The sequence below is a fragment of the Photinus pyralis genome, unplaced genomic scaffold, assembly GCF_008802855.1.
Source record: "Photinus pyralis isolate 1611_PpyrPB1 unplaced genomic scaffold, Ppyr1.3 Ppyr1.4_LG7, whole genome shotgun sequence".
Classification (NCBI taxonomy): Eukaryota; Metazoa; Arthropoda; class Insecta; order Coleoptera; family Lampyridae; genus Photinus; species Photinus pyralis.
The window spans coordinates 6,772,076-6,890,330 of record NW_022170738.1 but is presented as its reverse complement, the minus strand read 5'-3'; the positions used below and the strand labels follow the sequence as shown (position 1 = coordinate 6,890,330).

The 118,255-nt window shown below is 36.3% G+C and overlaps 5 protein-coding genes and 1 long non-coding RNA gene across 7 annotated transcripts; 3 read left to right on the top strand and 3 right to left on the bottom strand.

The window, feature by feature from the left end:
- Nucleotides 1-3,617: 3,617 nt before the first annotated feature.
- Nucleotides 3,618-9,803, bottom strand: LOC116176359 (polycomb group protein Pc). Of its 2 annotated transcripts, XM_031494880.1 has the most exons (3): nt 8,988-9,803; nt 7,806-8,825; nt 3,618-7,727 (listed from the first exon to the last, which is right to left on the bottom strand). In XM_031494880.1, exons 1-3 carry the CDS (start codon nt 9,045-9,047, stop codon nt 7,680-7,682), a joined length of 1,128 nt encoding a protein of 375 aa, XP_031350740.1. In that variant the 5' UTR covers nt 9,048-9,803; the 3' UTR covers nt 3,618-7,679. The 2 variants fall into 2 exon arrangements, with proteins under 2 accessions (XP_031350740.1, XP_031350739.1); XM_031494879.1 differs by having other exon boundaries at nt 3,619-8,825; nt 8,988-9,801.
- Nucleotides 9,804-12,381: 2,578 nt separating this feature from the next.
- On the top strand, nt 12,382-13,476 carry LOC116176758 (protein BCCIP homolog). The gene is made up of 4 exons (XM_031495519.1): nt 12,382-12,539; nt 12,584-12,841; nt 12,897-13,176; nt 13,228-13,476. The coding sequence occupies exons 1-4, from the start codon at nt 12,468-12,470 to the stop codon at nt 13,437-13,439; spliced, it is 822 nt and encodes a 273-aa protein (XP_031351379.1). The 5' UTR covers nt 12,382-12,467; the 3' UTR covers nt 13,440-13,476.
- A 1,014-nt stretch (nt 13,477-14,490) lies between these two features.
- LOC116175570 (uncharacterized protein K02A2.6-like) lies at nt 14,491-18,218 on the top strand. Its single transcript, XM_031493749.1, has 4 exons — nt 14,491-14,674; nt 14,745-15,056; nt 15,335-16,208; nt 16,973-18,218. The coding sequence occupies exons 1-4, from the start codon at nt 14,491-14,493 to the stop codon at nt 18,216-18,218; spliced, it is 2,616 nt and encodes an 871-aa protein (XP_031349609.1).
- A 1,428-nt stretch (nt 18,219-19,646) lies between these two features.
- Nucleotides 19,647-31,396, top strand: LOC116175766 (TBC1 domain family member 9). Its single transcript, XM_031494049.1, has 15 exons — nt 19,647-19,990; nt 20,037-20,203; nt 20,252-20,419; nt 21,197-21,293; nt 22,268-22,531; nt 22,578-22,634; nt 22,689-22,893; nt 24,087-24,304; nt 27,048-28,032; nt 28,607-28,792; nt 28,841-29,029; nt 29,078-29,367; nt 30,370-30,589; nt 30,638-30,790; nt 30,842-31,396. Exons 1-15 carry the CDS (start codon nt 19,947-19,949, stop codon nt 31,046-31,048), a joined length of 3,450 nt encoding a protein of 1,149 aa, XP_031349909.1. The 5' UTR covers nt 19,647-19,946; the 3' UTR covers nt 31,049-31,396.
- On the bottom strand, nt 29,548-30,375 carry LOC116175767. Its single transcript, XR_004146350.1, has 4 exons — nt 30,124-30,375; nt 30,025-30,078; nt 29,742-29,974; nt 29,548-29,697 (listed from the first exon to the last, which is right to left on the bottom strand). It is a non-coding gene; the product is annotated as an uncharacterized LOC116175767 (long non-coding RNA).
- An 8,400-nt stretch (nt 31,397-39,796) lies between the features above and the next one.
- Nucleotides 39,797-101,895, bottom strand: LOC116176922 (zinc finger protein 624). The gene is made up of 7 exons (XM_031495760.1): nt 101,652-101,895; nt 69,897-72,000; nt 65,349-65,834; nt 49,001-49,186; nt 40,518-40,671; nt 40,221-40,468; nt 39,797-40,174 (listed from the first exon to the last, which is right to left on the bottom strand). The coding sequence occupies exons 2-7, from the start codon at nt 71,996-71,998 to the stop codon at nt 39,871-39,873; spliced, it is 3,480 nt and encodes a 1,159-aa protein (XP_031351620.1). The 5' UTR covers nt 71,999-72,000; nt 101,652-101,895; the 3' UTR covers nt 39,797-39,870.
- Between the last annotated feature and the right edge of the window lie 16,360 nt (nt 101,896-118,255).

Below are 118,255 nucleotides of genomic sequence, written 5' to 3'. Positions count from 1 at the left end.
ATCTTACTTTGGCTGGCTGGCTGGCTGGCTGGTCGGCTGGCTGGCAGCAAATGTGGGCGCGTAGAAGAACTCTTGTAGAAAGGCAACGGGTGTACGTGTATCTACAAGACCTTGTAATTTGTAAACCTTGGGGACAGGGCTACATGATGTGGGGTTGGCGACATCTGGGCGTCGTCCTCGAGCGTAGTATACTAACGTGAAGGTTTTTCAGTTTTTTCCTATCTTCTACTACAGTTTTGGTCCGATTCTTTTCAAATTGGTGTCGTCGGAAAGATGTAGTAAACGCGCACAACTCCTGCGTGGCGGAATTTTGCGTGGCGGAATTTTGTTTTTTGCCCTAGGGGCGAAATTAACGACCTTTTGCAAGGCGCGCGCGCGTCTTCGAGAGGTAGTCAACTTCGGGCACCTTTTACTTTCCGTTGCGAATTCTTCTGTCACGCGTTTTAACGTTTCGTAAATCTCGAATGGCTGTCTCTCGTTCTCGTGTCGCCAATAGAAGCTCGAGCAATGAGAAGTGCCCCTCAAAAATTAAGTACTATCTTGTGGAAGGTTTTTAGCGAGATCCACCAAAATGTGGGTGTAATATAAGTATGCACCGAAAAAGGAAATGTGGTAACCTCCGACAAGATCTAACTGATGGTGGAGAAAAATCTTCAAACGCGAATTGCGGGTGAACGGGACGTCGGAAGTGGGTACCGTCAAAGGGAATGTGGTAGCCCCCAACACGATCTTAGGGTTGTTCGAGGACAACTTTGACAAAAATTCGAGCAAATTCGAGTTGATTTTAAACGGAACACACTTTTCTCTGGTCGCAGTCAAAAATAGGGGCTGTTTTCTGTTCATAATCTTATTAAATTCGTTCTCTAGCGCATGTGATCCCTACGAAATTCCAAATTATTGCTTTTTAAAACTGAAAACTACCTCTAAATATTTTTAAAATTATTTGAGATTTATCTGACGCGACTAAACAATTATAATTTTTGAATGGGTCAACGAAATATATTACCTACTACTATTACTAAAGGAAAAGGTAGAGCCTTTCAAAGACAATTTTGACAAAAATTCGAGCAAATTAAAAGTCGATTTTCAACGGAATACACTTTTCTCTATACTGGCAATGACAAATAGGGGTTGCTTTCTGTTCAAAATGTTATTAAATTCGATCTCTAGCACGTGATCCCTACGAAATTCCAAATTATTGCATTTTAAAACTGAAAACTAACTCTAAAGGTAAAGGTAGGGCCTTTCGAGGGCAATTTTGACAAAAATTCGAGAAAATTAAAGTCCGATTTTAAACGGAATGCACTTTTCTCTGCTCGCAGTCAGCAATAGGGGTGGTTTTCTGTTCAAAATCTTCTTAAATTCTATACCTGCCATGTGATCCCTACGAAATTCGAAATTATTACATTTTAAAACTGAAAACTAACTCTAGAGACCTTTTGATGGCAATTTCGGAATAATTCAAGCAAATTAGAGTTGGTTTTAAACGGAATACACTGTTCTCTGCTCGCAGTCAAAAATAGGGGTTGTTTCTGTTAAAAATCTTCTTAAATTCTATATCTGACACGTAAGTGCTCCCTACAAACTTCGAAATTATTGCATTTTAAAACTGAACGCGAATTGCGGGTGAACGGGACGTCGGAAGTGGGTACCGTTAAAGGGAATGTGGTATCCCCCCCAACAGGATTTTACTGATGGAGTTATATCTTCAAACGCGTCGAATTGCGGGTGAACGGGACATCGGAAGTGAGTACCGTCAAAGGGAATGTGGTATCCTTCGACAAGATCTTTTATTCATGGTTGAGTAAACAGTGGCTAATAGAATACTGATCTGCCACACAAAAATGCGCTGAAGTCCCTTCGATCTCACACGAGGACTTTGATAATTTTTAGCGCATTTTTGCAAATTTATTTGTAAAAAGTAGCTTTTAATCTCACTTTGGCTGGCCGGCTGGCTGGCTGGCTGGCAGCAAATGTGGGCGCGTAGAAGAACTCTTGTAGAAAGGCAACGGGTGTACGTTTATCTACAGGGCCGTGAAATTTGTCAACCTTAGGGACATGGCTACATGATGTGGGGTTCGCGACATCTGGGCGTCATCCTCGAGCGTAGTATACTAACGTGAAGGTTTTTCAGTTTTTTCCTATCTTCTACTACAGTTTTGGTTCGATTCTTTTCAAATTGGTGTCGTCGGAAAGATGTTCTAAACGCGCACAACTCCTGCGTGGCGGAATTTTGTTTTTTGTCATAGGGGCGAAATTAACGATCTTTTGCGAGGCGCGCGCGCGCGTCTTCGAGAGGTAGTCTACTTCGGGCGCCTTTTACCTTCCGTTGCGAACTCACGCGGTTTAACGTTTCGTAAATCTCGAATCGCTGTCTCTCTTTCTCGTGTCGCCAATAGAAGTGAATTGCGAGTGAACGGGACGTCGGAAGTGGGTACCGTCAAAGGGAATGTGGTAGCCCGCGACACGATCTTACTGATGGTGTAGTCAAATCTTCAACCGCGAATGGCGGGTGAACGGGACGTCGGAAGTGGGTGCCGCCAAAGGAAATGTGGTAGCCCCCGAGACGATCTTCCTGATAGTGGAGTCAAATCTTCAATCGCGAATTGCGGCTGAACGGGACGTCGGAAGTGGGTACCGTCAAAGGGAATGTGGTAGCCCTCGACATGATCTTACTGATGGAGGAGTCAAAACTTTAAAAGCGAATTGCGGGTGCACGCGGAAAGTGGGAAGCGGTTAGTGAATGTAGTAGCCTTCGACAAGATCTGTTATTGATGGTTGAGTCGAAAGTGGCTAATAGAGAATACTGATCTGCCACACAAAAATGCGCTGAAGTCCCTTCGATCTCAAACGAGGACTTTGATAATTTTTTCTTCTCCACTCTGGATAATCATGATACAGTTTACTGTAAGCAGCTTCAGATTTTACCGGAACCAACATTCACGGGCTTTCGGCGCTTCTGATAGCACGTAGTTCGACATTACGCCAATTTTATTTGACAGGAGGCGACAATCAAACCAGTGAAATATTCATATCTCCCTTATAGTTGTATAATAACTATAATGAAACAATGTAAAGGCATAACCACCTGCACAGTATAACAAGCAAACACGATTTAGTTTTTTCGAACTATTTCCAGATGTCCAAATTTGAGCAAAATTACGTACTATTTTCGTCGAGAAAACGACAAAACAGGTGGTTTTGATCCACATTAATTAAACGATTACGAGATTATATCTGACAATTTTTTTTAAATATCAATATAGAGGAATGCGGGTGCAGCGTTGTTAGTTATTTTATCAAGAGTGCAACTACAAAATGGATACAATTGCAAATTATTTGCCATCTTGTATTTCATTTCATTTGGTGCTTTAATGATTTTAGGGGATCCCCAAGCGGGCACTGTGACTTACCCTATACTTACCGCTATAGTTGGCAACACTAGGGAAAAAAGCTACAAGCAAAGCATATACCTATACAAAAGAACAAATTTTACCATTGTCAACTGAAATTGACCGGTTATTCAAATTCTCCATTATACTTTTAAGAAAAGTCACATATTAATATTAAATTAAATTTTATATATGTACAATTTAAAACTTACAAAATTCAGTAAAATATAAGTATCTACCACGCGAGACACTTAAAAGTTAACAAATATTGTACCCATTTTTAGGTTTCTATATACAAACAAAATGTATTGTAAAAAACCGAATAAATATGTTTTTAAATAATAAAATAGAATTCCTGACTTAGTTTAACACTGGACATTATTATAATTAAGCTCACCAGAATATTTTAAAATTTGTGAAGTACAAAATAATAAATACAAGTAACCACATAAGCAGGCACTTAACAATGAAAATAAAAACTAAAAATATTAATTTGTTAAAACTATTTACAAGACACACATGATTAAGGAATGAAGTTGTTAATATATTATTCTAGATCTGAGATTTAAACAAAACCATTTTATAAGCAAGAAGGAAAGGTAAAGCAATGCCTGTATTGTATCTACTAAGTGATGGAAGCCTTCTTCTCAAAGAAGTTATGGTGACCTTAAGCAATAATTTTCCACTTTGTCTATGTACAGCTGCACTCAAATGATTAATTACTTACGCAAAATGCACTTAGTCAAAATAGTTCCATCTACACATTCTTTTTTAATAAAAAAAAAACTGGTATCATTTATCAATTTGTGCACTATTTGGTGACTGATGTAACAGATTATTGATGAGAAAGAGGATTGTAAAAATTAGTCGAAATACCTGAATTATTAACAAAAGGCTTGTGCCATATCAACTTAGTTGCAGATGTATGTATTATTTAGTTCCTTCTTGCCCACCTATATCTTCTATATCTTTCAGTAAGCGTTGTCAAAAGAATTAACTGACGGTACAATTATTACAGCTGAATAAAATTACGAAAATAAAAATTACTTACCCTTGATGCCATTCAGACAAAATATATCGGCTAATCTAATACCTAGCAGATCAATTATTTTTACAACTAAGCATGGCTTATCACAGTACAACCATTTCACTTAACAAATTAATATAATTTATGACGATATATGTACAATTTGTTTCCTATATACATAAGGTATGAGGTTTCTTGGATGCTAGATCAAGTTTTATACCACCGAATAATCTCAAAGAACTTACATATTTGAGGAAAAATGAAAATAAACTTCACTTCACCTCTAATGCCTAGGTAAAAATAAATTAATTATATTTTTAACAATTTGATTTTATTGGGAGACAATTACAGCGATCGTGTAATTTTTTTTGTTTTTTTGTATGTTGTATTTATCAAAAATATCAACTTGATCACATGTTCACCAAACTTGAATTATATCGTAGTACACAGACATGTCGATGAATCGAAACAGAATAGGTAACATTTAATCACAAGCGAGGCTAAAATCAAGATAAAATCGTTTATCCAACACAATTGAGCGTTCATAATTATTTTAAACAATAGGAATTAAACTACTGTGTACAGTCACTGGCCATTTTTCAAAATGTTTCGAAAGTCTGCTGTATTTGTGTGTTCCTCACAAATTAGTCACTTGAGAACAATGATACCAAATCCGCTCTCTCGCATGACTTGTGCCACACAATAACTTGTACCATACATACCGCACCGTACATACATAATAAATTTTTAATGAAAATTCAAATGTAAATCTTGAGATGGTTGCATAGAAATTCAATTGCACAATAATAATTTAATAATTGCTATACATACGATGTTGCCAAATTAAATATTATTATTATTATTAAATGCGGCGGATATTTGCAATAACAATTGCGAAAAACCTACAAAATTTTTCAATTTGTTTATTTCAAGCTACCAACTTTTTAAGATCATTAGGTATTCTTTTGATTTTTCAGAAAATTTACTTGCGAGCCCATTAGCTTTAGAAAATTAATTTCAAAAAATGTTTAACCTCCCTTAGCACTTAACATTATAAAATGAATCCCCATTATTAATGAAAAATTGACTAGTGCATTAATAATGCTTATTCGAAAACCTTTTATATTTTTGAATATTTTCACCTATGAAAAAGATATATTTTAATTTGATACTACTACATAACTCGTCCGCATTAACTCATACGAAATTGCATTTTTAAGTTAAGTACTGTACCAAGTACATTGATTGCAACTTTTCTACAGGAGATTCCTTGCAACACATAAAACGATTCGCAGTAATTACCGAGATAATTATAATTTTTATTAAAAAGATGGAAGGTTTTTACATTTTTTATAGAATCAAATTTGCAAATTATTTAATTCTTAATGCAATTAAGTATGTAAAAAATTGGGTGGTACATGGAACTAAAATAGTTCAAGGGTTTAAAATCTTTCATTTGGCAGCTACGTCTCAAAATTTGCACCCTTTGGTTTGTTTTTCTCAGCAACCATAACACGCAGAAGGATGGAATTGACTAGGTTTTTGGGTATGCTCGTTTATATTTTGTGAAAATTTTTCAAAAAATTCCCGACCATAAAAGTGGTCCTCTCAACGGGGATGTACAAAAAATGTTAAAAGTTGGTGTCCAAGGTATTGTCATAAGATTTTTTGGCTCGTTGGGACACTCTTCTTGCACTTTTTTGGGACTTGTTAGAAAGACGCTCATAAACAAAATTCTTCAGTTTATTTTTGGCCCCTTTTACCACAAAACTGTATCGTTACACCCTGAATAAGTAAATGTAGAGGAGAAATGGTTTTTAAAAATAGACTTTTCTTTTCAAAATTTTACAAAAAGAAATTGAAACCTTCCGTTGTCCATTAAAAATATTTGGCTATAAGCGACTTTGATCCAAAAAAAATATAGAAGTGTATAAAATGATACAATACTTTAATTATTAATTTAAAAATTAAATTTAAAAATACTCATCTCAAGTAGGTACCTTTTCAAATACCTACCTAAAATTTCAATTTCCACTAAGCATCCATTGTTAAAAATAAACTGTATTAAATGAAACTAAATAAAAAATTATACTAATTAACTTTATAAGTGAATGTGAGCCAAGTTTAAAAAATTTATCATTTGGTGCCATGATATTTAAAAAATATTGAAAGACATTTCAACTCTATGGGTCATTGTATCATTGCAATTTGGACTTTTGAAGCTGCCTATCTGTAAACAGACAAATTAATTCTAACAGTCCTATAGAATATTTGTTGCAATATGTATACAAAAGTGCTAAACGTATTAATAATTAAATACAAATGGATGGTAGATTAACAAAAAAAAGTGAAATATTTTTTTGTGCGCATTTCGTCGCAAATTGTTAATACCTATGCAATATATAAATAAATTTAAAAACGAGTTTAAAGAAAAAAAACATTTTTTGAAAAAGCTTTCTTCTAAAAAAAATAAGATCATCAAATTGGTACCTGCATTATTCTCAATCATTGTTTGTGAATAAGCCTTAGAATAGGCCAATTTGATCCATACCACTAAATAAAAATATTTTAAAATGTGTGCTTCTTTAGAAAAGAAAAAATTTGTAGTTCACGTTAAATTAAAAATTTTAAAATGTATTCGAGCTATAATTCTATAAGCCCTGTTTTGCATTGTTCATCTGGCTTTAAATAATCAAGTGCAAGGGAACATTAGCAACCATCTCAATATGGTATTTCCCTCGGGTATTTCATTCCCTGTTTTTTCTTGTTCAATTCAATCTGATGGTTATCAAAAGGTAAACATACTTTGAGTAAAAAGTGTTGTCAGAATATAATCAGAAACCCATATAGACATTTTAGGCATCTAAAATAAAAATATTTTTAAATTATGCTACATTTTAAAGACTTTTTTGTGATGTGTGTTGCCCCCTAGCAGCCATGGTTTGAGTTAAGAATTAATCAGTTTGTATTTGAGCTAAAAATTGTCTATATGGTTTTCCAACCATTATTCCTATTTGTTCAAGCATAAAAAATAGAACAAATTAGTAATTGCTAGAGTTTTGTAAAATAATAAAATAAATGACTAGATACAGCAAGCAGAAGAAAAATATTAAAATAAATACATTACTCAGATCTTGCAGAATGTGTGTCCGCGATTTACCGTAATTGTCCCTCTTAACATTTTTGTTTTTAAATATTATATTTATATGGGTATATAAAATACTGGTTTTTTCTGTTACTAACGATCAATATCATAAATGTCATACAATATCACCGGATTTTGATTGTTCGTCAGAGGCGCTTCGTTCCTTAAAAAACCCTTTTTCAGTTTTGCACTCTCTAATTGTGACAGTTTTTAAGTTTACAGTAACGTCCGTAATAAATACCTGATCAACAACCGGATTCCTGGCCAGCCAATAATCAGAACCTGGACTTGTTAAAACAGGAGTCGTATCACTAATGGCACTACTATTATTATTATTATTATTATGTCCATTCACTAAACATTGTTTACCGCTATTTACATTATTACTTATTTTATTAGTGTCTGAACTGACACGTCTTTTTTGGGGACACTCCACAGGGTCCGAGGTACTACTTTGATCTGTCCGTTTTTCGCTGGTTTCTTTCACTTCAGCTTTCGAAACGGTCACTTCGTCCACACTGTGTTTTGCTTTTGTTGCAACCGTCTCAACAGGTACTTCCTTCACTTCCTCCTTTACTGGTTCGCTTACGGGCGGCACACTGACAGTCGTCTCGACCACTGGCTCCTCGTCAACCTTTACAGTTGAGTTTCTGCGACCGTTCACCCTGGTCTGTGGCGGTGGTGAAGGTATAACAGGCGATTTCGGCGATGCCAATTTTGGTGTTTTGGGTGGTGGGGGACTACTGCTCACTGGACTACTCGTGGTAATCGTCACACCGATTTTGCCGGATTCCTTCGACAGTACCTCCGCTTTCCGTTTGGTACCGGCGGCATCCCGCCTGCTCAAAATAGGCCTATCCTCACTACTCGAACTGCTCGAATTCTCAGGGTCGATTTCAGTTTGAAGAGGCGCAATTTCGACCTTCACCTCCTCAGTAACTGAGGCACTTGCTCTGGCATTCTCGTCCTCTGGTACAGGCGGCGTATCGGGTTTCGGCGCGGCCGCCTTGCTTGGTTTTAAGGGAGCTTCGTCTTGGCTTTCCTCACCACTAATATGACCTTCGTCTTCGGTTTCAACCTGAACTGTTTGTTCGGGGTGCTTCTCTTTCTTCTTTGGGCCACGTTTGTGTGGGGTTGAGTCAGATTTTTGTGAACGTTCGTATAAGTCAATTAGACGACCGTCCAGAATATTCTCTTCGGGCTCCCAAGTGTTATGCTTTTGACTCCAGCCCTTCCACTTAACCAAATATTCTACACCACCCTATAATTTAAAAAAGATTGGGACACCAAATTTCAAAATAAAAGCAATGGACAATTTAACGCTTCCCAAACATAATAAACACAAATTAAAATTAAGGGTGCCTAAAACTACATCGTATAATTAAAATAAACATGTATAGTAATTACATATGCAAGTACTTACTCTTCTAATTCTCTTTTTCATTATTCTTTCAGCAGCGTATACTCGATCACCCAACTCCATTGTTGACGATTACAACCAACTGCTTTGTCTTATGCACTTCTCACTGTTTACCACTTGTATAAAGTTTTAACGTACGAAAATACATAATTAGAGAGAAGTAAACATAAACTATTTGCTTCCACTTCTCCTCATTGACGACATCTTTTTATTTTGGAATGCATTTGCATTGTTGCCACGTGCGCTTTATATTCAAATCCTTTTCGTCCCTATTGGTCAGTGGTTTTCCCTCATATTTCTTTTTACTCAGAGAATTTTCATAGAAAAAGGGAAATCTCACGAGTCACATGAACATCAATACTACACTTGGATGAGAATTAACTTTCCTTTATACTTTCCCTTAACTTCTTTATTCCAGAGATACTTTCTAGGATGTGTCTACTTAAATGGAATCATGAACCTATACGAAAATCAAATTACTTAGTCGAAATAATTCGTGTAGGTACGTAATTTTTAAAATTGCTGCAGTAAACCACACCAAAAATCCCCGAGAGATGAGGATGGAAAGGAAGGCTAGGGTTAGAAATTCCCTTTCTTTCATTTATAAGTATTGGTTTACACTTCTACAGCAATTGAGGATATCTTCCAATACCTCTACGTAAATTAAGCGCAGGTATTAAACTTCGTTTATCTCCCTGTGGATTCTGTTATACCACCGCTCACAGTAATAAGTTAGTAAGAGCACTGTGCGAGAAACCATAAATCGCTGATTACAGGGTGTGATTCCCAGAAACCCTAGAGGTAACTCTGAGGTAATATAAACAATATAAATTGTACACAACTCTTGTGCAGATAAAGTGCATTTTTTAAAAACGAAATAGCTTTTGTTTTGACATCACCAATGGATATATTTCTTGCAGACGTCTCAATCGCCCTTTGTTAGTACCCTCTTCCGACAATCCGTTCTTGAGGTATAAGGGATAATATATCCGATCACGATAAGAGGTCGAGAGGGAGGACTATGGTTGGTATAAATTAATTCCTTTCGTTGAGACCTTTCATTAGAGTACCATGAAGGATAAAACTATAGTTCCACTCCCCCCCCCCCTCTCCTTCCGCTTCATACTTGGCTAAGAGGAAGAAAGAAGGACAGTAATTAGTAAAAAACGGTTGGTACATCACCAATGGATATATTTCTTGCAGACGTCTCAATCGCCCTTTGTTAGTACCCTCTTCCGACAATCCGTTCTTGAGGTATAAGGGAATATATCCGATCACGATAAGAGGTCGAGAGGGAGGACTATGGTTGGTAGAAATTAATTCCTTTCGTTGAGACCTTTCATTAGAGTACCATGAAGGATAAAACTATAGTTCCACTCTCCCCTCTCCTTCCGCTCCATACTTGGCTAAGAGGAAGAAAGAAGGACAGTAATTAGTAAAAAACGGTTCCTTTCGTTGAGACCTTTAATTAGAATACAATGACAGATACAATTAATATTTAACCCCCCCCCCCTCCTGGCCCCGTCGCTCACTGATTTCGAAAAAAAGTCGCACGGGAAAGTTATAGTTTGTATTTATTTCGGTGAGACCTTTCATTAGAAACCCCCCCCCCCCCATACGAACGGCCGGACGGGCGGACAAAACACAAACAATCGACATTTTTTTAATTCTTAAAAAATGCGCTATAAAGAAATTAGTAGATGTCAGGCGTGGAAAAGCTTTTGTAGCTCGGCAGAGTTCTCCTTATTTCACTTCAACGGGAGACGAATGGGACACTGTCTGTCAGAATGTGAACGTGGCGAGAGTAACCTAGTTCGTAAAATCTGTCCACCTTGTTAGAATAATGTATACGGAATGTATCGCGTTTTAAATACATACCTACAAAAACAATTCATGGAGATAATAATATTATCCCTAAACCAGGTAAACATGACCAGGCCGCGCTTCGCATTTCTGTGAATCCCGATACAAATCCCTGGTGGCTGGTGACCTACAAACACTGGAATGATTGTTTCGAACTAAAGAAAAATCTCCATTGAATAAGTCACCACAGACGGTTGCCGTCAGATAGTTCCCAATATACGCATTACGCATCAGCTCTACTGATTACGTTACCTACCAAATACCAATATATTTTCATTGTGAGGAGGCTGCTCAAGCTTCTTCTGATTTATTAATGTCAAATTAAAGGGTTGAATCTATAAAAGAACCATTGTCATAATTAATCATTGATTGTAGTTTTTAACGTAAAATTCAATTTAACCATTGCATAAATATTTAATGATTTAACCTAAAGGGGCAATTAAAGGGCCAATTTTAGGCCTTGTGTATCACATGTAGTTTGAATATTTATGAACCTATTAGTTGCATGGTTGTAAAAGGAAGATCTCCTAGTGAGTTTATAATTTTACTGTGTCTGTCCGTCCGTCCGTTAGCACGAATCTCGAAAATAAACGGCCCGATTACGATGAAACTTTGCAGGTGGATTCTTTATCAAATTTTAAGACTGAAGTTCGTTGGCAATGTAGGCCCAAAAATAAGGAAGGTACTTTTGAGATCTCCGTTAGTTATGAACCGAATTGCATTAAATTCAATTTGGGCCATATAATACGCAATGCCAAAAGTTGAGTGCAATCGATTCAATTCACGGTGCCCTTTTCGCATCTCGACTATTTATGAACCGAATTGTAAACTTTTTTATGTAAGAAAGTAGGTTCCTATTAAAATGAAATTTTATACATAGTTTCAAAATTTGGTTTGCAAATTTTCTTATTTATGAGAAAGCACTTAAATGAAAATTTGACACCACATTAAACATTTGGTTTTGCCTATGCTATAGCTATACCACAGATCTACACATACAAATCTGTGGCTATACCCAGGAGCTCGTTTGCTATATTTGTTTACACGTTTATTTTTAAGAGAAATTGTGCATGATAATAGGTTGCCTCGAAAGGGCCATTTGATTGGTGTTTAAGTTTTCGTTGACTTTGACAGTTATTTGAAATATGTAAGGGTACCTAATAATTGTCAGATAGTGCTGAAGACTCTATGACGTATACTAAAGGTAAAAAGGAAGTCAAATCAATACATTTTTGTATTGAAGAACAAAGAAAATGTGCCTCAGAAGTATCTTGATCTATGTAATATTGTTAGTAATAAAAATATTATTTCTATACAGTGTACCTATCAGATACTATTTAAGTATCTAAATACTATATCTACAAAGTATTTACATGTTACATTTTTATTGTGTGCAACCGAGTTGCAATGCAATGATTAGAATATAATATAATATAATCAGAATCGATCTTGTCACAAATATATGTTTCCAATATAACAAATTTAACGGCCTGGCAACTATGTAAGCGTACCAAGCCGAAATCTATCGTATACAGTACTATAGCCACGACCAAACACAACATAACCTCAATTTGACACACCTGATTCCATATACAACGACTTTTTAGTTAATAGGTAGTAATGGCAAGTTCTATTAAGAAACGTGCGGTGAGCAAACAAACGGACCATGAAGGAGACTTTAAAATGGACGAGGTAGGAAAAATTCAAACCGAAAACATCTACAGGTGTTTCTATAGGAAATTCAAGCCGATTTTGAAGGTCGAAACTTGGAAGTGCAAGATTTTAATGGTATCCGTCAACTCTTGAGACAACTGTTTCTTAAAGAACATGTGGACGTTACACAACTTAGCGACATGCTAATTGCACAAGAAGGAATTGGGAGTGTTTTGAAGCAAAGTTGGAATGAGGATGAAGACGATGACGATGATGATACATTAACAGAAGCACTGGATGTGTTTGGCGTTACTACAGTGTTCAATTTAACTTCTCATTTGGTATGTTTTTTGAATGTCCATATTCTAAAATCTGAAGTGTACCTATTTTTTTTAGGAATCGCCAGTAGTTCAACAACTGTTCGAATTGGTGCAGCGATTAACGACAGAAACATCAGATGAAGCTGTTCGAAACAAAATCAATAACATATTAGAAAGTTCTCAGAAATTAGGACTGTTAATTAATGAACGTTTTATAAATTTACCGCCAAAAATTGCAGATCCATTATTAACATCCCTACAGGCGGAAATGTCGCGTATGGCCAAAAGAGATGATTCTTACAAATTTGATTATTTTGTGCTTATTTGTAAGCTGTACAAATCGAAAGGAGGGAAATGTATGTAAGGAAACCTGCAATAGCCTTATTGCAACTTTTTTTTAATTCTAGCCGATGTTATGTTTTCAAATGCCGAGGAAGAAATTTTTGACAAAGAAGCTGAAGTTAGTATAGAATATAACGTCACATCGCAGTGTGATACTGCTTTAGTGGGGCAATGGGAAGAAGAGGACAGAGAAATGATACCTTACAGACGAATTTTATTTATACAGGGGAATAAGTTTGCGGAAATTGTTCAAAAAGTGAAAGCTTTTGTGTCATAAATTTGATACCTATTAATAAATTTGAGTATGCTAACTAGATTTTGTACTAATCTGTAGATTAAGGACCAAACAAATATGCGAGTAATTACTGCCCCCTGCCCCTAACTTAGACTTGCATTCCATCATAACTTTTGGTAAGGAAAACAATTATATTTAAAAATGATTTCCATTCAAATTGAGTAATATTTTTGACAATATTAGAGGAATGATATGTGTACAAGTCCTACAATTGTTAGAATATATTTTACACTTACTCATTTACATATACCAAATTCGTTAGGACTTGTAGTTATAGTTACATTCAGATTACTTGTAATTTGTAGGCTTGGTACAATTGTATAGTTTGTTATAGGCCCCTGGTGTTTTTCGGGTCAATCTTGCTCTTATAGGGAAACACCCTGTGGTTTTATATTGTTCTTAAAAGTTGACTGAAGTGTTTGTGTTAAAAAAAACATTAGTGGTTACTGGGTTATATTATTATTAACGATACAATATTATACTTATATGCAAGTTGGGTAGGGTACACATAGTGTTGCGCATGCCCATTTTACCTTTGACAAGATAAGGTTGATGTCCAAGTGTAAACTTTACCATACTGAACTTCAGGTAACATAAAATAAATAATCACTGGTAGTTTGTATACTGTGCCCCTTAATATATAATCAAAGTAGTGTAATTTTTTTCACTTCTGCCAGCTCAGCTTGGAAAGAAGTTTGAAAGGTGGGAAGGACATTTCGATCTGAACGTGGTAGGTATGAACGGGACTATGGTGTGGAATCTTGTATTCAGTAGGTGGGTTGTATCTTTCTTAAGGCAGGCCTTCACGTACACAGTTCGGTTTGAGCTTTGCCCCTACAAACATTGCCCAACACGAATTCATGCAAAGTTCAAACGTGAAGGGAATGATATGATATTTTATCTAGTTATCATTTGATAGTCATTTATCGTTATTGTCAAAGTTAATTTAATTGTCTAGTTGATTTCTTTAAGCTAATAAAAGCCATATTTCCAGTGGTTACAAATATTATATCAATTTTATTAGCTTAAAATAATGATTAACGAAAACCCATCGTCAACTAGTTTTCCTATCACGAGGTATTTACGTCCTGACAAATTTGATGTCGAACCTGATGCTGCAGAAGCGGATGCACAATGGCAGCACTGGAGGTCAACGTTCGAAAGTTTTTTGAATGAAGAAGTTATTAATACCAGATGCATTAAGACGCAAGCTCTTAGTAAATCACCTGTCAGCTTCAATCTACAAACATATCAAAACTTGCGAAACTTACGAAGCCTCAATTGCAGCTTTAGAAGGTATTTATATTAAACCTAAAAATATAATTCTAGCCAGGCATATTCTTTTTAACCGGAAACAACGTGCGGATGAAAACATCTCTGACTACGTAAGAGCTTTACGTTTAGCGGCAAAAGATTGCTCTTTCGAAACCGTTACCGCTCAAGAACATGAAGAACAAGCAATCCGTAGCGCCTTGATCTCCGGTTTGCTTTCTCGTAAAATCAAAGAACGCCTGCTAGAAAATAAAAAACTTACTCTTGCCGAAGCACTTGACCAAGCTATTGCACTTGAAACAGCTGAAAAGGACGCGCTAATAATAAGTAACAATTCACCGCAAATTAATGCTATATACGAACAAAAACAAGATACAGCATCAAACATAGCAGCGGCTACACAACACCGACCATCACAAACAATACTTGAACCATCCTCACGAGCAGTAAGATGTTGTTTCTTTTGTGGTGGTAACCAGGTAACGTACATCAAAGGTGCCCAGCTTTCCGTGCTATATGTAACCTGTGTTCTAAAAAAGGTCATTTTTCAAATGTATGTGAATCAAGAAACGCTACCAGCAACTCGGCTTCGTTCAAAAACACAGTCAACAGTCTTATCGATGACGGCTCATCTCACTGTAGTACAATATCTGCCGCTTCACCGTCAAGCTTGAAAGGTGCAACTATTCTAATCACGGTGAATGGTTATAAAGCTGATGCTCTTGTTGACACTGGCAGTTCTGTCAGTTTTATAAACAGCAAGATCGCGCGCCTAATGAAATTACGTCAAAAACCATGTACACAGTCTGTCAACTTAGCTTCGCTGAATCAAGTATCAGTTGTCGAAGGTATTTGCTTCGCCAATATCACCATGAATAAACACAACTACAGGCAGATACCACTTCTTATCGTCGATAATCTCTGCGCGGACGTGATCGTTGGACACGACCTACTAAAAGAACATTGTAAAATTGAATTTGAATTAGGAGGTCCCCATGAACCATTACGCATCTGCAACGTAATGCAGTCTTCAGTGCCACCAGCATCTATTTTTACTAATTTGTCACCTAACATCAGACCTATCGCCGTAAGGAGTCGTCGATACAGTATAGAAGACGAAGAATTTATCAAGCAAGAAATATCAAAATTACTGGAAGACGGTGTAATAGAACCAAGCATTTCTCCCTGGAGAGCACAAGTCCTAGTAGCGGGAGGTGGCGCTCATCGAAAACGTCTAGTAATAGACTACTCTATGACTATTAACAAGTTTACAGAATTGGATGCATTCCCATTACCAAACATGGAAACGGTCGTCTTAAAAGTATCGAAATACAAAATCTTCAGTCAGATCGACTTAAAAAGCGCATATCATCAAATGACCATTTTAGATAAAGAGAAAGTCTACACTGCTTTTGAAGCCTGCGGACAACTTTACCAGTTTACAAGAATTCCATTCGGTGTTACCAATGGTGTAGCAGCGTTTCAAACATATATATAAGAGAAGTATATATATGGTTTCAACAGAGACATGGAGAGAGGAGATAGCGCATGAAACTGCGCGAAGTGACAAAACAAGGGGGCTGCCATTTTGACACCCATTGAAGCGCGAAATTTGAACAGGACTATAAAGGTTTACTGACGCAACCCAGAGACATCTAACGCAATCTTCATACACTACACTCTATTCGGCAGCAGCTCCGTAGGAAGAAACTAATATCTCAATCCAAATAAACAAAAGAAAATGCCAGTGACGTTGACGTTACAAAATAAACACTTAAACCTCGAAAAAAGCTCTCCTAAACACGAACACACGCTAAAATAACACCACTATAAACACAACATGACACAACGGGTGTAAAAATGGCAGCGCCCATGAGGTCGCACCTAAAGTCACTAAATATAGAAAGTACCGCAATCCATTGGGCTCGTGTGTTAGAGAGAGAACGCATGATTTTTGCCCAAAAATGGCGAAAGTTACCAGATTCTAGTAACTTTAATGTTAGGGATTGTTCCACCTGTTTGGAGATATCTGTATATATTTTTATAAAACATGACAGTACTATGAAGTTAGGTTATAAAAATGACAGCTATTCAGATTTTATTTGTCAATTTTTTTAAGTTGGCAGCAAATTTGCCCAAAAATGGCGGATGATTGCGGTACTTTCTATATTTAGTGACTTTAGTCGCACCCTTTCTTGGATGCGCACTCGTCGATCAGCGATCTCCTCTCTCCATGTCTCTGGGTTTCAAAGGACTCTAGACTTCATCATAACCAGAGAGAAACTAGAAGGTACATTTGTATACTTAGATGACGTGACAGTATGTGGTAAAGATGAGTTAGAACATGAACGTAATCTAAAAAAGTTTATGGATGCGGCGAGAAAATATAACTTAACACTGAATGAAAGAAAATGTGTTTTTAAGAAAACAAAAATCGATCTACTTGGCTATACTGTCGAAAATAACACAATCAAACCAGACGCTGAGAGATTGAAACCCCTTTTAGAACTTCCCGCTCCCATTAAAAACTCAGAACTCAAACGTGCTTTGGGAATGTTCGCCCACTATGCGAAATGGGTTGAAAGATTTTCAAAGAAGATAAAACCTTTAACTTGTGTTTCAAGTTTTCCTTTAACGCCTGATGCTCTAAAATGCTTCCAAGAGATTAAATCAGACATAAAAAAAGCTGCTCTTATAGCAATAGATGATGATGAAACTTTCACTGTTGAAACTGACGCCTCGGATTTTGCTATAGCCGGTACGCTTACGCAAAAGGGTCGTCCAGTCGCTTTCTTCTCTCGAACGCTTTCTAATCCAGAATGTCGACATTCATCAATAGAGAAGGAAGCTTGTGCAATTGTTGAAAGTCTTAAAAAATGGAGACATTTTCTGATTGGAAAACACTTTCTTTTAATTACGGATCAAAAATCAGTAACGTACATGTTGAATCAAAATCACAATAGCAAGATTAAAAATGAGAAGATAATGCGCTGGAGGCTAGAGCTATCCTGCTACAAATATGACATTATATATAGACCAGGTTCGGAAAACACAACAGCAGACGCTCTGTCACGAGTTTGTGCGTACATGAACACCGACAAATTAAAACAGCTTCATAATGCGCTTTGCCATCCTGGAGTAAGTAGAATGTTCCATTGGATACGCTCTAAAAACCTACCGTATATAGCAAATGATGTAAAAGAGATGATTGCATTGTGTCCAACGTGCGCTGAAATTAAGCCAAGATTTTTGAAAGCAAAAGGTCAACTAATTAAGGCTACGTCTCCATTCGAACGCCTTAATATTGATTTTAAAGGTCCTCTCCCTTCTAATTCTTCAAACAAATATATTTTAACGATTATCGATGAATATAGCAAATTTCCCTTCGCTTACCCATGCAAAGATATGACCTCATCCACAGTCATTAAATGCCTGAAAGACCTGTTTCTCACTTTTGGCCAGCCTCTTTACATACACAGCGACAGATAACCTCATTCATGTCTGAAGAATTTAAAAATTTCCTAAAAAACTCAAACATTGCATCCTCAAGAACGACGCCATACAATCCACAGGGTAATGGTCAAGTGGAACGTTTGAACGGAACACTTTGGCGTACTATTCAGCTCAGTCTACGTTCAAAGAGTTTGTCAATTGGAAACTGGGAGGAAGTCCTTAAAGATGCCCTTCATTGTATCCGATCACTTCTTTGTACATCGATTAATGCTACGCCACATGAAAAACTATTCACGTACCCTCGAAGATCACCAAACGGGGATTCGCTACCATCATGGCTTTCAACGCCTGGACCTGTTCTAGTAAAAAAGAATGTCCGTCACTCAAAGACTGATCCCGTAGTAGAAGAAGCTGAACTTATCGAGAGTAATCCTTACTACTCTTTAATTAGAAGAGCTAATGGAGAAATGTCAACCGTGACAAATCGTCATTTAGCGCCCTTCCCAAACAACGTTGACGAGGGTGAAGATGACGTTAGTCTTGAAACTTCAGAGACTGAGGCCTCACAAGAATTACAAACTTCTGATGGATCTTCGACGGAACAAGAGGTTAGAAGGTCTACTCGAATTAGAAGGCCACCCTCGCGGTTTCAAAACTTTGTTGTAGAAAGTGGAATTGAAAATTCTACAGGGGCAGAAAATTCTGCAGAAGAAGAAAATTCTACAGGGGAAGAATGATATGATATTTTATCTAGTTATCATTTGATAGTCATTTATCGTTATTGTCAAAGTTAATTTAATTGTCTAGTTGATTTCTTTAAGCTAATAAAAGCCATATTTCCAGTGGTTACAAATATTATATCAGGGAACGAACGAGGTATATTCTGCTCGCCAGCGCCCAGCATTGCTGTCATGCGAAGCGAAGTGCGTACGCGTACATGAAGTGAAGGGCTGCCTTTTTAGTCGGTCCTCCAGCAGGGATACTGCGCCAGCATGGGTGACGCCATCAGTAGCGACGCGCTACTGTAGCCATATTATACCAAGGAGCTTAGTTAAAAAATAAAGGAGACAATTTGCCATATATTATGAAAATAGATTAAAAAATTAGGTACATTAAAATATATTATGAAAACTGATTGCGTGGATTTGAGCAACACTGCACTGCACTGCTACAAAAGCGATAAGAGGAAGTGAGGGACTCTCGGTCTCGGGACGCATTGGTTACATTACGGGACATATTTATTAATGTTTAGAATACTGGATTGTATTATTTCCATTACAGGACCGTCTTTTAATTTAAGTAAAGTTTATGCGCGTACGAAGTCGCGAGGTCAAAATTTAGTGTTCAATAAACTTTATCTACTAGCTACTAGGATTTTCCTTGTATGAGAAATGATCCCCTGTATATCTGATATTTACGAAAAAAATTACCAAAACAAAGGTCAAAAATCATATTGCAGCATGTTTTTGACAGCGAACTGACAGTGACAGTTGAGTAAAGAGAGCTAAATATTTATCAGTTTTGGTTTATAGCTCTTATCATTTATGTTAACATTTGTATAACATTAGTTTTTGTTGTGAACGTATGGTTCGCTCACTCTGAAGATGTAGTATAATAACAATATGTTGAGAAGCGGAAATTTCACATGTTGTGATCGCCTAAACTGCTTACATAAGTAAACATTGAATTATTACTGACCTAGTGGAGGTATCCTTGGGATTATGATTGATTATTACTAGTAACAAAGCACCTAAACGTCTTAAAATGTGGGTTAAGCCGCAAGAAGTACTTTTAGCTACGGCGCTATGGTAAGGCTCTTTTACTGTATGTTTCGAATTTATTAACGATTCGTAGGGTAACGGAGGAAACTACAAAATACTTTATTTTACAACATCGCAAAGGTCATGGTAACTCGAAGGGGTTGTCTTCTTTACTGGTAGGAACAATGGATAGTATTTTCGATAGTAAACCACCACCTTATCGAATCTTACATCAAACGCCGACCTCCGAAGTCTATTGGTGTATGAACTTTTTGATTAATAAAATGTTTTATTATCTTTCTTGTTTAGTAATTGCCTGTTCAATGACGAGGCAAGAAATATTGAAAGATTGGGAGTGGTTGTTTAACAATGTATACGAGACATTACGGACATTCGATAATGAGGACGACATCACTGATTTTGTCAGTTGCAAAATAGAATCGATAATAGCAGTGCGACAAGATCAAGATATTGATGGTGAGAGTGTTTGAAATCTTCCTCGGATTTTAAGATTATCTAGTTGCTGATTGTGTTATCACGCACCCTAAACTAATCTGCCATGTGTATTTTGCTAATGAACGCAGTTACAAGTTGTTTTGAAACCACAATCTAGGTACTTTACTGTTTAGAAAATCTTAAAATCAGTCTCAATTAACAGAAAATCTGCAAGGACCATTATTGTCACCAGCAACTATTTGAAAAAGTCCCTTTTTTTATTAATAATTAATTGACTGGAAATCGCTTTAAGTAAATAACCCTATTCAGTAAACTATTATTATTTATTGCAATTGAATGAGAAAGGTCAAGATTATTATCTGTTTTTATGTTTGATAATAATAATTTGTCTGCATTATTTTTTGTAAACTTCTTAGTCGGCTGTGACATTGATAGAGAAATTGTGACAATATGAAGAGCAAACAAATTTTAAATAAAAGATCTCTTCCACTTAATCCCAGATCAAATTTGAGTTTAGTTTTTATTGTTGATGTATATTGAATACAGTGTGTCCTAGGTAAAACGCACCATAGTGAAACGGCATGTATTTTTTTTGCGAAGGATTCACAAGGCCTTTGAAATTAGCGTTCAATTTACTACTCCAATCTCTTTCTAGCATCAGGTAAGCGCAATAACGTACGTTGAACGCGAACTGCAAATACATATCAAAGGCCTCCTGGATCCTTCGCTAAAAATACATTAATTCTGTTTCCTTATCAACCTGGGACACAGGGTGTGTAATTGTTATTTTTATTCCAGATGAGGATACCAAGGCCTTTAAAGCCACTTGTGATAAATTTCATCGATTGTTTATTATTCCTCAGGAGGAGAAATTGGTTAATTATTATTCATGCAGGTAATTGTATGCATTATTTTTTCTGCTGTTTAATTTTTCGGAAGTACTCAAGTATTTTTTAACAACACTTGCTGCTTGGGTATTTTTTACAATGTTTTCTAAATAAAGCTGGCACTATTGTTTTAGTATTGAAGTTATACAGTCAGTTATTTAAATTAGAAAATGTGCAGAATTTGTGCTCAGGATCAAATTAGAAAAGTCATTGATCATTGGGTTATCGCAATACCTACTTAACAAAATACTTTTTTTATAGAAATAAAAAAGTTCCTTTTCCTAAATTCAACATGAGGTTTTGTATTTAGAAAATGGGTTAAACGGTAGAACAGATGGTAGTGTATAGGAATACACTACTATTCTGAACCTCGCCCTTTTGGTTTAACTGTGTTTCTGTGTTTTCTTTTTAGTTTATTTTATTTTATACTTATTTTGTATTTGTTTGCGTTCCAATAAATGACGATATTCAAAAACAAACTTACATTTAAACAGTTTTTGTTAAGTGTTTGATTTATTGTTATCTACACTCTCTTAACTGTCTCAATTATATACGGCAACTGGTTTCCTTATCAGGGGCTAAGCTAAGACGGCGATAGAAATTAAAACATTTGGTTTATCTTCTATTTCTCACTTCTAAAAGAAATAAATATATCTGGAAGCTACAGTTTCTTAGTAACGAAACGCCCAATTATTTGTCAATAAATATCAGGTGGTCATTAAAGCTGGTAAACTACACGGTGGAAAACGGGTGCTCCTGTTCAACCGTTTTAATCAATTTTATTGCACCAAGCCAAGTGATTTACGTATTGGGTTCTAAAATAAGGATGCCCGGTGAACAAGTACTTCCTATTAATATTTTCAAAAGATATTTAAAAAAGGACATGTTTCAAAATCGGTTGGGGCATGCACAGTATAGTTATGCTTATTTTGTTATGTTAGAAAAAAGTTACCATTGTACTGAAAAGCTGTTGTTCTTTCAGTTATTGGAAAGGAAAACTGCCGCGGCAAGGATGGCTATACCTCTCTGTAAATTACCTGTGTTTCCACGCTCTTATATTTGGCATAGACACAAAACTTGTGTTACGATGGTCAGAAGTGACTGAATTGGGTAAAACGAATGGCATAGTATTCCCAGATTCAATTAGGATAGCGACAAGAGAGAAGGAATACCATTTTAGTATGTTTTTAAAAAAGAACGAAACGTTTACATTAATGGAACAATTAGCTGATTATGCTGCAAAAAGGTAGGGACAATATTGACCGTAACATTTCACCAATACTTAATTTCAGGTTAATAGACGATAAAAGATGTTTCAATGAGGATAGAGACTTATTAAATAAACTTAGGTAAGTAAGTTATTCTGATTTGTTACATTTTCAATAAAGGTATGTTTTTAACAGCAAAAATGTACCGAAAAAGGCGTCATTTTTGAAAAGAGATCTGGATGCTCGTTCACATTCAGAAGCGTATAGACTAATGTTTAGGTTACCGACCACGGAAAAGTTGGATGGTTCCATTGATTGCACGTTAATGACGCCATACAATAAAAAACATGTTAATGGTCGACTATTTTTGTCACAGAATTACATTTGTTTTGAAAGTAGGGTAAGATATCATTCGTTTCTTACAAGACTCGCTCATTCAGTTGAAGTTCATAAAATTTTATTTCCTATAAAACTTGTTAAGAAGGCCTTGTATTCGTATTCAACATTTGTAATTAACTAATAAGTCCTTATGGAATACATGCCAATGAACTAGCTGTTTTTGAATGTATCACGGTGGCTTAGCTAAAGCATTAAAGCAACAAATTAGTAGATTTTACGAGATTGGAAGTGATCTACTTTCCAATTAAGATTTGTTTCTTTGTTTTAGGTTTAGGTACATACATTAAATTTGTGAAAATGGGAGGGGGGGGGGGGGCACCTTTGTGTTGAAACCGAAATGTATAATCATGTTGGATTAAATTTGGCGGTTGACAACGAAACATGTTGAAGCCTTTGTTTAGAAAGTGCTTGTTTTGATCCCCTCTTTTTTTTACATACTTATATGTAACACCTTGTATAGTAGTTAGGTAAAGAAATAGGTACATTTTTTAAGCATTTTGCGGTGTCCTTCCTAAAAAATTAAAAAAAAACACAAAGTTGTGTTTTATTCATTTATACAAAATAAATAAAAGTATGCCAATATAATTTTTGTGATTCATTGCCCATACAAAATGATCAACGGATCACAAGAATCACACGAATTTTACCAAAATGGAAAACAATATAAGAGTTATGTGTTTGCATTTTAAGATATTCGGCTTAGATTGACCAATTTTGCCTCTGTTATAAGAGCTCCTATCACCATGATAAGATGGTAACAATGTCTATAACCTTAGCCACTAATAACAGGGAGAGAGAGGTTATTTTTTTTCACAAAGTTTTCCACTGAGGATGTGACTAGCATATCAAGCTTCAATGTTGCCAGCTTTCAAAGCTAAGCCGCCACACTAAAGGTAGACCCATAGCTCTCCGTTCATACGTTTCCATTTATACTTTAGCTGAGCCAATCTGAAGGCAGTAAAATTTTAAATCGTACGTCGTCCGTTTATGACGGAAAAGTTGGTTGAAATTGAACAGTTACGTTTTCATTGGTCCGTTTTTAACAAGAGTGAGGTTTTAAATGTGCTAATCGTTTGACGGATCAACACAATGGATGAATGGAGAGCTATGAACCCACCTTTAGTCATAGCTTTCATTTACACGTATTTCATGTTATTCATTCAGCAAAGCTTAATTATAAATCTTCATTTGCAGGTAAAGTCGTTAGTCAGTTTAGTAATTCCACTTCGTGACATCAAAGTTGTAGAAAATATAGAAAATAATGTAAGTAATGCGATGCTCGATAAGGCAATAATTGTTACGACAAAGAATGAAGTGGATAAAACCAATTTTTTATTTGCTCAAGTCTCTGATAGAGATTTTCTCGTTAGAAAAATATCTGAACTTTTATCAAGGACGCAAGCGCCTTTACAGTAAGTTTATTTCAGGATTTAATGACAAAATGACAAGGGAAAGGAAGTTCAGTATCCTTTAGTATTGAAATTTCAAGCAGATGCAGGTGAAATAATATATTTAAACGTACTGAGTGTATTGTTCAAATATCTATTCTCATCATATCAGTATTGAATAAAATATTAAAAGAAACTCTAGACATGCAACATACATTGTATGGCCTTGTCAATTGGTTTTGAGGTTAGTCAATTAGAGATACTTTTTATATGTTTATTATAAACTCAGGTGAATTTTATTGGCTCGTCAAACTCCAATCACATTAAGTGCATCAATTTCAACTGTAATTATACCTATGTAGTAAAAAAATGAAGTATGGTAAACTCATTCATGATTAGCAGTTCCTGCTTTTTCATGTGACGCGTTCAGTAGCTATTTTGTTCCTTCAAACGTTCAGGTTGTTTACAAAAAATATAAACTGAAACTTGCTGTTTTTGATACTTGAGGGGATACTAAATTTCCCACTCCCATTAATGGACGATTGTGTTGAATAGTTACAATGACACAGGGTGCGCATAAATGATTGGAGCAGTTTGATTACCTACTCTCATCTGAAAATGTATCAGTTGATAATGCAGGAGAAACTGTACATTTCACCTACACATATAAAAAGTTAGAACAAAGCTTTTCACCCTAAAGGCTTTCGTTTCGCAATTTAATAAGTATTGATTGATAAGGTAACTAGCACTCCAACCAATAATGGGCTACTTGCAAGGTTTCGTTATTAGCAAAAAATTTGCACAGGTGGCAAGTACTATATACGCCATACATGAGGCGAATACTAATTTTTGAAAAAGATCATTTGTTTTTAAACAAATAGTAAAAACAATTACTGTGAATCCCTTTAAATATGACGTCAGCTGCAAACGCCCTGCCATTGGTGCGACGTCACAACTGTGGTCGCCATATTTGTTTACATTCTTGTGTTCATAGATCCAGGTTTGTAGAGGTCCGCCCGGCCAGGTTTGTTTTGTGTCTTGTGCGCAAAAAACGATAAAGGGTGCATGTGTGTGTGTGGGTGGAGACATGATAGAGAAAGTTCAAAAAAATTAGTACGAATAGTGTATTTTTAGGTGGACTAAAAATTTTCCACATTTAATCTCTTCAGGCAGCCCTTCACGTACGGACTTCGCTTCGAGCTTTGCCTGTACGAACATTGCCCAACATGAATTCATGCAAAGCTCGAACGTGAAGGGACCAGACGAGCAGCACTTTGTTGCAACTTGGGTCGTGTTGACGTTTTCAAATCTGTCGGAAAACTTGGCGCGGCGCGAAGCTATGCGCGCTAAAGTTGCAATGTGTAGTTTGATTACGAGCATGAATACAAGGTTCGAAATAAGACAATATATTCATTATATTGGATGGAATGAGACAGTAAAACTTTCAATGCCACTTTCAGAAAAATGTATTGTAGGCATTTTAACGAATTTAATTTCAACAATTAAGTATAAGTATATTTAATGTCAGCATATGCATCCGGAAGTAAATTTGGTAATCTTCAGAGTGATTTACATTGATTTCTATTAATAGATAAATATGATTGGCAGCACCTCGTTTTTTTATACCTACCACTCCTTTACTCTACTCGATACCTTTTTTCTTCTTATTTTACTTTTTTCATTATGATCTAAAAGAACTACCTATTGCTGCTGCTTGTTTCTTACTTATTACCCTCGTATTACCCTCATTAATCTGCGTAACGTAACTACACTTGGCGTACTTCGAACAAGGACTGCACGTGAAGAGTAAAAATTGTACTCGTGCAATGCTCGCGAGTATTGCTGTCATGCAAAGCTCGAAGCGAAGTGCGTACGGGAAGAGCCGCCTCAAGACGTGCCGTCAGAAAGATATCGATATATTTCACGGTACACAGGAGAAAACGTAAGCAACAACAAACGCATACGCTACGTCGTCGCATTGAAGTATACATGCAAGTATACCGCCACTGAACTTTTACACAGTTGTGACGTCACAACCATGCCCGGCAAAATCTAGCGTTTAAAATGATTTCCAAGCGCGCGAAAAACTTATCTTTAGATAATTTAAAAGTTTGTGTGTTTAGGATTGTGAAATTTTGCATACTGGTATTTCTTTATGTTCCGCATTGATTTATCACATAAATAAAAAATGTGAAAGTGGCCCATTGTGTTTGGGTGTGCATGTATCATCTAAGTCCGAGTGCACGTTTTATTCTTACAACAACTTCAAACCCTACCATTGCATCTTGAGTAGTGTGGCTATAAAAGATTCGTCAAATCGCTCCAGATATTTATACGCACTACATTGAATGGCTAGTGGGTACAGGTTGTTTATAAATTAAACCAAATGCTTGTGGCGATTTCCCACAACTATATTTTTGAAGATGTACACAGTTATTCTGTGTTGGATTGAAACAATTGTCGTAGTGTTGTAGTGTCTGAATAGTTCTATTCTAAATCTGAAGGTACTTGTCTACTAGGTTCACCTCCTTACTCATATCCATATGTCATATATATTTCCCACACTAGATCTTTGTTTTTTCACTGTTGCATGATCTTGAGACACTGGTGTTGCTTATTTGGCAGCCATCATACAAATTTGTAAAGTATAAATTAAAACTTTATTTGTTGTTGGAAATCGCCATTGTTATTTACATTTGAAACATCCTGTATCTAACGAAAAATTATAAATACGCCAATATTTCTCATTAACTATGATGGTTTCCAGCTCCTTTGAGACCATGAGTATGAATAGCAATGGCAGTAGCGGCGACGCTCAGTCGTTCTCCTCTGCAGAAGAAATAACATCTTGGAAATGTCAGCCCCCGTTAATGACCTTGTTTCCACTCAGTCCCATATTTGATGTGTCGAAGAAGCAGAAGGAGAGAGAAAAGTTGTGGGAATTACACTTTAATGAATTTGGCAGAGGCGTGTCTATGTACAGAACGATTGATATAGCAAAGTTGGTTTTGCAAGGTATACCCGATTCGCTAAGAATGGACACGTGGATGGCGTTCTCCGGTGCGGCAAACGAAAAGGCGACGTATCCTGGATATTACAAGTCGTTAGTTGATCAAGCGTTGCTGAAGCAGTCAACGGCGAACGATGAAATCGAACGCGATTTACATCGTTCTTTACCAGAACATCCTGCATTTCAAAATTCCATCGGTATAGATGCCTTGCGCCGAATTCTATGCGCGTACGCGTTACGCAATCCAAACATCGGCTATTGCCAAGCAATGAACATTGTGGCGTCCGTTCTGCTTATATATTGCGGAGAGGAGGAGGCATTTTGGTTGCTAGCAACCTTATGCGAAAATTTGTTACCGGACTACTATAATACTAGAGTTGTTGGTGCTGTTGTCGATCAAGGAGTGCTCGATAATTTAATTTCCGAACATTTATCAACTCTGCACGTCAAGCTAGAACAGCTAGGGATGATTAACATCATTTCTTTGTCGTGGTTTTTGACAATATTTTTAAGCGTAATGCCTTACGAGAGTGCAGTAAACGTTATGGATTGCTTCTTCTATGATGGCGCTAAGGTTATTTTTCAAATGGCGCTAATGATTTTGGATTGGAATGAAGACAAGTTGTTAAAGTGTGGAGACGAAGGGGAGGCTATGCAATTATTGTCGGATTATCTGATGGGAATTTATAATGATGATGGAAGAGGTGCTGTTAGAAATAAGGATTATGATAGTCAGAAAAGGGTAAGACATTTCGCATTGTAGTAAAATAGGTAGCTAAGTAAAAATGGCAGACAGCTATATATATGAAAGTAATAGTCTAAGATCCCGCATAAGGCCAACCGTTTACTGAGTGAAATACATTTTTTAGCAATCTTAATTATGTAAAGGTAAACAAACACATTGGAAATGGTTGCCTAAAAAAATTAAGTCAAGAGTACCCTTAATGCGCACTCTTACATGAGTGCTTACACCAAGATGAGCTGATACGCTGCGTCCTTCTCTTACACACGGAACAGTACAGAAATATTAATTAGGTACATCCATTTTAATTAAGGGTACACTTGATTTAATTTTTTAGCAAACCCATTTGCAATGTGTTTGTTTACATATTAAGATAAAAAATGTATTTCACACGGTAAACAGATGAGCGAAGGTTGACTTTATGTGGGGTCTTGTACTACAATGAACACGTTTCGTGTAAAATCCGTTTACATAAATATGGCCAAGGGAAAAGTGCTCTGTGAAATTTATATAAAAATGCCATTCTTATTTGGCCCTTCGGTATATCAGAAATGCAGATTAGTTTTTCTTTTAGAGCATTTCAATTCAAACATTAGTCTATGAATCCTACACCAAGTATGGATCCCTAACAACTGTACAAATAGAACGTCTCCGTCTGAAGCATCGATTACGGGTTGTCCAAGAATTGGAAGACAATTCTGAAAGGAACGTTATTAGAAGTGTTATTAATGATAGTTTCTTTACGACTCACGAGTTACAAGTGAGTTGCTTTGATCTCCAAATTTATACTACGTTTTCTTTCTTCCAGGACATTTTAAGTGTAGTTAGGGAAGAAATTTTAAGTCAAAAGAGGCCAGCACTGGAGAGGTATGACCCCTCGCTGCAACCATATGAAGGCTATAAAGTTGATTTTGAATATTTTAAGTTACTATTTGCAGTTCTTTCTCCTTGGGGTAAAGGAGAACAAGCCGAGTCGTTAGCTGGGAGAATTTTTACTGTAAGTTGTACAAAGTTTAGATACAGATGTAATTTTGATACTTGTTAGCTATTGGATGAAAATCGAGATGGCTACTTGAACTTTAGAGAATTAGTTGCAGCTTTGGGCCTAACATGTACAGCAGATCCAACACAGCGACTGAAGTTGCTTTTTATTGTACACCTTCCGCCATTGTTGTGTATGGCCGACATTGAATCTCCCGTTCGAAATGAATCTGGTGCCGAGATAGCTTCGGAAGCTACTGATTTTTTCGATGTTTTGGAACAACAAAGTGTGACATTAGACACGCTTAGTAGCACACCTGAAGAACCTTCCACGCCTACAGCTTCCGGAATACAGTAAGTATGCTCTGAAATAATTGTTTTGTTGATATTGAAGAAAAAGCCTCATCATGAGTGTAGACATATGCTTAGGAGGTGGCAGCTGTGCTTCAACTTTCTTTTGCCTTGCAGGTATTACGCCAAATAGGAGAAGGTTTGTTTTGAAAATGTAGTTTGACTTTAAATACAAAGACAAGATTTATTGCATTATACTTTTTTATTTTGAAAAATGGATTTGTTTTGCAATTTTTTTAAAGGTTTAAAATGGAAATATTAGGGATTGCGTTTGCTCCAGTTTCCTTTTGGCACCTGTGCTATTGGTTCCTCAGGACACTGACTTGTGTCTTTCTAAAAACCAGTCATTCACCGACCGACAAAAGAGGAAATCTTACCACTAGCACGCCAGAACAAACAAATTCACATGGATTTGGCGTGCAAGATTTCGCAATTTTAATTTCACATTCATCAATTTTCTTTGGGACCGGAGTTGGCTTACATTCATCATTAATGACATTGCTCGCGTCTTCGACTGCTTTTTGTCTCTTAGATGCGCATCGAGGTTGACATTCCACGCAACGTGTGAACCTTTTACTGGTATATCTTGTAGATTTCTTATTAATTGCGACTAAAACAAGTTTTGGTAAAATTCATCATCGTTCATCTTTTGCTATTCACCCCTCTTAATCCCAGATGACATACTTGCACCTCGAATATATGTTTTCCAAAAATCTGAAACTTGAAATTTGTTTGGAAGGGAAGTGACCTTATACATACCGCTTGATTTGATAGAAATTGTGTTGCAATTTACATTTTTTATCGTATTCCCCAATTTTAATACACTATTTAATTTGTTCATGATTTTGTAATGATAATGAAAAATTTGTATGATTTTGACAGTGGATGTGAAGTTATGCAGAGCCAACTACAAACCTTGTATTCTCCAATTTGTCACCTTACGTATTTCTGCTTTCACATCCCCACTCAGTAGTACTGTACTCAATACATTGGTTTGCCTTTTAGATCCCTTGAATCATTGAAGTCAGTGGATACATCAATGACTCAACAGAGTGGAGGCGGAGAATCTACTTGGGAAGTAAAAAGCTTAACCAATCTACGGAATATCGCGCGATGTACTGATAGTAAAAACAATTCTAAATCGGTACCGAAAATGACCCAACCTCACTTTGTTATGCTATGGAAAACCGTTTATGACATTTTTCAAGCACAACCTGACGATCAGGTATAGACCTATCAAAGTTTACAACTCACAACTGTAATAACACCGTAGGATACCTACCATTCCATTGCCAATGTTGGGGTTCAACTGTTTCAATTGGGTGACGTGGGAAAGCAATTTTTCGGAAATCGAGACGAGTCCGATGACAGTCTTGTCGCAGCCGCCTGTGCAGCAATGTACGATCCAGTCAAAGTCGCAGATAACGTGAGTATACATATTCCTTAAAGATAAGCGCGAATAAAACGTTCCTTGTAGTCTCCAGATAAAAACGGTAATCCGAGTCTTAAAGGCCAAATAGAGTGGTACATCACAGTAGAACAATTTTTAGCGTCTGTCTTAAATGCGAAGGAGCTGGCTGATTTCTTCTCAAAACGTACTTCAATCTCTGATAATATCGGCCAGTTTAAAACTAACAGGTTTAACAGATTGCATAGCTACGAAACTCAGTCTAAAAAGGTGTAACTTGATCTTTATGTCGAAGCAGCTTTTAGAGAGCATAAAGTTACTTGATACCTTATTATTTTCTAATTGTTATGGCTATTGACACTTCTATTAGGGAAAAGTTATCGCAAGATGTATAAATTTTATATGAGCTTGTTATATTTTTATACTTTTAATGTGCATATATTGATGTAAAGGAAGTGATAAAGCTTGTATGCATTCCAGAATATTATGTATACACAATTTTATGGTGTCTAACAAATGTACCTATTTTATTAGTAGATTGTATAAAATGAAGTATTGAAGTATTTTTTGTATATTTGATTTGAGTTACTATATTATTAACCTCTATTAAATCATTTTATTGTATGTGTGAATTTTGTAATGAAATAACAGCACAAATACATGTAACAAAATAAATGTCTTATTTTGATTGATTTGCAACTAGAAATCTGATCGTGAAGTTATAGAAATCTGAAATGTCAAGGACTGTGTGTCTATTAATTTCGTACACGACTTGAGAATCGTAGGTACTCTAGCATGACAGGAAATATTCATAGGATTCAGTTCACAAGACTCTCCCTTCTAAGAATACATGAACAAATGGGTATGTATATAATTCTGTCAAGAAAGTACTTTGAATCGATCATTTAAAAAACCCACATAAAGGGATTGTGGGAAGTGGTGCCCAAACCTAAACTGCTGACTATCTACTTAATGTTGTTAGACTGCGATCCATCGACTATTGACAGGCTGCAACTATGTGTGATGCAGGATTAAAAATCCAAATACTTCTCGAGATTGACTCAAAAAGTACGCGCGATCGACCGTTTGAGCACCCCTGGTTTACAGTATTCGGTTTGTTAAATAACCATAATGAAAGGAAGAATTTTGTGCGTAAGAAAAGATAAGAACATATAAAATATGTTATTCACACAATATGCCAGGGAAAAAAGCTGGCATAACAGACAGACACATACAAGAAATTACGTTGGCGTAACTAGGTACCTACATTATTGGAAGCACTGAAACTATTTGTGGCTGTTGAACTTGCAAAAGTAAAACAAAAACACCAATAACCACAATAATATATTAAAACCTCGAACGCGTTTCGACAGCAAGACTGCCATCATCAGCGAATAACTACAATAAAATATAATTACGATACCCTATATTCATTCAGGGCTGTCGCTAGAGGGGGCAAGAAGCTTGCTCTTGATAAAGTCCCTAGATTACTAAAGTAGCGCGATTCATTAGGCCAGTGTATTAGACAAAACAAACTGCTAATTGAGCCAAAATGGCCGTTTGACACTTAGTGTCAGGCCTCAGGTTTGACATTTGTTGTTTTGTATTATAATAGCTGTGCGTACATTCAGGAGAGTACTGCTGTAACCATTAATTCATTAGAGAAGGGCATCTTTTGCAAGAAAACAGAAACCGAGAAAAGAAATAACTAGAAGTGGAGACAATTTTTCGATAACTTTTAATGAAAATCAATTAAAATATTTAGAACGATACGCTCACAAAACTTGCCCTATCCAAGTATCCGCACAATCCAAGAGCGACTACAAAATACATACTTGGTTCAATTTCGCGGTTCCCATACTGAGCCAAAATGGCTGCTATTCGCGCACGGACTTCATAAAAAAAATGAAGTCCGTGTATTCGCGTTACTTTAGTAATCTAGGGACTTTAGCTCTTGAGATTCACTTTGCCCGCTCTTGAAATACCTACAATTAGGCATGCTCATAATTAAATGATATGGGTAAGTAAAGTATATTTCTTAAAAAATTAAGAAAAGAAGAGTGAACATTTCAATCATTTTCGATATTAAGAAAATGTTCTTATTATTTTAATTTATTAAGGGCCGATTCTACAATTACACTTTTACGCAAAATAAGATATCCTTTGGAATAACTGCCATGCCAACATGTATGCCATTGGTTGACACAATGGTACCTAACCAACGCAACCGTCGACATTTATTCTAGGCATAGGTAGCTTATTCTCGGTACCTGTATTGTAGAATCGGCCCTAAATCAATTCAACGTTATGGTATCAAATTATGTGTAGGTACTGATGTATTTTGTAAGAAGAAGTCAGAACCAAAACCAATACTACGTGGGTATTTCCAGAGCAACCTACTCACATAGGCAGATGGAGACTGGTTTTAAAGTCGATACGATACACATGTATCATTTCTTGGGCATCGAGCGTCTTTCTCCCAAGAAAATTGGTGCATAAATAAGGATTTAGATCAATATTTTGCAATAACGTGATGGATGCAGTAAGTGAGTAAGCACTTGAGTTTCTTAAGAAAAGTGATGTATAAATAACAATTTTGAGATTTTTCGGGTAAAGTATTTTGTTCACAAAAAATACGCATGTCATCATTTCTTCGTCATCGAGCGATCGAGTTTGATCTTTTTCCTAACAAAATTGGTGGCTAAATAACAATTTTGACCAATAATAATAATAATAATAATAATCAATAACGAAAACCCGAATCCGATACGATGTTTAGGGACTGAGTTAGGTACAACACGGAACAACAGAGAGACGGACGGAAATGTGAAGTCATAAAGCGCTCCACTTTCGTGGGTTGCGCTAAAAACGAATTTCTTCAGCGGAACAGCAAATTTTAATATTTTACCCGCCCGCCCTGTGGACTTATTTGCCCCTTGCCCGCTCTTAGAGTTAAGTAATCTGGCTACGGCTCTGCGTAATAATTGCAAGTCAAAGTGACAGTTTACGAGCTCTGATTGGCCTAAAGGAGCTTTTGAAGAAGACGGATGTACGCGACAACGTTGTAGAAATGAGATAAAAATAAAACACATTTCTCGTAACCGTGTTGAAATAGGTAGGTACCTATTCCAAAATTAGAAGCATATTAAAGGTTTTTTTTTATATAAGTAGGTACCTACTGTGCACCAAAATTTTAATTTTTTCTTTGGGCTATCGATTTCGACTTTATGTCATTATCAGGCCTTAGCGATAGCCCAAAGAAAAAATAAAAAATATATAAGTTCATCAATCATCTTTCGATATTATTTAAATTACGTAAACTTACAATGCAGAAAACAATCGCTTTTTTTCTAAAAAAATTAACATCGTGGCTCGCTTTACTTTACCATAGAAAACATTGAAATTTTATTTAAATAAATTATATTTTTCGTCTTCAAATATCTTCATTGTTATTAATTATCTGGGGCAACAAGCCCACACAAGAATGTTTGTAATAGGCAGATTTTTTCTTTAAGTTGTATAATCGTTTTGCGTTTGTTTTCTACTATTGCATAAAGTACCTTCTAATATGGGATCCTACCCACCAATTCCATATAATTTCTGAGGGTAACCTCCATACAACAATGTTAAGGAGGTACCTATCCATAGCGCAATTTTTACCGTAACAAAAATTTTTTTGTCAATTCGAATGTATTATTTTTCTTTCTTTCTTTCTGTTTTTTTTTGTGCTTTGTATAAACCTTCTTATATTGGCCGAGAAGAAAAAGCCCATATTTTGATCCTTAAGGAACGTATTTACCTACGTAGGAGGTTATTTATCAGATAAGTGAAACATGAAAGACCAACGGCAGTTGTTTTAATGTAAATATTGTTTATTTAAATATGGATAACGACATAACGTAAACAACAAGAACTTAAGCACCCAAATGTACATAACATACCCACAAGGGAGCTGTTTTGTGTACCTATTTTATTTTATTTATTTTTATTTTGGCTTTATTTTTGAATGGGTGGGGTTTCAGCCAAGGCTGCTCAGGGCTATCCTACCTAGCCATGAAAACAATGATCAAACGCAGTAAGTTTTAACTGTCAGTGTTCTGAGTAAAAATTGCGAGATTTTTTAAATTTTGGTAGCGAGTTGAATGTTGAAAAATGGACAGATAAAAATCTGTGACTGTGATAGTATAATATTATGCTTGAAAAGAGAAGCATTATAAAATGTTGGATTCAGGAGGGGGTGGTGATATACTCCTACGGGTAAGCAACACATCGGTAACGAACTCTGCTTTTTTGTTTAACAGAAAGTCTGCGTGGGTTACTTCGTTTTTCATGGTTTCACTATAATGTGCATGTGATTATATTTAGCTTCCTTTTTTTTTAAATTTAAGATAAAGACGTGCATTTATTCAGATCTAAATGCAAGACCCTAACATTTACATGTGTATAAAAACAGTTCGAACTCGTTGTGTAGTGCTCCATCACAAGAACATAGTATCAAAGGTGTAAATGATGCTCTCAGATCTTCTGCACTTCCATTTTTTTTTTGTTTTTCACCCACAAGAAGACATGATTTTGACACAAATATGATTTCATATTTTTTCATGAAATAGCCAATTAATCTAAAAGAAAAATCAATATAGGTATTTACATTTTATTGATTTAAAACTTTGTAGTGTGGTCACTATTATTCGTATTAACACTAATTTTTTATAAACTGTCCCAGATCTGCCCATGCGCGTCTCGATTTATCTCGAGCGTCGGCTAGCGCAACACATTTATTTTAATATTAGCCTACCTCTCGATTTTCGTACCGCCTTTGTAAAATCTCGTTTTCTTTATATGCGCTGCGCCGCCTCACCTCGCAGACTTGGCGAACTTCATACCATACCGTCTATCAGTCGATGTTTTCTTGGATGAGACGTACGAGGATTTCTTGTGGTGACATTAGGAATTAACGGCTGTTATAGTTAAGGTTTTAATATGAACCCAAGTGCTTTCAAGTTATCGTCCAAAACGTTGAGGATTGTGTCCAATACTTGGATTGTCTTTTAATCGCTTGGGCTTCAACTTCTTTCATTGTATTTTGTGGAAATCTGCATTCGGGTTCACATTCAAGCTTTGTTCGAAAGCAGGGCCCAAACCGTAAGTTACAGTATTCTCGATGTTAGGTGTGAACCAGGGTGTGTGAACGTAATATCATAATATAACACAATAATATTCTCAGAAGAATGTGGTAAAGATCCTGTTTCATAGTAGAGCTTTTAACACGCCATTGAATGATAGACTAGTAAAAGATTTGCATGATCCACCAAAGAAGAGTTAAAGAGTAAAGTTGGCACCAAATAAAATACACGATTAAATAAGTCAATATCTATAAGAGGATGCGCTACCTCAGTTCGTGCTTCTCAATCAACTATCATTTAAAGCACTCGATTTCTCTGCGGTTAAAAGGCGAAGATTAATTGCAATTTGTACGAAAATGTAAATCGTCCAATTCGCCGCAAATAAAACTTCTTACGCCCAATTTATTTGTCTAACAGAAAAAGTTTGTTCTTTTCTTGCGCAATTTTTGAGTTGATTGTTGTAGGCATTGCCATCATCGTTATACCCGACAAAGCAAGAAATAGATCAAACGTAATTAATACGAAACGTTCTTTTTAGTTACGTTCAGTTATGTCGGAAATTCATCACAAATCGCTTTTATAGACTGTAATGGTAGATTACTAACTGATTTATTCCATTTCTAATAATATACGTGCAGTTCGCACGCGAACTTGATTGCTTTGCTATGATTTAAAGCCGTCGCTAATTGGAGTAAATCTTTCTAATTAAAAGAAAACTTAACAGCAATATGTCAACCAACACTTGTTATGTAAATGATTTTAATTATTGCTGCTCGTTAACGATTGAGGGGGTACCTATAGTTCCTACTATGCTTATATAACTTAATACTCATAAATGATATTCTACCGAACATTATCCATTATTTTGTTTGCTGAACACCCCATATATAAAACAAAAATGTCTTGCATTAAGTAAAAAATTCTTTAGTCGCCAATATTAAGAGTCGAGATACTGATAGAATTTTCAATTTTAAGGTTGAAACCGGGCTTTCTTATTTCAAGGGGTCAAGGAGGTACTTTTTTAACGCTGAAGCAAAAATTGCAACTTCTTAAACGGGAATAAAAAATTGAGAGGTGTCACCCTGTATATACAACCTACGCTGATGCACACATTTTTAAGAAATCCGGCAATACGTGTAAGTAATTTCACTTGGACACACCGCAAGTAAAGGGGAAGATAGCGATTTGAGCGTCCTTTTGATGATCTTACTGCGAGTCGTGCTAACGTTCAGTCAAAATTCGGAGTAGGTAGCTCTTAAATTATTTTGCGAGTGTACTTATTTATTTGTTAATTTTGTAATTGTACTTTCGAGTGCCGTGTCGTCTGTCGATTTATTACCAAGTTTATTAATTCAATTTTACGATGTTAAATTTGCAATCCCGTTTTGTTTTTTTACATAATGCATTTTGCCCTTTTGTGTTATGTATACTGCAAAGGTTTGTTATGCACTAGTTTCATTGTTTTTGTTTTATATATTCCAGTGATTCATTGCCATTTTTACGTAGATAGTTGGGTGCTAATAAATAATGTACTGTTTATTTTTTAAAACAATTAGGATTTGAAAGAGCATAGTTGAGGGGGCGTAATGTGTGGTGCGTGAAGAGTAATCCGTGTTGGTGTGATTTTAACCGTTAAGTCTTACCTGCCAACTTGTTTCATTATAGAATTTTCAGAATATCTTTTGTGATTTATCAACATTTAATAGTAATTTGATTAAGATGTATATTAAATTTAATTGCAAAATCGAAAATCTTGTTGAGTCTCCCCAAAGACTAATTGCCACCCAATCTTTAGATAATTAAACATCCCCAAAAATTGCAGAGTGTTAAGACAACCAATCATTAATTTTCATTGGTTAGAGCTCTCCTTTCAACCAATCCCAACTTGTTTAATTCTTCCAAAAAACTTTTACGCAGTCAGCGTTTTTCATGGTATCTTTGCGTTATGCTGTTCTAAGCAATGTAAGGATATATAGCCATTAAAAAAGACTTTTGAGATCCACTCGCGCTATCGTAGCGCCGTAATATATGTATAATAAAAAAATTACAAAAAAATTCGAAAAAACATTTTTTTTTCATTCTTTTCGTCCAGTTAATAAGATACCGTCTAATCTCTTCAACTGGTTCTTCAAATAATTTTTCTTGAAACTTTTCTTCACATCTTTACTTCTCCATTCTTCTTAAAATTCCCGTAGTAAAATTCTTCACTTCTGGACTACTTCTTATTTCTTCAACTTCTTCTTCGTCTTCGCTAAATTCTTCTTCACTCAATAACTTGGAATATTGTCCAAATTCAACTTCTTTCTTCCCTCAACTTCACTTCTTGTTCATATCTTGTAGTAATATTGCTTCCTTTTGTTTTGTAGAATATTCTTGCCCCCAACAACAGGCTATTCTCTTTTCTGGTTTTTTCTTAAGTTTTACATTATATTCTTGTGCTCTCAAAAGATCTTCTTGAGCTATGACTAACCTTTCTTCTAAGATTTCTTCTCTCTTCTTACAAGTATTAAGTACCTAACATTTTCCACTTGCTCTTTTACCTCCTCCAACTTCTCTAAAATGATTGGTTGACTCTTTCTTTCTTTTTCTTCATCTTCTTGAATTTTTTTGTGCCTTGCTTTAAATCTCCAATTAAATTCTTTAAATTATCTTTTTGTTGGATATTAACTTCTGTAATTTCTTGAATTTCAATTTGTTTTACTATTATTTCTTTTTTATCTTCTTCAATTTTTTTTATCTTGTCTTCTAATTGTTTGATAATAATTTTGAATGAGGTTAATTAAATTTATTTTCTCCTGGTTTCTTTGGATCTTCTGGGGGACTCCTGTGGTGGCCTCCTTCGTTTTCCGAATTTATATTAATGTTTGCATTCGACCTCTTAGTTTCTATTCGATTCGTATCGAAGGTTATTTTATTATTGATATTCTTGTCTGTCATTGTTGTCCCTTCTAGTTTCTTGATTTCTTGAATTGGAATTATTTCTGGATCTTTCTTCTTCATTTACAACTTGCACTTTTTTTTATTGAATAATTGGTTTCGTTAGAACGTACAGTCAACCAAATGAAAACATACTTCATAACCCAACTTTTTTTTATTTTGAAATTGGATTCACGTATGCACGCCGATTTTAAATTTAAATTTTAGTACAACTACAATAACATAACTCAACAATCCGCTACAAATACCAAAAACCATAACGAAAAACTTTAGTGTTTTTGCACAGCAAAGGGTAGTCATCTTCAGACAATACTAATCGTTTATTAATGATTGCAACGTGCTGTCGAAATACTGTTTACAGTTTATTTTTATTTTTGTTGATAAGATATTGTAAAATGAGGAACTTGCAGGTGTTTCTTTGTAAGGAATTTTCTTATTTTTAGAAATTATTTGTTAGGTTTTATGTTCGTATAAAAGGCATATCTGTGTTTAAAGTAAATAGGTTTAGATCAGAAAATAATTGATACCAATTTGTTTACGTGGTAATACAAGTGTACGAAAATAGTGGGTTTACGGAAAATTTGCGCGCCTTTAGAAAAAGCCATTAAATTTTGTTTGATAATCTAGTTTTTGTGGCCTTTTGAAGTCATTTCCAGTGAGGAATAGTGGTGCGATAGTCCGATTTATTTATTTTATAGTTTTAGCCCTGAAGTACTGCGTAACATTTCAATAGGTACTTTGTGGCGGTCGTACTGAGAGTATACTAAGCCTAAGATTCTCTTTCATGGTGCAGTGAAAATCGAATGGCTGCTTGAATGATAAAAAAAACCCACAGGAAGGTATTGCTATATGACGTTAAACCACTGCAGTCGATTAAAAAAATAGCATCGCATGTCACAAAATAATACTTCTGTTACTTGGTAATTCGATCTTATGCTGGAATTCAAGTTGCATGTAGTTCGAAATTTATATTGAAATGATCCACTAAAATAATGCAAACGTCTAATATTTTGAACGTAATAACAATGATACGTTAAACTATTGGAAATGTTCATTAAATAAGGATTCTCCGACCGAATGGAAAGGCACTAAACTACCAGACTCCTCGACGTCGTAGCTTCCGCCAATATTCCAGGCTTCTGATGGGTTTTCAATACACACAACGTCCTTTGATACGATTAACATAGGAAAAAGTTCCTCTTGTATTTTATGCTCGGAGGAGTCCTGAGTAGTAACGGATGTAAGCAAGATTGTAGATCCGACATTGCTGTTTGTAGGTCGCGATGATACTGGCTGTATCGAATCTTGAAATTGAGATAAAGCTTCCTCTCTTTGGTAGTTCCTAGAAAAAAAATTTGCCAACATGAATTATGATGAACACGTCTTACCTTTCTTTGTCATCTGAATCATTAAAGATTTGTACGGATGTTCCGTCGTTGGTTGCTTCGTATATGCCCGCAATGTAAGTGGCTGCTTCTTTCCCTGAGACAAATGTATCGGGGTGCTCAGTCAGCAAATGAATTTTAAAATCTTTAGCGAAGTTCGTCTCAAAGCTATCAGTCTGGCAAAATTTGCATTCGTAAATTGACTTGCCCGGATGCTTGTTAGTTAACAGAACGTGCTTTCGTAGATTTTCCTGTAAATAATACCGTTAAAGGGTCCTCAACGCATAGCGGAAAGCTTACTAGATTGTTGCAGCAATAGTTACAGTGAGGACAAACAAACGGTTTCGCTCCCGTATGCAATCTCAGATGTCTCTTTAGGTGTGACGCAAGCCTTGATGAGAACGTACACTGAGGGCATTGGAATTTTTTGGAATCCTGGTGCATGCTGAAATGTCTGCAAAAAGTTCGGTGTACAATTTATAAAACGATACCAACATCGTATCTGAACGATACGATTTAAATATTTTCTGATAGAGCAACGTTATAAATTTAAGTAATAAGTAAGGTGGTATCTTTTGTAAACTTATACTACAGGCTACTCTATAGGTAGAGTACATATTTTAGCGGTAACCTCGACCAGATAAATTAAACAAACACCGTAGTGTGCACGGCTAATTGACAGGTGCAGTGAGACGGACGCCGACTCATGTAATTAATGGTAATCTATCCAGAAATCGCAATAAATGGCGAGCTGTTCTGGACGCAACACCATGACCGGTTTTGCTCATTTGCGGACTATATTGTACAATATGGTTTCATGCATAACAACAATCTTATTAAGCTTATTTAGTAGGCATGCATTTAATTTTAAATACCGAAGGGGCGGGGGTACTTCTATTTATGAACAAATAAATTAGAACTATGAAAGTTATCCTCGCGAAACTGTTTTGGCACTATGAAGACGATTAGATTTAATTGACTTCGCGGTTAGATTCGCTCATTTCGTGTAGTGTTTTTAAAAGTTGCGTGTAATTGGTTCTGTACATTAATTAAACCATAATCTGCAAATTCGCTGTTAAAAGCCTTATATGAGAAAATCAATTTAACAACCTGTTGATAGAACGGCGTGCCGTTTCCAAGCAGACCGATCGCATTCGATTAAAAAGCTATCTTTCTATTAAATTTTTTTATTTTTATGGTGCGATTTATTTTATTAGTATTTTTGAGTATGCAAAGCTCTTAGTACCAACATTTAGATTAAAACGCAAAGAAAGTCATCCGGCGCAAAACAGAAAAGAAGTACCTAATGCGATCCAAAAAAGCAAGCGTGGCCTAAGCCATAACACTAAACCAAAAAAGGAAGAACTGTGATACACTAAAATTATATTTATAATAAATTAATAACACTATGCCCAGTTGTACCAACAGTAAAAGTAAAGCGAGTTTAAATGAAAGCTATTTATAATTAGGTTGCAGCAAGAAGTAATCGAAAACATAGGTTATCAACATTTTTTAAATCCAAGGTATCTCACAGAGTTTGCACTTTTTTCCAATTTTGTTCAAGGGTCGTCAGCGGTAATTTTATGTAGCACCGGAAATTCATGTAAGGGTCCATCTCTTCCTGAATTTTGTAACTAAAGGGTGTTCCAATTTTTTCTATGCATAAATGGACGCGACGAAAATCAGTTTTATTCCATTAAACGGCAAGGTATAGTCCTTTTACGCTCATGTTATAGAGATTTTTTTCAGTTTTGAAAAATCTGACACATACTTACATAATAGTAATAGTAATAATGTTTATTCTATAACAGATGTTAAATTGACATTTTAATAGGTTTGAATGAGTAGGCTAAGTGTCTCTTGAACAGTAAGGGTGGCTAAAATGATCACTTTGTTAGCCAAGGTGGATAAAGTGAAACAAATCATTGTGCATTCCAATGACATCTGCCATTCTGATTAAAGTTAAAGTTAAAGTTCAAAACAGAATTAGTATTGTTTTCATGGTAATGATGGGGAACCAAAGCTTGTTATTTTGGGTGTGTAAATTAAATATCTACCATTTTCAGAAATTTTATCATGATTTCTATTCAATATTGCGGATAAGATGAAATAGCAAAATAGGGTAGGAATTTACTTGACACCACTAGGTGCAAACTTATACAGAGTTTGACATTAATCGATTCTCGCATATAAGAGTTATTGACGTTTCACTTACCTAAGCAGCATCTCAGTAAAGAATGAAAAGGGGGCATTTAATACTTACCAAAAAAAATTATGAAGGGGTTGAACGGACGGACAAACCGACGAACGTGTTAATAAAATGCAGAATTCTTGAGGAATGCGTTAAAAATTAGTAGCGTTGACTGTTTCTAACACACAACGCATATCAGTAATGCGAAGAGCATACCAATTATAACGATTTATTTTCTCCATTACGTTATTATTGTTCACGGTATGCTTGCTTGGCGGAGAACCCCCGTCACATTTCGGATTGTGTTTGCGATATGTGCAAAAAAATGGAAACGACCTTAAACAAACTTAATAACATGGAAAGAGTAATTACCTAACGAAAAGGAAATAAACATGAAAATAAGCATAGAGAAGACAAAGGTCATGGTTACAGAAAAAGAAAAAATCATCACGAATATAAAACTGGACCAACAAAACATTCAGCAAGTCATTGACATTGACTTGCTGAATGTTTTGTTGGTCCAGTTTTACATTCGTGATGCTTTTTTCTTTTTCTGTAGCCATGACCTTTGTTTCTCTATGTTTATTTTCATGTTTATTTCCTTTTCGTTAATTATTCTTTCCATGTTATTAAGTTCGTACTTGGAAATGCTAATCCAAAGAGAGGGGGATATTCAGACTGTACGATTTGCTGTAGATAAAGGAAATCAGCAATGCAACAAGGATGACGGTATACAGACCAATCCATAGACCAATACTTTTGTTCGGAAGTGTGACCTGGAAATTAAATACAGTACTGAAGATACAGCCTATGTGAATTAATAACCGTAATATGGAGTGAAAGGAATAACTCTCAGAGATAAGTACAGAATGACATCGTAACAACAGAACGGAAAGTGAGTAAAATCAACAGTTAAGATTAGGCATCTGAACAGGATGAAAGACCAGATGCCGGTGAAGCAAACATGGAAAGCGAAAGGACATCTGAAGAGATCTGCGAGAAGTAATAGAAAAACTGAGAATGATGAGATAGAACTGGAGGGGCGATGCACGGTAAGAAACGAAGGAATTGTCGATAAATAAAAAGACCAACCATGGCTTGTAATACCCCTCACTTTCGGGTGATAGGTTTTTTTGATTATACATGGTTCCCCATATTTAATGCCATACGAGTCGGAGTCAGTATTTTTTAGCGCATTTTTCAACGAAGTTGGGCGTCACTTTCTTTGTCCGTCCGTCCGAGGCCTTAACTGCTCCTACAGTTTTCAATATATTTCGTTCGCCCCTTTTCATTCGGTTGCTTATAGCTCTGGCACCTGAAGAAAAATCTTGACGATGTATGTGCACATCCGCACGCTGCGCAATATCATCTTTCTTATTGATTAATATATTTTGTTGAAATTTTAACCACATATGTTTCTAGTCAAGTCAAACATATCAAATATTGTAAACAGCAGATGTGCGCATGCGCAGACTGCGTAATACTAACTTTCTTATTTATTAAGATATTTTATTACCACAGATGCTTCTAGTGTACTGGAAAATCAAACGTGTTCATGCGCACACTGCGCAATGCTTACTTTTTTTTTATTTATGGAGACATTTCTTTGAAATTTTAACCATAGAAGGTTCTAGTAAAGAAAAACATAGCGCACAGAGCTTTTTGGGAAGTACAATTATGGAAGTAAGACGTGCATTCCGCCGTCAATTTGGAAACAACAATATAATGGATATAGTCTACTATGGAGAACTCTGTGTGTAAGTACCTAATTAAAACCGTAAATTCTCGTTTATACTCTTTTTTTATAGACGTCTTATGTTGGTTTTGTATTCCTCAATTCATTTTCCATTTATCTCATTCCTTTTCCTTTCATAATATTGTAACGTTATTTATATATTCGGGTTCGATTTATATCAATGTTTATTAAACAAAACTAAAACACTATAAAATCCGTACAATTTATATCGATTATTTATATCACTCACACTTCGCAATTTATTTCAGATTTTCGCGCTCGATGTTTCATACGTACTCGTTCGGTAGTAGTCTCCCGCGACGTTCGGTCCGCAACCATTTATACACGCAAGCAATGTAAGTCCCGAACATTCTCGAATACGCGTAGAAAATTCCAGAGCGCCAAAGGCGACGTCATGTCTGGAGCATTTCCGTTACACTGCCCCCTTCTTAATTCTGGACGTCTCGTTCAGAAACTGCGTTAGTATTACTTTTTAATGCCTCGTGTCGGAATCTGCAGTCAGAGCCTGCTCGACAAACACCTTTCTTGAAAAAGTAACAGTCCACAGTTTTGCGGAGGGTCGTCCCCTGTGGGTTGAAGCAGCATACTGTAATTCGAACGCTAGTGTTTCTAAAAATCACTTCGATCATGGTTCGCACTATCTTCCAGTCCAACCCATCTAAACCACATCCAATCTTCGGGATCGCCAAGCTATTTATGTCATAGTATGCCATGAGTTTCTTTAAGCTTTTTAAAGCAGACCAGAGGTTTTCATAGGTGGGTTTGCCTTCTGACGTTTTCTTTGAAACCAAGTAGAACAAAGAGCGTTGACTATCTTCCAAGCGCAGTACTTTACCCACTCGTGGTCTTTGCTTTAACAACTCGTCGATTCTTCCAAATCTTTTCCGGAATACGGAAGCTATACCTCTACTCATGCGAAGGTCTTCGGCGACACAATGGGCGATGGAAACGTTAACCGGAAGCTCAAAAATATTTCGACAAATTTCCTGAGTAACGCCAAATCGAGCTTTCTTCCGCTGGGCGTAATTTGACATAAAATCGTTAAAGTTTGGCTCGATCCCAAAGCTGCGTTCCTCTTCTCGAATACCCTCTAACTTCTTCGTTGTTGTTGGATCCGGCATATCGTGCGAGTCGATTAATGTGGACAACTTTCGGTTTCCGGTGGTTCATTCTGATACGATATATCACGTCATTTATTTTCTTGATCACCTCATACGGACCTTCCCATTGTCTTTGTAGCTTGGGAGAAAGACCTCTTCGTCTCTGTGGATTGTGCAGCCATACCAGATCTCCAGCTTCAAAAGTTTCATTGGCCGAGCGGAGGTTGTATTGATTTTTCATGCGATCGCTGGCAATCTGAATATGACTTCTAGCCAAGTCGTGAATGTCGTTCATCTTCGCCTTTAGTTGGTCAACATAATTTTCACCTGCGACATATTCTTCATGGGGTTTACGCCCAAACTCGAGGTCACATGGAAGGCGTAGTTCACGACCCAACATAAGGCAGGCGGGAGTCTGACCCGTGGTCTCGTTGACGGCTGATCGATATGCCATAAGGTGGAGGTACTGGTCCCAATTTTTCTGATGTTCTGCCACGACTTTTGAAAGATATTTACCCATCGTTCGATTCATTCTCTCAACCATTCCATCTGACTGAGGATGCAAAGATGTTGTTCTGGTTTTATTGGCTCCTACCAATCGACAAACATCTTGGAACAAAGCCGATTCAAAGTTCCTTCCTTGGTCTGAATGGATTTCTATAGGAACACCAAAACGTGTAAAGAACTCCTTTACCAACACTTCTGCAACTGTTGCTGCCTCTTGGTTTGGAATGGCGTAAGCTTCAGTCCACTTTGTGAAATAATCCATAGCGACTAGGATATATTTATTTCCGCCATCTGTCTCGGGAAACGGTCCTGCGATATCGATAGCAACTCGTTCCATCGGACTACCAACGTTATACTGCCTCATGGGTGCCTTCTTCTTGGAAACTGGTCCGTTTCCAGTAGCACATAACTCACATTTTTGACACCATCGCCGGACATCTTCTTTACGGTTGACCCAATAGAATCGCTCACGTACCCTTTGCAACGTTTTCGTAATACCAAAGTGTCCTCCGGAAGCGCCGTCATGCAATTTTCGCAATACTTCCGACACTTTGCTTCTAGGTACTACTAATTGCAGCGTCGATTCGGTGCCATCTTCACTTTCAAGGGTCCTATACAACAGGTTGTCTTTCAGAGTCAGGCTATTCCATTGGCCCCAATAACTCTTTACTTCAGGACTTGTGGCACTAATGTCTTGCCAGTCTGGTCTTTGTCCGTGGCGCATCCAATTCAGAACAGTTTTTAAACTTGGGTCGTTTTCTTGGGCCGTTTTGATTTCGCTTGGCTTCCATTCCTCACTCTCTACAGTTGTTCGTCGCAGATGGCCAATCTTGTCTTCTATTTTAGCACAATGTGTGCAGTTGTCCTTGTACGGTCTTCTTGACAAAGCGTCTGCATTATTGTGAACTTTTCCAGACGACGTAATGTTTACAGTGAAGACCGGGGCTTTGTTTCTGCAGGTCGACGGTAGCCCCTTCCTGTCGACCTTTCTTAGTTTTCCGGCTGCTGCAATGGTTTTTGGCAGTTGCGGCGAACGTGTCCAATCTCGCTCTGGTTCACGTTTCTTTGCCAGTGACTGTATTGCTTTATTGACCACTACTTCCACTTCCACTACTTTACTGACCTTTTCTTCCACTACATTACTGACCTTTTCTTCAAAACTTTCAGAGCCACCTTCCTCTTCGATGGTTCTTACCCGGCTCTCACTGCGAGGTTCCACCATACGTACTCGCGCACTTCCATGACTAACTTTCTTGGCGGCTTCGAATTCTAACGCATGGGCCAAAGCTTTCTCAATTTTGTCGTGCCTAGCCAGTCTCAAAGCCTGCTGGGCATCTCCATCACGAACGGCATCGATAAATGTTTGTACAGCCAGTTGATCAAGAAAGCTCTCCGGTGCCGTAGGGTATGCCAATCGAATCAGTCTAGCGATGTCCGCTTCAAGTTCCTGCAAACTTTCTCCAGGTTTCTGCATTCGGTTCTTGACTTGGGCATAGTAAACTTGCTGAAGGTGTTTATCGCCATATCGCATTTCGAGTCGCGCTACTATTTGTTGAAAGTTCTGTTGATCCTCGGGGATGGTCCGCAACACATCCAGAGCATCTCCTCTCAGAGCAAGAATCAGGGCTGTAGTTTTGTCTTGAAGAGTCCATTTATTTGCCGCAGCCGCTGCTTCAAACTGTCGAAAGTACGAGGTCCAAGGAATCTTACCATCAAAAGTAGGTGGCTTCACTCGGGCTTGCTGAACGTCGCGTTCTACTCTTGTATTTGTTCCTAGGTCGACCTTCTTGTAATGAGTAGGCTGTGGCACCTCAAGAACACGGTCCATCAGTAATTCATCTGGGGCACTACTAGTACGCTTTTTCGTAGTCAGTCGCAAGAATTGCTCGCGCAGCTCTTCATACTTGTGCTCAATCTCGACGAATGTTGCTTTAAATGTTTTGGAAACTTCCGTAATTCTATCTTCAACTTTTTCTTCAATTGATTTAGAGACTTCTTCGATAATCTTTCTAGAATTTTCCTCCATCTTTTCGAACTTCTCTTCAAAATTTCTAGAATTTTCTTCGAACTTCTCTTGAATATTTCTATAATTTTCTTCATTAATCTTTCTAGAATTTTCTTCCAACTTCTCTTGAATATTTCTAGAATTTTCTTTTTCTTCATTAATCTTTCTAGAATTTTCTTCCAACTTCTCGAACTTCTCTTGAATATTTCTAGAATTTTCTTCCAACTTCTCGAACTTCTCTTGAATATTTCTAGAATTTTCTTCATTAATCTTTCTAGAATTTTCTTCCATTTTCTCGAACTTCTCTTCAAAATTTCTAGAATTTTCTTCCAACTTCTCTTGAATATTTCTAGAATTTTCTTCATTAATCTTTCTAGAATTTTCTTCCATTTTCTCGAACTTCTTTTCAAAATTTCTAGAATTTTCTTCCAACTTCTCTTGAATATTTCTAGAATTTTCTTCATTAATCTTTCTAGAATTTTCTTCCAACTTCTCGAACTTCTCTTGGGTGTTTTTCATTTCTTGTTGCAACACCTGTTGGCCATTTTGGATTTGCTGGAGCAAATTGAGCATCGTTTCTTCCATTTTAGCGGCAGCAGATCTTGTTACAGGCATACACAAGCACAAGCACTTAATTTAATCTTACTTTTAATTACTTTAATTAATTCCACTTCTGACACCAATGTAACGTTATTTATATATTCGGGTTCGATTTATATCAATATTTATTAAACAAAACTAAAACACTATAAAATCCGTACAATTTATATCGATTATTTATATCACTCACACTTCGCAATTTATTTCAGATTTTCGCGCTCGATGTTTCATACGTACTCGTTCGGTAGTAGTCTCCCGCGATGTTCGGTCCGCAACCATTTATACACGCAAGCAATGTAAGTCCCGAACATTCTCGAATACGCGTAGAAAATTCCAGAGCGCCAAAGGCGACGTCATATCTGGAGCATTTCCGTTACAATATTCCTCTTCACAGTTTTAGGTACTATTTCTTATTGTTTGATACATACTGAGATGAGGGTATGCGTATTCCAAACGTTACAATCTTACAGTGTCTCTTCTCCAACTGAACTCATAAAAGGTCGACGAATTATGATCTAGATGTAATAATTGGCAGCGCAGTAAAAATTTGAAACAATAACGTAGTGATTTTCCAGTTTATTGGTGTTATCGAAAAATATGTAGTATGAAAAAGAGATTTGTTACCTTTCCAATTGCTGTTTTGTTTTTCCACGGTAATCGCAACGGTCGCAGGAAAATGGTTTATCATCGGAATGTGTAAGTAAATGAGTTTTCAATTCGGCAGGAAAACGTGCGGAAAATACACATCCGGAATGGTGACACTTAATTGATTTCCCCGTGTGTCTTGTCATATGCTGCTGTAAAATCGACCTGAAACATAATGTAAAAATTAGTATACAATTAAAATATTTTAAGCGGGCTTTACAAATAAAGGAGTAGCGCCGCTGTTAGTATTAAAATTGAACTGCATTTTCATTTATTATTTTTATAAGTTAATATATTTTAGTATTAAACCTATGCGGTATAATATCACTTTAAGTAAATTGCGACGCAGTCAGATATATTTTTATCTTGTTTATTAATTTTAATTATCATAAATCAAAAGGCTTACGACATAAAGATTCACCATAAACAAATCCAAATGTTCCCCAAATCCAATCCAATCTGGAAATCTGACAGGACGAGTTAATAAATAGTCGTCGGTCTTACTGATGCTCGTATGAAACGACACAAATGAAAGACAGAGTATAGAAATGGACGAACTGCTTCATATTTCACAAATTAAACGCAGTCTTGCACTTGGCAGGACATTCCACTCATAATTCCTTTCCAGTAAATGCAGTCAACTTTATCGTACTTTTATCCTTTTATTAATTTCGGATCGTTACCGGCAGTCCTATATTTATTTGTTATCTGTAGCACTTCTTTCAACTTTTCGCAAGTCTGTTTTTAAGTCAATGTGTGGCTGGTGCATTTGAAAATTTTATGTACTTACTGAAAAAGCTCCTAGCAGTTAATTTATGTGAAATTGAACCAGTTTTGAGTCATTCAGTGTCATCTGCGTACACCTTCGTACCCATACTAATGAAATATGCCTTTATTTTTTTTGGGAGGTGTTTCCATGATTCATCTTTATTTATGATGAAATTATTTAATTACCGTATATATTAACTATTACGCCAATGACAACATGCCATGTAAAAATTAACCAATGAGTATAGCAAATTACAGTACCTACCGATTTATACTAGGGCAAATTAGTGAATACAATTAGTAGTATTCTCAGAGGTAAATAAATACATTGAAATATCAAGTACAAATCGCATTGAAAAAAGTTCTAAAAATTGGGAAATGGTTTTTTATAGTTCTTTAAAATGCAAAATAAAAAAATTTAGTCTGTCTGTCATTATGTAAACTGAAACGTTAAGGGTGATTTGTAAGAGAATCATCAAACCATAAAAGGTCTCCTCGAAATGAATTGGTTTGCACAAACCCTAAGCGACTCTATTAATATTTTGGAATTTCAGCTCCGTTAAGTAATTATTAGCAGCATTCAATAGTATATGAAAACGAGCATTAAAACTGCAAGGCCATGCAGGTTTACGTCGGTATCAGTTTGATAAGCGCCCTTTAGCCTGAGAAATTCCATGAGACCATGGAGGTTAATTAAAAGTATGAATTTAGACGTTTCATTTCGTCCATTTAAGTGAGTATAATTAACCGGTACTAATTAAATGAGTTGCAGTAAACAGCATCCGATTAAGTGGTTGCAAAAGAAGCGCTCTTAATTAATTTGAATCTTAAGACCAATTACAGATTTTTAGCTTTATCGCACGCCGAGAAGTTCTGGCGGCTGGAAAAAAGTCGATCCCTACATGGCCGAATTTTATAAAAGGAAAAGCCATTGTTTAGAGGGGGTCTTTTCCCTTTGGTGTTGTAACCGAAACATAGCGTTTCGACATTTTTTCACTGTACTGTACGTTTTTGAGATTTTATCACCGCTCCGTTAACTTCAAAGGTAAACATTTGTTATCTTTCTTCCGTGAATTACAAACAAAAAAAGTTTCAAAAAATACACACATTTCAAAAAGATTGTTGAGTTTTATTAATTTTTCTAAAATCTTTCTTTAATATTTTTGAACCAATATTGAATTTTTTTAGTGTTATATTTTTGAAAAGAGAATTTAATCTGCCATCTTTTTAGATTAGATGTACAGGGCGATCTGTTTAACAAAATGAGGTTGTCATATAACTTTTTTCCCTGATCCCGTATACTTATTTTAAAATCGGCAGATTATTCAATAATCATTATAAAGAAACTTTGGCAATAAACCATTTTTCTATATCTCTTTTAACTAAGGTGATTTTGGAATTGACATTTTTTTATTTTCCCCCGTATCTCTTAAGCGAGCGAATATGTTCAAATTTTCATTTTACCATTTTAAGTTTGACTCAAAAAAAGAGCACATATTACTGTTTTGATAGCACTAACAATTACATTACAACGATACTCTATAAAAGTGCCAAGAATGGGACACCCTGTACATTGTACAACATGTGTAGGACCCCTTCAAAGTACGGTGGCTACGAAACGATCATCCCCTCCCCCTCGAGTTCACTGGTTTGAATGTGCTGTAGCGTTGTCATGATGGCTAAACAATGCACGACTCCTCTATATTTTTGACTCTTTTCGGTAGGATAACGTCTGGCAGACATTTTAGAACTTCAGTGCAGTAACTCTGGTTTATACCGTGTATTATACGGCAATTCTAACATTATAATGTGTCATTCTACACACAAAAAGAAGAATGATAAATCAATGTTGGTTCTAAACTTAAATTACGCGATATGGAAGTCAAAGACGGAGCTCTATTCCAATTTCGAGTCAAATATTTATTTATGCTAAAAAACTTTAAACTATAAAACTTTAAAAAATTGATAGTGGGATTTAGCGGGTAAATATTTTTGCAATTGCCATTAAGCCTTTAAGTGGTATGTTCATGTGATGAGCTCACTTCATTCGTGGGAATTTCAAACGTTGCGAGTATAATTTATGGAATCTGGTGTAATCTAGCAGCTTGTGTACACATAAAATTCCCTGTTATAAACTTATTGCAGTTGGTAATTTCTGACGAAGTCATAATTAATTGTATGCTTATCTCTACGAGTATTACTTATCTTCATAATAATTGAATTGCAAAAATGGGCGTTAACAAATCAAAATTTCTTGGCAGGACAGCTTATTTTAAATGATGCTGGTGGACAGTGGAGGTCCTTAAATTCAAATGTAGGCACTACTGTACAGACTAATTCATTTATTTACAAGGTTCGCATTAATGTCATTCAATGTCTGCAACAGAATAGCACACCACATTAAATAGGGCGCGGAATTTTAAAGTTAAACACGTTATTTATGAATGCAAAAAACTTTATCGATTAACACAAATCATTTCGCTTCATCAAAACAGCCCCATACAAAGAATGGACCTCGCTCCAAGATGTTTTACGTTGTGACGGGTTGGGGGGCGTCGTACATAAAAAACTTGGACATTAGGCGGTCACTTTACAACATATAAATCTATCACAAAGATATTGTGTTGCAGTTATTTATATAGAAATCAACTTTTAAGGCTGCACTCATCCATCCTTCTCAGGCTTCGGTTTCGTTCAGAACTGATATTGTCTTGTTTGGTAAATTTAATATTTTACGGATTTAAACTTAACCGTTTAGAATTTTTCAATTAGCTAAGAACGAATTGACATTTATCGATAAAATTAACGTCCGCTAATAACACATTTTATCTGATTATTTGTGAAAAATTGTTTGTTGAAAACTTGATGCCGCAGAAGTTTGAATTTACAATATGATTATTTGACGATTCTTCCATGTTAACTAGCAACTATTATAAGAATAATTTATAATAAATCTCTAACATTAAAATGGTTATGGGTATATTTGGTAATTTATTATAATTCCGTTGAATGTTTTATTAATTTATTGTTTAAAGCTTAAAATATCTTTTAAGGCGTGTGTTACATACTTACAACCAGTTACTTTATTTCGGTGCGTATGTTATATAAACACTAACGGTAGATGAATGAAGAAATAGACAATAGGGGGCATGTAATATTATTCATTGTCTTTTAAAAAAGACATTCAAGTGTTTTTTTTAAATTTCTTTGCAATATATGATCGTCTGTCTGTTTGTCCATCCGGATGGATGTGTCACTATCAAATATTTATTTTAAAAGCTGTTGGCTTTATTGTTATTTCATATGTTCGTGCTTCAAGATCGCACGATAGTCCATTTTTTAATAGCTTACAAAAATGTGTTAATGTTTGCATTTTGTCCGTCCATCCATCCATTCGGTTTTACTTGCGATTTTGAATTACCTTCATACTTCATAGACGAGATCAAATAAACCGAAGATTCGGAATCTATCATTTGGGAGCTACGTCCCCAAAAGTTTCAAAACTTGCATTCTTCTTTAATTTGTTTCGTGCAGGATGGACTAACGGCTCTGCCTAGGTTTTTGACAATGCCCTTGTCAATTTTGTTATAAATTTGAAACATTTCCACCCCAAATGGAGATATGCAGACGATTCTGCGTGTGCATGTTCAAATACCCTCAAATGCGCATCTTTTCTATCTGATCTACAACCTATATCTGAAAAAAACCAAGAAGTCTTCAGTAAGAAATAGAAGAATCTGAGGAATTTTTTTATATGAACGTAGATATTGGGATAAGCAGTTCGTTATAACTGCGTAAAAGGTAATTGCGTTGAAGATAAGCAGGTGTTTTTGCTGTACGTAAACGTAGGCGTTAGTTTATTCTAAGACATATAGTAATTGATACAAATGAAGGAACCGGCCGTCTTTTCTAGCAGTTAATTTGATTGGAAAATGTTGAGAAAATGATAAAGAGCAACATCGGAAAGTGATACAAGGGAAGAGTCGGTAAATAGGCGAAGTAGACGTTAAACAGCGCTTTTTGGTGGGCACTTTGCCTCAATGAATGCTTTTTGGAAAGACAGTCAGTCTTGGTGGTTGTAAAGTTATTATAGAACAAAGTCTGAGAGATTTTATTAAATCGTTATAAACTCGAGTTAAGCTAAAGCGTTGTTTACGTTTACGGAAAAGTGGTTAATCCTGTGTCTATCGAGCGTTAATCGCAGAAATGGGGGCCGTATCTAAGGTTTTTCCCAGTACCCGATAATGTGAAGTTTATCCACCACCAAAAAGCCCCTTTTACAATAAAGTCTGTTTTGTTTAAATAAAAGATCAAGTGTAGGTAAGTAAAAAGTGAAGATTCTAAAGTAGGATGAGTTGGTATGTTCGTTGTGCGTCATTTAAACAGTTTTGACCCGATGTGAAAGATTATTAGCTTGAAGATAATTAAAACTGTACTTAAGTAATTTGTTACAATTGAGAGCATGTGCGTGGTACATTGTTTGGTCCTGAGCGCCTGCCTTTCTTACAGATTTATTACCACTAAAACGAAATCTACCAAAAATGACAAACACTTGCCTACACATTCTCAGGCATTAAAAATTTATCTGTCATAAATTTTTTTACCCTTAAATTTACAACTACGATTTATTATAATAATAAAATAAGTAAAAAAAAATTCTGTCATTGGTTCATTTAATTTTATTCCATTTGGATTTCCAATGTTAGGATGTGTTTTATGGAGGCCTTGAAATTGCAAAAGGAATAAATTGATTAATTTTAATTTTTGTGTGAAAAGCTCGATCTGGACAAAAATTAGAACAAACTAAATGTGGAGATACCTCCTTTGCGACATAACAAACATCGTATAATTATCAATTCCGCCACCTTGAGCATCATTATGGAATGAATAACGCTATAGTTCCAATGTTCCATACAAATTGTTGCCTAATTTGTATGTCAACATAAGGTAGAGCGGTGTCGTTACTAACATTAGCTTCACTATCTTCCGCACCCTGAGGTCCTCACAATTACAATAAACATTCCCATCCCCTCACCTATATTTCACCGAGACCACAATTCTCTAATTACTGCACATTTAACGCGAAATATGAGACATAAATTTGTAGTAAAACTGCTCAGGGCCCGATTTACTGCAGTATCGCAGACAGGAGCACGTTTCATGTATTTTTACTGGACAATTTTGTGGGTTGCTAGAAAATTTACACCTACTAATACTTTTTTCATTATCATATAAACTGCTTTTTGCTGAACGTAACACAATCAATATAACTGCATGCAATTATTTCGTTACTGAATTCCAAGCAACTATTTTTCAATCACATTGCTCGCTTAGTCGCGTGTTTTCTAGATTTCTGGGAGTAAACTAAACATGAATTTATACATTCAAGGTATTCCCTTTGGAAAGGAAGTTTTAAAATTCACGCATTTCATTTTAATGGTTTGTAAATCTTTGTGCCTTGAATCTTTCAGTTTGCTACTGTTTGAACCGGTATCCATGGCATTTGAATTTATACGCACGCAAAGATTTCCATCGTCATGGATCCAACCGCTTGGAGCTTTGTTTATGAACCAAAATTTGATTTAAAACCATACCTATCCTTCGTCAATGTAACAAAATCGGTTCGAGGGTTTGAGATCTCAGGAAGTCATTTTGATGTTTTGTATAACAAAAGTAGCGTAGTGACTACCATAGACTCTCTCTGGCACTACTACAAGAACCATAAAATCCACATGTGTAGATATACATATAGGGACTAGGAATATAATTAGGAATTAAAAATTTACACACTTTTGAAATTTTCAATCACTTTCTTTTTTAACAGGTCATCCAGATCCATTTCGAATTATCTTACCTAACCGTCTTTTAACCAATAGCAAATACTACCCCATCTTTTATAACACAATTCGCAATCTTAAATAATTCAGGTCTTTACTATTTAAAATTACCATTCAATGAAGTGAAGTGAAGTTTCAATTAGTGATTGTATTTTCTCTGAGCGTCATTTGAAGTGAACCGAAGTAGTGACCAGATGTTAAGGATGATTATGAAGGTAATTAGAATTTTCGTTTAAATTTAACTTGTTTCTATCGAACGCATGCGCGTGGTATTTGTCATCTGGCCCGGAGTGCCTATTTCTATTTTAGATTTATTGATTCATTTTGTCTGTAAATGATTAGGTTTGTGTTTAATCGGGCCCAAATTACGACCCAAAATATAAGAATTCTCATGTCATTTTTTTCTAGTCGAGCCCAGGATTATGTCACATGTTAATGAAAAAATTGTTAATTAATTCTTGGGAATTGTGGGAGTGGTCAAGGCTGCTAAGTGTTCATAGAGATTTTTCATAGCGAATACCGAGCGTGCCTTTATAGTGAGAATTTTCATATAAAATCGGGTTTTGTTAGTACCCGAGTTTAATTGAGCTAAGTGGATAGGTGTTTATGTAAGTGACCGTTTTCCATTGCACATAGCAATAGTTCAGATAATCGGCCTCTGCATATAATAAACGGCGCGGTTTTCTCAAGATAGCCCTTTGCCTAATGGAAAATACTCCGCGCAGGATTTTTACCAGGCGGGCAAATTACCGGCGGGATTTTTACGTAAAACCTGCAGGGATTGCACCTTTAGCGAGCTTTTTGAGTATTCTTCTTCTTATTTTGTATCCTAAGATGATGAATCCCTAAAACGGGAGGCTCAACAAAGTTTGGTACTTGGTGGTTTTCAATATTAGGACCTCAAAACTGTACAGCAAGTGAAAAAATATGTAACACAGGCAATAGTTATTTACATATGAGTATGGTAAATCAAGGTTTACGTTAACGAGTGAGATGTTTACTGCCGAAGCGTAGCTGAGGCAGGAATTTCGAAACGAGTAACGTTAACTGATTTAACATACAAATAATGTAAAACATTTTATTTCATACTGCTCTATTTCTATTAAAAAACCATTTTGATTAGAATGTTGTAGGTACACATTAAAATAAAAGCAAAAGTCGATCACTTGATTTGTTTGATCTGACAGTAGTTTGACAAATATCAATATCAATCAATCAATCAAATATCACGTTTAGATGGATGTCAGTTGCGGTTGCTAGGCAAAATTTCCAGTCTGGTAAAAATTTTCAGTCTGGTAAAATACGATTTACCAGACTCAAATCAGTCTGGGAAAGCGGCGATTACTAGATAGTATGAAATAAAATAAACTTTCCCTAAATTAATTGAAAGGGCATTGAAATATAGTAGGATTTGTAACGAAAGCGTTATTTTTATGTAAATTTTTGCATTTTATTCCATGAAAATATGAGGAAGAATAAATTCTAGAGGTTAAATGCAGTCAAGGTTTCATTTATATTCAACCAAACAAATCAAGTTCACTTTTTCACTTCTTTATTTTGTCGATTGGAGTTCAGCGCAATTTATCACCGTCCGCGCCCCATTGCCGGGAAATAATACTGAGTTCCGTGAAAAAAAGAGGTACTATAAGGTTTCATATCTTACGTGGCAAGTCAAAGCTTCCTTGGGAAGAAGTAGACAAAAATTCCGCTTCATCAGCTTTTTTGGAAGACTGTCCTAACGTTATCGAATTAACTGAGCACCTCCGCCATTGCTGTCCATTATGAAATAGGCGTGTTAAGTGAGCTTAGTGTAGAAATTATTCATTCTGGTGAGTCGTGGTGTAGAGCGAGAGTCATTCTAGTTAGAGTCGCGGTGTAGAGAGATTCTGGTCATAGTACGTCAAGATTAAAATTGTTGTTCATTATTGTATCGTCTATTTGGGAGTTGATCAGTGTAAAAAGTTTGCAAAAGGACACATTAAACCGAAAAGTCAAAAAACATTGAAAAGCGAGTTATGTTCATACTCGCATTTCATTTTTCAAGCCCCAAAATTGTGTACTGACGAATAGAACACCAATAAGCCAATCGATCATCCAGGACCTGTGTTTACGAAAGCTGTAGTCGGAATCAATTTAATCCATGCCGTCGGATGCGTTTCCAGCCATGATTTGTCAACTGTACCAATAGTAAAGAATCATCGCCGTAATTTGTAGTCAGGGCCGCCGTTAGCCTCGACGGGCTCCGGGAATATTTGTTGACCGGGCCCCGATAATTGAAATTTTGTTGTTGTCCATCACCCTTATCTTAAACTATACATTTTCAATCTTGACTACTTGGATTTGAAAGGAGAACATTTGAATAATTTTCATAAGTGAATATCACTCGCTCAAAATTAATTTCTCTAGCAAGTTGAGCTTCATGAGCTAATGTGCCGAGATTGATCTAACGATCTTGACCCATAGTCGATCTCAAACGGTTTTTTACCTAGCGAGCCTTTTGCCACTGTGAAGTAATTAGGAAATTTTGCTCAATGGTATGGTTTTTTAAATCTTCTGCTGTGCATTTTTTTATATTCTACTCTCTCATATAGAGATATGCATATGCAGATTTAAAAAACACAATTCAAAATCTCTTTTGGCCGGGCCCCCAGAATATGACCGCCCCCCCCCCCCGCTTATCGGCGGCCCTGTTTGTAAACCACCGAGGTCTCAACGCCAAGGATCAGCACGACAATATTCGTTACAAATGTATCGTTATTGTAAATTCTGCTCGACAGCTTTATTGTCTTTTAAGGAAACAAATTTTGAAATAGTACTAGACAATTAATTTCAGAACCGGATCATAAAGGTGCCGAAAAAACTTATGTAAAATTCTATAAATTTATGTATTCTCGTCGAAGAAAAATATCTGAGTTTGTGACCAGTCTTCACAGACTTTTTCAAATTTGCCTGCAATCCAAGAAAATTCTAATTAAAATTCATGCTAAGGAAACAAAATAAACTGCTTTTGTTTGTAATACAAACCATTAAACCATTTAACTTGAAGAAAGAAATTGCCATTTCTCCGTCAGGAAGTAAACTTTCTTGTATTAAAGTTATAATTTGAATAAGTGGTGATCATGATATTTTAGTCATAAAATTAAAACAAAATTTGCCCATAACGGTCCTTCCAGTTACATGGATAGTTATTTACCCCCGTAAGTAAAAGACTACCGTTTTAACGATAGCCCAGTAGATAGCAAAGCATCGAGGATTATATTTCTCAAAGGTGTTTATTAATCTATAAGCTCTAGCAGTAGGTAACTACAGTCAATATACCAACAACTTCCCTGAACTTTTCCCTTAAGAATATAAGGATATGACCATGCTCTCTCTCGTATACTTTCAGAAAAGCTTACATGAACTCATTTCTGCTATAGTTTGTCTCAGAATATGCTTATGAAACATTCTGTTTTATGATACTCGTTTCAGCTAACGAATGCATACGAAACATTAACATCCTTCTGAAACGGGATAACTACGGTGCAATTTACATGACAATGAGCAAGATAAAGAAGCGAACCCGCTACTTTATTTAAACATACGAACTTATTTAGGACCGTTATGTGTTGTAATTACTGTAATACTTATAATATTTAAGTGCCGGCAAGTATACTTAACAAACTACCAATCGTACAATTTTTTTAAATTATTATTGAGCAAAGCTTATCCATCTGCATTCTACGAGGCGTCTTCGCGCATAGGTACGTGCATTTCCATTAACGAAAATACGGGCGCAATTTTAAATTAAATAATAAATTAGGGTTGCCTTTGTTACCTGAAAACTAAGTAAATGTAATTTAACGAGAACTTTATAAAAAGGCCAATAAATAACCGTATCTAATAAACGATCAAAGAAAAATCTCAATTAAACTCTACCGATTAATTATGAGGCAAGTTCCGGCTCAGATCGCATCACAGATGATTTACAGAATCCCGGAGCCAAAATCACTCGCATAAACAGAATGATTAACTGTATGTCAAACTAAAGAAATAAACGTAATTTATAGGGACGGAAAAACTTCAGAAACTTATCAATATCTTGGCGTTAATAACTGCCTTTAATGACGTGGATGTATGTTTTATGATCTTGTAATCAATGGAATTCTTGCTTCACGTCCTTTAACGATTGTACGTGTTGAAGTTAAAATGTAGATCGACCCGCTGAAGACAATAAATTTTTAATTAGTTCATTTGAAAAATATAGATTCTGGCTTTAGTGGAGGAATGTTGCGAATGTTTGATGAGTAGATGGCGTTAGTTATCTATTACAAATGCGCGCAGATTTCAATAAGGAATGGAAGTGAGAAACACTAGGTATACATTTTATACGAACTGAAAGATTTTATATTTGATAAGTCAGTGGATCCAACCAACCACAAATCGAAATTTGCAATCGCCTCCTACATTAATCTAGCACACTACAACGATAGTACGGAATTACCGATATTGAAATGTGCAATTTCTTCTGACTTTATGTTCAAGGCGTCCCGGTGGGCTTCCTCTAGAATTCTAGATCAAAAGTCGCCCTCGTGCCATTATGAAACAGCTCACCTCCTGACAGACAGTGGCGTGGGGGGGATCTGATTAAGTGGAAACTGAAACAGTATATAAAAATTGAGTCAACAACGAACTAATAGCGCAACGGAAAGATCTATTGCCCTATAACCCTCTCGGTACCGAAATTCTAGTTAATACATAAATCTATTAATGATTTTTGGCAGTAAAATTGTAAAAAGTAATTTTGCCGGCCCTTAGAGATGTCGTCCGTCAGGTTCGTAGCCCGGGGTTGGCCATGCGGGGTTTAGCCCCACATAGAAAGTGGTCTTGACTCCTCTGGAAATTACGACAAACGGTTTTAAGGGTTCCTTTACAAAATACGAAACATATATTTTCAAAAATAATGATTTTATTATTAATTAAGAAACATATGTATAAACAACTTCATGTAAACGTCCTTTCGGTGACGCAACATCCTGTATATGACATTATTTCAATTTGTGTAAAGATGGGAGATTATTTACGAATAAACACAGTTCTTTTGCGTCATATGAATATGTTTCAGTGTTATTTTTCCTTTAGTATTGTTTGTATTTGCGTATTATTTCCTTGTTTGAATTTTATTCCTTCTGTAATTCATTCAATTTAGTCAAGATTGATTTGATATCCGACGAAATTTAATTAGCGCACTTGTTATCGTTGTTAGAAGAGATAACGAAGATGCAGATGTTACAATGTGCGCGTTATGTTCCGGCGTAAGCGGGAACGCGCGAGGCGCTCTTTTGAAGCTGGTGTTTATTAAATCTCATGATGGATAATTGGCGGTGCTTTTGAAAGATCTTGAGGAAGGTATTATATTATGGTGGAAGTAGTGTTTTGTTAAATACTGGGAATCAACCAGAAAACGAAGCTTGCTGGTTTGCGAAGGTTGGAAACGCGTGTACGTTTCTCTACGCTATTTATTTTATTCGGACTGCCCGCCCGTTTGAGTAGTTGCAAGCGTAGTTTGTCCGTTTTATAGAAGAAGTCTGTTCAGTTAAAAAAAAAGAAATCAGTGCAACGTGAGGCCTTCAACAATTCATACACTTTAGCACCACAAAAAACATCCCCTTCGAGTTAAATGAAAATAATGATCATTGATCCTGATGATGATTTAGTGTATAAAAACTTGGGGTAACCAACTTTATAGGTAGGTAACTGTGAATGTGCTCTTTGCTATGAATTTTTAAATGACTGATTTTATCACGTTAATCTAATTGAAAATCAATAAGAGTGTGGAAGAGAGTTGTTAAACAAAATATGTTATAGTTTCTTCGATGAATTATCATCTATAAATATCAAAACATGCTTCTGCAGAAACACCGGAGCTCTAATTGTTAAGTGAATATCAAGCAAATGTAATTATTACAATTCGATTGTATCGAAAACCAGTGTTTAATCAAACGGTAAATCAGGCAATCTACGAACTTCGGGTCGCAACCTTTTGAGTTCAGAAGGGCGCGTTCTGCAAATCTGTAACAGACAAAAACACTAACAAACAAATAAAAGGGGTAATGAATTTCGCTACACATTATGTATTGCGAAATAGCAATGCTATCGACTGACACGGGGGCTAACTGCAATAAATTGTAACAATTTATTTCCTCCACTACAAAGCATTGTTATTGTTCACGGGATATTTACTTGTTGAAAGATCCTTGTAACTTTTGAATAGATGGCTCCACCTATTGTTGGAATTTTAACAACGCCATTTTACCGCGCAGATTGACGGCGTTGTGATTTTTGGTTATCGATTGTTACAGGTTACACTTAATTAAAAACTAACAGCTGAGGCGTTAGTTGAGAACGCATGGAATTTTAATTGCCATTATCCGTATTTTATTAATCTCTGGCAATTAGATTCATTACATTGGGCATTCTGGAATAATTAGTCAACGGATTCACCTTTAACTCCATAATGAGGATATAATGCGTTATTTTCTTTCTCATCGTAAGTACCGCCATTTGTATTTTATTTACTTGAAATGAACCTAAGTTCGGCTGTCGTCTGTTATACGACAGTTTTCCATGGACAATTGTTGCTTCATCTATAATTAGCTCTCTTATTTAAGAGGTACCTATGTACATTTTATGACATCAACGAAGACCTTTGATTACTTCTAGGGTTCAAGTTCCGGTTCGACTTTAATTTTAGTTTAAACTCAAATTTCATTCAACTTTAAGGTCTTAAGGACCAGCTTGAGCTTCGGGGACGCTTTACCTACCATTCCGTTGACCTGTGACACCATACTGTGACATACTTATCTTCCAACTGCTGATAACGAGCGACCATTTTCTGGAATTGGGTCCCCGGTCATGAACGAGATTTAATATCGGGATAGCATCCTCAACAAAGAGACAACTTCCGTAACTCTTTAGCGTAGTAGTTAATAACTATTTTGCTCCTTCTGGACTAAACATTAGTACCTATTTAATATATTTGCCATCTCAGTTAAGCTATGATCGAGTTTGAAACGTGAATGTTGTTGGAGTCCACCACTTCTTTCTGTAGATGTGCGGCCGATTAAGTACCGTACCTGTTATTGAAACGGATTACGAGTAGAGCGAGGCCCTTCAGGCATTAGTCAATTAATTATATACCGAGCTCTACGGCTTCGCTGCAACGAAGAACGAAGATCAAATTCCCAGAACGAACTACCGCTGTGACAGATCTCAAGCTTGTATTTTCTTGTTTAATCCTGAGCTGGAACTAGGTAAAAGAATTGTACTTCAAGAATAACAACCTTAAACTAGTGAATTACAAAAAAGATACCTAGATGGCGTAAGAATATTGAATATGCATTATTAGCGTAAGAGTAAGGGCCACGAAACGAAAAATTAAATAAATTAACTGCCGGTTGCAGGAAAGCGAATTATAATCAAAATCCTACATTATTTGCCAAATCTAAGTTTAAAAAAGAATTTGATTGGCTGCCTACTGCAATATAAAGCCAATCAAATGTCTTAATACCGAATTAAACAATAATCCTGGATTATTTTTTTTGTGCAACTGGCCGTAAGAGAAATATTCAAGCAGGCAAAATACACGTTACAAAGTATAAATTATTACGTAGTAAAGATTTCTCCTACTTATGACAATTTAACAAACTGTTTTCAATTTGAGGCCTTAACCTGGATTTTGTAGATTTGAATTCATAGGAGAATTCTTGCACCATTTGATTTTTTTTTTTCATTAATATATTCAAAACGTTGATATTTTTGTGTTGCAATGCAATTTATGAGAAAATCCATAGAAAAATCGTCTTGAATACTGGATAAAGGACGTAAAGGAGGAATCTTTAATAATCAATCAATCATAATAAAATTTCCTATAGAGCTAGCCGGCGGTTAATAGATGAATAAAATAAAGAATTTCGGAGGTCACTTAGAAATTCAACATTTTGATTTTGGAAACAAAAAGGAAGTTCAACTGCTTATTATGCAAACCCGTTGCACTTTATACTGTACGATTTTATATTTTCATTATTATTACAACCATTAAATCACGGATTTAAATATTTGTGTTGGCATATTAAACAAATTCCTTTAATTGTGTAATCCTCTACGCCCATGGTCATTCGTGTATGTTCGGTATTTTCAGTGGCTTTCTAATATTTTAGCACAATATATTTTCTACCGTCGGATTATTTGTAAATGCTTACTTTGTTCCCCTTTAGCACCCTATGTTTTTACATAGGTACTTATTTGTTACACCCCGTATATTAATCAATTGGCAGCAGAAATTGGTAGGTAATAATAAACACGACTCTTATCTCCGCCGCATCAAATTGTTACAATTACAATTACTACAAGGCATAAAAAAAAGTAAATTATACCCAATTCAACGTAAATTGGGAGCCCCAACGAAAAGTCGATTGGAATTGACACGTAAAACGTGCATTTAGCCATGACAGATGGTTAAAGGTATTCAATCTGAAAATGAAATAAATTTTTGAGACGTACAACGTACTTGCACCGATTCCAAAGATCGACTACATTTCGAACATTCGTTTTTCAATTATAGATAATGCCCATCAAAGCCATAACTTAGCATGCAAAGTTTAAGACCGCAATATAAAAACCGTTCACAATACGTTCGTCTGTTCGCTAACTCCAGATAATTGAGAAATTAGAGTACCAACATGTAGCCGTAATCGAAATATTAGACACAAACCATACATCGAATATATCTCTATTGTTTCCCGAACAATAATTTGCAAGGATCTTAAAAAGACGATCCCGAAATATAAAATAAACCAGAACAGAGCATATCAATCGCTTTAGATTTAGATAACGGCGCCACTCCTTCGATAGCACATTAACGGCACCCATTCCGAGGACTATGCATCATGGAGTGACTCTTTGCAGATACATTACAGCAGAGACTCTTCAAATTTACGACCGCCAGGGGCTTAAAAGTATGCAATAAATCCCTCTCTGGCTTAAAAAATCCGCCAGCTAGAGATTGGCATGATTCGATATAGCGCCAAATTTCTTTTTCGGTAATTATGCGACTAGAAGGCTTTCTTTTCCATTTCCATCTGCGACAAAGGGAAAATACAGTTGCGGAGAAAGATTTCGTAAAATAATATTCAAATCAAATTTAGATTAGATTTAACTTCTTTATGGCGTTGCTTTTGAAGTTTTGTACGTAATCAATTCTTTTCATTTGACGCATACGAAAATAATTTCAGGAATTAACTTTTCAGAATGGGACATTTGGCTTAGAGGCTAGTTGCGTATTATAATCCCTATAGTTTCCTTGGATGTAGCGATACACCGAAACTTTGCCCATTCGTTGTGAACGCAATTATCATATATTGCGTCAGTATGACACTTGAAATGGTACGATCATGCAAAGTAGATGTCACTCGAGCAGTTTTGCAAATCACCAACCCCGATAGTTTACGATGTTGTGCACAAATATATATCGAGCAATGGATTTATGGAGCGGGAAAGTACTGTAACTTTTTAAGCAAATAGAAATTACTGTTCAGTGTTCACACCCCTACAAGCATCCTTCAAAGAAAACACCCTTTCCACTTAGAAAGAAATTATAGCTCAGTCTTTGATTTATCGACGTTCGGCGATTAGAAATCGTTTCTATTAACGAAAGCATGCAAGCCAAATTAAGTTTTACTCACCTTTTTTTAAAGCTCGCGCCGCATGTGGAACATAAAAACGGCCGTTCGCCCAACTCCGCAGTTTGATTAGAGCTCTCCAATTTTCTTATACTGCTCTTGTCATGATTCTTCATATGTAAAACCCAATTATTCTTTCTCACAAATCCAGCATTGCATAACGCACACACAAAAGGCCGCTCTTTCGTATGTATTCGTATATGACAACGTAAAGAGGATTTTACATAGAATTTCTCACAAATGGGGCATTTGTATTGTGGAATTTGACGTTTTCCTATTGCCGCCGATTCTTGTTCATCTGCATACACATATAAAGGTTCGGTATGCAGAACTTTATGGAATAGAAATTCGGATGTTGAGTCTGTCGTATATTGGCACTGATCACATGCATTCGTTTTGGATTCGTTTTCATCAAAAGTACAAGCTTTTGTACGTACATGCACCGTTAAGTCTTGGGGGATGGTAAACACTTTGCCGCAGTAGGGGCAGCTGAAACAAAAATAAGGAATAGAATGTGATACGAAATTGTGGCGATTATGTTTGATGAGCGTACTAGCTGAATTCTTATTCTGAGGTTAAAGGAATACGAAATATTTAATTTGGAATTTTCAGCTAACATCAGTGGAAAGAAGGGAGGATCCAATCCGAATTTCGCTTTAAGTTTGTGTTATGTATTTACAAGGCATAAATTTTAACTCTGAATATACAAATCTCCTATGTTCAATTCCTAAATATACAAGTCAAATACCCCTTCAAAGATATGCAACCAATCTTGCCTACTTTCATCACTCACGTATCTTAAATAACTACTAAGTTTCTCTTGTTTACACTGTTGCCACATCCTGAGGAGCGACCGGGCGCGTCCCCACGTGGCGGATAAGGGAACGGCCGCAGCAAATGAACATAAGTGACGAATAAGTTAATGCTAGTGATAAGGATACTAGGCGCTTATGAAACAGCGACCCGTAGCAACCAAATACAGCATCCCGGACCAGCTACCCAGCACTACCAAGAGAGAAAAAGTCAAAAACTGGGACCGTAACTGATACCAGAACCTTAAGCAAAGCAGCTACAGGCTTCAGAATGGCTTTTGTCCATGAAGACCTGAATGGAACGCTGTCGGAAGAGGAGACAGGGCCAATAAAAGCCCGGATCCTTGACAGCGCCGACGCATTGTGGCGGTTTCGCCCAAATTCATGGAGTGTCGCCACCGAGGGCGAGCGTTGTTGATCACATGCTCGGTAGACTGGTTGAGGTCGAAGCTAGCGAGAGCAGCTCCGTGGGAGTAAGGCGAAACTTCGGCTCGTTGAAACGAAGAACCTTCCAAAACCAGTACGGGTACACCACTTGGACCTCAGGGTTCAACTAGAACCGGAGAAGGTCCTGAAAAGGATCGAAATCCAAAATGGTGGAATTACAACCAGCTAGTGGCGTTTAGTAGACAGAAAGGAGGACCCCAAGGGACAAACTCTGATGTCCATGAACTTGGCAGGCGTACTACAGCAGACCATGGTTCTGCTTACTCATATCGTTAGTGTTCCGTTAGTGCACGTTAGTGCCGCTGAAGAAATCGTTAGTGCACAAAAGGAAACTTACTATTTTTAAAAACTATTTGTGGGCCTGCTAACTTCATGCCACCTCAAAATTAAACGTGGCTTATTGGGACCTGCCAACTTCACGCCGGTAGACCAACAAACGAAATCCGTTTGATTTTCTACCTTAATCAATCTATCAGTATTAGTGATCGTTAGTGTCGCAAAGAAAAACGTTAGTGCTCAAAGCACAAGAGATCAAGCGTGAAATTATGGGTTTGCTAAATTCATGCAGCAAGCCCACATTTATGAAAGTGGGTCTGCCTTAATGCGAATCTGAAGCTCCTCGTTAGTGCTCGTTCGGACTTCACTTGTAAACGTCAGTGTTTTTAATGGATCCGTGTCGAAAAACTACCAAAGCATCTTAAAAATTAACTACATATAACTTATAGGTTCTGCTGTAAATACAACAACTTTGTTTCCAATCCAAAAAAAAGTCGAAGAGAATGAACGAAATGTATTTTGGAACTATTTTTAATATTTTACAGGCTAATAATGAAATGAATTTCTTAAAGCATCGGAGTGAAAAGTCAAACGAGTGCGATAAGGAGATAGTGGCGTTTGAAAATCAACAAACTTTCCCCCCAAAAATTAATTTCGACATACCGTATATTGTCAAATACCTTAATATATTAACGTTTTGAGCTGTTACACTTTGAGCACTAACGTTTATATTGGCGGCACTAACGAGCACTAATACTTACCGGTCGATTAAAGTAGAAAATCAAACGGATTTCGTTCGTTGGTCTATTGGCGTGAAGTTGACAGGTCCCAATAAGTCAAGTTTATTTTGAGGTGGTTTGGTACCTTTTTGACGCGGCACTAACGTTCGCATGTGAAGCAGTAACGAGCATTAACGAGCCGCTTCAAATTCGCATTAGGACAGAGCCAATTTGACAAATGTGGGTCTGCTGCATGAAGTTAGCAGACCCCTTTTTATAACGTTTTGAGCTGTTACACTTTGAGCACTAACGTTTATATTGGCGGCACTAACGAGCACTAACGCTGCTAGTTGAACTAGTGTAAAGATTGAATCGATTTTCTCAAGTGGGCCTGCTGCATGAAGAGAGGAGGCCCACAAATATTTTTTAAAAATAGTAAGTTTCCTTTTGTGCACTAACGATTTCTTCAGCGGCACTGTCTAACGGAACACTAACGATATGAGTAAGCAGAACCATGGTCTGCTGTAGTAGGCCTGCCAAGTTCATGGATACATCAAACTCTGATTGTTCTGATGGACCAAACTTCCTGGGGGCCACCATCGACCCTACGTGAACTTATCCAGAGTGACGTTCAAACTCCTCTCCATGACGAAGGTGGATGCAGGGGAGGTGACCAACGTAGGGTGCGAAGGAGGCACAGCAGTTGAGGGGCCCTCAGAGAACCTTAACCAACTGTGCCAACCACCGCACTTCAGTAGGTAAGCCCGGTTTTACTATTTTATTAATGGTAAAAGTAGCACAGTAGGGCGGCATGCACCCTTTGTGCATACATGAGCAAACATTATATTGATGTAGCCCTGGTGCAAGAACCTTGAACCTACAAAGGGCAAATACGAGGTTTGGGACTGAAAGGATCGCGGCTCATTACTGAGCCAACCGAAATCAATCCCAAACCATACATCTTGGCTAGGAATAGCGTTAAGTTACTACCACTGTGGGAATGTTATTGCACCTGGTGGCAGTAATGCTGACAGAGGACAGGAATGGGAACGGGAGGAGGCTTGTGCTCGGATCCGTATACCTCCCTTACGATCGACCTTATCCATCACGAACCACAGAAGTCGTCAAACTGGCGGATGTGATGGCATGTGCCGGTAGAGCAATCGCTATCTGAACATAGATATATACGTTTTGACATTGTACCAAGCGAAGCGGCTGTAGCCGTATATAGAAATCCGGGAAGAACCAACTGGGACCTCTATAGAGAGAACCTAAAGATCAACCTCGAAAACTGTCCTGCAGGAGTCCATAACTCGGCGGAACTAGAGGTCATGGAATCAAACCTTCGCATGAACATCAAATATGCCTATGGTGCAGAACCTCAAATAAAACGTCCTGGTGGCACAAGGTACTTTCGACTGTGGGCACAGACTAGGAAACTTTTTAATAGAGCACCGAATACAATAAGGTCATAAGAAAAGGTGGAAGAGGTATTGCGAGGAAATTGAACAAATTTCAGAAGGTGCTAGACTCCAAAGAGCCTTACGAAAGGAACAGAGGGAAGAATCGGTTCCTTGAAGAAAAGTGAGGAGACCATAAAGGAGACCTTGGAGCTTTTATTCAATCACACTTTCCGGAATCAAAGACCCTCGCTCAAAATGACGCGGGCGAACCAATTACTCTGGAAGCATTTCTCAGGGGGAACAGAGGAGATTGGGTTTTGGCTCGACGAATAGTGAACCTAACCAAAGTTAGTTAGTCCTGCTCTACTAAACTAACCTAAAAATCTTAGGAGTCATTCAACTTTGCATGTCCGCCATCAGATGGAAGGATCAACTGCCCTTCAACCGCACCTTGATCTACTATTCAAGCTAGCCACCATTCAGAGAGATAGGGACAGTGGACAGTAACTTTAAACGCCACCTTTACTACTATCTTCTGGTTTCTGTACTGAACTTGCAACCTTTTGCTTTGTTTCTGATATGTTTGTGTTAAAAATTCATTGAACAGGAGGAATAAGTGCCAGACCTAACAACATGGTATACTCATACGGCCATACATTGAAGAAAACGAGGAAAACCACCTCACCGAGACAAAATTTCTCATTTTTAAAGACACACCGTCTCGATGTTTGGTGCTGACGAAAGCAAAGATGTTTCATCAAAACTGTTTCCGACTAGAGCAACTGGATCAAGTCGAGCAAGGAAGCTTTTATAAATGTATAGTAGGTTGAGATAAAACAACCTCACTTGACCCCCCTCACTAACTTAAAAAAAACAGTTAGATCGTACACCTACCTGTGATTGTGCTCTGCATGTTTATCCCTAAGATGATCTTTCAACTTGATTATGTTCTCAAATCGCTCCGTGCAATAATGACACGACTTCGACAAATCTTTCGCAAGAAGTCCCTCCCTTCGCTTTTTCTCAGCAACAGCGCAACGATGCTCAGGCGTACCACGATGACGCTTCGCCTCCTCAATATCATTAAAATTCAACGCACATCCCGAACAAATATAAAACTTCGTTCGGTGCGCAATCATTCGATGGCGCTGGTACGCGACCCTCGATTTCAAAACCGCCTCACACTCCCCGCACTTAAACCGGCTTTGGTATTCGTCACTGACGGTGACGTTGTACGAATGATCCTCTTTCTCGCAGTGCCTCCGCAAGAGAAAGTTGTATAAGAATTCCTCGTTGCAAGTCGGGCAGTTGATCGGTGTTAGTTTCTTGATCACTACAGGCACTGAACGGTTGATAACCGCAATTATTTCACGATGCTCGTCCGAATTTAAATGCAAGTACATCTCGTCCGAAGTCGCAGCGCGATGCTTGCACTCCGAGCACCAGAAGAAGCTCGACGTATTTCTAACAACGTCATTGTGTTCCTCCGAGGTCCAGTGGAGCAAAAAGAGTTCGTGAGTATTAAAGTAATACTTGCAAGGACCACACTGAAACGGTGATTGTAAAACTACACTGTGAATGTTATCGAGTACCATCTGCCTAGGCTCGTGGGAGTTTAAGTCGCTTCGAAGGCAGTGGTAGTGGGAGATGAGATGCTTTCCGATTAAACTGGAGTTAACTTTCGAATCACACACGGTGCAGGGTGTATATATTTTACGCCGCGTTCTCGTCCCTTCTCTAATTTTGATATCATGGGTAGCGCTGTACGCTCGCTTTGTTTTCGATAATAGAGTGCTGACGTAAGGGGACTCTTCAAACTCCCGATCTTGCAGGGTGCGCTTAAAGTGTAATTCTGATTTTAAGTGTCTTTCGTACACGATTTTCGATGCAAGGTGCCTGTTGCACGGGCCACACCAGTATTGAACTGTACCACTTGATTTCCGAAATGGTGGCATTTCCGTTTCTGTATCCGACGATGGCGCTTGATTAGCCACACTGATGCAGTCGGCTTGTGCAGGTTTCCACTTGCCTTTTGTGTAGAACGGGGACGGCACATCGTCGGGTAATTCCTCCGTGTCGTTTTCGAGTTTCCATTTTCCCTTCGTACACTCTGGATCCGGTTGATAGAACCATTTTCCTATCGATGGCTCTGTTTGCAATGACTCGTACGTGATGCTTTTGCGCGGTTTCTGTTTTAAGCTTTCCGTTTTAACAATTTTTGATGGGGTCCACTTGCTTCCGGTGAAACTAATGGGAGGTGTATTGAACAGTTCCTTCGAGGCTGGAGATTTCCATTTTCCGGTGAGGTGTTCCGATTGTAAACTAAATTTTGAGGATGGTTGGGGTTTCCACTTTGCACCAGTGTGGTGTGGCGGTGGTACGTTCCAATAATTGTAATCTCCAGAAGAGTTTGGAATTGGAGAAGAGGTGGGCTTCCACTTCCCTCCTGTAAATGATCGAGGTGGAGCGTCATCGTCCTCCTCATCGTAGTCAGAATCCTCGTCGTCGTAGTCACACTCGTCGGACTCTTCCTCGCTATCTGCGTAAAGATTTAAATCCGTTTCTTCCTTTTTAACCCCACTTTTATGAGCTGTTTGCGCTCTGTTCTGATGAATAATTAAGGAATGATCTGTGAGCCACTCGTCGTGCTTAGTACTTTCTAAGTAGTTTACATTGTCTTTTCCTGAGCTGCTGGCTTGTATGACAGCAGACGCTTTACTTCGAGTTAAAACTCCGGCCGTAGATTTACCCCCAGATGCTGGCGAGGTCTTCTTAGCGCTACTTTGCAACTCTAAGGATGAAAAGAAAGCGTCCGCTTTTAGTGTAACGGGCTCGTCAGAATGTAAAAGATGTTCTGTTAAACCGGACTGCTGCGAAATTTTTTCGATGTCCTTTCCGCATTTCGATTTTCGATGACTAACGTAATTGTCCAATCCTATTATGGTACAGTGGCACTTTAAACAGTAATGCGTGTCATCTTCATAGTCGCTTATCATCTCTGAAACAATAAAATTAGTTGAAATGTGTATAAGAAAAAGTTAATTCAAATAAAGTACGGATGCTTGTGGTAGTTTTACGAATAAATAAAAGTCTTAATGTCCAAACTGCATAGTTAGGTACACTTTTCATTTACATCACAATTATATCACATGTCGACTTACGTCTGTAGGGGATGTTAACCTTTCACTGTATCTACCCCTGAGCTACTGCATTTGTGCACGCAACACTCTTGCCTAACTTTTGACGTGCAAGCACATTTAACGTGAATTTATTTTCGCCGCATTGTATGCACACTTAAAATTCATATAAATATGCGAGTTTTACTTCTTGCTAGTATAAACATTTCAAACGCGAATTGTCCAGAGCCAAGAGACAGATATTCATTTTATTAGGTATCGTATTAACGTAAGTTATTATTATATATTAATTTATGAATCCGGGGAAGTGTTTATTTTAAAAACCGTACCAAAAGGCAAGGTCGAGTTCATTTCGGTGTGTTTTCATTACCTGACAAAGCAGATAAAATTGACCACAACAAGTTTATAGCAAGAATTATATTACGTAATTATTAAAGTGACCTATACTATGACCATCCGTTAGGAACTGTATGGTTCTCCCGAATCTTTCCAACCTTAGAAATTTGTAATGCTCTTAGGAATTGATATTCGAATAATGGATGAAACAAGTAAACAATTATCAAATATTCAATTATCTTGATACCAAAAAATTGATTACCGTATATATAATCGAATAGTTACATAAAAATAAAGATCGATTCTCGATTAATAGTCTAATGATAATCTATTATCGATTCTTTTTCTAGCACGCAATAATGGAAAACTCTCCTTTGATTCAATAGAAGTAGTTTTCAGAGAAGCAAAAGAATTTAGGCTGATTCTCGCGCGATCATCGAAACATAAACAACTTGAAAACGTTCAAAATGTCATGCACACGGGTTGATACCTGGAACTTAACAACTTTCTGATTCTATGAGGATATTTACGGTATCGAATCCGAATTTTCGCAATGCACATTGCACAACTTTACATGTAAATATAAATATTGATATGTCCAATACCAAACGGTCACTAAACCACGCACCTGTCCATCTAGGTCAATTAACTCAGGTACTAACAAAATCTTTTTACATGAAAATTCTATCACTTTTCTCAAGGCACGTCCAGTATCTGTTACTACGAAAAGTCACAATATTGACTTAACTTCATTAATTTGAGAAATTCAGCAGCCTTGATCACTCCCGCAATTCCAAGGAATTGTTTAACAAATTTTTAATTAACACCTGACAGAATCCTGAGTTCGAATAGAAAATTTATCATAAGAACTCTTATCTAGGTCGTAATTTGGGTTCGATTAAACACAAAGCTAGTCATTTACAGATTAAACAAATTATTCGGTATAAATCAGACAATAAAGCTGAAATAAAAATAGATACTCAGGGCCAATGACAAATACCACCTAGTGTTCGATTGAAACAAGGAAAATTTTAATTGGCTTTAGTTTAATCTCACAAGGAAAACATAAATACCAATTGCAGATGCTTCTGAAACTTCACTTCTTCACTTTTGCTTGATCTTGATGCAAATGACACTGGCTTTGATGCATAAATTTATACTTAATGCTGCCTTGTTTGGTGTTGGAAATCTTCACTCTAACGGGTACTTGAATACATATAGAAAGGCTTCACGTAAGCGATAAAGGCACTCAAATTAAAACATTATAAATTATAAAATTAACCTTTAATAACATCTTGATGACTCTTAGAACACCAACTAACTTTCTGCTATAACTTTATAATCACAAAGACTGACTGTCTTTCGAAAACAAACCCCATTACGGCAGACTGCAAACACATGTGTTCTCTGTTCGCGCTTATCGACAACTAATTAGTTTTACGCAGCGATTTGAACCCTTATCGCACTTAGCGGAGGTAAACTTTTACAATAACAACACGCAACTACATCCAGATGCCCACGATTTTTACATGTGATTCAACTTTGCAATATTGCAAAACAAAATAAAAAGCGATTATTTAAGCAAAATCAACATCTAATAAATCTTAAACAAAATAACAACTCCGAATTCAGATAAAACGATCGAGTCTTGTAGAAAGGCAACGGGTGTACGTGTATCTACAAGGCCGTGTAATTTGTGAACCTTAGGGACAAGGCTACATGATGTTGGGTTGGAGACATCTGGGCGTCATTCTCGAGCGTAGTTTACTAACGTGAAGGTTTTTCAGTTTTTTCCTATCTTCTACTACAGTCTTGGTCCGATTCTTTTCAAATTGGTNTTTTGTCTTAGGGGCGAAATTAACTACCTTTTGCAAGGCGCGTGCGCGCGTCTTCGAGAGGTAGTCAACTTCGGGCGCCTTTTACCTTCCGTTGCGAATTTTGTCACGCGGTTTAACGTTTCGTAAATCTCGAATCGCTGTCTCTGTTTCTCGTGTCGCCAATAGAAGCTCGAACAATGAGAAGTGCCTCAAAAATTAAGTACTATCTTGTGGAAGGTTTTTAGCGAAATCCACCAAAATGTGGGTGTAATATAAGTATGCACCAAAAAAGGAAATGTGGTAGCCTCCGACAAGATCTAACTGGTGGTGGAGTGAAAACTTCAAACGCGAATTTGGGGTGAACGGGACGTTGGAAGTGGGTACCGTCAAAGGGAATACGGTAGCCTTCGACGAGATCTTTCATTGATGGTGGAGTCAACACTGGCTATTAAAACACTGATTTTGCACACAAAAATGCGCTGAAGTCCCTTCGATTTCACACGAGGACTTTGATAATTTTTTCGGTGTTATTTCAGTTATTTTCAAAGATTTCTCAAAAATTTTAAATTCGTTTTTTTAATCACAAAAGAAGGCAACCTGTAACAAAGCACACGTTTCCAGCCTTGAAGTTTCATACCCGAAGTTATGACCACAGCGTATAATTTGTGGGTTCGTCCAGCTCTGCTGAACACTCGGTATCTAGAAGCGTTTTAAGTTGGGTGCTTCGTTACGAGTCGCTCCGAAAATATTTATATTAATATAAGTTGAAAATATAAAATAGAAATTGTGTATATGTGGAGTTGTTCGTTAAGAAAAATAAGAGGCCGTATGTAATTTGCCGCTTGCAACCGTTCCCGTGGGAATATTTAAATTGTTTTTACAGCCGCCGAAAGCTACTTTCCTGTTGACGCCGCTACCGAATCCGATTATTTACTGTTCCCGCTTAGGGTAACCGCTGTGCGCTTTAAGTTTTGTTTTAACATTCACCACTAGCCACCCACCGCTTGCTCTTTAGAAATCCTGGGACCGCCGTTCTCCATTCGTATTACCTGGAGCTTACCATCGCCGACAGCAACTTGTCCAGAATCAAGAGAGACCGCAAACTTTTGGTGGCATGCGAAGCACTCCCGGTCCCGTCCCGCCGTCTTCCACCGAATCGCCGCCGTCACCGTCTGCAGATTTGACTTGTACATTTATGCTAAATGTTCCTTTTTCTTTCCTTCATTACATTTTATTTTTGTAATTATATCATTTATTTGTTTTTGTGTAAAGGAGAACAGAAGCCATCGTGGGTGTGCGGCTTCTAGCGGAAGTTCGTCGCAAACCATTTAACCTACATTGTATCTCTCACCGGAAATCCCAATGATGAGCCACAAATTTGAACCACCCTGTACACATGTTTATTACCTTCAAATCCATTTCCTCGAATTGTTATATTGAAAACCACAAAAATGGAGTGATAGTTATATTTTTAAGCTCAATTATACAAATGCGCGTTTCTAATCCAGGGCTACATTTACGCCTTGACTGTCACTACGTACAACACCAATAACACAATAACAGCAAAGAACAACATACTTCGTTGTATATGTCCTTTGAGTCTGAGATCGTTTTGAAGGTAAAATTTTACCTTCAAAAAGAAAAAAAAGAATTAGCGAAAAAGCAGTTCAAAGGGTGTCCAATGAAGAAATGCGAAACTGCATTAAAAAAATTGGCAAACGAGATGAATTTTACCTTCGGAAGAATGGAGAACCGTACATGCATCGAGAAAAGGAGAATTTAATAACTGTCGCCATAGAACTTGTATACTAAATCTAAACGACGGTGATGGTGATGACGTAAGTAATGGTGATCTCGAAGAAGATGTTGATAATGGATGTCTATAAGCTGACTGACCGATAAAACCAACATGTTATGCATATATTCCTGAAGTGTGTAGTTATCCTCGTATCTCAAGAGCCGAGTCTCGGAGTACTCACAAAAGCGATTGTAACTCCTGGATGAAATATATCCATTGGTGATGTCAAACCTATATGGACGAATATCTCAAAAACGGTGTATCTGAAGAGAGAACTCATAAAGGGCAAGTGGAACATCTGGACGTGCCCCATCTACTGGTGATCTCAAAGCTTTCAGTTCAAATATCTGCAGAACGGAGTGTCGAAGGAGGGTATTCTCAGAGGGCGGTTGCAACGTCTAGGCGAGACATATCTACTGATACAAAGATAAAATGCAATATTGCGGAGAATTGCTTTAAGGGTTTGATTAATCTTTCATTATATAGCGTACATTTTGAGTGTGTTCTAGGCGGCCTTTTGGAGCCCCCCTCCCCGTTCATTATCTACTAAACAGCTAAACATCTATGCTATACTACGTTAAAACCCAATTATTTACTAAACTATGTCGGTTTATATGCACAATTTATACTTCGCTTTGCAAGATGTTATAAGCAAAGATACTACAAATATAAATAAATAAACGATATTTAGAAACTTACCCTTGAGAAGGTTGTCACAAATATTTTAGTAAAAAATGAGTTCATAATTCGATGACCGCTCATTGTGTTAAACTTTCACGAAGGCAAGCTTCATGATTCATTCTCAATCGAACATTTAGCACTAAGCAGTATTTAAATATTAGCAGAGATTGTCCTAGAAATATTATATTTTTAACAATTCTTTCCAAGCCAATAGATATTTTGTTATAGGTACGAAGTTAGCCAACAACTCAAAGAGTTAGATTTATTCAAAGCACGAAACGGGTCATAACAAGTTGAGACTGAATCCATTACTTCGTCGCCGTCAAGTTTCAGTGGATTGCAAATGTTCACAGACACGAGGCGATTGACATTTTATGTTAATGTCTTTCAACTTTTTCGAAACAAACATAACCTAAAATTGAGTTAGTAATATTTATAATATATTAGAAAGGTACAGAGCTTTCTTATTTCCAATATAGCTAAAATGCTTAACCTATATATAAATTAATCAGCAGTGTTCTATAAGAAAGTTTTATACTACAGAAATATTGATACCTTGTTCCTGTCAAGAATAGAAATAATCAAAAGATAGATATCTCGCGATGACTGATGACAAATAGGAGCTAATCTTCCCAATACGGACGGAATAATCCTATGTTTTTGCAGTTGAGAAGCAGAATTCGCATTGTTGTGTCCACTGGGATGATGGATCCATTACTTAAGGTCGTCACCACCCAACTAGCCAGTAATTATAGCAAAGTTAGCCAACGTAATTGAGAATGATTGAACGAACGGCTTGCGTTCTATTTTGTGCTAATTGGCATTTCTTATTTGAAATTTTTACAAGTACGAACATGATTGTGCTTAACTTTTTTCAGTTTCATTACGCCCGTCGAATTCGTAATTGCAAAGTTTACTCATCAGATCAGATGTATAAGAATGGGGTACTTTAGTCATCGAATAAATCTGGTCGAAATCAACACGGATGTACGCTCAACAGTCAATACTAAACCAGAGATTGCTCTTGAAATCATCATTTTAAATATTCATTGACCCGTGACAACTCTATAGTTTTAGTGGTAACTCCATGCAAGGCCTTGTGTTAGGGATACCAATCTAATTGACATAATGTGTGACATAAGGGTGTTGAACATGTATTGTTATAAAAAGTTGTAGTTATTGTTGTTTATTTTACAGCACAATGACTAGTGTTAATTGTAACCTAAGATCCAATGAGCCAAGGTAGAACAGTGCTGCCTGAGGAGTCTATAAATAACCAAGACTAAACGTAGTTTCATTTATTTGCATCGCTCCGGTGTAATCGTAATGCGGTGGATAGGCCGGATCGAGTCGGTTAAGTGGTCTCTAAAATTGAATAATATATATACAGTGCGAGTCTCTAAGTTGAAATAAATTCATTAAATCAAAGAAAGTGTTTGTTTCGGAAATATGCTGGGACACGTCGATTAGTATTTTAAGCTACACGTGTTTTTCCATACTTACATTCATCAATAAGTCAAGGTGTAGAAACAATTTTCAACATCAATCGAGCAGATTAGAAGATGGATTTGCGTTGATCTACTTACGTTTGACGTCACATCAACTGGGTCAAGATGCGGTATGTTTGTACCGCATATTAAATAAACTGAATTAAGTTTGCGTTCCTCTGAACAATTGTTTATATCGTTTGCGCGTAAGACTTTGGGGGTACATTATAGTTGAATTTATCATTTGGATTTTCGTTCAAATTATGTATTGATTTAAGATTGATTTTTCAGTTAGGATTCGAACCTTACATTATTATTATTATTATATTATGCAATATGCAAAAAGTAAGCAAACCAAGAATTATAATGCATACTTGTCATTGCAATTTCGGTCACAGCAAGGTATGCTGTTGCAGTACCATAGAAATCGTGAACGATATTAAATATTTGGGACTAATAATCGACTCATCACTTACATACGATAAGCATATACAATATCTACACTCAAAGATAAAGAAAATATCAGGAAGCTTTTATTTATTGAGCAGATTTGCCAATAAAAAAAACCATGGAAATAGTTTACAAAGCACTAATTGAGTCACTTCTCAGATACGCAATATGCGTATGGGGATGTGCAGATCTATCCTACGTAAAAAAACTCAACTCGCTCCAATTACGACTGCTTAAGCTGATTCCTGGAAATAATCACCTGCAAACACAAGATTTGCTGCAATATACAAATACGTTAACATCAACCGGATTTTACAAGTACCTCAATTTACTGAAGCACTTTGATGTCAACGAATTCAAAATACCCTTACCGCATTCGTATGGAACCCGAAGAACCATGTACGCAGTGCCCTATTGCTACAACAAATATGGAAAAAGAACATTAGAATTTACCATACCAACACTGTATAATTCCTTACCTAGAGATATCCTCAACGTTCAACAAATTGGAACCTTCAAAAAAGAAGTTAGAAAATGGCTCATACAGGGGACCTGAAATCAAATATAACCTATTCTTTGCTTTGATTACACGAAATGTTAATGCGTGAGACAAATATCTATTGATTAATATTTTTGTGTAACATTCAATAATGTAAAAAAATGTATACTTACCTTACTATAAGGAACCAACCGATAAGTTTATCCTAAACTTGGTTGGACCTCTAACATTGGGAATTAATCATGAATAAACATTTCAAACATTATTTTTTTTTTTTTTCTCTTCCAGATCAACCCAGACCTACCGGAGGAAGCGTCTACTGCACTGGTAATTGGCATTCCTCTTAAGGTAAGTCTTCTGCCATATATCTATATTTCTGTATATATATTTATTTCTTTCAGATATTTTATTACATCCGTGTATTTTACAGGATTGTTTAGTACCCCTAAGGATATATTATATTTATGTCTATAGGTATCTAGTTTAATGCAATCGTTCATAATATGTTGCACCGTCAGGGTTTCCCCGCACTGGGCACATTTTTTATTTCTCTTTCCCAATAGGAGGTGACTATGGGTTAATCGAGTATGTCCTATTCTCAGTCTTGTTATTGCAATCTGATCTTTTCTTTTAATTTGCCATTTGGTACACCTCTTCCCCTCTAACTGTGGGTGGATTACTCTAAGGTGTGTTTCCTTTGTCGACCATACTTCCTGCCATTTTACAACGAAATCCTTGTTTATTTCTTTTAAAAGAAAATCGGTGACCTTTTTCCTATCAAATTCCGGTGTTTCTTCTTCCCACAGGTTTCCATCTAATTTTCCATAATCGCGTATTTCTTTATTCAATTTCACAATTGCCGGTATAGTTCTGGTCTGTTGCCATTCGTATCTGGGGTGTAGTATGGGGTTTTTGATAACTTCAAATAAGAAATGAGATGGTTGTGCAAGTAACTTTACCGCATACCTAAGGTGTTGCTGCTTGAATCTCAAGTAAATGGGTAACGAATTATTTTCGACATTAAGGCTGTCTATTGGTGATGTGCGGTATGCCCCCGTTATTAATAGCATGGCTTTGTTCCACACCCCTCTATACTTTTAAGTTGGGATCTGGCCGCCGATGTGTATACCACCGACCCATATTCCAACTTACTCCTAATGAAGGCGTTGACTACCTTTGTGAGCGTTTCCTTGTCCGCTCCCCAGGTATGTCCACTGAGCACCCTAATCCTGTTTAGAGTAAGTTTGCATTTTGATGATATTGCTTCAATGTGATGTTTCCAGGTAAGCTTTGTGTCCAGATTAACCCTACAAATTTTAAATTTTCAGTTGTGGGTAATTTGTCACCCTGTAGATATAGGGGTGGAAGTTGGTGGGTCTTCCTGAGACGGCAGAAGTGCATTGCCTTTGTTTTGTTTGTGGAGAAAGCGAACCCTCGCTTCGTAGCCTCTTCACTTAATATATTTATATCCATCTGCAGTGCCTCATACATGCTGTTAACATTATGGCCAGTTCTTACTATACACAAGTCGTCGACATACAATAAGGCCTTTGTATCTATGGAGATTGCGTCTGCTATGTTGTTTATTGCTATAGCAAACAAGGTAACACTGAGCACCGAGCCCTGAGGTATCCCGTTCTCTTGCGTAACGATCTGCGATAAATGTTCACCCATCCTAACTTGTATTCTTCTATCTTTTAGAAAATTTTCGATAAATATTGGCAAGTGACCCCGGAACTCCCACCTATGCAGTGTTTCTAGAACTCCGTATTTCCATACTGTGTCGTACGCTTTTTTAATATCAAAAAATACCGCAGTGGCGTGTTCAGTATTAGTGAAAGCCCCCTTGACAATGTAATCTAAATAAAGGAGTTGGTCCACTGTCGAGTGTCCCTTCCTGAACCCGGCTTGATATTTACTTATTCGACCATCCTTCTCCAGCATACTCACTAATCGATTATTAACCATTCTCTCCATAATCTTGGACAAGCATGATGTGAGGGAAATTGGGCGAAAATTTTCCGGTTGTGAATTGTTCTTATTCTCCTTTGCCAGCGGTATAATTGTTGCAAGTTTCCACGACTCTGGATAAGTGTTGCCCTTCCATATGTTATTATATAACTGCAGCAGTGCATTTTTGGCTTCAGGGGGCAGATGCTTACATAGAATGGATTATTTTATTTAAATTGTAACCTATAACGTTTGCATCATAAATAAAGGAGGCGACCTGCATTTGACAGTTTTTATTGATTTAAAGGTATAATTCAGAGAACTTAGCGATTTTGATCTACATGGGACTTTGAGATGCTACCTGAATATACATTTCGGAATTACCATGTATATAAACAAACATTTGCTAAACGTTACAGTGAATAGGTATTTTAATTTAATCGAAGTTAACTGCGCGATTCGGTTTACGCGGGGTAAATGAGACCAGTTCGCGCATTTCAATTGATGGGAGAGAGGCGTTGAGGAAAGCAAGCCGAACGTATCGTATTTGTATGTAGCGTTTAGATTAGTGGTATTGTAAAAACAGTGCTAAATATTGTTCCACAAGTGCTTTCCACTTACGCATCAACAATCGATCAACGTATAAAAACAATTTTCAACGCCAATCGGCCAGTTTACAAGAGGTAATGCGGTTTACCTACTTAACGTTTCCGCTTGACATATTTGGAGAAGAAAGTAGCCATTTGCATGAAAAGTTTTCGTTGTTCGCTATTAAGACGAGGTATTATTTATGAAGCAGATGCCGTTAAAATCGAAGATTGATATGAAAAGGATGTAAGATTGTACTGAAATGATTTGTTTTTTTGTTTATATTTATCTTTAATTCTAAATAATAGGATGACAATAGCCTGTCAAAATTTCAGCGTAACATATTTTCGCAAATTTTGTACAAGCACGTGGCGAAGTTTATGACCCGTCTAAATAATATGGCCTAAAAAATTCGCATCTTAAAAATGTTATGGTTGATTTATGTTTGCGTATTATTGGACAACTTGTCAGCGTGCCTCAAATACCTACCCAAAAAATGTCTACCAGGGCTGGACAATCGTTCTTTTGGCAAAAAGACTAAAGGCCATCTGACAAGCATTCCAACTATACGCTAGTTAATGCTAGAAGGATCAAGTTACTAGGAAAATTCTCCTCAACATTGCGGATGGTATAGCAGCTTCTCCGACAATACGTTCTCTAGACTTGAAGTTTTGACCCCACCGAGAGATACGTCTCGTTCGAACCTTCCAGTTTCTCTTTGAGAGTGCCTTCTCCGAGACCCCGTTTCTGAGGTATACAGATTTTCCCCCCTCAACAGGTTCATCTCATAGAGACTTTTTGTCTTTACCGTTGAGAGTAAGCTCTTCTGAGACTCTCATATAGAGATATTCTATCTAATAATGACTCAGTCGGAGGAACGGACAGACAGACGGGAAAGTTTTTTTTGTGAAAATGCGCTTAAAAGAGGTCACTTTAGGTACTAGGTCATATTGAGGAAATGTTTGAAGGAAAAGATGATTAAGTATGGATAGCATTTCCATTAGAAACATCTGGACCAAGATTCGATTAAATCCCCACATAAAGCGGTAATAGGCACCGGAGCTAATGTAAGACCTCTTTCAGATTCTTCATGTGGTCTTCGAACGTCTTTTCCACCACAATGATGTCGTCTAGGCAAACTAAACAAGTCGTCCACGATAACTCTTTTAGCACACTTTCCATGAGACATTCAAACGTCGCTAGTGCGTTACACAATCTAAACGGCATTCCTGTAAAATCCCATAATCCCGATTCGATCGTCTTCTCTCAATCTTCTGCAGCCATTTCCACTTGCTAATAACCGCTTTTTAAATCCAAAGTCGAGAAAACTTGGGATCGGATAGCGTGTCAAGCGTGTCGTCAATTCGGATTGACATAGCAGGTTTGTCCCTTTTCATCGACCTTTCTAGTTGTCCTGCTTTTGTGTTAGATATTGACTCCATTTGGCAGGTCTCCCACGAGCCTTTCGACTTCGATTCTGGACATGCCCAATTTCTCCGCAACTCCAACAACAGGGCTGTTTCTTTGTCACCATAGCCTTGACAGGCCTTACCAGTTAAGGCCGTTAACAATTTTTCACAGTGTCCTCCTCTTCTACAACTCTAACGCTATTGCTTTTCTTCATCTTACTTTGAGCTGTTTCTACCTCGTGAGCTCGGGCTAATGCGTCAGTCATAGTTTTAGGTGCCACCGTGCCACTAAACAAATAGCTGTCCGGGTTACGTGACGTTATTAAGCCCCCCTGGTACGATCATGGAATTAATAAAAATGGCTAGAGGCAACATTAATTAACCGTTTTCGACAAAAAAATTGCGGAAGAAGCCCTACATTTTCCACAATCTTAATCAAAGTTCACATAATTTTTTCGCAATGTGTTATATTCATTAATATTATTAAGTTGGTAAGGGTGTGAGCAACATTCCAACTTCAATTCCTTAAGAGGTTATGTTTCCACGATTTAATAAACGTTGAAAAATGAACATACATGGGTGTCTAGTTGTACATAATTCATATGTACCTTATTTACTTACAGATGAGCAGCAATTTTCGAGCTTGAAATACAAAGTATACGTACTTCTGAAGATTTGTTACCATATGTTGATTGCACTTAATTTGTTCAATCCTGTAAAGGGTCCCATATACGGTACGATTGATCTGTCGAATCCGTCGTTTCAGACCGATCGAAAGGACAAATCGATAATCGTTAATCGGCGCTCGCTAATAAAAAGGCGGTCTATGGAAGATGCAAAAGATGTCTCTCCCCCTTTCGAGTGATAAAGCGGTCGATGCTAGTCGTTCGGCTGATACAGAAAAGGCTTTCGAAGTTAATAAGCGGTCGATACGTTAGAATCGGTCTATGGAAGATACGGGAGGTGTGAATAGCATCATTCTTTGCAAAAACATCCAATCACATGCCTTAACAACATTGTTAGCTAACAACATAGTTATGTATGCTTTATAATATCGACCGTATGACCGCTGTCACTTCAGATTTTTCAGTTTCGCCAACTTAAGAATGATGAAATATAACATAACCTTAGATTTCGGCGAAATGAAGTGAACTTTTAATTTTTCTGGTAATTTCTTCTTCCATCCCATCCGTCCATAATTTGTTCGAGATTTTCCAACTCAAAGGGATACATCGAGGGATTGATTACTTCCTCAATCAGTACAGCTTCAAGTCACCTTTTGAGAACACTCTTCATACCTATCGTATCAAGGGATTTTTCCTGAAGATGAACACGAAGTTAGGCAAAGTTCAATTGAATTAATTTTGCCATTATTCTTGTTTCTAATTAAACCCCACACCTGACACCAGTGTAACATGTTTCACTATTCTAATCGTTATTCAGATTAGTTGCATTGATAAATTTCACGATTGGTCAACTTGTGAAATATTAGCCAATCAAATCCTTTAACTCACAATTTAACTATAAAAATGAAGTTTAAACTCACATTGTACAAAATCACTTTTAAAAAGCTGTTTCATTATTTGGATTACTAATTCTAGTAATGAGGTTGTTACTCCATAGTGGTGCATTATATCAATTATATGTTCCCCACCTTATGTACCTACACAAGAGCCGTAACATTTATCGCAAATTCGAAATAGTAATAAGTTAACTTGTCAAATAAAATGCATGTTAGAGTAACCTTTAGGGCAGAATATGTTTTGAACGGACCTATTAATTCTTGCAAGTACAACAGGAACTGAAACTGCAAAAGTCCATAATGTTACATCCGTGTTAATGCTATGCAAGATGTTATGAAGTGGAAGAATCAGGGCATTGATTTCTGCTAAACCAGCTGCCTTGACTGACTGACGGTGTCAATAAATGAATAATTACGAATTACGAATGATGGAAGAAGAAATTTTCCAATGTGTACAACATTTTCGAGCAACAAAACTGAAATGTGTAAATATTTCAACTTAAGAGGTCCGATTGAGGGGTTGTGCATTGATTGTACGTGAACTCGTATTTCGTGCGAAAAGGTCGAACATACAGAAGCTGCAGTCGAAGACGATGTTATCGTAACGCTGAACGTTTATTCACGGTGGCAAAAAATAAGTTTTCTTAAAAGTAAAAATAAAATATAAGAATAGAAATAACGTCAGCGTTCGAGACAACAGCGTGTCCACTTTATTATAAGAGTTGTTACAGTGCTAACCGTATCCAACAAATTGAATCCAGAAAATTTATGGTCTTTGACGTTCCTACTGTTTAAGTATAAAAGACCAGCAGCTTTTTGCAAGCAAATGCGTATATTTAAAGAAAAACATATTTACAAGTAGTAACAAAGCGTGAAGTCGAGGCGAGATGATGAAGAGCTTCTTTGTAGAGTAAGTACAGTAACTGCTGGTTGCCGTTGTACATATGTGATGACCACCTCATCCCCTGTGACACAAAGTGGTTAAGGGGGTGTGAGGTGATAGTAACGGGTCGGAAGCAGTCTAGCGACGTTATGTCTAATCGATGCAGTGCTGCGCGCTTGGTCTTACGCGACCGGCCATTACGCACCTTAATGGGCTTTCTGTAGCTGTCTGTACCGCGGTTCTCTCTAACGCTCGATTTGTTTCACACTTTTCTAGGTGCCCCTTTTGTTTTCTTAATTCCCATTTGTTACATCCAAAACTGGCTTTTAAAGTTTCATTTCGAAACCTCTTCGGATGCAAATATTAATTTGGTAGCCGAGGCACTTCGTCAATAGGCAAAGTAGAGATCTCCACAAAAGTTGCTAATAAGCAGCACAGCTGCTACCCCTCATGATTCCTCTACCTTAATACGGTCAGCTTAACGACATTTTGCGCGTGCAAGGAATGCGAGATTTTTTTTAACTTTCCGTCAATATTTCCCCACAAAAATATGAGTATGCCTCATAATAATGTTTTTAAAACCCGACTTAAAGTCCCCGCCGATCGCCACTTAAGAACCTGAACTGGTATCGTCATTATAATAAATAAAATCAAACGTTTTAAATACTCAGTACTACATCTAATCCCGCATGCTTAATTTTAGTATTTCAAGATTTGAAAAACGAGAACCATTATGTACATTATATCTTATACTGTCATGCCGCGCCATGGGTTTGTTAATTTACCAGATTGATTTACGTCAGTAACTGCATTCCATGCTGCTATAAAATTTAGATACATGTGGCGGTGAAGAACGAGAGAGAACTTACATTTCAAACATAAATTCGAAATTTTAATTTATTATTTTCAAAAAAATGAATCTTCCCTGTTGAATAAAAAAATAATTATACATTATTTAAATGCATGGAAATCTTGTTTAAAAAATATGTGACAAGGTTTGTTGCTTGATCATAAAAATGATCTCGTCAATAAATTATGTAGGAAGACGCGCAACGTTTACAAATACACAGAAATTCACATTTTGGCGTCGTTCGAGAAATAGGTTAATTGATTGAAAAATAAAACATTTCCTCTCCTATAATTGCCCAACTAGAAAGTGGAACGGTAAACACTAGGAAAATAGTGAGTAACAATAAAATAAACGAAAGCTTACGATTAGTGTTGTGTTTACCTTCCTAAACTTATCTTACAAGTTACTTACATGTCTCAGAGTTTATTTTATAACATTATCGTAATAGTAATGACTAAATGGAATGCTTTTACTCAGGGATAGTTTATAGCTAATGAAAAGGTATCTAGATAACTGTCCTTTATCTGTGAATATGATAGTATTCCTTACTGGTACATATTTACCATAATAAATGCAATCAAAAGGTTTCCAGTCTTCAGTAATTACTATAAATAAGTGTAATACTTGATTGCTACTAGGTTGTGCTTCAAAAAAGTATCTGATTGGTTCTGTAAACCCTGTCACAGATATTCTCAAATTTTGGACGTCGTGGACCCTGTGCGAAAAGAGGAGGGTGGGAAAAACTGCAACATTTTTACCTTCCTCCCGTTTTTCATCAATAACGTTTGTCCCTTACTACCACGAACTTATAAATTAAGATGGACTGCTGATCAAACAGTTGCATAGAGGAGCTTAATTTATAAGTTCGTGCGTACTACCTACGGCAAAATCATCTATTTTTTATAGAGCGTTACATTTCCCACCTAAATGGCGCTTTAAAAAATCGCCATTTTTCAAAATTCGCAAAATGCTTATTTCTTTTGTTATACCAGAATTATGATATGATGTTGTTGTTCCTGGTTACAATCACCAACTTTGAACCCCCTCACCCCACTTCGATGCACCCGAACTTCTTGTGGATACACACGGAAACAGAAGTCACGATGGAGTAGGTATATGAAAAGATTTGGGGCGCACTGTTATCATGATTGCATGAGTCAGAGCGAGACATATTTTGTCCAAGAGTCAAGAATCCTTGATTGTGGGTCAAAATCAAGACGGAGTGCAAAAGAACCAGCGTCTCTGACCACAGTATGCGCACCTCCCAAAAAGTTGTCCATCAGAGAATACTCAACTGTGTTGAAGACTATGGAACGGATGTCCTCCAAGATTATTTTTCCATCTGCCTCACCAATTCTACGACTTATTCTCTGTGCGTCTCCTTTCCTTTCAGTGGAGTGTACAAGTAGCGTACAGAATTTTGTCACCAACCCTCTTTAGTTTGACAATAGGCTCTTTCCTTGATTCTGAAACATGATTTGGTCTCCTTGTTGACTTTTCACAACTTTGCAGTGGTCCACTGTCTTCCTCAATCAGCTGCTGAAAGGAAAACTGGCATTCATCACTGGTCTTGTCGACGTATGAAAATATCACCTGCATGGCCTCGTCAACACTCGGCGGAGACGGAATCCTCTTTTCTGCGTCGACTTTGATGAATGGTAAAAACTTGCAAAGCACTCGGCAATGACGGCGACTAAATCAGTGTTTAAATTGTGCAACTGGCTGAAGCGTTCTTCTATTCCTTTCCCCCGCTCGTCCTCAAGTTTCCCTTTCACATCTGGACTCCAACAGTCTGGTAACTCCGCTGGTTTTTACTGCAGTTCACCTGCTTCAACTCCTCTTTGACAAATAAAATACCAACCACTCTTTATGTCTGGAATCAGAAAAGCACCTACACCGTTTTTTCGAAGCGCCATGTCTCAGTAATGAATTGTCATACAATATATGTTTTATTCGTGCGAGTTGACGTTTATTTAATAACGTATGAATTTCTTCTTTTTCAGAAAATTCGTTTCTGAAAGGAACGTAACTACCGACTACATATGCGATTTCTTACGATGGTTTCAACCTAGGTTTCAACGGCTGGTTGACTTATTCTATCTGATTCGATACAAATTTGTGTAACACGCGCTTCTCCATAATTTAATTACTTTTTCTCCCCACGCTTTTGATATATTTTTTCTTTCTTATCGCGCCCACGGGGCGTCGTCGTTACTTTCTTTAAACTTATTTTTTCACCCGCCTAATACGTTTGCGAGAGCTTGAAAACGTGGCTTTCCCACTGACATCTTAACGTTTTATGCCCTTTCTCCTGGAAGTGTCCCTATTTTTTTTTTAATTTTCTAATACGCCTATAAAATGGCGCTAATAGGTTAAAACCGCCATCTTTAATTGTTGACTAAAAAACTGTTACTACTTAAACCAATCACGTGCGTACAAAGGCGAGAAATCACCAGGTTTCAAGATTGCGGTGGTACTTGAACATCCACTTCTGAGCACGAACGAAAAAAAGTGTCATATTTGGGATTTCCCGTGCAACAATTATTAATTATAATTGTTAATTAATTAATAATTACAATTATTAACTTCAAAACCCTCATTACAAAAACAGCCAGTAGTCAATTGAAAATTTAATTTTTGGTTTACTAAAGCAGATATCTTTCATCGGACCCCGACCCTCTGTATATTTTTATAGTTTTGAGTACTCCTGTATTTGACGATTACAAATCAGAGATTACAAATATAATATTGCATAACATTGGTTTCATTTTTTCAGTTGGATATGCATTAGCTTATGTTATTCAATTCTCAGAACATGGTGAGCTTTCCTACACCGGAAAATTTACGACTACACCATTGGTACACACCTCAATAATTTTCGCTTCACGCACTCTTCACGTGCGATCACTCCTCCTTTTTTCACTTTACTGTCATTTTTCCTTCACGACTACTTCACATAAGCTTCGTGATTCTTTCGCTCCCTTCGCGACTCTCTTCCACGCATTACTCTTTTTTACTAGTCCAGTACGCTTTCTGTACCATCTCTTATGCCCTACCTATTTGCAATTTCACATTTTCCCCTATGACCCTTCCTTTATTATCTTTACGACACTTCAAGCCTATATCATAATTTTTCACGCTCCTTTTACGTTTTCTTCAAACCCATTTTTCCACTCGCTCCGTATGGCCTTTTTTACTCCTCCTTCGTGCCTTATTAACTAATACCATACATGTTTTTCAGAGCTTTCTTTACGTCTAGTTCACCCATTGTTTTCCCCGTCTTCTCACTTCCCTTGCGACAACTTCACCTCTTCATCATTCCCCCCTCAAATCCTTTTCACCAAACTTACACTTATCTTTCGCACTTCTTAAAGTTTTGTTTGCAATGCTATTTGCTCTTTTCATTCTCTCTTCATCCCACCCTTTACACCTGTTTTCTCTTCTTTACACTTGCTTTACGCTTTCTTCGCGCCTCCTTGCACGCATTCTTCACATCAATACGTTCTTCTATCTGCACACCTTGCCCTTTGCGTTTTCCGTGCACCGTACCTTCCTTCGTGCTTTGCTGTCTTGCCTTTTTGCTTCCTTCGGAGGTTTATCCTTCACGCCTTCTTTAGGATTCATCGACGCTTCTTTTAAACCTTCCCCAGAATTCTTCACACTTTTTCAATTTATTAATTATTCCCTTTACACCATCCCATCTTCTTCACTACTTCTTTATTCATTCATCCTTCGCGGTCTTTTTGAATCTCCTTCGAGTTTCATTTTCCCATTGCTTTAAGCCACCTTCATGCCCCCTCTACGCTTCGTTTAGGTTTTCATAATGATTATTCACGCTATTTATGCTTGCTTGGCACTTGTCTCAAGTCTTCGTCTCGCCTTCTCCAAAGTTTCCTCACTTATCTACGACTCCTTTGTAAATTTCGCAAAGTATCACTTTAGGCTTTCTTCGCACAGTATTCATGTATTCTTCATTATCTACCCCACATGATCTTGCTGTCTCCTTCACACATTCCTCTGTTATCTTACAGATCTTCGCGATTTCTTCGCTTTTCCATTTGCTTTCTTCACACGTTATTCCTTTTCATGCATGTTTCATGACTGCTTCCCGCTTTCTTCTCGTATTCCATCTTGAAGCGCCTTTCACGCTTACATCCGCTTTCTTCACATTTTCTTCGCATCTCCTTTCCACGTTCTTTACTCATTCTTGGAGCGTTCTTCTCCCTGCTTATATAAGGGAATAAGGGGAAAAACTGCAATCATTTTTCCAAAACTGAAATTATGAATAAATGTATAGTGCAGCACAGATGCCACGTGTCAAGTAGGTTCAGCTGTGGAATTGGCACAAAATAAACTCAAATGACGCAAGGGAATGTTCTTCTTATTTACCACGAGTACAGTACATAACAGGCGGTGAAAACCATGCTTTTCACACGGGATGAAGTCGAGTGGGACAATATCACACAAGTGGGAAAAGAAGCGTTGAAAATAATTATTATGACGCTATTTTTTATACGACGCCCACTAAAAAGAAAATGATATTCACATTAAGTAGCTAATATCTACACCTACAAACGAAGCGACATACTGTCAACATAATTTAATTTTGCAGAAGATTGCCATGTTTATGTTACCATTTATAACTAGTGAAACCTAATGAGAAAGCAATAAGTACATGTGCGTTGTGCTTTAGGCTGTATTTGTTGACAATTAAACGTATAGGTACCATATTTGAGAAATCGCAATTTTTAACCAATTTCCGTTCATGTGCGGTAATTCTGCAACATTGTTTTTCCCAATTTTTGAAAAATAATTGCCAATCAATGTAAATCAATTGAATTGCTCAAACCTGTCACTTCATTATAGTGACATTAAAATATATACGCCTACTCATACATATATTTCAAAGAAAGTTGTATACCCACCATCATCATTTTTGATATTGAAGAATAAAAATTAGCGGTACCTAATCAGGTAATTTATTCCCGGTGTTTTGCAAAATGTTACATGTCAATATGTAAAATTTATATTTATTTTAATGAAGATTTCTAATACTTACAGTGATTTGTGTGATGATTAGCGTTAATCAAATTCGAGAAAATAAAGAAATAATTAAGCTCTATATAAGAGGTACCGATGAACTTAAAATAACACAGATCATATTTTAAAAAAACTGGTTATTCACTGCTTTTTTTCCTCTTCGTGTAACGACTTTTGTGGACGTTCTTTCATCAGCATGAAAATAAAGTAATATTAAACAAACTGGTATTCGTATGGGATGCCTTAAATTATAAATAGTCTACAATCACATATCAAATAAATTGTGAATTAGCATAAAAATCACATAAAATTCTAAATCCAGGCCTGTCCCGAAGAAGTTGACTGGCACAAAAGGTTTGTCCGTTGTAAATCACACAAATCTGGCGAGGCAAGGCCGCAGTGGACGTAACGAAAGTTTTAACAAAATTCAGGTATTCCATCACTAATTTTTGAAATTTGATTATTCGGCGCCAAACTCTTGCGCCATATCCTCCTCTGTTTAATTATTACCGTGTGATACCCCAAGTTGTGGCAATTAATCATCGGAAAACAATTATTTGCGTCAACAGTTTACACTAACCGAAGATATGATAATTATTTATAATGAAACACAGTCACGCAAGTATAAGAATTTAGTTATAGCTTGATTTAGGTTTCACTTACTCACCTTTTTAATTTATTCTGATGGCACATTCGTCAAAAGTATATACATCCAAAAAATTCTTTTGCTACAGTTCAACCAGCCAAAATATGTGCGATTAATGCAAATTTATCAACAAACCCAATCAAATGTTACTATTCTAAGAAAAGTTATTGAATAGAGTTTATAGAAATCCTGATTTATGGCCGTGATCCAATCATTTAAATTTTCCGCGCCTGGTGAGTAACATCACTAAATTATGCTTTGTGTTTGGCTCTTGTCCATAAGTCATATTAAGACTACACAAAACGAGTAATAAATCTGTCAAACACTGCGGAGGGTTGATGGTTGTACATCAAAATGTGAAAGAAAAGTTTAGGGGATGTCAAGTTAAAAATACAAAGGCAAATTCTATATCGGAAGTTTTATATTCATAGGATAAAATTTAAAAATAACTAGAAATGTACGTACAATAAATAACAACGGAGTAAGACGTTTTAATTCCTGATTTAATCTTATTCCTGTTTTGTCTTCGTCCTTTAGTTCTTTTTAGACACCTTTGAAGTCAGAACTTTACTAAATCCATTTCACATTCGTCGCGATAGCAAACAGTATAGAAGATAAACAGTTCATACATTTTTGTGTATATATTGGTTGATTTCTAAATTTAACCAAAAATTGATATCTCCATGGAATATTACGTAACAAGCGTTGAAAGCTATACGTTTCGCATTAGTGGTAAAGGTCGCCTTCAAGAAAGTTATGCATCCTATTTTTCCTAGGACTCCGGTAAAAGAAGATCAAGTGATGTTCAAACGAAACGATATAATTGTCAACATGACTTCAAAAGTAGATGCTTATTACGTTTAGGTTACACTTATAAGTGGAAAGCAAAAAATACGTGTTCTTTTTGTTTTCTACTAGGATTTTTTTGCATGTTTTCCCTGCTCAACTTAAAAAACGCAAAGTTAAATTTCTATGCGTTTCACTTCTTTAAATTTGAAAGTGCATAAATGCCATATATTCACTGTTTTATAAGTGCATGCATATTATGAACGAGATTGAGTGCCGTCCAAAGAAGTTTTTCAAGATACAAATCCATACCTATTTATCGACAATAAGCATAAATTTTCCTTTGGTCATTTAACACATTTTTGTACATTTTTAATGCCTTTATTTTTTTTTTTTTGGGTAGCAAAAAGAGCATAACTGCATATTTTTATGTAAAAGTTATTTTAAATGCATATTTAAAAAAATAAATTCGTATTGAAGCGCATATTTTGACATTTTATCGTGCATAAATGTTATTATTATTGATCTTGTGTATTTATACTGCTATAGGTATGCAATGACAAACGGTCACTAAACCACCCACATAAACACCTGTCCAGCTAGCTGAATTAAATTTTTGTTGTTGGTTTATACAATCATCATTATTGGTCCACTATCATTAGATCATTCATAAATAGACAATTGAAACAAATGTATGATTTCGTTGGTTAGCAACGCATTGTAAAAGCTTTGTTACTATTGATGATCTAATGATAGTGAACTAATGGGAATGATTGTATAAACCCACCATTATGTTGTGGCAAATACGTGTATACGAAATGATTGTAATTTTTCTAGGGCACGTAAAACTCTCAATGAGAATTTAGTAAGAATTTTATTAAATTTAGACAACTCTGCAGTCTTAATCGCCTCCTCAATTCCTAAGAATGCATGTGCATAACTCTGGGTACGGGTACCAACAAACAAATTTAGCATGAGAACTCTTGTCTACGTCGTAATTTGAACTTGATTAAATACAAAACTATCCATTTACAGATGGAACGCATTTATTGAACATAAATTTTAATGAAACTGAAATAAAAATAGGTACTCAGGGCCAAATAACACATACCACTCTACAAGCGATCGATTGAAACAATTAATTATAAACAAATCTTAATTACTTTAATATGTTATATCCGGTCGTAACTGCAAAGAAACAAACACACTAATAAAAAACACCAGATGATATTGCTTGGAAACTTTACTTCTTTGATTCAACTTGAATCTCGATTTAGAAGACACTGGGTTCGTTCGTAAAAAACACCCTTTAACTGGTATTGTGAAGGCTTCACGTAGGCGATCAACGATAGATGACTAAACTTCTGGGTAAAGGTACGCGCTTCCGCTTAACTCGACTTAAACAATCACTTTGAACGACATATTAGATAAAATTTCTCTTAGGGCTTTTAACTAACTTTCTTGTGCAAAACTTTACAACTGGCAAGGCGGACTGTCTTAAATGCGGCTGAACTCCCATTCCTCATTTCCCATGTGACACTCGCTATATTTATAAAAGTAACATAATTACCTTGAGATAAGCACACGGTAAGCTCAGACGAAGTAAAGGTGGATCGGGGTGAATATTCGGGGTTCTTATACACAAGCAAAAGGAAAATATTGTAAAAGTAAACCGGATAGGTGCTACTAACTAGCGGTGTATGTTAAAAGAGAGAAGAGAACCAGAAGGGGGAATTACTATAATTACAATTCGATTGTATCGAAAACCAATATGTAATCAAACGTTAAATCAGAGAATCGACGAAAATATCAAAATCTACCTTTGAACTTTGGGTTGCAACCTTTTGCGCTCAGAAGGGCGCGTTCTGCAAATCTGTAACAGATAGTAACTCAACAAACAAATAAAAGGGTTAGTGTATCGCGCTGCACATAATATTGTGAAATAGCAATGCTAACACGGAGGCTACTCGTATACTAAAACTGTAATAAGTACTCAAAAAGAATCAATCATTCGAATGATTTTACACTAGCAAAAACAAAACGTAAGACCTTCTGCAGAGGCACCTCTAAATAGCATTATGCGGGTCACTCTGTAATTGGGCGCATGCCTGTTGAGGGCCCTAAACAAGAGAGGGATAATAAAAAAAAATAAATAAAACTCCAAGATTTCGTAATATACTTGCGGTTACAACTCAAGAACAATTATCGAAGTCACGAAGTACAAATCTCGAAGTAGGTCAAGGCTGCTTAGTTACACTGAAATGACCGGCAAGTCGGTAATGTAGAAACATCCACACGTCGTTCGCCACTCTTGCTAAAATGGCGGTCCCAAATAGAACTGCTAAATCGTCCACGTACTGCGTGGGTAATGCGTAATATCCAAGTAGGTCAACGTAAAAGGTAATCCAAAAGACATAACGATGAGAAACGGAAAAGAAACTTATTGCGAGTGAAAATTGAGGAAAGTTAAAGCCTAAAAACATACGTAATGAGAAAAATATGCTGCGTAATACTGTAACATACCTCGTATTGGTTAAATGCAAAACACAGAACCATAAAAACGTTTAAATGGAGTCACCAAGACATCAATGAGAAAGAAAAAACCACTCCAAAAATAAATATGGTAAAGTCAAAACACTAAGCCCTTATACAGGTAGCCGCGAAGTCCGAGAGTAATGGTTACCAAGAGACACTTGCAAGAAATCAATTCGAAGGCAGACACTGCGAGACCTCGGACGGCGACACAGATAACTATGTGAAAGAATTTTATAACACGAGAATAAAAAACTATAGGTAAAAGAACTCTACTACAAAACTAACTTACGTCTAAACTAGTGGGTTACAAAGAAGATATGTACCTAGATTTAGTAAGGATTTAAATAAACATAACAATCGGAGATTACTTAAATTGAATTTAAATAAAAGTACAAATCAAACGTTAACTAAGCGGAATCTAAATTGATAATATCAAACGGGAAAGAAAATAACGTTACAAATTCAGTAATTTTAATAAAATTAAATGAAATACAATAACACATAAAACAATAATTGAGAGTATACCAAACTGTTTCATTCTTATCAATTTCTTCCTGTAACAGCAAGAGTTCTTTTTACTGTTGCATTCTCTAACAAGTAACAGACAGGATTGACACGAGGAAAGAAAGGAACAAAGGGACGATTGTAAGGAGTAGTATGGGTGAAAGAATACTCAAGTTAAAGAACGGCGTTTTCTCGAACAAACCACTGATTAAAATTTTTGATTTTGATTACAATGCAAAAAACACGGCCATTAGATAGCTACGAAGAAATTGAATGGAAAGTTTAGTTTTAAAATTGAATCCCGCACCACCAGCAACTACCACTTAAAATTATAATATGCATGCACTCGTTCCCCTAGTTAGTGCTCAATAGACGGTATTCTGGTAAGGTAAGTGTATTAGCAGAGGGGGTACCAAGGGTAGCCACGAAGGCGCCACGTCTTCCGACTTGATTTCTTTCTCTTGAGACATTTGAAACGATATAGTGTATCCACCTCAAAATATTCAAAGTATTCAAAAGCTAACACACAGAATAACACAAGAGACTTATTTGGTTAAGGACTAAGGTCCACGAAAAATTTCGACACAGCATCCAATAAAATCCGAAGTCTTGCAGATGCTTGGATTTTACTTGAAAAAGGATGGAAAAGACTTTTCTAGGAAATATATTTCAATGCCCCACATTTACAGGCTCACATCAAATAATCATATGTAAAAGCACCAAAGTCTCTATCTCAGTTGTCCTACGAAACATGGGAAAATTGTTATTATAATTGCAAGGATTATAAGTATTATTTACCGTGACTATTATACGATTTCATAATAATGGTAATAACCAATACCATTGTCTAAATACTTTATTAAACAATGCTAATACATACCTATATGGAAATGCACCTAATATTAATTTCGCCTTGAATTGAGTACCTATGGTCAATTATTATGCTTGCTTTTAGAACCAAGGTAGGTATAGTGTTATTTTCAACACACATACAAGGGATATAACAGGTTACAGGGGTTTCTCTTCTTTCATCTAACATGTAAGGGGAGTAGGTACTTACTGCCGTCGTTAACAATTTAGAGCTCTAAAGAATAATACCCAATTAACACTAAATGAGATTTTCGTGCATAGGTAGGTATTATTAGTATTACATATAATTTCAAGCTTGCACAGAGATGCGCATTTCAAAAATGTGTATTGAAACTCACGCTACCGCTATACCAACCGAATTAATTTAAATAAAAGTGTGAAATTACGTTGAAAAGGTAGGTAGAGGTAGAAATTACTAAAGTTATGTAGGGACCTGCCCACTTTAAGAATGACACCAGAGCAATTAATAAAAAACATTAGTTTTAACATTAACATTTAATAGCGTATTAGCTATGCGTTTAAATAAATTAATGTATACAAAATATACCTTATTTACGAAGTCAATGTTGTTATAAGGATAAATCTTCATTTTTTAGACACGCATTAATATTTTAATTAACAAAACATGTTTTTTTTAACAAAAACCGGGCTACTTGGACAGCTGCTTATTCCTTAAAGCTTCACTAAAGATTGACCGACGATATGAAAACTGGTTTCAATCGAAAAAGTATCGATCACAAGAAGAGTTATACTACGTTGGTTCACAGATTAGTTACGAGATTTGAGTACATAACAAAACACAGAGTATCGCTCGTCAAGAACATACCAGTAGTTGACTTTGGTTTCGAATTCAAGTATACGGGATGCGTCAACAAATGTAGATCAAGAAAGGATTAAAGGACAAGTTCAAGACTGAAATCACTAAATAAATTTGGATATGAAAGATTCATTAAACAGGAAATAATGGCGCTTGGTATTCCATAAATGACAAAACCGCTATAAGAGTAAGATAGTTGCCACAATGTCAATGGGGAGCACGGATTCCAATTGAAAAGTTGCTTCTATAGTCTGTGGTATAGGAGTAGCCAATGGTAGCCAGATGGCGTTTTGGAGAGGACGCTGTGGTTCATAGCTACGCCAATGAGTTTCATCATGGACGGACAGACTAAAACATACAGGGTATTCCACTTCAAAAATGTTACGTTTTGGCCCCCTACTTTGTGATTACACCCCATCTAATTCAAAATAAGCTTAACTCACCTTGTAGAAATGTATCTACGCCTTTCTCGCATTGTTCAACAATACTGACTTGATGCTACAGGAGAATGATTTAAATTTCGATTGCCCTTCTACAGGGTGTTTTAAAACTAATCGTCAATTTAAATAACTTCAAACCTGAACTTTTTCAAATAAAACATGGAGAAGGTCTATCAAAATGTCGCAAGTACCTAACAAAAAAATAACGATTTAAGTCGATATTATGATACTTGCAATAATGCTTATTATGGTTGTAATGGAACGGAAGTATACTTAAATAGCATTTTCCCACCACCCGCAGCCACGGAATTTTTGGAATCGAATTTGCAGACTTGAATACCATATATCGAATTTTTTGTGATCATTTAATCATGATATCGACTGAAATCGTTATTTTATTTTTGTTATTTGCGACATGTTCTACACTAGTGTTTTACTGAATCCAAATCATAAATAAAAAACAAAACAACATCGCATTTTCCGATAATAACTATGACTTTTTTATATGGGACACCCCGTATAAGTACATTCTTACATTTTATTTATTTTTAAATCTACCAATTCAAAATGTATTGTTTTTATTGTACCTATCCCTAGCTATTAATTTGGTGGCGAATGGGGGGAGCGTACCCATCTAAATCGCAGTTCTTTTACCCGCAGTACCTTACCTATATTGAAATAATAAAAACTACAAGTTTATGTGGTGAGGTTCCATCAAATAAAAATATTGCAAATAGACTACCTACCTAAGTATAGAATTAGATTGATTTATTAGATTTTCTTCTTCAATTAAACATATTTTTTTAATGCGTCATTAGGTATTATCTATTAGGTATTTCAGTCAAGTGTTGCTCTAGCAACCTATAACCTACACATTTACAAATGTCCATGCCAGACCACGATTGCACGATGCATCAGTGACTGAACTCGAGTAGATTTTATTTGCAACAAAGTAGTTACATATTCTAATAGGTAAGTATATTACGATGATGCAAAAATTGACCATAGTGTAATAAAAGTTGTAAAGTTCATTTTGTAGCTATTATTGACACAAAATGTAATCTATTTCAGTTACCATCATGATTTAAAAATCACTCGTTCGTATAACGATTGCTCCGTTTGCTATTGCATGTTGCCACGTGGCTTAAGTTGAGGAGAAAGGTCAAGATCACTTTCATACTAAAAAAGGATAATTTTTAGTTGTATTTATTTAGATAATTTTTTTTACATATTTGAAGTTTATCCAAATTTGAAAACTTTATAAAATAATAATTGTAAAATCGCTGCCCGAACCTGGATTCGGACCAGGAATCCTTAGTACTACAGTCCAGCATCAACTCAACTGCGCCACAGGGGTAGCTAAGTGTCTGAGTGTATAGGTATGTAAAGTAAATAATGAGTATTTAGGTAATAAATGATATGATGAATTAGTGTACTGAAAAAATTTCAGAAGCTTGCTAATCTGCATTACTTTTTGTTACGAATTGTATGCAAGTTATACTCATCTGATTTTATAAAAATAAAAAAAATCGAATAAAGAGGTCTTTTTTTAAATATAGATACCTATATAATGTATGGGCAGGGTCGAATTTAGCATGGGGAAATTTTTAGAGGCGACGAAAAACCAAATTTGGGAAATAATTCTACAGTAATCGTTAAAAAATAACATAACCTCTTAAGAAATTGAAGTTGGAATGTTACGCACACTCTTACCACCTTAAAGGTAATCATGAACGAACGTTTAGGGCTTCTCCCGCAAATTTTTTTGTTGAAAATGCTTAATTAAGGTACTCTCTAGACATTTTTATTAATTTCATGATCGTACATGGGGGGCTTAAGAACGTCACATACCTATCCGTTAGATTCTCAAAAATATGGTTCGGTGGTTACGTTTACATGTTTGCGTACTTATACCTAATACCTATTGAATTTCATTCTTTAAACTGTAAAATAAACTTGAAATACGTTATTGAAATTGATGTAGGTAGGTAATTACGTAAATATATTCTTAAAAATAAAATTAGATAAAGCCCCATCACCTTCTGTTGATGTATAATAAAGCGGAAATATTAATAAAGAATGAGTAGGTTAGTAGGTAGGTATAGGTATTTCTCTAAAAATAAAAATTTATTTTGTTGTGATTCAAACAACCGATATTGTATCTACTTTGTTTTCAATTACATTTTATAAAACTCATAATTAATATAAAAAATGTGTTTACTACTTAAGTAGGTAGGTACTAAGTATCTATACCTAAATCAATCTGAGCAAATTATAGAAAGAAATTGTAAAGAGTAAATAATATTGCATATTTCTAGAAACAAATTTTGGTTGGAGTATAGGTAAATGCTATTTAATTGGTAATATGTAGATTCGGCCCTCCGGTATGGGACATATAAGTTTTGAACAAAAATGTAACAGACTTGATCAGCGAAATAACGAAAATTTAGAAAAATTTTACTATCGGTGGTTAAATATGCCTCTTACGGCAATATGAAAACAAATCTACCAAAATTGATAGATGACCATGGTCCTCAATATGACGCAATTTGCCCCATTTTCCGTTGGATAATAAGGTAGGTATAGACCTATAAAATTTTATTTTTAGGGCAAACTTTTCTCAAAACTTATGCCCCACATGTTATAAGTAGGTACCTACTACCTACTATGGTATCACCTATTTAAGCGGATGGAATTGTTTATATATTTGTATCTAGTTATATAGGTACCTATATAAGTACCTACTTATCTCAAGAAGTGGCAGTATTTCAATTTTGTTACAAAATGCTTCGTTAGAGGTATACACTACACATGAAGTCAACCATTTAATAGTCATAATTTATTAAGAACTCATTAAAGAAAATCATTTACCATGCATAAATGGTAACTTTAAAACTGTTGGCAATTTCGGCTGCTATACGTAAATGTTACGCGCAACATGTCACTTTATTTCTAGAATCGAGTGTAAAATCTGATACCTAGTCACTGGGAAATTAGGGACAAGTGCACGGATGTAGGTACAAAAAATTCCCGCCTAACTTGATCACCTGTAAAACTGTTGAGTTTTCAAAGTCCTTTAAAAATAACCCGCTTGAATTTAAGGGTCGATTTCGAGTGCCCATTTGCTTAACATTCAAGTTTAAATTTATTACGAAGAAATTAAAAGCCGCTACATACCAATATTACAATAGGAGCGCGGTAAGAAAAAAGGCATAAATTCCGATTACATCCATGTTTCATTGTGTGTTTATTTCACATGATGTACTGTAATAATATGAAGCATTAAATGTACTAGTTGTGTAGCTCCTCCTTCGCTTTTAAGGGGCCGGACAACACTTGACAGCTACTGCCGCCTGGCGTCCGCACTGGCAATGCACGTGTTTACGCTAGCCTCCCTTTAGGACAACGTATCGGCGCGTTACTCGTAATTTTACATAAACGAATTGCACATTTCAACACTGAGGTGCGAAAATAAACGGTAGATCGCGTAATAAACGCTTGAAGTTACATTGTGACGCTAAGTAAAAGTTAGGTTAGGGCGCTACGAGTCGCATTAGATGACTTGCTTGGAAATTACTTATAGGAGAAAAGTTAGATGACTTACCTACAGAGTGTTTGCACAGTTTTTTTCACTTTTCGCGACAAAAATGTACGGTAAACGAGTACATTAGACTATGACTCAGGAAGCCGTAGCGAGGCTAGCTGAGGTAGATAACCTGGTGGTCGTAAAGAAGGCGTGCGTGTCTGAAGACACGCCCACGTGTCAAATTGACCATGAGGCTGCGCTGCACTCACAGAGTGCTCCAGAGAGGTGGCTGGGAAATGTCTTCTAAACTGTGACGAGAGATGACATCGTGAGAGCTTCCGAACGTCTAGAAAAGAGAAAGAGAGAGAGAGCGTCGTGACGGTAGACGCCGGCGCTACATACAAACCTGACGAAAGCGTTGCGTTGTTCGACTGTTGTCCACGGTGCGTCGGAGTGGGGAGCACTGCCGTGTTTCTGTCAGTCACTCAGTCAACGGAGTTCGCGTTTACAAGGAGCATGTATCTGGTTCTGTCACCAAAAAAAGATCGAGTTTCGACTTCTGGGCTACAATTATTCTAATATTGTGTTGTGATGTGATTTAATAATAGTTGTTGCGTTTTGATTAAAAGCCACCCAATCGGCGAATTTCAAGGATTTTGTCTTAACATCATAATGAGCAGGGGCATTCTGAATTGCTAAACATTTTGAAGTTAATGAAAAAAAATGTTAGGTGAAGTGACAGGGTGTGAAGTTATGGTAGTGATGCAGATGTGACTTTCAATCACCATCATCCTGCGGTCGCTTCGAAAGGAACCCTTCCTGAGGACTGCAGGAACCACAATGCCACGGAGGAAGCAAGACTGTCCCAAACGCATGAAATGTATGTACTTTAACCAAATTACCTCCCCACACAACAAACACTCCAAATTTGCCTCTGACACGATTTTCCCCGTACGCTTTGAAAGCCGCAAGTAAATGTCAGCAACGGGCGTCATTTTGCCCGATTTTTCGAATTTACGACATGCTTGGACCGCGTGGCGCGGGTCGATAGTGGCTGTGGTGTGAGTGCGTGAGTACAACCGAGCAACGCATGCACCATTCATTCTACACACCATTCATCGTCCCGTTTCGGCAACCAGAACTTAGAACATCGTTAGATGTTTGTGCAACCCGCAAAATTAATCAGACTAAAGAAAATTATAGGTAGGAACAAAATTATAGCATACAAGATAGCAATTACGCGCGTTTAAATTATTCCCCTAAGCATATACGTAATTAACAGTTAATTTGGATCAAACGCAGTGGCGAAAACACGAAATCTAACAAGTTTATTAAAAGCGTGTCATTTCTTTAAAAACATCACGAACCTTTTGATTGTTTCGTTTGTCGTAGTAATTTCCGAAAATCTCATTTCGAATTCTGGCACCTGTAACAGTCTTTGTGTAGAGAGCTTCCGGACTGCATCTCGTGTCTTCATTGGTTTTTAAGTTAAAAAGCATGTAATTTCCGTAAATATCGTAATTAACCTCAGCCCAAGGTTGCTCCACAACGATCAGTGGAAAACACGAAAACGTTATCAGCAACGTGATTCAGAATAATTGTCATGATTTTGAAAGCTTAGTTGAGTTCTTGTTATTGCACGCTGATTAAAAGTATTCGAAGTGTAAAAATACACACTGCGATTTTTTTTCATATACCCAAGTACCTACTAATAGCATCACACTTGTAGTTAATCCAAGTTTGTCCATATCTACCTTGTAGAGAGCCTTGAACGTTTTTGACACCTGAACCTCTTACAACGCTATTGAGGGCTCTTCGTGTTTAGTCGCCTAAAAATTATATTCATCAAAATAAATAGGTCGTTTCTTAAAAAGAACGGAAAGAATTTCTTCATTTTAGTTCTAAATCCATTAATTATTGTACCTGCTTATCTATAGGTGCGTGTAAAAATTTACAAAAATTACTTATTTTGTGGACGTTTGCTTAAATCGTTTGTTGAAACTATAATCTAAACTAAATTCTCGATCGAGGTATGCACAACAAGCTAACCAATTTCAAAAAAATAGAATTTTTATAAATTTCAGTTTAAGTAGATATTGTGTTGTTTGGTGTCATTAACATAAATCGAAATCGTTCATCGACACTAATTCAATACCTAGTACCGCTCTTAAAAGGTACACTACAAGATACAAATTATATAAAATTGTGGTGTTTACAAGAAGATGTGGGAACTCCGGGGTGTAACAAAATATTACAATTTCTAAGAAAACGATATCTTAATCATATCATAGGCTAAAAACATTTTTATTCGTCATTATTACCTAATCTCGAGATTAATCTCAAAACGAAAATGAAATTAAAGTATAAATTACTGATATTTAGTGGTGTTGCCTAAATTTGACCGACATCGTATCTAAAATTAACAAAAATGATGTATGCGCTGAGCACGTAGGGATATCCTGTATGACTATAAGCAACATATTATCCCCAAATCAAAGTAATTTTTAACTATCAAGAGATGTTTGTCCTTATGCCAACAAACATTCAAGTTTTCAATTAAAATTGCCATTTCGGAATGACAGTGGCACGAGGGCAGAAATAAATTTCATAGCTAGTTTGTAAATAGAATTCTTTAGCCAAACAACAGGATTTTTAAACAAAATCTACTAAATTGTGTAAAGTGTTGCTTAGGTAGATAGATTTAGTTAGTAGTTGTGTCATACCCTCGGTCATACCATACCATATACCCTCTTCACTAGCTTTGCTCCTTGCATATCCCCGTGTCAAAGAAGTTCTCTACCTATTTCGATTGCAATCTTTGTTGCAACCCATACCTACCTGCAGAAAGCGAGACAGAAAGTTAACAGGAGTAGGCGCTGTGTAAATAATTGTATATATATAGGTATTGTTATCAGTCTTCATCCCTCGTTTCAGCCATGTTTATTGATTTCTAAACTCTTTTCTAAAAGCATTTCAGTAAACTGTTTGTGAAACATGTAAAATAAACAAGTGAATAATAAATAAACAATAATGAAACTTAACTTAAAAATGAAATGTGCAAACCCATAAGTATAAGAAACAAGTGCGCAGCTTTAATTGTCAAAATCACAAAAAAAAACGTCGCTGGCATCTTGATTTTTGCTCGGATTTTTGTCGGGGCTTTTTATATATCGTTAAGCGCCGTATAGGTATGTAGGTAACACCTACCTATAATATAAGGAAAATTTCCATTTTAATTGTTAAAATCCATATCTTGATTTCGGGTTTACCTATGGTCTTCTCCAATCTGTAAATATAGAGCGAGATATAGAGTTTCTTGGGTGTTCAGTTTTAAATGAAAGTCGTGAAGTTTACTTTGGATTTCTCATTTTTTCCCCTGGTATTATAAAAGCGCTGCTTGAATTAAATGCAGAACAAATGCAAAAATCTATGCTATGTATGTGTCTACAACAAAATCCTAACGCTGTGAACCACTTTTTAAAAGTATTTTCTATGAAAAATGAAGCAAATTATACACCTACAGCGTGTCTGCAGATGCGGAGACCCAATACGGAAAAAAATTATTCACTTTACGACAGAAAGCCATTCTCAATAAAAAGTTCTGCTTGTTGAGAAAACGAATTGACGATGAGAAAATTTTAGATCGCGTGTACAGGGTGTTCATAAATTAGGAAAGTATGAAAATGCTTCGAGAGTACCATTATTTATTTATCTTTTACAAAAATTGTACTTATAAAACAAAGTTGTTTATAGGTAAACTAATGTAAAGTCTGAATACAAATTATGAAATAAAAATTCGAATTTTTAAAAATAAAGTATTAACTGGTTTTTATTTAGGTACATACATATTAGATACAGTGGCTCACCAGATTTTGCACCTCGGACGACACTTGCATAGGTGTCAGATGGGTTGTGTGCTATTATTATGTGGTAATACAAAAATGACAATGCAGAGACGTTTTTATTACTGTTCCTCCTTTGCCATTTGTTTGCACTGTAAGAAAGAGAAGTGGTAATATAGTATTTATAGAACAATAATAAAATATAATACATTTCAGTTCAGTTCAGTTCGATATACAATAATGATCAGTTCATCTGCCGTGTGCAGGAAAAGAAAAATTAACAGAAGAGGAGTATATTTTTAGTTCGCCCGTTCTCAAACTTGGCTAACATCTCTGTAAAGGTGAATAAAAATTATTGAGACACGTTTATCTTTTATATGATTTTTTATGGTTATGAAATTGTGAAAGTCTCTGTTAATATCAGATTGAGGTACAAAAAATGTAGGAGCAAGCGGAACAACTTGCAGATGAAGAATACAAAAGAAAAAAAAAGAAGGAAAGAATGGACAAAAAGAAAAAAAATCTTCCCTAGAAGGAAGTTCAGAATGTGACAATGGGTAGCTCCTGAGTCAGGTGCCAGATGATATTAATTTGATATTAATGCTTATACGAGAATATAACAAACAAACGAAGTCAACGTTACCAAAGGTTAATGTATGGAGTGGAGTTTTTTTATGATCGGATCATTGGCCCATATTTTATAGAGGGAAATTTAAGCGAGCACGTGTATTTGAACATTTTGGAATATTTTGTCTGACCATTTCTTAAGATGTTAGAGCGAGAAGTACGTAATAATTTGTTTTGGCAACAAGAAGGCTGCCCTGATGCTCACTGCACATCATCAGCCTTGGTCAGACAATGCTTACCTACATGATCATTTTGGCGCAAGATGGATAGGGAGGTTTGGCCCAAACCAACAACCAGCTAGGTCGCCTGTCCTTTTATTTATTAGATTTTGTTTTGTAGGGTGCCTTAAAACAAAAAGTTTATTCAAATGTTCTTCCGCATGATGGGGAAATATTAAAACAACAACGCATAGAAGCAATTCATGATTTGGATGTGCCACGAACTGCATGTTACAACATTCCTAAGAACTCCCTCTCCTTTACGACTTCTTACGTTCATAGGAAACTCTCAAAAGTAGAAAATATATACTGCTATTATAGAAATTAGCTCGGATATTAACGTCGGGTCTTTTTTCATTCAAAAATTCATAGTTCTCGATGACAACTACCAAATGTAAACTATTGGTTGCTCTCTGCACAGGAGATGGGAAAATCGTCTTGTGTACACCGATTAAATACCCAATAAATGAATCTTCCCATGCTTTTGGATAGAATCGTATTTGTATTTTATGTTTCAGTTGTTGGCTAATGATGACCTTTTCTGTTGAAACGAGTTCGATCTTTTAATATAGTACTATTGTGGGATATTTGTGTTTTACTTTTTCAACACTATTGCTATTAAACGGGGAGGTTGGTAATAGGTGGACGTGGAGCACTAAATCAATACGACTATGGCGTTAATGGTTATTATTCTGATTTTTTTACTACCTATAGGTACTGTAATATGTGTTTTCAGGGTGTAACAAATGCCCAATAAAACGACACCATGGGCTAAACATTTTTAGCGCATTTTTGCAAATTTATTTGTAAAAAGTAGCTTTTAATCTCACTTTGGCTGGCTGGCTGGCAGCAAATGTGGGCGCGTAGAAGAACTCTTGTAGAAAGGCAACGGGTGTACGTGCATCTACAATGCCGTGTAATTTGTCAACCTTAGGGACAGGGCTACATGATGTGGGGTTGGCGACATCTGGGCGTCATCCTTGAGCATAGTTTACTGACGTGAATGTTTTTCAGTTTTTTCCTATCTTCTACTAGAGTTTTGGTCCGATTCTTTTCAAATTGGTGTCGTCGGAAAGATGTTTGTGATTTTGTTTTTTTGTCCTAGGGGCGAAATTAACGACCTTTTGCAAGGCGCGCGCGCTTCTTCGAAAGGTAGTCAACTTCGGGCGAATTTTGTCACGCGGTTTAACGTTTCTTAAATCTCGAATCGCTCTCTCTTTCTCGTGTCGCCAATAGAAGCTCGAGCAATGAGAAGTGCCCCAAAAATTAAGTACTATCTTGTGGAAGGTTTTTAGCGAAATCCACCAAAATGTGGGTGTAATATAAGTATGCACAGAAAAAGGAAATGTGGTAGCCTCCGAAAACGGATGGTGGAGTGAAAACTTCAACCGCGAATTGCGGATGAACGGGACGTCGGAAGTGGGTACCGTTAAAGGGAATGTGCTAGCCCCCGACACGATCTTCCTGATGGTGGAATCAAATCTTCAATCGCGAACTGCGAGTAAATGGGGAGTCGGAAGTGAGTACCAACAAAGGGAATGTGGTAGCCCCCGAAACGATCCTCCTGATGGTGGAGTTAAATCTTCAAACGCGAATTGCGGGTGAACGAGGCGTCGGAAGTGGGTACCGTCAAAGCTCGCGTCAAAGGGAATGTGGTAGCCCCCGACACCATCTTATTGATGGCAAAGTCAAATCTTCAAACGCGAATTGCGACTGAACGGGGAGTCGGAAGTAGGTTGTACCAATGTGGTAGCCCCAGACATGATTTTACTGGTGGTAGAATCAAATCTTCAAAGGGAATGTGGTATTATTCCTACCACAAGCCGAATGTCGTACGTCTTTTTTTGAAAAAACAGTAAATATATTTGATAAACTTACCTACTTTAGGACTCCTATTTTTAAATATAAGTGGCTAATAGTAATAGTATACTGATCTGCCACACAAAAATGCGCTGAAGTCTCTTCGATCTCACACGAGGACTTTGATCATGTTTTTAAATGAGTTTGAAACGAGACACCAACAAATTTGTTTGTTTTAATGATATAGATTATAGAAGTTTAGCAAGGAGAAATTAACGGTTTTCATAGTTTATCCGAATAACAACATGAAAAGAAAAATGGAATTAAACCTCTGATCAAACTTAAAATGATATTTGAAAGCAATAACTGGATTGCAAGGGCTTGGCAACGAAATATGGACACATTGTATAAACCGAGGTATGAATCGAATTCATCAGAGAAACATTCGAATTTTTGAAGAAAAATTAAATTGTAGATTAGTTTAAGAGTTGTGTCTATAACTCTATACCGTACTACGCCTTATTCTCTTTTTATTGTCCACTGCACCTTCTGGCCAATCACTTTGTTTAAAAATTCACCACATGCGTTGCTCATAATCCGCAGCAAAATGGCATAAGTGCAGTGTACAGAAATGGGTTCTGTCTACTATATACAGGGTGAGTTTTTTCCGATGTTTAGTATGGGGTCTCGTAAACCGGAAGAGATACAAAGTCGCTTAAATGGGTAAAGAATTCAACCCAATATCTCTCACAACCCCTAGTGACCTAAAACATTTTTTTAAAAGAAAAGTGCGCGAAAAATGGCAACAAGAATGGAACCAATCCAATTCAAAACCTAGAGAAGTCAAAGCTACAGTGGAACCATGGAACGACACACCTATAAAACGACGCCAACAAGTGATAATGTCGCGAGTCGCGACTACGAATCGGGCATACGGCGATGACGCACAATTATTTATTAAATCATAGCGCACCACTCCTCTGCGACAGGTGCAAGGTACCAATAACCGTAAAACACGTTTTAACAGAGTGTGCTAAACATCGTGAACACCGACAAAAACATAACATAAACAATAACTTAAATACACTATTAAAAGGTTCAAAAAAGTTATTCAAATTATGAACTACTTAAAAGACATTAAGGTTACCTCACAGATCTAAGGATATCTACATGTACCAAATTGTACCTAAATTTCCGCTGCTAATAACCGAAAGGTGGATGCAGGTTTAAATAACAAAAAATATTGCAGAATTTTATGTATAAGATCCCTTTCAGAGTTTCTTGTAACTATACAATAACAAATACAAAAAGTTATGGTCAAAAAAATATCATTTTTCATCAAAGGTATCAATAACCCTTAGTAATTTTTACTCAGCTTTCTGATGGTGCTAAAATTAAACATAAACATTTTTAGGACTGGTGTGCTTCGAATAAATCACATCAACATTCGTATTTCTTATGGACGCCATATTGGATTTTTTTATCATTCGATACAGAAAAAATTGCAAAATCAGCGATACTAAACAATTAGTAGGTATTTCATTTGGGAATCAAATATGCGAGACAATAAACCTCGCAATAAACGAATGAATTTGGCTCGGAATTTGGTTTCAATCACAATTAGCCATAAGAATTATTGCCATCTGTAATACATTGTAAACGTGCAAGGTTAATTCCCAACACAATTAGTGTCGCTGATTTTGTAATTTTTTGTCTATCGAATGACATAAAAATCCAATATGGCGTCCAGAAGAAATAAGGAAGTTGATGTGATTTACTCAAAACTCGCAAGTGAGTCCACAAGTGAGAGAGGTTCCACTTAACAACTAAGCTTTTAAAAATTATGTTATGTTTATGTCTCGGTTTATGTGCAATTCGTTTTGAGTAAATTGTGAAAGTAGATCATATGATGGTGGCTGGGATGGTGGATTTATACAATCATTATAATTAGTTCACTATCATTAGACGATTAAGAAATAGCCAAAAGAAACAAATGTATGGTTTCGTTGGTGGGTCTATACAATATAGACCCACCTTAAGAATCACGATTTTTCTAATTCGTGAAAATTACAAAATTTTTGCTGTGGCTATTACAGATACCATCCGCACACTTGCGCATGCGCGTTAATAGTATATGAAACCAAATTTGGTTCCAATCGGTTTCGCCGTTTATACGGAAATGGGAGTTACATCAGACAAACAGACGGACATCATCGAGGTTTTGTTTGATTCGGATTCCTGGTGCTTCAAAACGTGTATTTCCGTCAAAATAGTGATGGGGGGGGGGGGGGGGTAATTTTTTAACGCTTTACTAACGATAAGTTTGGCTTTTCACAAAACTAACTTTTCATTTTTGTTAATTAATGCGTTTGGTCGTTTTCTGAACCAAATGTGGTAGATATATCACGATTTTCATAATTTTTTTAATTCACGTTTGGATACAATACCTACATCAAAAGGGCGGCTTTGCGCAAATGGGAATTTAAAAAATAATCAATTCCGTTTGGCTCACCACCCAACTCATCCAGGCGGCAGATCTAGTCAAGCTAGTTTATCGTTTACCAAAAACAGAATTCAAACATCTCCTACCCATTAATAATAGCCCACATTACTTCTATTCCGTTTCATCTATTTTATCTCGTATTTTATACAGGCTACAGCGCCGTTATATCAGTATAGATAAAATGGAATTACATTTAATTACCTCAATAGAATAAATTACAGGTCACGTGGTAGAATATATTCTAATACGATGCGCTTTTGAAATTTTTTGGTATGTGCACTTTTCATGTGAAAAAGTAAGCTCGAAAGTAACTATATTAGACTGGCCCGTATGAATAAAAGTAAGCAAATGCTTATACTTGCAAAATTCAAAGTAAATACTCGTAACTGTTGCCCTTCATACTGGTCTGTTTAGCATGGTTTAGCAGCGTTGCACTGCGCCCTGTCCTGCTGCTCAGCAGCGCTGCTAAGTCACCCAGTGTGAAGGAGTACTTACGAGTATTTACTTTGAATTTTGCAAGTATAAGCATTTGCTTCCTTTTATTCATATGGGCCAGACTGTCTGTCCATACGTTCGGGGTGCACAAAACGCATGCATGTTACCTTAGTTTACAGCTGGCGATTTTCGAGGGAATTCGTTGATTTTTATAAAATCACAAATTTTCTAATTGATTGGTCCAAAATAATTTACGATTTCCCCGAATATTACACAGTACCAGCCTCTAAATAAATTCAATAAATAGGTATATTTAATTGCGGTCTTTTTGATTATACACATGTCTCAAAGACTATTTTTGTAAATGGCAACTCTAATTTTTTTATGACTACTCTTAAAGAGTGTATCAAGTGTGCCAGATTTGAAATTTTTATTTCCGAATATTTAACAAAAGTGGAATGCTAAAAGGTATTGGTTTATCATTTTTTGTCAAACTGACGACGTTTATCGTTGCGATGTCCTATCACATTAGTAAGTAAAGAAATAAAAATTTGAAAATTGGCACACATGTGTAACTTGATATGCCCACGCTTTAAGAATAGTCATAAAAATTAGGGTTGGCATTAACAAAAATAGTCAATGATATCATATCTCACATGTATAAAATTTTATTACATCAAAAAGAGCGCAATTTAAAATCGAATCGAAATGTCCGAGCATATTTCAAAAAAAAACTTTCTTTAATTTACCAAATTTATTCCAAGTTAGCTCGCACTGTACTACCAGTAATTTCTAAGATTGTGTACGATTTCACTGCGTTCCACAATTTAAACCCCACTCATAGCATGCTATGTTTTGTAGATAATGTGGGCAGTTGGACACGCTCAACAAGCCACAAACCGAGAGATCGTCCTTTTTAATAATATATTAAATAATAATAAATTAAGAAACAAACATTTTAAATTTTGGATTTATTACAGTTACCCCTCGAGTTGCGCCGCCTCATCTCTCACACTTGGAACCTTGAACGTATTCCATATATGTATACACAATACTTTTGTTTTTGTGTACTTATACTTACGCGCATTTAACAGTCCTATTTTTAATTCTATTTTTTAGAGAAATTAGCTCTTAGATCGAGACATTTGTTTTTTTTTTGTATTTACACACTGGAAAAGGTTTAAATTTTTTTCTTTTTTTAAGCAAAGAAATTACTTCTTTCTTAAGAGGGTTTAGGTGGAAATATACATGTACCTAGTTACTAATTTTTAATGAGGATGAGTCGACCCCATCAAGGAGAAAAACGCCATTGGTCTATCAGGCATGTCTAAAAACACTTTTTGACAGTTTCGCATTATACGTTGATGCGATTACAAAGACAACTTTGGCAAACTAACCACTTTCCGCCAACAACTTTTTGTGCATTACGGTTTGCAATTTTTAATTTACTACCGCATTACGACACCGTCTAATTTATGCACACTGTCTAAGAATAAAGGCCGAATTTCGTCGTAAAATTTATGCCGATGTGTGACATCGAGTTTACGTGTTTTGAACTGATCCCGCGTCCTTTTTTTTTCGCCGCGGGCTTAAACAAGAAATATCCGCACAACTGAACAACAAAATTATGCTAATTCCCGAAATGAATTTTATCTCAACGTTGTCATCTACCTGTTCTTGTTTTCACTAAATGTCGCGTTTCTAAATTGGGGGGAAATTTGGCTAAGTAGACCATCAGTATTCAAATAAACCAACGCCGTTTATGGTACGAGGCGTTCTCACTAAATAGGTATACAAATTATTCCCAGCAATTTCGTTTTGATCGTTAGAGAAAAAAAAACATGCTTAGGTATTACAAAATTATGCAACAGCTTCGGTAGGTATACGTTTTAATTGTGCTGTAATTGCCGGGGATTACTGCTAGCCAATCAAGTGTTATCGAAACTTGAAGGTCAGCATTCGTTGACATGCTTATTTTACGATTGGTAGAAATATGCCGAAATATGCACAAGTTAGTTCGTCTTCATCTGATATCTCTTCCATAATTGCACAGATCTGTCCTAATATACTATGTTTTCCAGCATGTCCATCAGTTTCATTAACATCTTATTTATTGGAAAATTGGAACGAAAACAGGATGTGTGCATTGTTCACTTCAGGGTTTCATGATTTTAGCGTAGAAAAAGGGCCGGGTTGCGAATTATGTATATTATTCTAGCTAGATACGCTATTTGCCATTTAGGCCTTTAGGGTATCGTCAACCTTGGTTTTGGTTTATAAATACTGCTATGTGTAATGATCCCGGCCATACACAAAACACCTCAAACCTAACTATCTCTCTAATTAAATCTCTCCCAGTACACATTCGTACCCCGGTACAATAAAACAAATTCAATTCTGAATTCCAACCAAACAGTGGTCACGATCAAACTGCTTAAACTCCAAAAGGATCACTCACCAAATTTTGCAGACACTTGAAATGAACTTTGGGCACAGATCAACAATATTAATCATAATTAAGCATGAGACATCTATCTGAATCATTAAAGGGATCGAAGAAACACACGATTTGCAAGTTTTCACATAAACAAAATTTATTCTACAGCCACAAATGGAAATAAGCATAAAAATCCTACATAACAAAATTGGACTACAACAGCGTCCGTTTTTGGTTACAAATCCCAATAAAAATCCGGGCACATAAAAACGCTAATTGCGAAAAGAAACAACGCACTTGACCAAGACCTAACGGACAATACTTGCTATTCTTAATTTCTTTCCCAGACAAGTTTCAGAAACTGTGATTGAACACAAATACACGATCGGGGAATCGAATGGCTGTCCGTGGACGACAACTTCAATGAAAACTGCTATTCCCAGTTGCTACGTAAATTTCTTTAAGAAACTTGGCTGGACTCTAGATTATCACGTACTGACTTCTCTTTGACAAAACAACGAATTTGTTTTTAAGGAAGAAAGAACTTTGCCGCCCACACAACGTAGACACACGCGTCTTGTCAAATTTCAACGGTCCCGAACAAAAAGCTTCTTTTAAACAAACCGCAACTCGGCCTCGAACTTGACGAAAAAGCTTGTTTAAACGGGCAGCACCCCTGTCCCCCATTGACAAAAGTCCTCTTCTAAACGCCAACTCCGGTATGTAAGCGGACTCCCCTCAAACAAATCGAAATTTCTTATTCAATTATTCCTACAGGACGTTTTCTTCAGTCACGTAGGTAGATTTGACGTGAAATTATCTAAAATACAACATTGTCTACGAAAACGAACAATTTTTTGCCGATTATCTCAAGATAATTACATTAATCTTTTATCAAAATAAACCAAATACCAAATAAATCAAATCGGAACTGTCACCAATCAATTAGCAAAACAAAATGATAACGAGAGATGAGATAAAACATTTTCCTATTCTTAATAATTCTAGAAACTAATCTTTTTTTAGCCCGAAACAAATAATCAAATACCTTAAATACAGGCTAAATAAGCAAAATCGTTTTGTGTTTATCCGTAAGGAATCCCACGAGATTAATTAAATGAAATGAAATGATCAATTTAATTGGTAATTAAACAACAATAATAATTCATGATGGTGTGTTATGTACTTTACGGTTACAATTTTGAAAAAAATTAAAACATACTTAGAACTAGACTGATTATTTGAGCAAATAAACGAAATTACTCGTACTAAAATCAGTGTAATACTATGGAACTGCTTTCGCTACATATATGACACGCAAGGACATAACCGCACTATAAAGTGGAAACAATGTTGTAATACACCTGAACAATTAATCATTGAGGAATTCTATGGTTGGGGGACATACGGGTGTAGATCTTTTGATGACACAAAAGAAAAAGGTCCACTTGAAATCGGAATGCCCAAAAAATTTGAGAATATGTTACATCGAGTGTTACATGCTATACTCACAACCCGAAACTATAGGTACAGAAAGAAAATGAACCAAAAAACGAAAAGTGATAATTTCCAGATAAACACTATCCATTTGTTAAACAAAAAAGTTGAGGAAGTAAATTATGTTGGCCAAGCCTCTTGTTTTGTAACCGCAACGGACGCGCTGTATAATTTTGTATTTAAATTTGATAAATTCTTAATAAATCTTTCGTATCAATCGCGCGACATTGTGTAACAATTATTTTCTAATTAATACCGACAATTTGAATTCGTCGACCTAAAAGATATATCTCGAAAATCTTGATATATAAATTTGTTAGCTAAAGTTAATTATTTAATTCACTTAAAATTTCAAAATGCTAATTTCTTTAAATATGAATTACTCATTAGTCGTTACACTTCTTGTGTTGTATCACGAAATTAATATTAAACAGTTCTCTATATTTACATCGGTCGTGTTTTATTCATAAATTTGTTAATGTAATTATGGATTAAAAAAACTAGCATTATGACACATCTGACAACCTAAATAATTTTATTTAACAAATATAATTCAAGACCGTGCTTATTAAGCACAATAAAAGATGTTTAACGTTAAACGCATACATTTTAAATATGAATTTGTTAACCGTAAGTACGGGTATTTGCGTACTTTCTTTGTTTTAAACAACTCTCTGTCCCACGCTTTTAACTATTTTCTCACATGTCTATATTATTAAGTTTTTCTGTTGTTGAAAAAAGAAAGAAATCAACAATAACTTTCTTGTACGGCCCCCATCACGTATTGGTAGAAGGCAGCTCCTAGCTATATGGCTCTTGTTTCTTCATTCTGATCTATACCGGTGCTTATTTCCGCGTTGTACGCGAATGCACCATCCTGTTCAAACCATCACTTTGCTTTTTGTGTAGCATATCGTTGTATTCGGCATAAAAATGTTGCTCATTTTCTGAAAAAACATGGATGCTATACAAACAGCTTAGGCGCTTTAATCTGGAAGAGCGAAATCGAGCACTGATTTCCTTTTTAGCGCATTTCCACAATAAAAAAAAATGCGCTATTGTGGCCACTTTGTCCGTCCGTCCGTCCGTCCGTCCGCTCGTTTTGAGACGCTACTAGTTTTTTATCTTAAGAGCTATTGTTCTACTTTTTTCGCTATTTGGTTCGTTATGGTGTCGAGTCTTGTACCAAGAAAGGAATTTTTTCTGTACCGCTTACAAAAAAAGTTATTGTAAAAAAAACAAAAAACCGTTTTTTACATGTTCCACAATTTTACACTTTTGCCGTTTATTAACGATCCTCCTAGGGATCGTTTATAATTTTGCATTGCTGTCTGTCGTCTGCCTGTTGGTCTGTCCGTCTGTTCCTTTGTCTGTCTGTCCCTCTATCTGTCCGTGTGAACGATAACTTTGTTTAGAAATTGCTTTTACATCTCCGTTAGTTATGAACTGAATTGCATGAAATTCAATATGGACATAGCTTTAGCCATATAATACGCAATGCCAAAAGTTGAGTCGAATCGATTCAAGATTCACAGTGCCCTTTTCGCATCTCGACCATTTATAAACCGAATTGCAAACTTTTTTAATTATAAAAATATTTATTTTCAAACGTCGTTTAACTGTAGTTATAGCGACAGTTTTATGAAGGTTTAAGTGTAACTTTTTTGACACCTATTTTGAGCGGCGTATAAGTGTTATACTCCGGCGGCGTATAACATTTATACGCCACTCTAGTGAAAACAAAATACACACTTAGCATTTACGTCCACTAACTTTATATTTCTATTTATCAAATCAAACAAAACTATAGGTACCTTTTCTGAAGAAAATTATTCTACTTGATGTTAAAATTAAACGTGCAATTATTTAAAGTGGCATTTTGTAACATTGCGCTTGTATTAGATTCTGAAACCTTCCCGAAATCTTTATGAATTTTCACTATACAGTGGCACCACGCTCAGAAAGTCCCTGACAGGGCGTGTCCGAGGGCGCTAGAAATTTAGACCGTACATTCTGATGCAAAATTTAAAAACACGAAGAGAATTAAATACCTTATCATGCAAATGGATCTTGGTGGCAATGTCTTCTTTATTCTATAAGGATTCTTCGATATGTACCCTGCAGCAACTATTAGATCCTCCATGTCTGTGTTAAACAGGTAATATCACCTCTGCAATCTGCCAACACAGTTGAAGAAGGCAGCGACGGACCTATGGGGGGGCAGGCTGCCCCTCCAATACTTAACTAGTTGGCAATTTTGACAAGAGTTGATAATTTTCATTACCAGTTGGCGAATGCCGCGAAATTGATATTATTTGTGGTACCTATTGAGTGCATCTTTACCTATTTCCTACATTAAATGTAAATGACGTTTGAAAATAAAATATAGTATTTCATTCGAAGTATAAGTTACTTTATGTGACTCGTATGAATTTAACTCGCCTCGGCGTTTAAACTTTCATACTCGATCACATAAAGTGTAACTTATACTCCTAATAAAATAAATATCTATTAAATGAAATTTGATACATAGCTACTTGGAATAAAAGCAAATTTAACGCCAATTTCAAAATTTGGTTTTGCGCATGCGCAGTGCCAACTTTCTTATTTATGGAGGGATTTAAATGATATTTGATACATAGCCACTTGGAATAAAAGCAAATTTAACGCCAGTTTCAAAATTTGGTCTTGCGCATGCGCAGTGCCAACTTTTTTAGTTATGGAAGCATTTAGATGAAATTTTATACATAGGCACTTGGAATAAAGGAAAAGCTAATACCAGTTTCAAAATTTAGGTTTGCGCATGCGCAGTTCCAACTTTCTTATTTAGAAAAGCATTGAAATAAAACTCTTCTTATAAACTGAAATTGAAGTAGCACGTCAAAAATGGATTGCACATGTGCAACGCTATCTTTCATATTTGTGGCCGGATTTTTACAATTTTAACAAAAGTTGCATCGTACAAATAGGAAATGAATGCAAGTGGAAATGCGCTTTATGTAAATCGTTTACGATTACTTTTTAACTTGTTTACGTTAGGATAGTATATAATTTAAAAGTTTTTTATTCCTTTTTTAATGATGAAAGACAACCTATGATTTACTAAGGATGTGTAATTATTAAATTCAGTATTAAATTAATAAGGCTATTTGATTAAAGTGTAACAATAATAAGTGGTCATATTATTTGATTACCGTTGTAAAGGGAATAAAAACTTTCAATAAAAGAAAATTGCTATGCATATGTATGTAGCCGCCATACTGAATTTCATTTTAACAGGTTTTGTTCTATTGCAATAAAAAGATTTTTTTCTAAAACTACTT

Excerpts from the sequence above, each read along its gene's own strand:
- LOC116176359 (XM_031494879.1), bottom strand. The coding sequence starts at position 9,047 with ATGGAGTTGGGTGATCGAGTATACGCTGCTGAAAGAATAATGAAAAAG. Across the intron at positions 8,826-8,987 it reads TGAAAAAGAGAATTAGAAGA|GGTGGTGTAGAATATTTGGT; the intron begins GTAAGTACTTGC and ends TTTAAATTATAG.
- LOC116176922 (XM_031495760.1), bottom strand. The coding sequence starts at position 71,998 with ATGATAAGCGACTATGAAGATGACACGCATTACTGTTTAAAGTGCCAC. Across the intron at positions 65,835-69,896 it reads CATGCAGAGCACAATCACAG|CTGCCCCTACTGCGGCAAAG; the intron begins GTAGGTGTACGA and ends TTTTTGTTTCAG. Across the intron at positions 49,187-65,348 it reads GGCGCGAGCTTTAAAAAAAG|GTCGATTTTACAGCAGCATA; the intron begins GTGAGTAAAACT and ends ATTATGTTTCAG.
- LOC116175766 (XM_031494049.1), top strand. The coding sequence starts at position 19,947 with ATGTGGGTTAAGCCGCAAGAAGTACTTTTAGCTACGGCGCTATG. Across the intron at positions 20,420-21,196 it reads ACAAGATCAAGATATTGATG|ATGAGGATACCAAGGCCTTT; the intron begins GTGAGAGTGTTT and ends TTTTTATTCCAG. Across the intron at positions 29,030-29,077 it reads TAGCTGGGAGAATTTTTACT|CTATTGGATGAAAATCGAGA; the intron begins GTAAGTTGTACA and ends GATACTTGTTAG.
- LOC116175570 (XM_031493749.1), top strand. The coding sequence starts at position 14,491 with ATGATTAACGAAAACCCATCGTCAACTAGTTTTCCTATCACGAGGTAT. Across the intron at positions 15,057-15,334 it reads AAAGGACGCGCTAATAATAA|TCAACAGTCTTATCGATGAC; the intron begins GTAACAATTCAC and ends TCAAAAACACAG. Across the intron at positions 16,209-16,972 it reads GTTACCAATGGTGTAGCAGC|GTTTCAAAGGACTCTAGACT; the intron begins GTTTCAAACATA and ends CCATGTCTCTGG.
- LOC116176758 (XM_031495519.1), top strand. The coding sequence starts at position 12,468 with ATGGCAAGTTCTATTAAGAAACGTGCGGTGAGCAAACAAACGGACCAT. Across the intron at positions 12,540-12,583 it reads GAGACTTTAAAATGGACGAG|GAAATTCAAGCCGATTTTGA; the intron begins GTAGGAAAAATT and ends GTGTTTCTATAG. Across the intron at positions 12,842-12,896 it reads TCAATTTAACTTCTCATTTG|GAATCGCCAGTAGTTCAACA; the intron begins GTATGTTTTTTG and ends TATTTTTTTTAG.